The sequence below is a fragment of the Halichoeres trimaculatus genome, unplaced genomic scaffold (genome assembly GCF_033239565.1).
Source record: "Halichoeres trimaculatus isolate MK-OKI-2021-1 unplaced genomic scaffold, fHalTri1.1 fHalTri1_scaffold_23, whole genome shotgun sequence".
Taxonomy (NCBI): Eukaryota; Metazoa; Chordata; class Actinopteri; order Labriformes; family Labridae; genus Halichoeres; species Halichoeres trimaculatus.
This window is the reverse complement of record NW_027437201.1, coordinates 19,533,491-19,677,669: the sequence shown is the minus strand read 5'-3', so window position 1 is coordinate 19,677,669 and position 144,179 is coordinate 19,533,491. Positions and strand designations below refer to the sequence as shown.

The window sequence follows — 144,179 nt, the reverse complement described above, 5'->3', positions numbered from 1 at the left end:
GGGGGAGGAAATCAGAGGAGAGGGCCCAGCATCATGTGACCTTAAATCTGTGACCTCTGTATCCTGGTTTGTCACTCTAACCCCTCAAAGACAAAAAAAAAAAAAAAAAAAAGAGTAAAGAATTTAACTTCAAGTTTTTACAGTGCAGACTTTTATTTTGAAATCTGAAAACGTGAACATTGAAGTAAAAATGAATAAAACAGTTTTTAACCTTAAACTTTAGCACTCTTTGCTAGAAACCAGCTCCACATGTATCCTTGAGACGTCTTTTATGGAGAAATGAGACTTAATAAAACAAACTAAGCCAACACACGTTCACAGTTGTACTAAAACAATCATATGTTATATCATTAAACTCCGTCTTTGTGCTTTTGCCAATGTTAGGCCAAGATTTCATGGTCGGTATACTGGTGAAAGACCGCTGACAAAGACATAAAGATCACAGTGAAGCCAGAAAGCTTTAAATAACTGCACTAATAATAGACCTGAATGTGCCAACACCTGCCCAGCAGATGTGTCATAGAAAAAAGTGATAAGATGTAATAACTTCTGGATAAAACAGCAGAACCTCGCTAGAAAAAAAAAATCTTAACAAGTGTTTTTGTCTTTTTAGACTAAATATGAGCTTCGCCTAATACTAGAATAATGTCTTAATACATGTAACTTTTCCTTTGTTCCATTGGCAGATTTTTTATTTGTTACAAGCAATTCAGACCTTATTTTTGTCTTAAAGACGCTACAAGGGTGATCTGTTTTGATTGCACTCCCTCGCCACCTTGTGGCCTGGAGTCTCCGCACACTGTCATAAATTACTTTTAGTGAGGGGTGTGTTTTCTTTGGAATTAAATGGATCAGATCGACAAATTTTCTTTGTTCAAGACAAATTTTTACTGGATACAATGAGACAAGGTAAGGTATTTATCAGTACAGTTAAGTAGCTCTACGGTTTGAAACGTGACATCAAGCAGATGTCGTAGCAGCTGGCTATATGTAGTGCTATCGGCAGCCTGGTGCTGTGACGAATCTGTAAGCTAACGTGACAAAAAGTAAACACTGTCAGTTTGTAAATAGTTTAGCAGTTGTCTATATTTAGCACAGCTGGCAGCCTGGTGCTCCAGGATATGTCTGTAATGTGTAACGTTAGTGAATCCTGGTTACGTCCTGCCAGTCATCTACCAATCAGAGCTAACGTAACCTCACTCTTCATTTTATTGATAGACTCTCAAGTTTGAACAGACCACTGCAGAATAACTGCTGAATAACAGATTAGCCCCTGTGTTAGCATTTAGCTCGTGCTCTATCTCACTCCTGTTTATCTTTCTTCTGCTCTTCTGTCCTTTTTCTGTCTGACAGTTAGGCTCCAGTGTCCACCATCACTACAAAATTAATCACAGAAATTAAAAAGAAATCGAAACTTCATCAGCTGGCGTGGTGTTGTTATAGAGACCTAGGTGTGCTGTAAATCAGTTTGGTCCTGTTTGACCCGAACTAAAAGACGTGTAACCAGCAATATTGCTGCTGATAATCTCATTTTAAAGGATGGACTATAATCGGGCATGTATCTAGAAGGGCGACTTTTTAAAGATCACTTTCAAACTCCTCACAGCCCCTTTAAATAACTTAAACAAAACATTTTCTGGACTGACCAGTTGAAGTTGGCGTATCAAGTGTAAAAAGACGATTTTTACTCAAAAACACTTGATAAGATTTCCTTTTTTTGCAGTGTATCTGTCCCAAAATGCTGCTGTAATGATCAAATCCTGTAGTTCTCATCCTCCTTTAAAGCTTCGTTCCTTCAGAGGAGTTCATCAAGTAGAGATGCTGGATTGTTACGCTGATTTCAATCACACTCACAGCGGTTTCCAGCTGATCCAGCTGCAGACGGAGAGACAGAGATCCACAACAACCCTCATTTCGTCAGATGCTTCCCTTGATCCTTTGCTTTGTTTGAAATGTTTCTGTTCACGGGTCACTCGTCACAGGGTCACTCTTAAATGTTGCTGTTGGCATGGAGCAGCATGTCAACGGGAGTTTGGCAGAAGAGGAGGACTCAGCCTATGAATCTCCAAACCCGGCTCCGCGGAGCACCTGACCTGCAGGAGTCTGAGGTTTTACTGCAGCTTTTTTTGTTCCTGGTTCTGACACGCAGCCATCGCTCGGGCTCCCTGCGGGGAGCAGAGAGGTCACAGCGAAGCCTTTTTTCTGGCTCAGGTTGAGCTACACGCAGCTCTGGCCTCCAGGAGAACTCCTTTTCTCTCTGGCACATGTTGCAGCGCTCCATCATCTCCCTCCTTCTATCACTCTCCGTGCTCTCTTTCCCCTGCTCTCTCCTGTCAGATCTGTCTTCACAGAGGCCTGTAAAATAACCTGGCAAGAACAGCTCAAAGCGCTGGACAGGACACATGTCCCCGGTGTCCCACAAACTTTTACAAACTTTTTTCTTTCATTAAAATGAAGAGTTCACTGAAAAGAGGTCGGCGTCTTCCTGCCAAGAGGTCAGATATTACTGAATCCTCTGCAAGGTGATTCAATATAAATTTATCCAAATCCAAACTTTTCTGAACAAAAGCTATTAAATTTAATTAAGTGAACATGTTGAAGCTATTGTGACGCGACGGGTGTGCATTTTTATGTCCTGTTCTTGGACGGGATCGCTGCTTCACCGTGGATTCTGGTATTAAAGAAGTGTGTGTGTGTGTGTGTGTGTGTGTGTGTGTGTGTGTGCGTGTGTGTGTGTGTGTGTGTGTAAATGGTTTCTGCATGTTTTCCTGCAGAACAGACGGAGAGGGGCTCAGAGGGACGGACGGAGACTCCAGGTTTTAGAAAACAGTTTCAGCAGGTGGATTCAGTCGTGGGCAAGAGACGGAAACCCATTTTTATTCATTGGCTTTTAACCTCGGCAAGATGCAGTTTCTTTGCCTGATCTTATTCCCTTTTATTTTCTTTTATATGCTTTTAATTGTTTTTTGTATGTTTTCTTTTATGTGCCTGTTTTTTTTTCTTTTAAGTTTTTATCCTTTTTTATTTGTATTTACCTGTATAGCACTTTGTTTACAGCTGTGGTTGTTCTTAAAAGTGCTTTATAAATAAATCTGGTATGGTAAGATCTTGCAGTGCACATTTTATTTAGTTATTTATTTATTTTTTTAATATTCCTATAAAGCATGAAACTTTCAGCAATTTGTGTTCTGCATGTTATTTTTACAATTTGTACATTTTAAATTTTTGACAGCTCTCCTCATTCAGACCAAACAAGACAGGATACTGTAGAAAATTTTACTGGATTTAAACCAAACTCTAATACTTTATCCTTACACTGCAAAAAGCTGGAATCTTATCAAGTGTTTTTTTCTAATTTAAATAAAAAAAATCTTATTATACCTGATATGAGCCACATTCAACGGTTCAGTTCAGTTCAGTTTTTTTTTTTTTTTTTTTTAAAAAAAAGGTCATTTAAAAAACAAAAAAAGAGGCCTGAATTGCTTGAAACAAGTAAAAAAAAAAGTAAGAAAAGTAAAAAATAAAAAAAAAAAGTGATGAAAAAAAAATGATAAAAAAAAATGAAAAAATCCTTGAGACTAGAATAACATCTTAAACAAGTAACCTTTTTTCTGTACCATTGGCAGTTTTTTTTAAAGGGTAAATGTGGTTCATATAAAGTCTAAAAAGACATTTTCTACTTAAAATGAGACAAAAACACTTCATAAGATATCAGGTTTTTTTTTTTTCCAGTGTACTGCTTTGCATTTTTACTGCAATATGATAATTGTTACAGAAGGAGGTGTTTTGTGACCTACAGCTCTCCTAACGAGCTCTCACTCAGCTCACCTGTCCTCGTTGCACCCAGCTGCTGCTCATCAGCCTGGGGAGTCTATAAAAGGAGGCTCCTTCCCCCAGTTAGTGTGTGACACCAGAGAGCCAACACCTTCAGTTGGTTTCTCTTGGTTTGTGGGATGAGTGTTTTGGGAGTGTGTGTTGAGGGAAAAGCAACTCCGCTTTTGTTTGAGGCCTTTTTCCTTTAGTATGTTGGCTCTTCTAAAAGATTTAATGGTTGGTTGTGGAGAGTGAAACCTCCACTCCACCTTTTAGAGCCCAAAGGCCTTATTTTGTTTTGTATTAAGGTGCAGATTTTCTTTTGTTTTGTTAGTTTCCTTGTCCTGTCCTTCACGTCACAAGACTTTTTCAAACATACCAATAATAATCACCCTGAATTTTCTCTCTATTTTGGTGTTTAAAAGATGATAATTCTTTTCAATATGCTGCAGATATTTATGGCAACAGATCAGCCTTCTTCTCATTTCTTGCTGTCTGCTGTTTGGGTTTCTTTCTCTGATAACATCATGTTTTATTGTCATAAACTGTGTTGTAAGAGTGTAAAAGTTGCTGCATTGAGCTGAAAAATCCCCATAAACTCATGCCAACCCTCAGATTTGGATGATAATTGTTTGCAGGTTCCTCGCTGTGAGCAACAAGTTTCATTTTGTTATAAAACAGAATGAGAATCAGCAGGCAGGAGGACTGCAGTTCCTCCACCAGCAGGCAGAGGGCGGTGTTGTGTTGTTCCTGGCATGATGAGACACTCGTCTGTGTAAATATATCAGCAGGCTTCAGCGCTGGTCCTTGAGCTGTCATCAGCTCTAAACAGACCTGAAGCTGCTTCAGATTTACACGTTAGAGGGATGTTAGCCTGTTTGTCCAAAGAGGAGAGGATGGAGAGTAAGAAACCAAAGTTACAAGATAATAACTTTATTTATGTAACACTTTAGAAACAAAGGTTAGATGAATTGCCATCATTTTTTCTCTTTAGAATATTAAAAGTTATTCAAAAATTCTCAGCAAGTCTGATAAGAGACCCTTCATTGTCCCTGATTTAGCAAACAAAAAGTAAAAATCAAACATGGAGTTCCTTGTCTGGACTTGTTTGGCAGTTGTCTCTCACCTCATGGCTTCCAAATATCTCAGAGACCCCTGAAGGAGCCCGATGTTGGATAAGATACTCGGGAGAGCCACCCAGACTTCATCATTACATTATCCAACACTCAGCACCAAACGTCTGGTTCAGCTCAAATCAAAGTGAAAGTGATGGAGACCATTTCCCCCGTCAGGCAGAGAGGATGCTGGGTAGTTTGTGGTTGAAGCTCGGTCATGGGAAGGAGAACGCGGACTGTAAAGATGTCAGTTCACGGAGGTGACAGGAGAGCTTCATGGGAGACTTCAGATCAGGAGGCTGGTTTTAGAAACCATAATGTTACCTTTTATGTTCGATAACTGACGACACATCAGCAGCTTAATGATCAGAAATAATGTGCAGCAGATCACATGTCCACACAGAGAGAAGAAAACTCTAAGGTGTTCACATCAGACATGAGTAAAATAGTCTGGAGCACTTTATTTATGCATGTTAAAATAAAATTGTGTTTCTTCCTTAATTTGAAAAAATAGAAGCCAAACTTCTCATGCATAAGTCTGCAGGGCTGGTTATCCGAGTTGGAGCAGTGCTAACTTGCTAGAAAGGGTTGCTTAGAATAAAGTGGAAGGAAAAGGTTTTGCAACTTGCAAGCAAGGTCCTTTTAATCCCTGTTTCTTCACGTGTGTGAGAAAACAGATGGTGGCTACACACTGACATTATTTTTATCCCTTTTCCAAACAAACTCCTGTTGGTCTATTTTTCATAATACATCAATAAATGTCATCCTTAGCTGGCTTATCGTGGTGCAAAATATTTACGGAAGATAAGATCTTTTCAAGTGTAGATGTTGACACGATATCACAGAAACACACAACCATTTTGGCAATGGAAGTGGCGTTAAGCACCATTCATTCAAACGAGTTATTGATCTTAAAAGATGCTATGAGGAGGATCTGTTTTGATTGGACTGCCTCGCCACCTTCTGGCCTGGAGTCTCGTGCACACTGTCGTGAAGACGTGACTTTTTCTTTTCTTCATTGAAGATGACTTTTAACCAGATTCAATGCAACAAGATAAGGTATTTATCTGTATAGTTACGTCGCGCTGTTGTTTGTACCATACAACAATAGCCGGCTATATGTAGCACTACTAGCAGCCTGGTGCTACAACCATAGTATAAAGAGTGGACAGCGTGGCTCTGCCATTTACCATTGTACGGTTTTGAAGCCAAAATTCCCCTGTCACAGGTGCAGCCATTGATAGCAGTTGTGCAGCCAGAGTCTGAGCAGTTGAGACTGTGAGGGATTCTGGGAGAATCTGAGTGGAGCCAGGTGACAAAAACCTTTTTTTTTTCTTTGGAGAGTCTAATCTCTCCTTGACTTTTACGCCCCCGACATATTATACGATCCCGGAAAAAATACAGAAGAATGTCAGCTGTCAATCATCCTTAAACGTGACGTAAGGCAGCTAAATGATATCTTTAAATCACCACAACAATTAGATGTGAGAAACATTTCTACGAGGTGTATTAATTTTTCAAAGTTTGACCACAACCCTTCTGGAATGACTGGGGAGATGGATTTTTTTTACCTATACTGCAGCCAGCCACCAGGGGGAGCAGTTTTTGTGGAGACCTCACTTCGAGGCTGAGCAAGATGACGTCCATTTTTTTTTTTCAGTCTATGGCTACAACGTATCTGTAGGATAACGTGACATGCAAACTTTGTCCATTGGTACAGTAGTTTAGTAGCTATCCGTATTTAGTGCGGCTGGCCATCCAATGCAGTGAGACGGGTCCGTAATGTGTAAAGTTAGTGAATCCTGGTTATGTCCTGCCAGTCATCTAATGTAACGTCACTCTTCATTTTATTGATAGACTCAAGTTTGAACAGACCACTACAGAAACAGTTTAGCTTGTGTTTTAGCCTGTAGCTCATGCTCTTTCACCCTCTTGTTGAGCTTTCTTTTGCTCTTCTTTTCTTTCTCTGTTTGACTGTTACGCTCTGGTGTCCACCATTACTACAAAATTGATTTAAGAAATTGTTTTCAGCAGGGAAAAACTCACATATTTTCTTACTTCTTATCTTTGTCAGCTAGCATGGTGTTGTCATAGAGACTTAGACATGCCGTAAATCAATCTAATTAGAAACTCTCCACAAGAACTTTAAAGATTAAATTAAAACTGTAAGCAGTGTAAAAATGTCTGGTCCTTGTGTGGCAAATTTACAGAAACGTTACTGTGCCATGAAGTCAGCTCCTGCCAGCTTTTTTAGGTGGATCAAAGGATTTAAGGTTTGTGTTTTAATGTGGGTCATTGTTCTCTTCACACACTCGTACACACGTTAAACCAAGGCCACAGCAGAAACATTCAGACATTGCACGATATCTCAGGTTTAGCGCATACCTCCATCTTCTCCCCTCCTGTCAAATTAACAGCGTGTTCTTCGGAGAGGGAGCAGCGGCGTCGGCCCACGTTGGAGATCTTGATTGAAGGGCTTCCGAGAATTCTCTGGCTTTGTTGTGCAGCTTCCCCGGAGCAGCAGCCGGAGGTAATGGCTTTAGCAGGGGCAGGTACACAAAGCTCCAGTGGCCACAAACCGGAGCTGGACAAACTTTACTGTTGACATCTGGAATTTCTTTCCTCCCTTTGCTTTTTTTATTCTCTTCCTCGTCTTCTTCCTTTCTTCTCGCTGGGTTTGATTGAGAGCTGACTCGCTGGGAACTGAGTCCATCACTGTAAAAGCGTCAGCCGGCTAAATTTAGACATTCGTTTTCTGGTGCCTGCTCTCACACTGCAGATTTTACCACACATGATACCGTGCCCTGAGCCGCTGCTCGGTTTGACCGCACTCTGAACTCCTGTACGCCTTCTCTGCTGTACGTACACATTCAGTAATTATCATAATGGGGGCTGTCACCGCCAATTCATCTCACATCACAGATAATTTACATCTTATCATCCCCTCGTCTGCTGTGGTTTCTGACGGAGCCCGCTCTGCATTAACCCAACATTACTCTGACTGAAACTCCAGAAACAGCGCTCACGTCATTATACAGCGGATAATGTCACCAGCAATCCATAACATGTTTTGGCTTGTGTTTGACAAAAATTACCCTCTTTTTTCCACGGCAAGTCAGAAACACATCTGATATCCCAGAAAACAGGGGTAGTTTTCAGCTCAAATCTTGCATAGTGAAACTTGGTGCTGGACTTTTAAAGTTTTTATTTTTCTGTTTGCTGCCTTTTTGAAATGATTTTCTGCAACTTTTACGACATTTATTTGGGTCTTTTTTATCTTTATGTTTGTACTGGAAATGATTTGTAGTTGTGTCAATAAATAAATAATAATAATAATAAAAAAAACAGGTAAAAAAAAAATTGTGTATTTTCATTTTCCAAAACACACCAGGTGTCTTGCAACTTAACGAGGAAATGAACATACCTGTCGATTTTTTTAAGTTTTCATGTCTTCATCCTTTAGAATCACTCGTTTAGCTCCTTTGAATTAAACTTAGCTGTCCATACAGCCGGCTCCATCCATGCTCTCTTGAAGGAGAAACTACTCCATCTACAAATTCCAGGTCACAATGATTAGACAAGTTGAATAATAAAATCAAAATCAGCCCGTGGCCCATAGTTTTTATTTTTTTTTATTATTATTTATTAATTTTTTATTCATTTTTCATTATTATCTATTTTTGTTATTTTATTTCAAAAAGGATGAAACGTAAAGCTAACTGTTTTCAGTGTTTTGTTTTTTGGTTCATAAATGAATATCAATTGAACGCATTTCCCCCGCATTTCCAAAAACTTGTTCAAAAAGCTGTTTTTATTTGTCTGACTTAAGGAAATGAAACAAGTGCTATTGCCTCAGTTGAAACCCTTTTTCATCAGCGTATTTGACTTTTCTTGGAGTGATTGTGATTGTGCCAAATTTTTTTCTCAAAGATATTTTTATAAAATTTTCACAAGTTTATAAACCAAGTGTAAAACATTGACAGTAAATTTATGAAATGTACAATCAGCTCAGGTCGTGAAAAGACAAAACAAAAAACAAAAACAAAAAAACAGTCGTGATTGTGCCTTATTGTCCTTTGAAAAACATCAAGTCTCAGACAAATGGGAACATAGGGCTGACTCCATCTTGGGGAGCTTGTGGGTCAAATCAAGCAGACGACTTTCAGGACTTGCTCTCCTGTTGACCCTTACAGAGGCCACAGGCTGGTCCAGAAAGTGTTGCTGGAGTTTCAACTGTTTTTGTAAGACTTCTCTTTTCTCTGTGTGCACCTTGAAAGCAGGTGATATTGGGCCTGAACCTTCTGCTTCTACTTTTTTTTTTTTTTGGTCTCAAAATCCTCCAAGCAAAAACTGTGAGCAACACAGCAGTGATAACAAAACATGCACCTCAACTTATGAATGTGCAACTCAAAACCTGCACTCAGAGATGTTTATATGACACATATATTCTGTATTGGATGTTTTAATGCGCGTACACATCCTCACAGACATTTCTGTAGACGTACACAAACGCCAGACTCTGTAGATGGAAAACAGGAAGCTGCTGCACTGACAGGACTTCCCTCATTTCACTCTTTTAGTATCTTTCAGCTCTGCTTTAGGAGGATCACACGCGACATTTCTACCTCCACCACTGCTGCTGAAATATATCCCTGCTGAAAAGATGAGTGCTAAGAGGTCTGCTCCTCCTTACACTCCTTTCTCTGTCTGTCTTTGGGTATTTTATTCCTGTACGTCAGTTTTTTTGCTCTCACATATGTGAAGCACAGGCTGCTTTCTTGCCGTCCTCTTTGCGTGTGAGCAGCCCGACACCAGCTCCCCTCACTGAGCGTTGGGGAGCTGGTGCCCCTGCGTCTCAAGAGTGGAAACCCCAAAAGAGTGTGTCCAGTGATTGAGGAAATGTTTGGCCCGGAGAGTTTTCGCTCCCCTCTGAGGTGTTTGTTGGCCAAGGCTACTCCTGACAACCCTCGTGGGAGCGCGCTCAGTAGGCCTCTTCAAAGACTCCTCGCTCCCAGAGCAGGAAGTCCAGCCCTGCGCTGCTTGGAAACAAGATGAGGCAGACAGGAAGGAAGGTAATCCATGAACACACAATAGTTGCTACTGTCCACACACACACACCTACACACACTTACACACACAGGCATATCTGAGCGATCCCTCCTGACACCCACAAAAACACAGTCCTCCTTGGACCCCACAGGCATTTAGCGTGATTTATGTCGTGTTTTTGCTGCTAAACAGCCGAGGTGATCATAAGCAGCTCAGTGTGCAGGATTCTGGTTTCCTGTGGCGCAGCTTTTGGCGTGTGTGCGTGCAAATACTTGAAAGGTCAGAGCAGAAAGCAGCTTCACCACAGTAGCAGCGTGCAGCGCTCACGCCAGCTCCTCTGTAAAAGAAGCTGAATTTTGAATGAAATTTGGTACGCTCCATCAAAGATGATGGATGGGAGGCTACGGCTGGAGGCAGATTGATCGAGTTGTCTCGAGTGGAAGATGAGAAGCGCACCGGTTGCGCAATATTGGACACAATTGAATGTATCTGATTGTTCTGATGGTGCGTCCTGCTGTTGAGCTGTACGAAAAGATGGATGACCATCATTTTATGGACCTCAGCATGAAACAAACAAGCTGTGTTCGAAGTTAGACAGAGGGTCTGTTGAAGCCACAAATCCAATCGTATGAGATCAAACCGATCAAACCGAGAGCATCTCTTCTGGACTCGTTGGGCTGTTCCACCTTCAAACCACTAGAGAGCAGCCTCCAATTGATTTTCCATGGCTGCAGTGTTTACCCACGATGCACCTCCAGAGCCGGGTGAGATTGCGGCTGGAGCTGAAGTCTGAAGTCGCTGCCAATGAAATCAGTAGCCTGGCTGGGATTATACAGTATGTGGTAATCCTGTGGCAGCAGGGAAATTAGTTTCTGCGGTCTGGTGTCGGTGAGGTAAACTTCAGCTGTTTTCATTGTTATGACATGAGCCAACATGGAAGCAGGAAACCCATAATGAAAGACAAGACAACATGTTTGGGGTCAGTTCACTGAGGATGGAGAAACTTCTCTCTTTCAGGGGAGAACAAGGAGAACAATTTGTTCTTCAAACCACCTCCTTCTGTCAGCGTTGACTCTCGGTTCAAGTGCCGCACAGGATTGAGTTTCATTCAAACTGTTGCTTTTAGAGAATTTCAATAACTTCTACGGCTTAGATTAAAAAGTGCTTGGAGATAAATTTATGTTTATTAGCTGGGTTGAGTAGATAATTCCCTTTTTGCAGTTTAAAGTTTCACTCAATGGCAATATCAAGGAGGTTATGTTTTTGGGAGTTTGTCTGTCTGAGAACGACATAACTCAAAAACTAACAAACGAATCTTGATGAAATTTCCAGGAAATCTTCAAAATCGGATAAGGACGAAGTGATTAAATTTTGGGATTTGGGAAGGATTCTTTATCATTGTGAGATAGGGCCGTTTTCACCATATGTGTATATAACTCTATAATAAATGGTTGGATTGCTTTGCAAAACAATACAAGACAAGGTCACCATAATTTCTGACAGATGTAAAAGTACAATCTAGATCCTGGCAATATTGTGGATACTAAGATCTGGAATATGAAATATGAACTGGGTCATCATAATTCTCAACACTGTCAGGAAACAGATTATCGTACAAACCTGCAACTAACACCAAATTGTAGCAGACAGTCTGCTGAAAGGGAGTATAACATTAAAGTAGGACTAAAGGGTTAGTGACAATCACAATATGCTTTGCCGAGGTCTGCTCTCTGATTGCTTTTCTAGTTTTTATTATTATAATTATTATCTTCTAGTGATAAACAAAAGCAATTTTTTTGTTTGTTTCTGTTAAAATTGTTTTTTCATTATTTTTTTTTTAATTTTTTATTCTATTTTATTTATTCATTTAATTATTTATTTTGTTTTATTTTATTTTATTTTATTTTTTTAGGGGGGGGGGTAATATCAAAACCAGGATTCTTTGTAAAAAAATATATATATATATTTTTTTTAGTTTAGATTCTTCATTTCAGTCTATTTTTATAAACTGGATTGAGAAAATATTACTACTCTCTAGCAGAGGGCGAAATGTTTCTCTTTGACTCATACGATGTGCATTTTATGGGAAAATATAGCTGTAATTTATAATAAATATAGTCTGTAAATAAATTCTGTAAACGTTATCTTCATCATTTAACTTTTTCTCATGGCCTGGTGTTAAAAAAAAGGAAAGCAAAAATTGTAAATATCGAAGAATCCCGATTTAAATTGTCACCCCAAAAACTGTAATCAAACAAAATTGCGAGGACAGCATTTTATCCCAGCTTTTATAAGAACAGACTGCTTCTAAAAAGTCTCTGACGACCTCCACCAGTTTACAAAAATGCATTTTGAAACTTTATGTCGGACTATTTTATTCTGAAAACAGTTCCTCAATCTAACTTTTGACCTGTCTTGAATCAGGCAAAGAAGTGCAGCTCAGGCTGCTTTTAAACTCCTGCAAACTGCTCACATGTTTCCACCATCATGAACTTAACCAGACCCCAAATTGAGCAAAGAATGGGTATATTTTTTCCCATTTTTGTCAATTTAATGGACGCTTTTTCAACATATAAGCTCTAGTGCAGTGTGAGCAAAAAAATGAATAAGCTAGCTGCCCAAAACTGTCTTTAAAACGTGAATATAAACATGTTTAATTCAGCTTTGGAAATGAACACTTCAACATGAGGCCCAATGGGTATTCCTCAGCTTTTGCAGCCAGCCTCTTGTGGACATTTGAGGAACTGCAGGTTTTTCCTCTCAAATATTCACTTCACTTTGAACCGGGAACTTATTCAAGTAACCAAAAGGATGTTCAACTCAAACCCAGCCTCATTCAGACCACCATGCTCTCTGTAGGGTTCAGTCTGAAGGATGATCCTGATCCTGGATGGGGATTCTGTGCTATAAACTCAATTTAACCTCTTGTTAGAAATGTAGAAATCTGCCTCTGTGGGGAAATGGTAAACAACCTCAGAATGCAGGATGATGAGGAGGCCAAAGCCGTGGAGAGCTATAACATCTCCTCACAATAGCAGCGAAGTGTTGCCAACACCTGATTCCAATCATATATCATCATATGTGATTATTAGCACCTGTGGGTGCCCCCCTCACCTCCTGCCTCCCTCCTCTCCCACACACACACACACACACACACACTGTAGATAATTGTTGTTATCCTCAGATAAATATGAACAATCATCATATATTTTATCCTTTTTTGGATAAAGTTGGAAGAAAAAAGCTTTGTATGATGGATCAGTGTGTCAGTCAGACATCCAGACTTTATAGAAATTTCTGAGCCAAGTGTTTGCAACAGAACCATTAGTAAAACGCTGAGAGCTGCACGGCTGCAGCCAGGAAGGATATTTTCCTTAAAGGAGGCTCATTAGCTGTTTCTGTCTTTTTTTTATTTCCATTATTTGTGAATCGATTAACACGTCTTTAATTTGTTGGATGGTCCAGGACGCTGACTGTGACATGAGGTAATGGATTTTAAGAATTCCTGGGGTCGTTAACTGAGTAATTGTCCGACCCCGGGGTTAGTTAGTCTCTCTGAAGTTCACATGCAGCGTTTAAGAGTGCTGAGCCTTCACGTTTTTAGTACTCTCTGGGGTTGCCAACTAATGAAAACACACCGGTGATCTGTCACTGTTGTTGTTTCAGGTGTGTGCTTGGTGGAGACCAAAACAGAGCAAAAAAACGAGGGTGTGTATTGGGCTTAATTTACAAACACAGCTTAAAGGGATAGTTCAGTTTTTTTGAAGTGGGGTTGTATGAGCTCTATGTGACCACTAAGGACATTAGATACAGTAGAAAGTTGTCTCCTCTCCCTCAGTAAGACACAAACTTTAATCGAGGGTGACGAGGAAATAGACGCTAACAGGGACAGACGGTACCAAATTCAAAGGCTATTTTCTCTGCCATCTGCAGCAGCTCTTCTTCTGTGTACTCCGGTTAATACAGGTATCCTTTTGGTTCCAAAGTGAATGGAACTTCGTCGTCGCTGTCATGGTCACTCATTTTGAATTTCCTACGCTGCCTCACAATCCTTAGAGTACAAAAGAATTACGATACTTGATCAAACTTAGACGAGGGGGGACGGAGTGCACTAGCGCTGCGCAGAAGGATACACGAGTTAGTAAGGTCTGGATAAATGTTTATATTTCCGAAGACTTAATGCACTTAAAAAGTATTTTACGTAGCGTACTCTTAAACTGTGGTATTACTTTTTGATTTTAGTTCTTGTAGGCAGAGAAAATAGCCTTTGAATTTGGTACCGTCTGTCCCTGTTAGCGTCCATTTCCTCGTCACCATCGATTACAGTTTGTGTCTTACTGAGGGAGAGGAGACAACTTTCTACTGTATCTAATGTCCTTAGTGGTCACATAGAGCCCCCCCCCCCCCCCCCCCCCCCCCCCCCCCCCCTTAACCCCACTTCAAAAAAACTGAACTATCCCTTTAAGACGGTGGCTAATTTGCTCAATTTGTTAACAGGCAAACGTCCGCCAACACATTTAGTGGATACTTGCTGCCTCGGTAGCTGTAAAAACCAGTAAATTAAGGGTTAATTGTGAGAGAAAAGCTAACACCTTCCCCTTGGAGAGGACCTAAACACCATTCCACTTTTATTTTGACAAGTTTTCACAGTCGAGAGGGCTGGCAGCACACTTCTCTCCTGGCTTAACATCCTAAAAATCCAGTCTATTCGTCAAACCAGCAGCTCTCACTGAGCCAGCTCTGCTAATGACTTTAGGTAAGAGCAAAGACTTCAAACCACAACATCAATTCACCAAAATCTCTCAGTGCCTTTAAAGCAGACTAGTGTGAAGTAAGGGTTTGCAGAAAATGAGGATTATAGTTGCTTTAAGCCACCAGAGGCATTAAACATTTTATACTGTGTGATTAAAAGTTGTAGGTGATAGTTTTGCATCACATGCTGCGGTGAAACCTACTCTGCAGGGTAAGGTTTTCATGCAGTGAGCTCATAAAATGTGATGCAACGAGTGGAAAGCAGCCAGCAGGAGTGACAGAAAGCAGTAGCCGTGTTTATTGGCTCCTGTCTGTTTGTGTGTGGGTCAGCTGGGTCAGCTGGGGGGCTGATATCATCCCCGAGGACGCAAGAGTCGAATAATTGTGAAGTAAATTGACTTTACACAAAGCGACTCAGACCTTAAAATGAGCTCACCTAATCTGAGGGATAAACATTCACCTCTCATGTTGCTTTTACTCCTCTCCCGTCCCACCCCCTGCCCCCCTCTGTGGGACAGTAGCAGAGATAAGAAGCTCCCACAGTCCAGTAGGACCCAGGTGAACCCGGGGTCACACAGGGTCATGCTGTCAGACTCGAGACTGATGGAGGGCTCGAATCCTGCCAGTGTCACGAAGATGGATCAGATGAAAACACACCAACGCTCGGTCACACACATTCATGCACACATACGTCAAAATCCTGCACAAACTCACCAAAACATCATCCACCTCTCACACAACACCTCTTAATGTGTTCTCTTTATTTCAATCCCTCACTCAAACACTATTTCAATCCGTTATACACACAATTTCCCTCTCTCTCTCACACACACACATGCACGTGGTGTGAGACTGACAGAAACAGGTTGCCGGCAGGGTGAGGGGAGATGTGACTCACGTCAAGCTCATTTATCAGCGATCCATGGTGTGTATGACCGAGCTGAGGCTCCTCAAACACTCCTTCACAAAAACAGGAAGAGTGGACACACTCACACACTCTTACCAACACACACACTCTGCTGAAAAGGTCTGATTCAACTCTGAGAAATGCACCAGCACAGCTGTTTCTTTAAGGATAACAGTTGTGGTGTTATCTGTAGCGTGTTGGCAACAAATCTCTTTAAAGAGAGCAAAGTAAGCAACTCTTTAAAGTTGAAATCTATAATTTCAGGATGTAGTTTGAAATCTCACTTTCCAACTTTCCTCCACCCCTGCAACATTTCATGCATTTATCGTTTTCTTTTCATTCAATCTCTGATCATTGACACCAAATTAACCCAATTTATGTAGATTTGGGGAGTTTTCTGGCTTGTGCATGTTGTATTTTATCTATTTGATATATTTTATGATCATTTTTTTGCTGTTATTTGACGTCTGGATTAATGCAGGAAAAAAGAGGAACTCCTGACCCATTTATGGTTGAAGGTTGGATCAGTTAGGCATGATCCTGTTTGCCTTTCCACAGCCAAGTGTACCCTTTTTGGTAGGCAGCATGTAAGCTGGATGCTGATAGCCAATAGCAGCCCGACACAGTGTACCCTGCTAAAAAATCCAATGAAGAAGAAAAATGTGACACTGTAAACCAAGAACAACGATGGAAGACATCCAGCAATTTGTCTTCTTTGTGATCTCCATGTGGCTTTTTGTTACAAAGAACGATCAAGCGTCATTTCAGAGACGGCTGTTTGCTCAATGAGGAGAAATACAGCAACTGCTGTCACACAGGAAGTGATGATTCTTTCAATCAATCAACAGACTGCAGTATTTCTTGCTTCACCTTCTGTGGTCGGATTGGTATGGGTTGGTAATTTGGGGACCTGTCCCTGGATTCATCAATGGGAATGCCATAAAATGCATACCATACCAAGACAGACGGAACTGAACTGCTTGGTGCCTAAAAGTCCATCTGTCAATACAGCCTCAAAAACTCTTTATGTTGGTAACATCTTTCCCATTTTCTTCTACACATTTTTAGGGCATTTCAATTCAATTCGAAGGGTTTTCAGGTTCATCCATCAGAGAAGAGGCCTAGAATCTAGTAGTCTGTGGTCTGGGAACACCTTTATGCCTTAAATACACCAGATCCATCTGCAGTCCAACTCCGTTCTGTTGTGTGTGGACTGCGTTAGTCAACACAGACCGGCTGCACATCTATAAAAACAAATGGGCATCATCTTGCTAAGGTTCCCACAAAAACTGCTCCCCCTGGTGACTGCCTCTCAGTATAGGTCAAAAAGTCCATCTCCCCACTCATTCCAGATGGGCTGTGGTCAAACTTTAAAAAATTAATACACCTCGTAGAGATGTTTCTCACGTCTGATTGTTGTGGTGATTTATAGATATCATTTGGCTGTCTTGAATTCAAGTCCTTTTTTTTCTGAAAAGTCTCGTTTTCATTAGTTATAAGAGGTTAAAAACATGGTTTTACGCCATGTTTAATGATAATTGACAGCTGCCGTTCTTGTGTATTTTTTTCGTAGATTGTAAAATATGTTGGGAGGGAGAGTCTAGAAGTGATTAGACTCTAAATAATATAATAAATAATATTAATTTTATTCATTATTATTTTTGTCACCCTGCTCCGCTCAGAATCTCTAAGAATCCCTCACAGTCTACTACCCAGACCCCACTCCGTTGATAAGTCTCTCTTCATCCATGTTGGGTTGGAAAACCTCAAACCTGTTGACTTCTGGTCTGGCTCTGCTCATTTTGTCGGTTTGTAATCGTAGTCAAGCTAAATACGAACTGATTTTGACACAGTTTGTTTATTTCTAAAGTCACCGGGTGTTTTTAGGTAGTTTCCGATTCCAACTTCCTGTCCTGCTCGATTTTCCTTACGCTGAATTTATGCGTCACAGCTCTGCATCCGGCAATAATAGGATGACGTACTGCAATGGAACGGATCTGACATGAATTGAAACCTGTTTGATCCTTTTTCTGTGACAGAACGGAGACGGACTGCAGATGCATCTGGTGTATTTCAGCCGTAAGCTCTCCAGGAGAAGCTGGAAACATGGATGGGATAAGGATGTTCAGGGCAACTTGGGGCACGGTCAGATTGGGTCAAACCAAACCTTTAATCACACACCAAGCGTTAAAGCAAAGGAGAAAACTGTCTGTGTCTATTTACTGCTCTTTGGAAAAACCACCTCACTCCTGAAAGAATCTGCGGTCATTTCTGCTAATCACTGCTTCCTTTGAGGTGGTTTTCCTGCTTCAAGCTGTCGTGATAAGTGACACAATGTTCTCCGCTCACTAACATGTTATCCTTCCAGCTTCAGCAATCCAACATCCAACACCAAACCCTGCACATCGTCACTCCACCATCAGACCCTCAGATTCCTTCTTTCTGTGTCACTTTCTGGAGAAACCAAACCTTTCTTTTTCTAACTTTGTCATAAAACTCCTCAGGGATTCACTTTCACAGTCGCAAGAATTTCCATAAACAGCCTTTATCTCTTTCGATTTATTGCGACACGTGCACATACACAGGCAGTGACGTGTATTTACACAGCGCACACACACTTTAATTTATACTGACACACAGATGGCCCCAGCTCTGACCACAAATGCAGGGTAACCTCTGCTCCCTGCGGTGCGGCCGGGGCTCAGACTGCCAGTAAAAGCCAGGGATGCTTCATGGCTCAACAATTCGCTGGGTAAATGGAAAGGGGGTTTGGTGCGTGACCTCAAACACTCTCTCCTCTCCTCTATCTGACTTTCTCTTCTCTAATCATTTCATAACTCAATCAGATTTTCTCTCTGCCTCTTTTTACCCCTGTTTCACATTCAGGAAAGATAAATGAGTGAATTCAGGTTATATTTCTGCTTCTTGGGAGCAATGCTGGATCATTTTGCGCTGTTTTATCCTGGCTAAGCAGACGTCACCTCTTTCTAAAGTCCCTTCTCCTGACTCAGATTCCTCTTTCTTCTTCTTCTTCTCTCATATCTCTAAATCTCTTTCTCCCCTCTCTCAGTGGAGGTGTGATCCCCCTCCCCGCTCAGTCTGAGAGGTCAGGAGCAAAGTGAGGACACACAGAGAAGGAAGACCTCAGCTCCAAAGTATGAGCAGAATGAGGAGAGCTGTTTTTCTGTAAAATGTGGTTCAGTGGGTTTATTGGGTAACAGATACGCTGAAATTCACTCCAATTTTTCTGCTTGAGCCAAAAGTTTTTAATGGTATCAGAGACGTTACTTCATATGAAAGTGGATTCTTTAACCCCAGATATAAAAACTTGAGGACGCTGTGCAAGAAGTTTATAAAAACACAGTTTGAGGCTTTGTAAGTTATTACAACTCTACATTTCAGACCTGGTATTAAATCTGATACAGGATGGTTGGTACGGGAACATGTTTACCATCGTGTGATGTCAGCTTTTCTTAAACCAAACTCAGAAAAATGGTGTCTGGAGTTTGGAAAGTTACTTAATGTCTGTTTCTTACCTGATGGAGGATTTCAGTTTCGGCCAGGCAAGTTTATTTATAAAGCACATTTCAGCAAAGCAAGTCAAAGTGCTTTACAGAGAAAACATATTAAAAGAAAACAATTGTCTGTGAAGTTATTTTACTACTATTTCACTTATTCACTTAATTTTTTTTCTTTTATTCTCCTTTTTATCCTCTTGTTTTTTTTTCATGTATTTATTTTATTAATTTATTTTTTCTCATATTTTATTTGCATTCTGTCCATTCTGTCTTTTCTTTTCCCTTTTTTATTTATTTATTTATTTATTTATTTATTTATTTATTTATTTTTGGGGGGGGCATGATGTGGGTTAAAAAGGAAAACTGTACAAGTCATCTCATCACTGATATTGTATCATTATAGACAGTTTCTGTTGTCTTGTATTTCGTTTTATTGGAAATAAAAAGTCCCCCACCCCTCCAAAAAAAATAAAAAAAAAAATAATAATTAAAATAAAATAAAATAAAATAAATAAAGAATAAATAAATAGAATGAAAAAAGAAAATTAAAATTCAATTAAAAAAAAGCAGATGAAAAAAAAAAAAAAGGAAGTGATGAATCTTTCGACCAGTCAAAGGACTGCAGTGTTTCTAGCTCCACCTTCTGGAGTTGGATCAGTACACCTTGGCACCCTGGAAAGTGGCCAAAAAGTGGGGCAGTACGGGTCAATATTTTAGCCTGTTTCCCCCAAGTGTTTTAGTTCAGTTTGTCTTGGTACATCAGAAATTTTGTGGCGTTTCCTTTGAATTAAACTTTGTTTTTATGTCTCTCATTGGTTTCTCTGTGTTATTTTAATTATTTTTTTATTTGTTTTCTTGATGTTCTTTGACTTTTATTGATTGATTGATTGAACAATGAGTCTTGCTTCAATCTGATTGGCTAATACTAGCCCTAGAGGAGGCCAGGTGACGAGCATTTGGGTTGTCTTTGTACGTACTGTTAAAAAAGTTTTACTGGCATTAAATTTGAGCTGAAATTTTTTTTTTGTTTGTGCAGTAGTTTTAAAATATTTGCAAACCATCAAAATCTGTTTTTGCACATATCCCCCAAACTTCCAAAGGAAGTGGAACTGGTGCGACTATAATATCTTGGGTAAGAAAAGGAATAATTTCCTCCCTGAGTTTAAAAAGTTCAACATGTATGACTTGATTCACAGAAAATTGGGTCTGATGCAAGAACTCAAAAAAACAAAAAAAGTCCAACAATCCTTCAGTTCGTGTGTTTAACAAGTATTTCTGAAATATGGCTCTGAAATCTTATATTGTGTTTCACAAAAGTGAGAAACCTCAAGAGGTGTGAGAGCCTGCGCGGCCAATATCAAATCCAGTCCTCCTATCACCTCTGAGTTAGAGAGAGTCCAGCCAGGTGGATTTGGGTGTGTAGCGTTACACACTCACACACTCCGAGTCATAAAACCCTGAAGAGAAAAAAGCAGATTGGAGATTGGAGAGGACAGGCGGGGATCAGGGGTGCAGAGGGAAATGGTTCGGGTTAACTTTCCTCCAAAGGGTGTCAAAGGAACTAAATTGGGTGTCAGAAAGCGCTAAGGAGCTGAAAGAGTCGGGGTCCACAGCTCTCATGTGGGTGGGTGCTGCTTTATATTTTACAGACAATGTCCCTTTAAAAGCCCGCGTCTGGAAAGCCCATTAGATGTGCATATAAAATTTCCCCTGTGATTAATAGTTGATGAGGCAGGGTTGGTCTGAGGGTACTACCAACATGTGGCCGGCCCGGCTCCTCCCATGCATTCTCACATTACACTCCATAAACTTGCCACTCTTTCCCACCTATACGTTTAAAAAGGAGGAGGGCTCGCCTGTCAAGAATGCCTTAGAAGAGTTGTGAAAACAGCCAGCCCGAGGAGGGGAGTCATGCAGTTGCGGATGGAGCTCTCCCGCCGAGCCACAAGCCAGTCAGATCAGCAGAGGGTGTGTGAGAGGACAGCACGGCAGAGGGAAAGTGTGTGAGAGTGTGAGAGGACCAGAGGCTCTGAAGGACGTCACACACACTCCCAGAGAGAGGGGGAAACACGCTGTCACAGGAAGGCGTCTATCCTCACGCGTTCTGGACTGTGGAAGAGTCAACAGCCTGAAGTAAGACCATGATGAGCTTTTAGGCAGCTGAGGGGATTTTTCTCAGATTTACGTCCTGACTTTCTCTCTGAGACGGTTTTTATCGCCTCCAGAAGACAAAACAGACTCTCAAGAAGACCGATTCAGATTCTGTGAGGGCTTTGCATCATGGATCAACCAGCCAGCAGCTGCATGCGGAGCGCCCACCCCAGCAGTCCCATCTGGGGCTGCATGAGAAACCCTCACTCAGGGGTCCCAGGAACCAACCTGCAGTCCCCGTACCAGCAGGCCCCTTTCTCCCTGCACCAGAAGCCCGAGTTCCTCGCCTACACAGACTTCACCAGCTCCTGCCTGGTGCCACCTGCGCCCCACGCCGCCTACCCACGAGATGACAGACTGTACCAAGAGAGCCAGGGCTACCAGAGAGCCGACTGGCAGTTCAACCCCTGCGAGACCAGGGTGAGGGCGCCTGAGGCCTGTCCGCCGGTGGTCTCACCTGTAGCCTTAGGTGGAAGTGGAGGTGGAGGCCCTGATCTGGACTCTGTAGGGGGGGACAGGCTGCCAGGGGCCGCGCCCGGGTGTCTGGAGGGAGAGTACTCACCGCAGAGCGTGGCATCAGCCGACTCGGATAAGAAGAGCTCCAGTAAGAGGAAGAGAGATGTCACAGGTGAGTGTGAGCGGCGGGATGGATGGAGGCAGCTGGGAAACCAAAGACGGGAGACTTAGGAAAAGAAAACTTAGATGATAAAACTCACATCTGGGATTTTAAAACGATAGAAGACATCACTCTTTGTCTTCTTTATCCTGGTGTTAAAGGTTAGAGATGAACAAAGAAAAGATGAGAAAGAAAACAGGAAGCAGCTCAGATGTGAATTCACTTTAAAACATATCAAAGTCTCTTCTTTGCCCTCTCCAACAGCTGGCATGGAGACTAATCTTCTGTATTTCCTCTCCAAATCTGTCTGAAGGTAGCTCTGTAATCAGATCAGTATGTGAAAGGTGAGTAGGTGAGGAGACTTTGTGTTGGAGACGCGCTCTTTGAGTAGCAGTTGCATCCTCTGATTGTTTGAGCGCTTTCAAAAATGATTAACGGGACGTGAAGGTTTCATTGGCTGGCTGCATCCGATGGAAATAGAGCCTATTGTTTGATAACAGAGTGAGCACGCTCAGGATGACATCAGGAAAAACACACAGGTGTGTGAGATAAAATATGACCCATGGATAAAATTCACAAAGTTTTACACCTACAACTTAAAATAAGACAAAAAATGTTAGTATTAAAATATTTTATTCAACGATTTAGCTTCTTTTCTAAACTCCAGACGCCACCTCAAGAAAAACCTCCCAATTTAATCGATTTTTGCCGCTTAAGAATGAGGGTTTGTTTCCTGAAATGCCACCTTTGTATACTTTTGGATTAAAGTGCCATTTATCAGCCCTCTCAAGTGTTGCACATGCCCAGAGGAGGCAAAAAGAAACTGATATCTGTGACGAACTCATTTCTAGAAGTAAGACACGAAACGTAAAGAAAAAACAGTTCATGTTGGAGTATTTCTTCAGAGAGTAAATCCAGAAATTACAGCTTTGATTTCCTCATATTAAAGAAAACTTTTGCATTTACTTTATGGAAATTTGTGAATAAAATAATGTGAAATCCCTTAAAGCTTCGGACAGATGGAGTTTGAGTCATCACAGCGACTCTTTAAACATTGATAATCTCTGCGGTAGTCTGACTAATCTTTATTATTTTATTAAACAAGAGAGTCTGAATTATTAGGACTAAAAACTCCATCATCAACGTCTGCAGCAGCCAAATTTAAGGGGTTCGTGTGGGCGTTCAGACCCCCTCCCCCCCTCTTTCTCTTACCTTATTGTAACCTCCCTCGCTGCTCTGAAAACATGCCAGACCACGTCTGGTAAAATCACTCTGCCTCTGAGCCCACTTTTTACATTCTTATCCATTGACATTTTCCTGTCGTTAAGCCGTAACACAATCTCCCACTGAGTGCATGCAACATGTCTGACCACTGCATCAGCTCATGTTTTTTTTTTTTTTCTAGAAAAGCGCCTTTCACTCTGCACACGTACATACGAACTCGCTGCTGGGGGAGCATATATTAGGAAAATGTCCTGCAGGCTTTCACATCACAGACAGCGCTGCTGCACGCTCTGTGTGGGTTTACACAGAAATGGAAATGTGGAGCATGTTTCCAAAACCCTAATCCTTTTATCTGACACTGGATTTCATCCAACATTCAACCAAAAAAATCCAGTTCTTCTCATGAATAATCTACGATAAAAACGTGAGGGAGATGATGATATCGTCAGCGTATAAATAAACTCTAATAAATGATTTTAAAGCCTGAGGTTCTCCTTGGATAACTTCTTTTTTTAATTGGTGCCATATGGAAAAAAAATATTATTTAATTCTTGAAAAATTATTTTTAGATCCAAACTTTTACAGCACTTATGCAAAAAAATTGGAAAATCAAACAATTTTTTTTTTGTACGCATGTTTATATTTTATGCACATTACAATATAAAAAGGGGGCATCAGACTGGGGTTGTTTTGTGACTCTATAAATAAGCTAAATAAAATGTTTGCATCACTACAAATAAAAAAAAATAATCTAGAAAATGTAGTAAAGTGTTTTTAAACAGTGTTTTAACAGGTGAAAAATATTTATAAGTGGGATTTAGTGTGCTGAAGTTGTTAAAATCTTATGGAAAAAGCCTTAAGAAAATACAAATTAACACCCGACCACCTTCATATCTGCCGCTTTATAAACTTTAAAACTCTTTATCAACCTGGTCTGTATTTAAAATTCTTGATAAGTCGTTTTTAATCTAGTGCGACTAATAAAACACCCCCTCTTTAAGTCCTGGCTCCTGCTTTCACACACATTATGCGCTCGCTCACACGTATAATTTTCACCTGCGCTCTCTGCTCTCAAACGATCACTAAACGACCTCAGCTTTAATTCAGTCCTGATGAAAACAAACTCCTTTTGCACCGTCCCCCTTCAAAAACGCACCAAATGCTGAGAGTCTGTGGGACCCTGCTGGGCGCAGAAGCAGGTTTACGGTCTCTGGCTGTGCTGGATATTTATTGGGGGGGCCTGTTTAGTGGGAACCAGTCCGCGCCCGGTCTGCCAGGTGTTCAGGTCTGACTCAAACTGCTCCACAGCAGACCCTGACGAGGCCACGGCACGCTCGGGGCAGCGCGTCATTAATGACACTTCAACAACAATGAGAAGCTTTTTTGGCTCGGCACATGGGTACAGCAACACACACTCACACACACACGCTTACACACATGCCTCGGTCTGCCCAGGCACATCAGGACCAGGTACTGCTCTCCGTTTCTCCGTCTGGTTCATTGCTCTGGCAAGCGCTGAGCAAAACTTCTCACTTTGACAAATTAGAACCATTTTCTGTAGATTACATCAGCTGCTGGTGTCGCTACCAACGCGCAATTATTAGCCACAGTCTTTCCTTTAATACACCAGAGAGAAGCACTGAAAGTTAAATCAACCTTCTTTCATTTATGATTAAAAACGAGGTCAAATTTATGGCGTTTTTAGGAAATACGAAGCAGGAACTCTGATCTAACCTGCTCTTAAAGCCACATTTCCTGGTCGACCTTTGACGACTGACCGCCACATTCATAAAGATATCTCCGGTCGTCTCCTGATGTATTTGCTGTCAGGTAGAGATGAGTTAATGTGAATCTCCCCCTCGGATCCTCCGGAGGGAAATCTTCTGACACACACCCACACACACACAGCGCTCCAACCTGGACACATCCGCACCTTTGTTCTTTTGTTAGAGGCTTTAACGATGTTCCGCTGCATTCCTCGGCTAACTCAGTCCCTCTGTGGCCGGGCTGGTGGCCCCTGCCCTGCCAAGAAGCGCTCTCACACATACCAGGGAGGAAGGTTTACGTGCATTCAACTTCATACCTCCAAATCAGAAAAATAGGTGCACGATATTTGATTTGCACATGCAGATTTTTGATCACGCTGCAGGTGAACAGAGCTCGTAATTCCAGGTCAGGGTGGTCTCTTTTTAAAGGGCTGCTTGTGGTGTTTACTATATGAGGGGCCCCCACTTAAGAGCCTTTGGAGTTGTGGTTTGTTGGTCAGAAAGGTCCTTGAGGTCTGTTTAATAGTCCACATAAGGCTGAAAGGAGCTAATTTGAGACAGATTAGCTGTGAATAAAAAGAAATAAGAGAGTCTGAAACTCCTTAAAAAGGATCAACTAGAATCAAATCTTGCTTTAAATATTAATATTCTCCTATTTAGGTAAATATGACAACAAAGTAAATGCTTCATTTTGTCCTCTCGTTTCCTCCTTCAGAGATCCAGGAGTCCAGTTTTAAAGTGGACTCCAGCTGCAAGGCGAGGAAAGAGCGCACAGCGTTCACCAAGGAGCAGCTGAGAGAGCTGGAAGCCGAGTTCACCCACCATAACTACCTGACCAGACTCCGCCGCTACGAGATCGCCGTCAACCTGGACCTCACAGAGAGACAGGTACGCCACGGGCGGCTCACAGAGAATAGATTCCTGAAGTTAAAACCACAGCTTATAGAGAAAAAATGCTACAAGAACGTGATTTCTGTCATACTTAAACTTCTTAACTCTCTGCTAAAGATCCCAAAAGTATCTTAAATCTTAAGGATGAAGTTTTATTCTGCAACTAAACATCAAATCTCCCTAAACTTAGACTTTCAGTGGCAAAAACTTGACCAAAACAAATGATTCCTCCCTCATTAAAAAGGGATTTTCCACACATCCCTTCTATGTTACACATTATTGCATTGAAAGTATAATAAATAGCTTTTCCACGGTGCTCGTCATCCTGCGGTAGCTGCAGAGCGACACACGGCTCTAATAGCCGGGCGTCAGCTCCAGACTTGATGAAATCGGGCGAACATGTGTCGATGCCACTGCTGGAGTAAAGCTCAGTCTGCCTGTCAGGACCACAGTGTCCCCGCTCCTCCTAATGAGGCCACGGTGCCACAGTGACCACACAGACTGCACCATGATCTGTTTCCCAGACCTCCACACACACACACACATACACACAGGTTCCATCACAGCTCCCACTGCAACCCCTCGGCTTTTTCCGACTCATCCTACATGCTCTGGCGTCCTGCCGTCTTTTCGGTCAGCGGTGATGAAGGCAGAGACGTGGAGAGGAGGAGGCTGCAGCGTGTGGGAGCAGATTCTTCTCCGTCCCAGAGTGACGGGCGGGAATTCTTAGTGGGACGAGGAGCGGTCATCCAGAACTTCAGATTCACAGAGAATCCAGCCTCTTACCTCTGCAGTCTTTAAATTTCAGGATTAGAAACTCTCAACGATGCAGAGTCAACATCTTAAGAATTACAGTAACAGATATCAGCATCAGGTGTAGTTTTTACTGATTCCAAAGAGTGTATCTGCAAAAAAAGGCCCAAAATTCAGCATCCCTACCCTTTAAAATGAGGAGCACAGTAAAGAGATTAAAAAAAATCTAAAAATGGTTTAAAAAAAAGAAAAAGTTACATCACTTCATCCTCTTCTCAAATGACTTCAGGGATCTATTGATCGGTCTTTGTGATGGTGTTATTGTTGGCAGGCAGCGTGAGTGGAAAAACGAACAACCAGGATTTGGATTTCTCCATTAGAGGAAAGTTTTTCAGGCCAAAAAAAGACAAACATTCAGCGGGACGAACAAAGACCCCCTGCAGAAAATGGAAAAAGTGGAAAAAGTGTCCCAGCCTGCTGTTTCCTCACATCTTTTATACAACGACCAATCAGATTGGAGCTCTGTTTCAGCGCCACCTCAGCTCAAGAGGAAATAGATTATTTTCATTTAAACAGAAATGAAACAATATCAAGATTTGTTCAGTGTGATTTACAGTTTGGCGAAGAGGCTTTTGGTTTCCTGATGGATGGGAACACAGGAAGTCTTTCAGAAACAAACTACAGAATGTAAACACACTGGATAGAGGAAGACAGCTGATTTATATCTGTGGTCTATAGGCTGGAGGGAGAAACAGACAACATAAGCATCTTTTACATCTGCACTCTTTGGGATCTGTCTGAAAGCTCTTGGTCTTAAGGCCTTTGCTCAATGAGTCCAGGTTTTTTTTTGTTTGTTTGTTTGTTTTTGTTTTTGTTTTAGAATTTTCACTTTGAAACTTTCATCAATCATTAGATCTTTTTTTTTTTTTTTTTTGGAACAAGTTTGATTTTTTGCATTTATTTATGCCTCTGCCTTGCTCATTTTCTAGGTAGTTTGACTCTTCACAGACACCATAGGCTACTTGCAACATCACATTTTCACATTTTCTGACACATTTTATCTACACATTATTTAGATGACGAATGAAGATGTGCATACCTCAAACATACTGACAGCTGCTCAGGATCAATTGCTTGATTAATACTTGACACTTCTGTCAAGTAATGAAGTAAAAGTACTTTGTTACCTCACTTTAGTCAAAATTTGGGGTATCTTTACTTGAGTTATTATTTTTTAGCTGACTTTTTACTTCGTCTGCTTACATTTTTAGACAAATATCTGTACTTTGTACTCCGCACATTTTCAAAATAGCCGGCTACTCCTGTTTCACACACCAAATAAAGCAAAGATCTATTCTAAAATCTGAAATCGCATCATTCTGAAATAGTGTTGTGTATGGATGGGATGTATAAACGTAATATTCCAACACCTGCACATGACACAAATCACGTCACACTTCAGCAAGGACAGAACAGACGTATGTAGCATTGTATGAAGATGGCCCTGGCAGAAACTTAAGAATTATATGAACTATATTCCCCAGCTTTTGACCTTAAAGGTATTTTCTCCATTTTCAGATACTTTTACATTCTAAGTCAGGGGTGTTCAAAGTGTAAAACAGTGAGCCTCCCTTCAAAGAACATGAAGTCTTTAGATGAATTTAGGTTTGTTCATTTATTATAATGACCACATGAACTTTAAACATCAAAATAAAATTAGATGACAACTCTCGAGTCAAGAGAGAAAGCATGGTCACTATGGCAACAAAGAATAAAAGATCAATCAAAACATCTGTCAATTACAGATCAATGATACACAGAGCTGTTTTTAGCATCTACAAAACTCTTGTTTAAAGAGACCGTTTAGAGCAGCTTTTCAAATGCAAATACATTACAAATTCACAGTAAATGAGGTACACTCTGTGGCCTTGGAGAATCTGGTCAAAAAAAATCAAACTTTAAATATCCCTTGTTATCACTGTGTGAGGTTGATGATTCCATTTTTTTGGTAGATCAAAAAAATAGATACAATAAAACAAAATAGAATTAAAAGAAAAAGTTAAAAAAGATTTTCAAACAGGTTTTAAGATAAAAGACACAGTGCAGAGTGGCAAAATTGTGTGATTAAGAAAAAAAAGTTATTAAAAAGGATTGTAAAAATGCTTTAATAAAAGGCCAGCTGTAAAAAGGTGAGTCTACAACCTGGATTTAAAGGAGCAAAAGAAAGTAATTCATAGAAAAATAAACGCACCGGATTCAGTGTGCAAAGCGTCTGTGCATGAAAGGGTTTTTTTTTTTTCGGATCTAAAAAAACACTTTTGGAAAAAAAAATACAGACTCAGTGTGCAAAGATCTTTACAGTCTTCAGAGGCAGGAAATGACATCTAAAGCATCTGTCCATGGAAGCCACAATGTCATGTTAACAGCATGAGAGCAGATGAGGCAGCAAAGACAAGTCCAGAAATTCAACATTTGTACCAACGCTTCATCCAGAAACAGATGTTTGAGATCATCACTGCTCTGATCTTCAGAATCAACTTTCTGCTGAACTTTTGCAGGAAAAAGTTCTAACAAATTCAGCCTGAAACTCTGCTGTTACCTCATGCAGCTTACTGTAAAAGTTTTTAAGGACTCATGTGTTTTGTGCATTAGTAAACTCAGATCTATAGACACAGAAATGCAGCTTGTATTTGAGTCAAACAGGATTCACTCTGACATGAAGCCTTACATCAGTTATTTAATTGACTGGGTGTAAATTAAGCCGTCGACCCCTCGCTTGTTTTCCTGACACATTCTCAGGAAGTGTGTGTTTGCAGCTATTCTTGGCTGCTCCCTCAAACCATGATATCATCCTCATTTCAGAGCAGGGCGCTAACACAGACGAGCTCTCCCCTCACATCCTGTGCAGCCTGACATCCTCGTAGCTGACTCTTTCGACCTCCTGTCTATACGATACCCCTCCGCCTGCATCAACTGAGATTTTTCATGCAGAGCTGAAACTCTTCACTGATAATTCACGCTCCATGCAAGGCCAGGCAAGCTGAGCCAGTTTGTGTTCCTCCACAGGAGGTTTGTGGAGGATTATTTGTCCGTTTTTCTGCTGACCATGTTGTAAAAATGCCCTGAAAGTTGCCAAATCGAGCGGAAAACCACAGTTATCATGTTACAAGTTGAACACTGGGAAAGAACGTTCTGGGCTGTATCAGGGTCTGTGTTATCAAGCTGAGACTCCCTTTGTTTTAAACTCTTAGGCTGGGAATTTCATGTGTTGCAATAAATCAAACCAAGGGCGGATTTCACTGAGACAAACTGAGTCTGAAGAAGCTCTGCTATCTTTATACGCTGATGACACTGTGATAAACCTTTCAAGTCAAGACAACACTTTCTCTGACTTCTTCTCATCTGATGTTTCTTTCTCTTTATTTCTCCATCACAGGTGAAGGTTTGGTTTCAGAACAGGAGGATGAAGTGGAAGAGAGTGAAGGGAGGACAGTCGTCTTCCCCCAACGATCAGGAAAACGACGACATAGACTCGGCTGCCTCGCCCAGCTCTGAATGAACGAAGCCAATGACGAGACGGAGATGTGAACATAACAGTGACACTAAAGGATTTTCATCAACTGGAAAACAATCAAAAACTTCATCCTTTATTTTTGTTAAAGCTGCAGGACTCAAACCATGTCATGAACTCTCTGAAACCCCGGGGAGAAATCACTGAGCATCTCCTTTGTTGTTGTAAATAGTCGATTAATGTCCGTGATGAACTGCGTTTTGATACTCTGTTGTTGAAGGATCTGGTGGAGAGGTCTCCTCTTCATGTGTCGACTGTGTTTAAATATTAGAGACGATACTTGTGGTCATTGTAGATCAGTGACAGAGTCCAGACCGCAGCTTTAAGGCCACTGATGACATATCAACCTGTGATGTGATTGTGTTTGAGTTCACCCCCTTTGCTTCTGATCACGATCATGACGTCTTGGCCTTTGACGCTTGACTACAACCACCTGGGAAAACTCAGACTGCACAAGTTCTGCCAAGCCATAAGTGCCTTCAGCTCTGATGTTTTTTCTTTCACTTTGTCAGTTTCTTCTTCCTAGAATGTTGTTTTTTTTTCCTGTCGAGCAATTTTCTATTCTTTTTATACATTTTGGATGTTATAGATAAAATACAGATGTTGCCTGTTTCTGCAAAAAGAATAAATCATCTGCAAAATGGGGAAAATATCTCGAAAATTTCTTCCACCCACAACACTGGAGTCCGGATTGGACGGCAGGTCCATGTGTTTTCTTGGATGATGGTTTTATCGCGTGTAGATCTCTGGATCGGACGTGATGATTGGCTCAGACTTGACAACAAAATGATAACTGAGGAGACGTTTGAGTTTATTCGCTTGTGATGGAAACTGGCATCAAAAGGAATCAGTCCTGTGTGCGTGTGTGTTAATACTTGGACGTCATTTCAGCATAAATATTTATGACTTTCCAGAGACATCTCACTCAGATTTAGTTTTTATTTATTTGATGGATTCAAACAGATCTGATGTGACACTTTTTCTAGACTACGCCCAGGTCTTTACAGAAGGGATCAACAAAGGTGCATCATCTGCGAAAAGTATATACCATGACGTTGCCAACCTCAGCTGATAAACACAAAAACAAAACAACATAATGGAGCCTATATTCAACCACTGATTTCAATCTTAGATGTAAAGTGTTACCTGACAAAATCATTATTTTAAAACTAGACTCCACTCTCAAGAGTTAATCTAATACTAACAAAGCTGATTCCCCTTTTCACTTGCTAAATTCAAAACTGTACTAATCTGTTTTGATTGGACTGCAATGACACCTTTGTCCCAGAGTCTCACACACACTGTCGTGAAGATATGACTCTCAACAAGGCTTGTGTTCGTTTTAGAAATGAACGAAGATCAGATCTTCTTTTTTATTCTACTTTTCTTTGTTCAAGAAAACTTTTTACCAGATACAACACCACAAAGTAAGATATTTATTAACAGTTAAGTAGAGCTACGGTTTGAAACGTTACAAGCAAACTTTGTCAGTTTGTACCGTAGTTTAGTAGCTGGCTGTATTTAGCTCTACCTACAGCCGGGTGCTCTGAGACATGTCTGTAACGTGTAACGTTAGTGAATCCTTGTTATATCCTACCAAAGCTCATCTACCAACTCCAACCTCACCAATCAGAGCTAAAGTAACCTCACTCTTCATTCTATTGATAGACTCTCAAGTTTGAACAGACCACTGCAGAATAACTGCTGCATGTGGGTTAGAATGAACATTAGCACAAACAGTTTAGCTCGTGTTTTAGCATTTAGCTCGTGCTCTATCACTCTGCTGTTTATCTTTCTTCTGCTTTTCTGTCCTTTTTCTGTCTGACAGTTAGGCTCCAGTGTCCACCATCTAGGGATAGGTACCTTTCACATTCAAAAGGATACGGTACAGATGCCCGATACCTGGCAATCAGTATCCGTACTCAACGGTACCAATTTTCTGAATTTTTTTGTGTTTATGTGGTAAAAAAAATACCAATTTATTTATTTATTTATTTTTAATTTCACACATTTATTCTTCTATACATAACCTTGCAATGCTGTGTTCATGTCCAGCATGGAAAATTGCCTACTCTTCCTTTCCTTTACAGTCACAAGGATGCATTTGGGAACCTAAACATGGTACCCTTTTATGCTACTCGAATCGGTACCCTGTACTTTTGACAGAACTGGGTCAGTACCTATAAAAGTACCTAATTGGGTACCCATCCCTACAACCATCAATATAAAATTGATTTCAAAAATTGTTTTCAGCAGAGAAAAACCCAGATCTGTCTTCTCACTACTAAACTTTGTCAGCCAACATGGTGTTGTCATAGAAACTTGGACGTAACCCACTGTGCAATGTGACGTTGAAATGACGTATATTTAATGGAATTTTGACGTCCAAATAAAGGTCTCGTGTAGGTGCAGAATAAAAGTTTTTATTATGTTTTTTTGGGACGTCGTATGGGGGTCATATTAACGGCTAAAAAAGTTCTTCTAATGACGTCTGAATGTTTGGATCCATTTTGAACGTCTCATTGACGTCTAGATGTGGTCTGAAAATGACGTCCAAATACTGAACATCATTACAACGTCCAAAAATGGTCAGATTTAAATGTCAAAATTTGTACCCATTTTGCATGTGCTCTGACGTCTAGATATGGTCTTCAACGGACCGACCCAATACTGATGTGATCTGCATGTCTCCTCAACGTCCAACGTTTGGAGGGAAACCAATCTGGTCCTGTTTGACATGGCGGGGAAGCTTTAAAAATGACCTATGTTGCTGCTGATAATCTGATTATAAACTGTGGATTAAGATCAGGCATATATCTAGAGGAGAAACTTTTTCAAGATCACTTAGAAATCCTTCACCCTCCCTTTACATATGCTCCTAAATGAAGATTTTGCAAAATTGAGAGTCGCCACAAACCCGAATATCATGTCTCAAGCAAGTTTACCTATATCTGTGTGGTTGCTCCTCCTGTAATTGTGTCAGGTCCACCACAGGACTAAAACCTTCCCATATGGAGGTGTGCAGTGACAAGATCTTAACAGGAGGGATTAAGCAGCCTCAATATGTAATCTGTGTTCTGCGAGGGTCAGAACTCCCACATAATCCCTTCCAATGATGGCATAATTATCTTCATTAATATCTCACATGGCGGTCAGATATCCCAGAGTTCAGATCAGAATCTACGCCCACCTAGATCCTGTCTTTAACTCCATAATCCTTAAGGATGTTTTTATAACGGCAAGTGGTCGCCTGCAGACCCAACGTAGATCAGCGTGATTGGTCTGGAGTGACCTGACAGGCTCTGACAGACCTATAAGTAGACCTGAGTGTGTGGGGGTTTGAATGGGAACATTCATTTTTTGGACACTGCTCACAAAGGGCCATTAACCTGACAAGGTGGAGTCAGACTCCAAAAGCTGAAATATTTGGCCCCTGTACTCTATTTTCAACGGAAGCATCTGGATGGGGCCAATTTGATCTCAACCTGAGTGGAACTTAGAGAAACCCACGCACGGGGCCTCCAGGACCAGAGGAACAAAAAAAAAAAAAGAGAGAGAGAGAGAGGTGGAGAAAAAAGACTTGCTGGCTTGGCTGACCACTTGCGCACGATGGAAAAGGGAAATAATAGGTGGGTATGGGTGAAAAGACGGCTTCTCAAGTACAGGATGTTGTTGTAGCAGGTAGCCAGTCATCCAATTTCCTGCTTCCCAAAGAAAACAAGAGCCCGAGCAGAGGAGTCCCCACACTCACAATGGTGGGCCTATGCTCTGAGTCCGGCCGGCCAAACAAAGCCTTCAGAGGTTACTGCCCTTTCTGCTGGTCTGCAGGGACCGGAGCGGGTGGGAGGGCGGGATGGTTGTCCCACACACACACAGAGTCGAGGTCAAGTGTTACTGTACGTCTGACCTCTGTGGGCCCCTGCTGCAGCTGCTGGGGGTGGAATAACTCCAAGTCGGTCCTGTGCCCATTTCCCCCCTCGCTCAGCCTCTATTAGGCTCTATTATTGTATTAGTGGTAATAGTAGTCAAAATAAACCATGTCCAATTGTAATGATAGTATTAATATCAGCAGTGTAAACTAATGAAGCTGGAATGTTGTTCTTTCACCATAGAGGTTCCTCTTAAAGGCGCAGGGGTGGCCAAATTAATGGATTAGCTATGATTGGTGGTGTTGTCATTGTGGGATGTTAAACCATGCCAAAACACCCAGGATGGAACAAAAACTCAGATTTCCATTTCACTCTTTACTCAGCGTTTGCTTTCAAACATCATGTCTGTTTTTGTTACTTTAAGATAAACAGATTTTCAGAAGGAGAACAAGCTGGAGCAAACATTTCTGCCGCAACCACAAGACGTACGAAAAAGAAAATAAAAAAACAAAACGGTTATAATTCGAACAACATCTCCAGAGCTGTGATTATAAAAGCAGATTCAGCTGCAGGAAACATTCTTGAAATAACTCCCCTCCTTTGAATCCGGGCTGTCTCTGTGGGCAAACAGAAATAAGAAAACATTCGTCAGAGTTTGAAGCAGTGGGTGACTTCACCTCCACGGGAACATTTCTAAAACAGGAGCCACTAAAAACAGCCAAACGCTCCGCTTTAAGTAAGGAGTTCGAGTTGCCGATTCAAGGCTGAAAAGGTTGAATTTGTGGACAAATGTGGTCACATGTGCAGCTGCGCGGCACCGTTTCCATTTTAAATCATCTCTGGTCGTGAATCATTTATTTTTACAGATATAAAAAATGAAACTGTGGTGAGCCGACAGTTAACCTCAGTGAGCGCAGAAATATCTCAGCTGACACAGAAATCTTTGTACAGGTGGTGGTTTCACTCAAAGGAGCTGTAGGCAGCGAGCAGTATGAGGATGTGATGATGTTTGGCTTCATGTCCGTCTGCATCTCGAATGTTCTCACCTGCTGCTGATTGGCCTCATGAGCTCAATCCAGTCCTGGATGCACCTGCAGAGTCCCACACACACAGTGACTCACTATGCATACTCTTTGGCATTTTCCCTTGAGTTTAAAATCCCTGAAATTCATCAAATAGGATTATTTAAAATCCAGACTCCAGATGCATTGATGCAAATCCACCATCAGATTTCTCTAAAACGTCTTAGCTCTACATCTGACTTTGTGGTTTCAGCATTTTAAGTATGTCATTAGGTAAAAACTGTGCTTGTTTCTCTTTTATGTTTTAAGATTATATATATTTTTTTTAAGAAACTTGATGAACACATTTTTCTTACCCCCTTGTCAGACTCTTTATGTGCACTTTAGCCATCATTTTGTCTTTCAATATCTTACAGTAAGACATTTTCCGTACTTTTAAGACTCATATAAAGTCTAATAAGACAGTTTTCAATAAATTGAAACATAAACACAAACAGCAACCTCCGGTCTAAGAATATGAGACGATGCAGAAGTGCTTAAATCTGCTGTTTCCCGAGTGTCCACTTGAGGCTGGCTCTGGAAGTACTGGAAGTCACATACACACCAAGCCAAAAAAAAAAAAGCTGTTGCGGGGGTAAAATTTTTCTAACTCAGCAGTTCAGAGGATATTAAGATCATGATTTCGGCCAATCAGAGACACAAACTCAGGTCATGTGACCGAGGGGCGCTATATAGCTGTACTCAAAGCCCTTGCTACCTCCAATCTGACTATGGGTGACTATGTCCAGTAATTATACAGTCTATGCATAAAAATTTGCTAAGGTTTTAGTTTTATATTTAATAACACCATGAGCATGTAAATTAAAAAAAACATTACTGAAAAAATGCTTGTCTTAAATCATGAGCTACTTTCCTCAAAATTTAAATTCTTTGAAAAGTACAAGATCAAAACAGTTTGACAAGATCCCCAAGTGTTTTTCTTTTTGGCTTATGATCTGATTTTTTTTTAGTTTTTTGGCATTTTGGTGCCCCCAGTGGACAAAGTACTCTCTTATTTCTTTGCTGTTTTTTTTTTCCTGCACTTATTTAATATAGTTGAGAAATTTCCCCCTTTGTCTTCAACAGTTGAAGTTATCACTTATTGGATGTGTCACCAGTTATTTTTGTCTGTTTAATTTAACAGCCAAAAACTCCTCACAGGAGCTTTAATGGACACCAGGAAAAAGACTTCTGAGATTCCTGAGATTTTATCATTTCCATCTGAGTTACATGTTATTAATGTTTACCTGCTCTCACAGCGCACCAGTGAAGACCGTGATGAAAATGTTTGTCAATGAACCTTTTTTACAGACGAAAAAAAAAAAAAAAAGAAGTGAGATATGATGAAAAAGACTGTAACAAAATATAACTGACACTTAAGCCAACAAATAAAACTGAGATGAAAATGTCAGGGAGGAATCAGCCCCAGAGTGGCACTGGGTTTAAACGTATCACAGAGGCTGCTAACACCATCTCGGGGACGCCTGCGCTGGTTGCTCTTTGTTTTCTTCGTAGGGAGCTGCCCGTTACCGTGACAACAGGTCTGTGCATGCGCAGCAGTGTTTATCAGTGGATCACGAGAACAAAAACAAACCTTTATTATTCAGTCTATGGTACAAATACAAGAAAATGGACATGACTTTCCACAATAGTTTGGTTGTTTACTTTATATTTGACTAAAATTTGCTCAAGTTTGGTCGAGTGAAACTAGAATAAGACTAAAACTTTAATGGTATTTAGTAGACTAAAACTAGACTAAAAGGTTTCATGAGACTAAAATCTGACTAAAACCAAAGGCTGTGTTATTCAAAAGACCAAGACTAGAATTTGCTGTTAAAACTAGCACTACAGTGCACCACACAGTTATTTGGAAACCCAGCAGCCTGCTCCGGCCCCGGCTCCAGCAGCTCTCTTGGCGGGAAAGTTCTTGATGGATCGCCGGAGGTGTGAAGGTCAGCTCTACGAGAGGGGAGCGTAGAAATTAAAGCATGTCCTTCTCCTGCCGGGCCCCGCCTCTGAGCTCCATCTGCACGCTGTTATTGAGCCCTGAGACGGCAGCTCATTGGTCACATCAAAGACTCTCTCTGCAGAGTCTGACAGGCTGATACGGAGGGACACCGCTGTGAAGACCTGAGATAGGAGAGTTAAGATAACATCATAATGGGATAATAATGTAGAGGTGTTTGTCTGTGAGTGTTTAAGTGTCTGTTTCACTTTAAGGAAGCTTAAAAAACTCATAACCATAGTATTTAAACCCGCAAAAGCCTGACAGGGTCCCTGATGGGCTAACCCTTTCGTCTTGGCTTAAACAAAACCTTTTGAATCATCTTCCTCAGACATATCCAACATAACCTTCAGCATATTTGTTTTGGATTCTTCCTCTCGCTAATTCTGCTCTTGAAATCTTGCAGTGAGTGCCTGTCAGGCCCACATCTCCTTCACCTTGCCTATGGCTGATACCCTGGGCTTTGTCAACTGTAATGGACCCCAGAGAAACTCAATGTAACAAGACTGTTCTCCTGTCTTCCTGGCTCTGCTTCTGTGATCCTTCGTCTACCTGCAAATCATCCCGGAGCAGCGGCTGGACTCACATCCTCTCTTTCCTCACTTCCTTATTGTTATTCTTGAGCCACCTGTAAATCTATTCCTCTTTGAGCTTCACTTTTTTGTGTCTGTTTTCAGCCTCGCACACATGTGAGACAGAAACACAGAGAAGAGGAGGAGGAGGAGGAGGAGGAGGAAATATGTGATGTCTTCCGCACATCCTCCCAAGACGGCTGTTGTGTTGAAGGAGGCATACAAAGAGCGTGTGTTTGCATGTGTGTCATGTTGAAGTGAGCATGTTTGCATGTCTGTGAACCTGAGGGTATGTGAACAGGCTCGGTCAGAGGTGCACAGAGCTGGACACTCATGCAGACCGCCTCTGCACAAACCCCCCTCCCCTCAAACCTCTCGTCTCCGGTGATTAGCGACTCCTGCAGGAGTTGTAAATCTTCCGTTTCCATTGCACAATCAGTCAAGATGGGCCAAAGTTGAGGAGCTGCACAACATTAAATTATCTGAGACTTCCTACAAAGGCTCCTTTGGATGTTGCATTTCAAGAGCCCGAGGCCCTGGGACTCAGCTCCCTCTGGTTGGTACTTTGGACCTGCTGTGTCCTTCCTCATGTGGAGGCAGGAAAAGCAGCAGTTCAACTCTGCGAATCATCACACAGAGGAGCACTCAATCACGCTGTTTGCTGAGCACGGTGAACATAGAAGGCCTTGTTCACCAGAAAGCAAACATCAGGTTCACAAAGCGTGGAGGTGAAGAGTGAGGCTTCACTGTCCGCAACAAACACATCGATTATGAGAAGTTTGGTTGAAAATAGTCGATCGAACGTTTCAGGAACTTTTTTTGAACCCAGAAAAACACATCAATCAAACACATCAACAGCTTCTCATTCCCTCTCTCAGGAACAGAAGACTCTGTGCTTTCAGGTAAGCCAATCCCACGTCTACAACCTCTCACCCCCTGGACCAACCAGAGAGTCTCTCCATCACACACGCTGTGACCAGATCTCCATTCATCCTCGTACCTCTCTGGTCCCCTGTCCAAACACCTCCAGTCAAGAAGCTTCAGGGAAAATCTCCTGGAGTTGATGGCATCGAGGTGCGGAGGACTCATCCGTCAGCGCCAGGACTACCAGAGCCGGCTGGGATCAGACTGCTGTCATAAAGGTGTCATGGCTGCCAGACAGTTGAACCTGGACCAACAAAGACACCCACGTCTCTGGACTAAGAGGATCCAAACTGGGTTTTTCTTCTGGGGTCTTGTTTCACAGAAGCATCTGAAGATTAGGGCCTGTGGAAAATACAGATACAGGAATCTTCCAGGATGCTCCGATCTTTGAGCTGCAGAGGATCAGAGGAAATCTAATTTCCAAACTTTTGGATCCAGAAGTTTTGACAAAACTGCAGTCATGAGTGGTTTCAGTAAGCACAGGTATTATGAACTCTGACAGCTTCCGTGACACAGGAAAGAAATCTAAAAGACTCTGAGCTTCAGCTATATATATTTTTTTTATGACTTGCCTAGTTTTTTAATTTTTCTTTACCTGAAGAATCTTGTCTTTTTTCTTTTAACTCACTGTTTTTATCATATGCTCAATAAAATCTAATCTTCGAAGTTTCAGTCCCTAATAAATATGTTGAACTATATGCATGAAATAAAATGAGCAATAAGAGAATGAGGGGCTCTTATGAGGATGTATTTCATTTTCTGCATATTTCATACAGTATGTCAGAGTCCGACCTGATTCCTCTCGAGTTTTTAAAGTCAGAATGAAAGAGTAGAAGTTTAACGCTCACCGGCTGATCAATAAACGGCACAGTTACTCACCATCAGCGTCACGTTTACTGGCTCCAGTAAATTCCAAGGATTTGGGTTTCCATACAAAGTTTTAGACACAAGATGGCACTTCAGGTTTTTAAGTACAGGTGCTGTCGTAAAATAAGATGATCCACAGTGAGGAGCCTGAATGAGGTAATGTGTAGCAGGACACAAGTTGTGTCAGTTTTTGAAGTGTAAAGGCACTCTGAAAAATAAATTCAATCCCATGTCATGTCAATTAATTTTTTTCAGAGCAGGTTTGACTTTTTGCACTTTTTTTTTTTTGCATTAGCCCAGCTTGTTTCCTGGGGAGTTTTGACTATTCAGAGACGCTGAAGGCAACCTGCAACATCACATTTTCACATTTTCTGACATATTTTCTCTACACATTTCGGGCAATGCTAAGATGATGACTGAAAGTTTGTGTCTGTGTGTGTACATGCATACCTCAAACATACTGACAGCCGCTGCTCAGGATAAATTGCTTGATCACTGCTTAAAGATTCCATTTTTTCTCATAATGCCATTTTTCACACTTGATACATAATTAACTAATGCTGCCGGGCGATTAAAAAATTAATCAAATTAATTACAGGATTTGTAATTAATTAATCAGATTAATCACATTTTAATCTCATATTTTCTTAAGGTCCCCAAATAAAGAATTGGAATTCTAGGTTATTACAAAACTGTAGAGAATGATCAATCAAATGAATACATGAACAAAAAGAAGATCCACATTTTTTTTTAACTGGCCAATATTAAAATGTCTGTGTCCGTCTATAGATGTCATTTCAAGTGCAACCATTCACCTCATCTACTGAAGTAAATTGTGTTTTTCAGCCGGGGGAGGCGGGGTCTGGCCGAGCTTGTCAATCAAAATCCTGCTCGTAAACTACCGTGGGTGAGAGCGGTGTGCTCTTTGGATGAGAGCTCAGCATGGATATGAGGAGAAGATGTGAGATGACCGAGGCATAGTGAGACGCTGCAAGTCAGAAAAGTTCAGGCAGCTCACGCTCCAACTGAGGATGTGTTGCGGTAGTTCAGAGAGAAAGAGTGGGGGGATTGTGAGAAAAAACGACGGAGCGACCTAGATAAACACGATCAAAAAAAGTATGTCGGTCTATTTTTTGGATCAAAAACAGGAAGAGAGACATAAAAGAAGAGAGTCCACTCTTCCAAAGTAGTTTTTGTGTTTACATAGTCAGATAAAACAATATTATTTGGGTCTTGAAAGATCGTTCAAGATGCGCTGAGTTAGTTCAATGCATTAATTTGTGGTGTACCAATGAAATTAACGCGTTAAAGTGACAGCCCCAAAATAAACATATTGGTTTCTGTGTGTGATGTTTTTCCTGGATTAAAATGTATCCAAAAAAATGAACTCAGTGTGCAAAGACCTTTGGGGGTTGAGGTAGAACAGGGTGAACTTTGTAGTTTTCTTGTAAAGGAGACAAGAGCAACAAAAGTCCCAGGTTCAAACACGACGGCCAATCACAAGCTGCTTTTCCACATCTCCAGGAATATGGTAGATTTAATGGTTAATAAAGTGCACTTCATAACTGTTAAAAAACCTTTACTTCCACTCTGATTTGTTATCCTGACTCAGGCTAAACTTTTTTGATAATAGATATGTTTATAATTTGGAGTCAGATTTAAAGGCTTCAGAGGAAGGACTGCACTTAGGTCATACAGAACATCTGTTAGCGTTGGTTACGTTTGTGACCACATGTTAATGCTAAATTCATTTTCACATCGTGTAAAAGTTCCCAGCCATCTGCTGCTCGGGCAGTAGGAAAGAAAAAAAACCAACCAAATACTTCTAAACAGTATTTCATCCAGGTCTGCAGATGATTTCAGTGAACGCAGATGTAGCCACACAATGAGCACAGCTCCCCTTGAAAATCCACAGGCCCTGCAGCTCTGTCCTCTCTGTGTTTTAATGATCTGTGGAGGGACTGTGGGCCAAGAGTGTGACTGTGTTCACCTGTGCCAGCACACTTAGCCTGGCCTGGAGCCAGACCAGCTCTGAGGAGAACCAGAAACTGGGTCCGCCATCCAGAACCAGGATTCTCTGACGCTCTCCATCCATCCAGTCCACCACTAACCATCCATCTACTCTGCTACCCATCTCCACCCACTCCCACTCCCACCAGCACTCCAGTCTGGGCTGTCTGCGCCTGTGGAGTGTGTGCATGTGTGTGCATGTGTGTTTGTGAAGCTTTTCTGCGTGTGTACCTGCATGTGAGTGTGTGTGCATGCATGCGTCCCTGCAGGTATGTGTGTGTGTGGAGTATACGGTGTCCAGGAGCCTGGGGTTTGTTATTCTCTCTACAGCCACACTGTCTTTCATCAGGGCCGTCCTGCAGCCCACAGACTCTCAGTATACAGTTTCACAGTCTGGGCCCCTGTCTGCTGCAGCACGTGGGTGGATGATTTCTAACACATGGGAACCTTGGGAGCCCACGCAATGCTGGAACAATAGAAGACCTGTCAGTATCAGGGCACTGGAAGAGGACGAGACGGCAGGCGGTGGTGATGTCAGAATCATTCACACCCACCCACGCTACGTCCGCCCCTCTTGGCTCTCAGACCGGGGCACGCATGCACGCAAACAGAAGCGTTCTGGAGTGTGAAAAAGAGATTGCATGATATTGCATGATGGCTTGAATCACCTCTAATCTACCCTTAATATGTATGTTTTAAAGCAGATTTGGTTGCTTTTGATCCTTTAATATTTGACAAAAAAAAAATTAGCGTATCAAACGGCTATGGCTCTCAATGTATTGGCCAAAGAGAAGTGCTCTACGCACCAATGGGCTGCCTCAACTTTCCATGTATTGTTGGCTGTAAGAGCAGCAACATTAACCACAGGTAAATAAAAGGCTAAAAATTGCCAAACTTGGCTCATTTTGTAAAGACAAGGCATCTAACAATAACAAAACAAGTGTATAGTGACAATATTTTATAATATTCCTCTTTTAATCTGTGTAAAAAATAAAAAATAAAAATAAAAATTATATTTTCAAAGAAAAGTTTGAGGTGGGCTTGGGACTGTGGGGCCCCCCATGATGCCGCCCCTGTCCACCACCTTAAAAACAACTCAACAGTTATTAGATTGATGAGCTCAAAAATTTGAATTTCAACATGGGATCTAATGGGGATTCTTTGGCTTTTGGAGCCACCCCCCGGTGGACACTTGAGGAACTGCAGATTTTTGCATGTTGTACCCATTGGCCTCATTTTTCCCCACTTGATGTTTTTTAGGCAGTAGTTCTGTTATTTCTCAGGTCAGACCCTGGTAGATTTGTTTTCCAATAGTTTATCAGGATCACCCAAAGACCTGTTCTCTGAGGCGCACTGCAAACGTCAGTAATAATCTCTCTGTTTGCTGCTACACAAAGTGCACTGGTCGGAGTTGAGTCAGCATGTTGGTCTGTGTACTGCTCTCCTTATTTTCTCTTTCAACCATGTAGATGTGTAATTGTCTGTATTTCATGCCTCATTTATCTCTATCTCAGTGATGTCACTGTTTTCCCAGATCTCTGCCTGTAACCGAGGCTTTTATAACTGTGGGTGATACAAATGATTTCCAGAACTTTTACTTTAAGACGCCAGAATTTCCCTTTTAATCAAATTTTCTGGGTCCTGCCTGAAGGATTTGTGTTTATGTCTGTATACAGGCCCGAGTGTACAGACCCTTATGTGTGTGCACCCTGAATCCCTCCTAAATCCCTGAGGATTAGCCCCCTCAGAGCAGCCGCTCTCCAGCTGCAGACCTCTTGCACGCCTGGTGGATAGCAATCTGACTTCCTGTGACACCTCCGCCTCCCTGAAAGTGAGAACCAGATCTCCAGCTCCATGTGGGCAGTGTTTGGTCTTCATGTCAGCTCGTTGGCAGTCTTTGGGATTATGTCGGTTTTATCTTATTTGTCAGGTCTTTCTGGGCCCGGTTGTAGGCACATGTGTGGCGTTTCTGCAGAACATGAGAGGGTTTTGTCGGACAAACAGCAAGACGATAGCCAGGGATGTGTACGCCTGCTGACACATCTGGCAGCTTCTTGATCCACCTCATGCGTAGTTTAACAAATTGGCTTTATTTTCTGTATCATCCATGAGCAGGAGCAGAATCCATCCTGGTTTTCTGCCAGCATTTGAAACGAGCAGCAGAAAAACGTGGAGTGAAGGTGGATGGTTTGGGTAAGACGTGGAGTTCCTAACTGTTTGGAGTCAGGGAGAGAAAAACAGGGCAGTTCCCAGGGCTGCTCGTCTGGAGTCCAGTGAGGCCACAGCACACGCCAAGTACCGAGAGTGAGGAAAGCAATCCATCAGTGGAGGTCCACATGAGGAAGGGAGTGAGGGAGGGGGGGCAACGCAACACTGGGCCAAACCATAACAATATGTGTGTGTGGTCATTGTTAACTGGCCAGGGTCATTGTGTGTTACTGGTAGTCTCCACACCCTCTGGTTTCAGTGGGAGTCAGTACCCTCAGATACTCCCAAGAGGGAGGGGGGCTGTGGGAATGTGCAGCAGGGAGACCTTTCCCTTTTACACGCAAACATACCAGGCAACAGGAGCGCCTTTCAAAGCGAAAGGAAAACAATGTGAACAAAAATTATTCAACTCTATTCCCACGGAGGCTCTTACTGACCGTTACTGTTGGGATTAAATTAAGGCCTAATGTAACACACCTTTACCTTTTTCATTGTGTTCTAACTTAAGTATCAACCTTTCTGATAAGCAGTGAATGTTTAGGGAACCAGGACCAAAAGAATGAAACAATCTGCTTCACTGTATTGATTTAGAGGTGGTTTGATGATTAAAAATAACTTATTGGCACAAATACTAAAAACTGTTTTGCCACAAAGTCAACAGGCTGATGGAGAAACTGCTGTAATAATCCCAGTTAGTACTAAATTTCATCTGTTTGTGCTCTTTTTTGCCTTTTCTCAAGGTTTATACTGCTTTTATGTTTATTCTGGAGTTCCCCAGGGAAGTATCCTGGGTCCCCTTCAGTTTGGATCCCGACTAGTTCATACCTGATTCATCACTGCTTTTAATTTGGTATTTGATCATCCCAATCCTTATTAACAACCCTGACTTAATTTTTGTTTCTTGTTCGATGTATTTCACATGTATATTGGGTCATTTTAAGTCCAAAATCCAAAATAGCTCTCGTGAAAATGATCTTTTTAAAGGCTTGACCTACAACGATGGACGATACATGTTTTTGGACCTTATTTTTGTCACACTTTGGTGATTTTAGGGGTTTTTTGGGGGGAGTTTTTGCCATTTTTGGGGCATTTTTTTCCGTTTTGTTATAGAGTCTCAAACAAATAACACCTGAAGTCAATAAAGTAGATGTTTATGTGTAAACAAAACTTGATGAATTCCCATTTCCCGTTAAAAAGGACTATGCGGCTATGACTTTTCAGGTCTATATCACAATTTTTTGGCTATATTAAATTCTTTTGCAGTTTCAGACCAATGGAAATGAATAGATTCCTTTATTTCACTCCCATTTAAATGAATGGAGATTTACCATCGCCATGGAAACCACTGGAACAAAGACATATGTGTGATGTCACAAGGAAAACGCAGGCCATTTTCAAAATTTCCTGCTGCATACAGTGTATGAAAGTAGTATGTACCGCTTTTGTACCGACAATCACTGACACATCGTGTGATTCTTGTTTGGTAAACTGACAGGTTGTTGTTCCTACTCAAAGGTGATTTGAGCCTAACTTAAACATCTACAGGGTTACCTCCATGTTTGTTTAACTGTTTACCCTGAGACGGGTTCCCCCCTCCCTTTGCTGACAGCAACACGAGCCATTACTGCCGACCATCTGTGGACACGGCTCAGTGTTGACCTACTACTCTCCAAACACCAGGGAGCTCCAGTCCAGGGGGAATCAGTCAAACCAGGAACAACACAAACAGGGTCACGAAGAAAGTAATGAGCCTGGTGAGTCTGAACTAGGATCTTAGGCATTTTACTCCTGTAAATTCTGCAGGAATACTTGTGTGTTTGCACCAACGATGCGTCCGGTTGAGGGTTTGCACTTCAGCTTCTGGGTCATTCTTTTGACTATACAATCCCAGCTTGAGGAAATCTTCTGAGGAAGTGAGCACAGTAGGATAAGAAATGTATCTCAGGAAGTCTTCAGAAAACTTTGTCCACTTTCTTGAATTAATCTCCCAAGGTCTCAACACTTCCTACTGTCAGACTGCCTGATTTTTATGGCTATTTAACGCCACATCAAACAGAAAGGCAAACAAACTGAATACACGCCACAATCTCCAGTACCAGCTGGTGTGAAACCAGCCGCCTGTATCCTATTCCCTAATCCCAGCCCACGGAGGACAGGAACTCTCACAGAGAGCGTCCAAAACCCTCGTCTTTCCACAAAACACCTGGTGGAACCAACGGCCAAAAATGCCACCTCCCTGCTGTACTTTATCATCACCGGCTTTCATAGCCTCACAGTTAGTCTTCATCACTCCGTCCTCCTCCATCATCCAGTTTCCACTCACCGCCGGTCTGTACACACAAACATTTGTAGACAGGAAAGCTAGTCTTACACCGATTACATTCAAGTTTGCCTCCGTCTGAGGGGGAAGTCTCAGCATCCACAAGTGTCAGCTAGCTTGGCCATAAACCAATTCCTGCCAGGCTATCACCTTTCAGCCCCCCGGTCCCTGAGTTATTACAGCGCGGCTGTTAGCTAGCCCAGCGCGGTCTGGTCCAGCCCGGCGCTGAGCTCCAAACAGTGTGCTGAGGGTTTCCGCCGCAGGTGTCTGAAACTTTCTCCTCCTCCTGCTGTCAGTCCCTCTCCTCTTTGACGAGGGCTTCAAGTCCCCGTCCTCTCCCGTCTCCCTCCCTCCCTCCCACGCTCCTTCTCTCACTCTCTCCTTCTTCCTCTCTGGGTTAGTGGGCTCACACCGGCTGTCCAGATTGTTCTCATTTAGCCCGGCGAGTCCAGGCCTCGCTATCTGCTGTCACACACACACACCCTCTTTCTTCATCAATCCTTCTTGTGGTTTTACAAGTCAGAGCAGCTGGTTGCTGCTGAAACCTCCAGGGATTTTTGATAGTTTAGAAGATAAAGCCTGAAGAAGGTGACAGAGGGAGAGTTCAAGGCTAAACACCAAAGACATGTTCGAGACGATGGTTTTCAGTTTGGTTGGAGGTTTGAGGGAAAGTGAGGCTTGTTCCCACCTTTTCTGACCTTTGACCTTCTGCTCTTTTAACACCTTTTTGCCAACATCAAGGCTGTGAAACATTGATTTATGAAAGTTCATCCTTAATTCATAACTTGCAGCTCGTACATGTAAACAGCTGCACAACAGTATCTCATTGAATCAGTGACATTTTTGTCCTCAGGTGATAAACAGTTTAAACGCCTGTTAAAAAAATTAACTGTAAAATGCATTTTTCTCCACATTGATCTGGTTGCATACTTGATTTCAACGACCTTTAACACTGGAAAAAAAGCATTTGTTGCCTGTCCCCGCTTCCTTTAATTAGACTTAACCATGAAATATAATAATCTAAATTCTTCAGAAGTGATTTATTTTTACATATTTGTGTTACCCCTTAATCAAACTGTGCAAGAATTTTATTTTCTTGGAAAAAAGAGAGAAAAAAAGAATAGTTAAAATTAACACTGTAGTCGTGTTCCTGGGTTTTCACTTCTGTTCCCTTAACACAGTGGTTTTCAAATGGAGGTACGTGTACCCTTGAGGGTACGGGAGGTCACTACGCAAGATTCAAAAATGTATTTTTTTTTAAATAGCAGCCAAGAAAATTCCTTTATCACCTTTTTTCAATCAATATTTGAATCCAATATGAGTTTAAGGTCATAAACTGAATGTTTAGACACTAACATTATGTCACTGTGTTTCACGTCTTTTTCTTTCCAACCAAAACTGTTTTGTGCTTGTTAGGGAGTATTTGGCAGAAAAAAAAAACATTTCACCAAAAATAAAAAGTTTAAAATAAGTTTGACAACCACTGCCATAACACATTAACCCCTCTGAAAAACTTGGACTATTCCACAAGTCACATGATTTACAGGAAGTGGCATCATTCAGATCCTCTGATGACCAAAAGTAAGTTTACTCATTTAATTTTCTGTATATTCAATTATATTCACACTATGACTGAAGGGGTTCAACTCTCAGCTCAGTCCTGTCACTGAAATTATTATTTTGATGTTATTTGTTTGTTTTTAAAATACAAGTGCTTAGTGTCAACATTAGGAATGGGTAAATTTCACATTTGAAATGATATGGTACTGATGCTCAGTACCTGGCAATCGGTATCGGTACTCAACAGTATCAATTTTCTGTACTTTTTTATATTTATGTGGCAAAACATATCAATATGTCGTATCATAAATGTTTTTTTTTTTTTCAATTTAATATATTTATTATTCAATATATAACCTTGTAATGCTGTGTTCATATTCAGCATGGAAAATCCCCTACTCTTCCACTGCCTCCCAGTCACAGGGATACATTTAGGTACCTAAACATGGTACTTTTTGATTTTACGTGAATCGATACTTTTGACTGAATTCAGTTGGTACCTATAAAAGTACCTTATTCTGTACCCATCCTTAGTGTACATGCTATTAGCATAGATACCATGTAGCTATATTTCATGTATTTGATAGTTCAATGCTAAAGACTGAGAACCAGTAACAGGAGTGAGTAGAGTCCTCCTGTCCTCCAGTCAAACTGATTTAAGTGCCAATATGAGTTGATGTAATGCTGGTTTTTAATTTGAGCTTTAAATGCTCAGGATCAGCTCCACAGTATCGGGAATGTAACACTAACAGGGAACCAAGCTCCCACAAAGTGCTGCAAAAAAGCAACGGGAAGTAAGCTGACAAACTTTAAAACATGCTTTTTAGAAGTCACATGAGTTTTGGAAACAGGATTGAGCTTAAGGTAACTTGTAACATATGAAATAAAGTTGGGCCAATATGGGTCAATACACATTTTGAATAGTTCAAGATGTGTTTTATCAGATTTAGAGCAATTAAAAGGGAAATTTAACTTTATTTTTACAGCCACAAAAAGCAAATGGCAAGGATTAGGTAGAATCTAAAATAAGCTGTTACTGATGTAGAGTTGTGCACTGCAGGTCCAGGAGGCCTGATACCGTGAAGTCTATACTAAGCCTTCCTATCCAGAAACTTCTCTTTTCAAGATCATCTGATGTCAGCATTCATGGAGAATTTCTCACAGAGGCTTTTTTTCAACATTTGACAGCTTTGCAGGATGTATTTCAGCATATCACAGCTATAAAAAGCATTAAAATGTCACATTATTATTTTTATGTGTGTGCAGTTTTGACACCAGTCTCTTTTCGAACTTTCTAAACACCAGCTGTGGCACCGCCAACGGCCATAAAGTCACCTAAGCTCTGTGTAATTTCCCTCCGACACAATCCACCCAAAGTGAGAAAGTGAGAAGCCGTCCAACACGGTAGCACCACCCCTCCCTCAGCTGTCCCGCTGAGTGGGCGGCCATGTTGTTTGCGCTGTGAAACTACCGCTGGTGAACCGGGGCAGCAGTGGTAATAAAGCCCAAAACTCACAGCCTGGACTTGGATATTTACCTTAGACTGATCTGCCCATGGTTTATATCATCCCGGCTCTGTGAGTGGATGGGAGCTGACATGTATGGGGGAGGAAGGGTGGGGGCTGCACCCAGACACCTTGTCGTGACCCTTTGTGAAAACCAGTAGACACCTTTGAGGAAACCTGATCAGCAAGGAAAACAAGAACGAGTCAGATCTTTATTTAAGGTAGTTGCTGGGATCTGATATTTAGAGGAGAGGAGACAAGAGGGAGGGGGAGGAGGGGGGAGGGTGGAGTACCCCCCCTTCTCCTCCTCTCCTCCTCCTCCTCCGTCCTTCTCTCTTCTGAGTTGTTTTCTGTATGCCTGCCAGGAAAGTTTAATGGCTGTGGAATTTGGACAGGAAAAAAGCGGCCCTGGAAGTTTCAGAGGAAGTGGGGATTTGTGCCTCACGAAGGCAGCACCTCTGTTTGTGCACACACATACACACATACACACACATGGACAGACAGACATATAGGGAGACAGACAGAGGAAAAGCGTCAGAGAGCTTTTCCAACGAGCTGCTCAGGCCTCAGGGGGCGGCGGGGCTCAGACAGGCTGTGATCCTCGAACCTCGCATGGATGTGACCACGCATACGAGCTCAGAGACAGACCTCCACACACACCTCCACAAACAGAGGTGCTGAAAACACACACATGCGCTCCGATTTAAAAATATTCAGGTGCACACATGCCGCAAACGCATCACGATGACGGCACACGGCCGCACACACCATCACACACCATTTGCATCTCCTGCTGCACTGAAACAGGATCTTCAGGTCAGAGCACACTCACGTCGAACCTCCGAGCAGCTGGTTCTCTGTGGCCCTGCAGACAGGAGGAGACGCACGCTGCATGCAGACATGTTCAGATTCACAACCTACAACAGAATAGTTCAATCCTTGCTCAGCGTTTGGATTGTCTCCTGCATCTTTACACCTCAATCAGACTCATAAGCCCTGTTTCTACCAAGTGGTCCAGTTTGGATCAGTACAGTTTGGTAAGGGTTGGATGGGTAATGCCCGATCTCGTTTCTAAAGCCAAACATGCCGTTCTTGGTAGGTGGCCTGTGAGCTAGATGCTGATAGCGGCATCAGCTACATAACAGTGTGCTGGTCTAGCAACACAACACAGTGTACCCCGCTAATAAATCCAACAAAGAAGAAAAACACGACACAGTAAACAAAGAGAAACAATGACATCCATCCAATCAACAGTTCCATATTCTAGAGTCGCACCTGTATATCTGGCACCCTATCAGAAAGGTACCAAAAAGTGGGACGGTACAGGTTGGACCATCAGGTTTTAGTCGTAAGAAATGTCACAAAATGTTATAACTGAACTGAGCTGCTTGGTGGAATCAGGGCTAAACTTGTTTTGGCGTTGCTGGCAGGATCCACAGATCATACAAAAGGCTTTGACCCCAGTGAAAACAGGATAAATGCATAAAGGAAGCTGGTTAGAAAATAAAATCTAAACAGAGGAAGAGCAAAGTCAGAAAGATAAAGCTCATGTATTGCATTTTTTGATTGTTTTGGCATTTGACATTGAGAGTCTAATCACTTCTTGACTCTACCTCGTGACATTTTTTTACAATCCCTGAAAAAAATACACAAGAACGTCAGCTGTCAATCATTGTTAAACGTGACGTGAAACCTCATTTTTAACCTCTTAAAACTAATGAAAACAAAACTCTTCAGAAAAAAGAGGACTTGAATATAAGGCAGCCAAATGATATCTTCAAATCACCAAAACAATCGGACGTGAGAAACATTTCTACGAGGTGTATTTATTTTTTTAAGTTTGACCACAACCCATCTGGGATGATTGGGGAGTCCGATTTTTTGACCTATACTGCAGCCAACCACCAGGGGGAACAGTTTTCATCGCAACCTCACTTTGAGCTGAGCAAGATGACGTCCATGTTTTTTACAGTCTATGGTTGTGACCTGCTGGACCAGCCAAGCAGGTGAACCGCAAAAGAGTGGATCCAGTGGAAGTTGACGGATTGACTTGAACGGAAACCTTTGTGTCGAAGTGGAGACGGACTGGAGATGGATCTGGTGTATTTCAGCTGTTGTTTGGATTTATCACCTTCTGTATTTGGAATTTCTACTCAGGACCTCAAGAAACTTTGCTCTCTGCATTAATAGTCCTATATTTAGGAGTGTTCTTGATACTTCAGTCTCGTTTCATGCTATAAAATCAATCCAAGGGTAGCATTGTGCAAGTTCTACCTGTTAGCTTCCATATAGCGTGTTATTGACTGACGTTAGCTCAGCCACTATCCAGCTTTGCATCTTGAAAAATGGCCCAAACTGTTGACTTATATGAGGCTGTTTTATCAAATATACAGTTTATAGCTGCAGATGATAAAAATATATAATCAGAGATGATTTTATCTGTTTTAAGTTAGTATCTGCCAGGTTAGCTCCTCTTTCCCACAGCTTCCCTGTCTCATGTCACCACCTAATGACTGTTCATCTGCCCGGCTCCCCATCCTTCAGCCCACACCTCTGAGAGCTCAGCCCAGAGACAGATGGGTAGACATGGGGACAGACAGGCCAGGCGCCCCCCTTAGACACCCAGCCAGTAAACCAACCAACCAGTCATTTGGTACTGGAAAAGAAGGCCCTGATCCTGGAGACCACTGTATCCATTACACAGGGGTTCCTGAAGCCCGCACCGTGGAGATCATCTACCAGGGGATTCCTTAACACTCACACTGACGCACAAACACACTCACACATGTGCATTAGAGGCCATTAAGTGATGAGGAAAAACCAGCTAAGCCTGACTTTATTCACATTAATGAACATAAAGGTGAGTTAAACCAAGCTTAAAGCTGCCATAAAGCTGTTTGCGCCCCCACCCATCTGCAGCCGTGCGGTGTCCTGCAGGGTGTTACATCCAACACTTCCAAAGACAAACACACCCTAGAAGAGGAAATGCCTCAACAAATGGTCCCAAAAGTGAAGAGACCGCCGCATAGCGTGCTTCCTCTCACCTCACCTGTGAAGACGAGGACGACGGCGGGCGTTAGAGGCTGTTAAATCCAGTTCAGAGCCTGTTGGAGGAGAATGCTCCCCTGCTGGCTCTGGAGCATAACATCTGACACCGCAACCCGACATGAGAAACAAACTTTTGGCACCAACGTCTGCCCTAAACAAACTGAGAGCTCTGCTGCACACAACAGGAGGCAGAAGCCTGATCAGAAACAGAAGCCATACACTCAAGTCCACAGATATCCGTCATCATTATGGATTATTTTTGACGTGTGGTATTCCTCGGAAAGTATTTTGTGTTCTTGTGTTCTCGGAGCAACTGCAGCAAAATAAAGCTGTTCTAAATTCCATATGCTGCTCGCAGTTATGTTGTTGTCTTGCCCACAAGTAATGCCTTTGTCGTCTCGGTATCTGTTTAGATTAGCCGTCCTGTCAGAGCGCAGGGATCAACGGATCAATCTGTAAACCTGCTGCCAGGAGAAAATCTGAGCAACAATCTGGAGTTACTCTGAGGGGAAATCTTTAGAAATAAGCAGAAAATATTCCTCTATCTGGAATCTTAGCTCATGTGAATCCCAGTAGTGGATTCAATGCTGAATATCTAATTAACCCAAATTTCTAATCAGCCAATCACATGGCAGCAACTTAATGCATTAAGGCATGTAGACATGGTCAAGACGATCTGCTGCAGTTCAAACCAAGCATCAGAATGGGGAAGAAAGGTGATTCAAGTGACTGAACGTAGCATGGTTGTTGGTCTGAGTATTTCAGAAACTGCTGATCTACTGGGATTTTAACCCACAACCATCTCTAGTGTTTACAGAGAATGGTCCCAAAAAGAGAAAATATCCAGTGAGCAGCAGTTCTGTGGGACAAAATGCCTTGTTGATGCCAGAGGTCAGAGGAGAATGGACAGACTGGTTGGAGCTGATAGAAAGGCAACAGTAACTCAAATAACCACTGGTTACAACCGAGGTCTGCAGAAGAGCATCTCTGAACACACAACACGTCCAACCTTGAGGCAGATGGGCTACAGCAGCAGAAGACCACACCGGGTGACCCTCCTGTCAGCTAAGAACAGGAAACTGAGGCTACAATTCACACAGCAACACCAAAACTGGACAATAGAAGATTGGAAAAACGTTGCCTGGTCTGATGAGTCTGGATTTCTGCTCCACATTCAGATGGTAGGGTCAGAATTTGGCCTCAACAACATGAAAGCATGGATCCATCCTGCCTTGTAACAACGGTTCAGGCTGCTGCTGGTGTAATGGTGTGCAGTGAGAAGAGAGATCTGTGTTTTTCTCTGCTGAAAATGATGACTGATGAAGTTTCGATTTCTTTATGATTTCTGTGATTGATTTTGTAGTGATGGTGGACAATGGAGCCTAACTGTCAGACAGAAAAAGGACAGAAGAGCAGGAGAAAGACAAACAGGAGAGTGATAGAGCCTGCGCTAAAGGCTAAAGGAGCTAAACTGTTTGTGCTAATGTCCATTCCAACCCACAGTCAGCAGTTATTCTGCAGTGGTCTGTTCAAACTTGAGAGTCTATCAATAAAATGAAGAGAAAGGACATAACCAGGATTCAAGAATAATGAGTAGAGCTACATCTGGCTACTAAACTATGGTACTAACTGACAAAGTTTGCTTGATGTGACGTTTGAAAGTGTAGCTCTACCTGTTGATGAATACCTTACCTCGTGGAGTTGTACAGATCCTCCTCACAGCCACATTAAAGAAATCATGCTGTAAATTTGCATGAAATGATCTCTAAAAATAAAATCTGCTTGCTCTGTTTACGCATTTCACTCACAAACAGTTTCCAAGAATCCTTCAGAGGAACTCTGCAGAGCCTTGTTCCTGAATGTACACATAACTTGGCTTCATAATTAAAAAGCACAACAATGCCACAGTGTGCAGAGCTCTGGCTCCGGGTTCATGCACTTGCATCGGGCGTCTGTTTGCATCCGGCCAGACGAGGAATGTAGATTTACAAGCCTGCACGGCCATGCAGATGTGGAACCAAAGAGCAAGTGTTATGGTGTATCCCCTGGTGTGCGAGTCCACCATCTCCTCTCCTCGTCCCCCCAAATCTCTCCTCTCCTCTCCCCCCACCAGCAGCCAGAGCTGCAGCATCCCTGCTGGGCCTGGCCTGTTTATCTCTTCCGAAGCAGCCATGATTAATGAGGCCCTGAACACATCCTCTCTTTCCCCTGGACCTGGGGAGCCCCACAGCTGAGTAAACAGGCCCTGCTGCTGTTCCACCCTGCTGCCACGATCCCCGGCCCTGAGGTGGGTCGACAGGGAACCCCCTTACTGCAGGTAGCAGAGTCACGAGATCTGTCAGAGCTCTGGTGCTGCTGCTGCGCTGGAAGTCCAGATATATCACGGCTGGTGTAAGAGATCCAAAGAGAAGTCATGTGGGTGAAGGAGTGAAGAAAAACACGCAGAAGCCTTCGCTTACCTTGAACATGTGTGGCACTCACGGTCAGGCGGTTCATGAGAGACACGCTGTGGCTGCAGATTTATGACTCTCTTACATTTTCTTTGAAACCTTCACATTAAAAAAGCAGTGCTGCTCCTGAACTCTGCACACAGCGTCATTAAAACAAAACCACACAGGAGGGACGATCACATAAATCACAAGACTAAAGCATGACGAAACAATACAAATGATCTTATACACTCATCATTATTTACATTTAGATGTTCCTGAGTGAAATATGGAAAAACAAACTTGCACATTTTTGAGTTATGCAGCACATGACAAGACATTTCCATTTACTTACACTCACTCGCCACTTTATTAAGTTGACCTTGCTAGTTCCAGGTTGGACCCCCTTTTGCCTTCAGATCTGGCTTAATCCTTGGTGGCATAGATTCAACAAGGTCCTGGAAACATTCCTCAAAGAGTTTGGTCCATATTGACATGATAGCATCACACAGTTGCTGCAGATTTGTCGGCTGAACATCCATGATGAGAATCTCCCGTTCCACCACATCCCAAAGGTGCTCTGTTGGATTGAGATCTGGGGACTGTGGAGGACATTTGAGTACAGGGAACTCATTGTCATGTTGAAGAAAGCAGTCTGAGATGATTCCAGCTTTATGACATGGAGCGTTATCCTGCTGGAAGTAGCCATCAGAAGATGGGTACACTGTGCTCATAAAGGGATGGACATGGTCAGCAACAATACTCAGGTAGGCTGTGGACTTTAAAGCATGCTCAGTTGGTACTAAGGGGCCCAAAGTGTATTGGAGGCATTGTAGGTGCGTCAGCTAGGTTGGGAGGTAAAAAGGGGGTGCACGGCCTGAAAAGTTTTGGACTTAGAAAGTCCTCACAGTCCCTTTAAGGTATCCCGGTGAAAGTGGAAGAGCTGATCTTTGTGCAGTAGCTGAAAGTCTGGCTTCAATGTCATTCTGCAGTCTCAACCTAGAGGCCGAGCTGACTGACATCCCATTCCTTCAAAGAGGTAACAAATCCACCTTCCCTGGCCCCGTTAGGCACAGTTTGTAATCATCATGCTGTTAATTTAGCGCCTTGCCAGGTGATTCCTTTTAAAATGAACTTTCTTCTAAACTCTTTTAATGAAGTTTGACAGAATTCTGAATGTTTAATTGCAAAGAAAAAGTTTTTCTCCACTTGTAAAAATTTGGATAAAAACCAATAAGTTGTACGAGGAAAATCGACATGTTTAGATTTACAGTAAATACCGTAATTAATGATCAGTGCAAAGGCCAATAAATCCATCCAGATATCAGATGTCATCGTCCACAGACTCTAAATATTATTGTACATGCACATGTTTACATTCTCTCCGTCTGCTCAGCAGGGATCGCTCTGATCTGTTGCAGACCGGTCACTTTTATTTATTAACGGAAAGTTCTGCACTCCAAAAACTCAAAACCACAAATATCTGACCCTTTTTTCCCTGATACAAATAAAATATTCCTGATGTTAACTCGACTCTGCTGGCCTCCCTCCCGGCAGATCTTTCCTTCCTCTCCGTATCCCTCTCATACTTCTCACTTTCTCATTAAAAGAAAAGAAAGCTGGGGAGATTTGTCTCCAACGGTAAGAAAAGGACAGAGAGAAATAGTGTTTCTGTCAATCTGTCATGTGGACGAGACAGCGGGGTCGCCGTGCTGTTATTCTACACCTACGCGCTCTGAGGAGGGGAAAAAGAGGACCTTGGTGAAACCTGCTCCAACTGGGGTCTGGTCCAAGAAATCCCACCATCACGACCTGCTTCTGTGCTCCTCGGCCTGCACGCTTCCTCCCAGATCTTTCTCTTACAATCTGTGTGTCAGGGCAGGCAAGATTTCACTCATCTCCTGTGCTATATTTCATCAGCGTGCAGGAAAGAGGGAGAAATGTCTGCGAGCGGAGCACCAATCAGTTTGAATGAGCTGACAAATGTAATAAGCTCGAGGTTTATTTCAGAGCTGCCTCTAAATGGGTTTTAAGATATTGTATTTCTCTGTTTATGTAAGTCTATTTCTTAATTACACTGTGTGTGCTTTTGCACGTGGATGTGTGTTTATGTGTGTCTGTCTGCGCCTGCGTGCACGTGTCCTTGCATTGTACACTAATTGGTTTTGATAGGCTCGGAAAAGTGACATCATTACCAGATCGTCTGGATTTCCCCCCCTGAGGTCAAAGAGGAGGGCAGGACTGAAACGCTGCTCCTGGATGCGGTGAAGGAAACAGATCTTCTGTCCTCTGCTACCATCATAACTCCATCACTGAGGGTAACTGAGTAAGACACTGCAGGGGGACCGGGGGAGGCCGTATTTATGCATGTCAGTTGTTTTAATCTTGAACTTGCACAGAGCAGCAGCGTGATGCAGGGGAAAAGTTATCTGAAATATCTGAGAGACAGGAGCAGAGAGGAGCAAAGTAGACGCTACGCAACCTCCACTCCTCTTTAATCATCTGATACAAGCTGAACGTAAAGACATCATCATGAGGGTATAGAGCTCTGAAAGGAGCTGAGTTACACAGAGCTGCAGGGTGAAACCATGTGTGTGTGCAGCCTGAGTCTGTCTGCTGATTTGTGCTCCACACTCACACATAAGTCCTCATTAAGAGCAGGACAGTGGCTCACATTAATCAGGAGTCTGACTCTTTACACAGACATCCTGTGTGTCACATAATTGGCTTTTAAAACATATTAAGTGCTGAACGTTTGAGGCCAAAATACATTTCCGATCTGCTGTAATGATTATAACCTTCCTGTCCTCATCAGTTAAACACAGAACAAACTAATCTGTTCCAAACTGTGTCAAAAGCTGAGATATTTTTACTGAGGAAGGACCAAAAATATAATCAGGAAAGATCTTTATCGTGCAAAATTTGGGACTTTAGTTCAGTTCTGATCAGAATCTCTGAAAGCTGCTTTCCCCCCCCCTCTCTTTCTTTTTGCCTCTGTGTTTCTGTTTTTTTCCCCTTGGTTTTCATTTTAATATTTAACACCTAGATTGTCTTATTTGCTTATCTTCTATTTAGTAAAAAAAAAAGCACCTTTAAGTATCATTTTGATTCTGGGCCCTGTACGTCATGGGCTGTAAGAATCCAGATTTTAACTCAGACCTTGTTCTGCCTCTTTCAACTCAGTTTGCACAGTAACAGAATATTGATGCACACGTATAAGACAATTTATGAATTGTAGTTAAAAGGAGCCTGGTGTATTAGTGATTATTTCTAATTAACATAAATAAACTTTTACTCCAGCTTTTTTCACAATGTTTTCTTCCCTAAAACCGTGACACAGTGAGGCTACATTCTGAGTTTGTTTGGTAATTTTTGACTTGTGATTTGAAGTCTACATCATTTATGATCAACTTTTTATCACCTGAGTTGTTTTGACGGTTGAGTGGTTGTCTTACATCAAACTGTACTCCACGTGTCCGCTCTGCTCTTGTAGCTTCTCTTTGATTTTTTTGTGATTTAAAAATAGTTTTGTCTTAAATATAAAACTTAAAAAAAAAAATTTAAATGATGAAACTTCATGTCCTCTTTCACTGAGCTGCACAGCTGGTGAGTTTAAAGAACCCTTAAAAAAACACATCAGAGGATCAGTGCTGCCACCTGGTGGTCACTCTGTTCATCACATGCTTAAATAAATTAAATATGGATGCATTCATTCACAGAAGTTTATTTTACATAGGATTATTATTAAGTGGTCTTAAATCTTTGAGTGGTGTCCACTCTATTTATTCATTTATTTATTTATTTATTGTTAAAACACATCTCTTTTTCTAACTTAACACACAGTAATACCTGATTCTATTTTAAATTTGTGTATTTATTTATTTATTTGATTCCTCTTTGTCCTGTCTTTTAATTGTGTAAAATTATTTTAATAATAATAATAATAATAATTATTATTATTATTATTATTATTATTATTATTATTATTATTATTATTATTATTATTATTTTGTATTTTACATGGAGTGTTTCTTTCTTTTCATGTTCGCCACATTTAAAAAAAAAAAAAAATTATTTTATTTATTTGTTTATTTATTTGTTCATTCATTCAATTTATTTCTGTACAGTAATTTGGTCAATGGTCAATGATGTCTGTTTTTAAATTGCTTGAAAAATAAAGTCGGATTGGATTAAGTTTTATTTACTAATTTATGTATTCATTTCTTCATGTTTTGGTGTTCTGAAAACACATTACATACATTAAAACCTCACGATGATTTTATACAAAATATTCTGCTCTCGTTTTTCACATTTCATAAAACGACTTTTGCCTGTCACTGCTTCATTCTTTGATCCAACTTGCTGCTTATTTACAAGCATTAACCTTACTGCTTGCTGTAATCTGACTCACGTGAACTGTTTCACAAAGGTAGCCTGAGTTTCTCTCCACTCCTATATGAACTTTATAAGTTTGTACTGAATCAAACAAAAGCCTCTTTATGTACAGATATCTGCTTTTCCAAGAGTTGTAATCAAAAAATGAAATCAGATTTTAACAGGATAATAGATATTGGATTGGGATTGTTCAGTAGTTCCAGAGGTGACCTCTTGGTGGCGTCAGTGACTTACAGTATGACCACAGACTCTCTGAGCCCCTTTTTATTCTCTTTTCTTTTTTCCCTCCTGGAAGCAAACAGCAAACAATCTCTGCTATAAACCTCCACAGAGGTGCTGATGAATATATCCTCCTCCTTCTGTTCTACGTTCATGAACAGCAGCTCTTAAAGTGACGGATGAGTCCAGCGGTTGCCACCACACGACCTCCAAAATATTTACTCAAATCAAACACAGCACCTGAGTTTTATCGCACCCTCACTGTGTTGCCCGGGGACGTCACCATAAACCTTGTCGTCCGCTCTGAGCTCATCACCTCGGCCATCTGCTCTCACTTACAGCAAACAGCAGCACGGGAAGTTTTACAGGTAGAAACACAGAGGGCGAGGAGTTAATGGAGTGTTGTCCCAAAGTTTCAAAAACTGAGACAAGTCATTGTTAGATTTTAATTTTTTATTCTAAAGCAGATTAAACAACATCCATCCAGTCGAGTTTGTGATTCATTCAATTTTTCCTGACTCAACTCAATCAATCTTTCTATCTTTATCACAAAAATCAATCCTCATGTGAAACCGGACTCTGAGCCGGATCAATGGGTATGACTGTCACAACAGGTCCTCCACAGATCTTAAATAACAGCTGCCTGAATGACCCATTTAGAAGCACTTGTGATTATGCAATGGTATGTGTAACTGAATAGCACAGGGAAAATGTTTTCACTGAACCGGACCCACCCGTATCAGATGCTCCCTGTGTCATAATACGGCCAGCTTCTGGGTTAAAGGGAGAGTTTTCAGAAGCTCACCTGGAGTTTGACAGCTCCCTGAACACAGGAGCAATTTACGCTGGGGAACACCTTAAAGGCCTTAAACTGTCTGACACACACTTAGCTCCACATTAAAGCTGCTGTTATGAATCTCTATCTGCCTGTGAGGAACTTCCTCAGCATCTCTTATGAGAAATGAAGACGAGGGACACATGATCCACCTGCTCTCAGCTCCAGAGAATGCTTTCGTATCATCAGTGAACAACAGGAATGTGTGGGAAACATGTGAGTAAAGGTGTGAGCACACAAAGCTGTAAACAATACAACAAACCGAGGAGAAAGTGTTATCAATTAATCCTCATTTACAGGCACATAAAATATCTTCTCAGGGATTTTTGGACTCCTTTCTGTTTGCAGCGATGTGTGAGATCTCTGTGCATTCTTCCCTCAGTGTTGCCGGTAAGGTGATTACTGAGTATCATTTCCTCTAGCTGTGGAAACCCATTTTCTGGGTCAGTGGACCCCACCAAAGGACTGATTGAGTCTTAAAGGGGCTCCGTCAAGCATACGTTTGCTCTCCTTGTACCCGAGACAATGAGCACAACCGCTACATGGCATTTCCGAGAAACATCAGAAGATAGAGCCCTTAGAGGCAACAAGACGGGTGTCAAACAGAGCCTTGGTGTGATTTACAGTTCTGATGTTTCCACCAGGGTTTGGACTCAAACTGTAAATAAATGAAGGATTTAGGCTCGGTGAGAGGTTCGTCTGACCCAGGCCCCATTTACACAACGTTTCTTTCAAAAACGCAGTGAAAAAAATCTGCGTTACACGGAAACACTGAGAGACTGAAAACGCTGTAGTAAGCATGCCAGGCCTGTAGTTGGCACTATAACTATCTTGTCTAGAAGCGGCTTTTGGTAGACCTTCACTGAGGTAGAGTTGGGCCGATCTTCTGGTGTTTTGGTGGACACTAAGAGCAAAAGTGGAGCAATGGATGCACATTTTGTTAAAAGACAGTCACAGATTCAGCAGATTGAGCAGCACAAGCACAACACGGTAGCCCATGAAAATCATAACAACGGTACTGTTGTATGTGCTGGCGGGAAGCAGAGCGTGACGTCAGCATTTCCTCTGAAAACGCTGGCAATGTTTCAGAAAAATCCCACTCTGGAGGCCGTTTTCTAAACTTTGCGTTTAGGTTGGCTAAAACGCCATTTCATGTTAACGTGAATCTGAAACACAACAATATTTTTGTGTTTCACCCTAAAGCTATTGTTGTGTAAATAGCCCCTCAGAGTCTAGAATGGAGCATCTATAATGGGGTTAAAAAGCTGAAAACACGCAGCACAAAATGTAAAATTAATGTCAAAGTGTGCAGTTATTCCAAGAAAACCTGCGTCCAGTGATCCCTGCTGGATGCGACAGAATCTGCACTCTTCAGGAGTTCCAGTTTGGTCGTTTTTGTTTCTCTTTGCCACAAATGAGTCCCCTGGGTTTCACTACAAGACAATCAAAGCCCTAAATATCTTTTTGGTTCCTGGTTTCATCCTCATTTGCACTCATCTGTTAATATCTTGAAATGTCTAATTATCTTTTGAATTAAAAAAAAAAAAAAAAAAAACTCAGACTGACTTGCCTGCCACCCAGAGGTGAGCACAGACTTTCTAAAGGGAAGGGGCATTACAAAGGTCACTAGGTTACACATATTTCTGGGAACATTTCTCCTTTGGAGTGTAAACCACCCCTCAGAGTCTGGGGAGAAGAATCTGTGATGAGGTTCAAAATCTGTAAACATGCAGAGCAAAAAATTAAGTCTATGTCAAAGTGAACAGTTATTCCAAGAAAACTTGCGTCCATTGATCCCTGTTGGATGCTACACAATGTGCACTCTTCAGGAGTTCCAGTTTGTTAGTTTGTGTTTCTTTTTGCCACAAATGAGTCTCCTGGGTTTCACTACTGAACAATCAAAGCCCTTAATATTGTCTTAAGTTCTCTTTCTAATATTCTTCATGTGTTTCTGTCTCATCCCCTCATCACCCAGCCTCAGATTTCCTCGTGCCCAGCATCCGTGATGGAGAAGAAGAGTGAGGGAGCGGTGCAGAGACAGAAGGAGGAGAAGGATGAAGGGAGGGATCTGTTGCCCCCTGTGTAACGAGATTCCCGGCTAATCAGTGACTTTCCTGCCTTATCTCTGCCATCAGGACACTCGGGAGGCCGAGTAACCCAGGACGAGCTGATGTCATGCTGAGATGGGTAAAGTGGGGGGGGAGTGTGTGTGTGTGTGTGTGTGAGTGTGTGTGAGTGTGTGTAGTCCTGTTTGTTTGTGGGCACAAGTGTTTTGTTTCCTGTTGTTTGTTGAGGGTTTTTTCACAGGTGTAATGTGCCTGTGCTCTAGTTAAGGTATGTTACTCACTGCATGTGTTTACTGAGGGATTGTGCAGCAAACTGTTTGTATGTAGAGTAATTCAGAGATTCGCTGCCTTACAGGAAGTTAGGAGCTGTTATAGAAGCTGGTGTAATGTCTTCCTGCTTAATATTAGTTGAGGCTGAAGATTTCCTCAACCAAAAGCTTAATTATGTGTTTAAACTCCCGGTATATAGCTGTGTTCACACATGCACTCAACGACTGAAATTTTCCATCTGAGCTGCATGTGTGAATGCAAAAGGCTGAGATTTTTTTTGCTAACTTCCTTGTAAATTTCTGCAAGAAGTCTGGAACACAAATGTTAGCTGGTAAAATCAGGAAATTTAATGACATAATGAAGCTGTGTTTGTCCTCCTTTCTACTTGGTTTCACACTAATTTGCACTCATCTGTTAATACCTCAAAAATGTCTAATTACCCTTTGATTTTAAGAAAAAAAACTCAGACTGACTTGCCTGCCACCCAGAGGCGTGCACAGACATTTTTAAAGGCAGGGCAAGAAGAAAAAGCACAAATAGCCTGTCCCTCTCAAAAGGCAGATTTTGCATATACTCGAGGTCACTTTTGCCCCTCAAGAGTGCACTTTAGCGCTTTTTAGCTCCCCAAGAGGACACTTTATCATGACAACCAGCTGAGGGGGCAGCTTAGTGTGTTTTATCAGCTCACAAGGCACCCAAGCAAGGGTTTGGGCTTATACGCAGGCAACTTGTTGTGCAGTTTTGCCTCCTAATAGAGCCCTTTAGCTCTCAAGATGTGCATTTTTGTGCTTTTTAGCTCCCTAGAGAACGCCTTATCATGTTGTAGTCACCCAATAAGACACTTGAGCACGCATTCTGACTCATAAACAGACACTTTAACCCACATTTTAGCTCCAACTAGGACACTTTAGTGCGCATTCTTCAACAACTGGGTCCCGAGAGGGGGGCGACTGCACCCCTTGCCCCCCTTTGTGCACACCACTGCTGACACTTTAAATTTCTTTGAACATCTCACATTCTGTCTCCCTTTCTCAGTTTTTATTATTCAACACAGAAAATTATCATAAATTAGACTTTTTTTAACCAGTACAAACTGATTTAAAAATAAGACACAAACAAAAACATCATCATCTCTCCAGAAAGGCCTGCATGACAGACAGCTGAGCTCACACCAAGACACCATGGTGACAGGCAGCCAGGAAGAGACGCAGATAGACAGGCTGGTCGATAGACGGGCAAGCAGGCAGACCAGCAACATCTCCCTGATTGCCACAAGAGGTGTCCCTTACACCAGCCCACTCTGCAGTCAATGGAAAAATGATCTCACTCCGTCAAGCAGCGCTGACTTCATCCCCTGATGTGAGGCGGAGAGAGGGGCTGACATCAGTGCTGCTTCACCTGAGCGGAGCAAATAAAGCCCGACATGAAAGGGAGTGGTCACTTAGCGCTGCCCACAGTACGGGCCCAAGTTTTCTCAAAGGAATATTGTTTTAATTATGTCATGCTGCATGGTGCTATACCCTCATAACATGAAGAGGGGGAGAGGAAAACAAGGTGCCATGTTACATGAAGCTGCTCACACCCTGTTTTTCACATCTGTAGCAGCAGAGCCACAAAGACTCCTTTAGAGATTCTCAGTTAGACAGCAATTGACTTTTTTTCTTGATTTTGTAAGTAGTAGCTGGATTAACAACAATTTTGCTGAATAATCACAAATCTTTCTGACTGTCTTTAGATATTAGGATAAGAACCATTTCAAAAAGAAACTAATTCTCCTCTTCTGTTGTTTAAACTGCATCAGTATGTTTGTGTTGATGGAAGTCATGAGGTCAACCAAATCGTCCGGACAGAAAGTGTTTTACACAAGTGTCTCATTCACCCCATCTATGGATTACTCCTGATAAGTAGGACACCTATTTCTAGAGACAAACTGTTTGACTCTTCCTTAAGTGTGTTGTATTAAAAATCCAGTACATACACAGTGTATGTTTATAGTTTGGAGTGGATAAGCAGAGTTTAGACAGCTCCCACATTCAGTCCAGGAAGTTGAACTGTGAACCCAGATCGGCTCAGGGTTAGTGTAGCCTCTTTCAGACATGCACAAGGTTTCTGAAACTTACTGATATGACTCTGGGGAGCTGATTTTTGTTTCTTCTTTTTCTTCTTTGGTGTATTGGGTTAGCCTTGTTTATTTGTTTATTTATTTATTTTCAGAATGTTTTAATGCTTATATGTGTACCCTGAAAAGTTATTGACCTGTTGGGTATCTTTATGACAGACCTAGAAGTGTCTCCATTGCGTTTTTTTCAGCCATTCATTTTTGGTCAAAGTTTAGAAAAAATCGTAAGATGTTACCTTTGTTTGTCCTTTGTTAGTGTTTTTTCTTCTTCTTTTTTTTTAAATTTTATTTCTTTTTTTTTTTTCAAAACATGAAGTTTTCCATACTTAGAAATTCCATAAGAGTAACCAAAAGAGTTATTTCCCCTGAGGAATAAAAAAAATACTTCTAATGTGTATCTACGACAGCCTCAAGAGGGTATATATTGTGTTTTTTTTTCTGTTTTTTTCTTTTTGCATTATTTTTGCATTATTTTTTGCATTTTTTTTTTTTTTGCATTTTTAAGCATTTTATAAACATTTTTCTAATTTAGGAAAATAAAAATGTTTTTTTTTTTTTTTTTTTTTAAACTGTTTAAGGCTGTATCTTGAGGGGTTATTTTCCCCTGGGTGTCTTAAAGTTAGCACTAGGAGTGTCTTCAGTGTGTTTTTAAGTATTTAATATTTGGTCAAAATTTAAAAAAAAATCACAAGAGGTTAGCCTTTGTTTTTTTTTTTTAATTTTAGAATTTTAATTTTAGATAGAAAATTTTCCATTCTGAAAAGCCCTTATTCCTGTACCCATAGTAGTTATTTTCCCCTAGGGTTTTTAATGGCAGTGTAAGAAGTGTCCCTGTTGTTTTTTTTTTCAGCTTTTTTAAATTATTATTTTAATTTTTATTATTCATTTTTATTATTATTATGTTCCATATATATATATACCCATCATGAAATCCAACAGGCAATTCCATAACTCATCTTATAATAACTGAGCTCACACCACATCCTCTCTGATCTGAGCCGACAGTCTCACCTTTTGATGTTACATGAACCTGTATGAAGGGCATTCGTGCACATTTATGTATGAGTCCAGTCCCAGATATTGCAGGATGACACAGGTCCCAGTGTCACGTACAGTTTCCACCTTTGCTCACTTCAAAGAGAGCTTGGACTTGAGACCTTTCCTGCATATTGGTCATTGGCTGGTCTGTACATCTGCTGAAGGTCGACTTTCATCTTTTGATTTGGCGTTTATATGTCTGTGCAGTAAAGTAAGGTCGTCTGTGAAGTGACGATACAGTAAGGTGTGTGGATGATAAGCTGGTATTTATTTAAAAGTTACTGTAATTTAAATTCATTAGAGACGCATAAATGACCTGTTGGTTCTGGTCATAAACACTACAAAGGGTCATATCTCCTACTACTGGGGGTAATGACCTGACCGTCCTCTGAGTCATCACTGAAACAAAATGAAGCAATAGAGAGAAACAAAATAAGGGGTGAGAGCCCTAGAAGTGAAAACTTACCTTGTTCCATGAAGGGACATATGCAGTCAAGCTGAGTGACCTCATTATCAGATCTCCTCGAACCGGATAAACCCACACTAAACACAACCACCCACTCGCTGTGGCCTCCAAACTGACTTGTGTGTTGTTTTGGTGGAAAGATCTGGAGGCATTGTTTACAACACAGAGTTTACAAGGATTGGGAGTCATTACGAGCAGGAATCCAACAAAATTAGACAGACTCCCTTGTGAAAACACAACAATACTTGATTTACAAACCATGAAAACCCCTGCAGAAAATGGGGGGTCGAGAACAGAGGAGCTAAAATAACTTTGCTGTTAATCTGGTTTTTGTATCATTTGCAACTGAGTGTCCCATTGTGTTGGATTTGACATAAAGAGACATCTTTATGGCCAGTATGCCAAACAGTCCGACCATCTAAATATCCAGCTTTGTTTAACAGAAGGAGCTCTGATGGAGGGGAGGCCGTGCGCTCTGGTCAGCCTCTCTGGGTTTCCCCCGTGTGTGAATGAACAAACCAGCTGCATCACTATAAATGACATAACACGAGGTTTTTCAACCCCACAAATTAGCATGGAAATGAAGTCAAAAATGGGATATAAATGGAAATGTGGGTGAAGAGGAGGCTGGTGTCAACAATAGGAGGGTTTACACAGATCCAGTGCTATGTGGACAGCGGAGGAGTGAGTGAGACGTCAACAAAGCTCCTCTGTGTCTCCTGCTTTCAGAAGAAAACAGCGTCTCCCACAACACTTGTTGCTTTCCATGAGGTCCCCTGGGGCTGCAGCAGAGAGACAGCTTTAATAGAGTCCATGTGTGAAAACACATGAATGTGAATACGTGTGCATTAGCATGCTTCATTTGAATACTTTGGTCAGTCATATGAGCAGAACAAACATCAAAACATGACGTCATTAAAATGAGTTTTATCAAAGAACAGAGACTTTTAGATTTTACATTTTCTTGATCTATGCACCCCATAATATAGAGGCTTTGCATGTTGCGCAAAAACAAAGGGGAGATAAAAATGAGAACATTTTTAGGGCCATTGGGTGATGGAGGCCAACAATGAAAATTAAAGGGCTGTTTACACGACAGCGGTTTTAGGATGAAATGCAAAGGTTGAAACAGCGTTTTAGTCCATCTTAAACAGAAACTTTTGAAAACAGCCTCATGAGTGGGATTTTCTGAAATGCTGCAGCTACCGTCAAGAGACAAGAGACAGCTTAACAGGAGAGTAATGGAGCACAAGCTAAAGGCCAAATTATGTGCTGGAGGCTCAAACCCAAGCTAAAGACAAAAACACAGTTACAGACTAACACACGACCTGAACGCTAAAAAGCAGGCTAAAGGCTAAAACACAAGCTAAAGGCTACAATAGAGCTAAAGGCTAAAGAAAAAAAAGTATAAGCTAAGACAAAGACTAAAGGCTTTTACACAAGCTAAAGGTTAAAACACAAGCTATTGGCTTAAACACAAGCTAAAGGCTTAAACATGGGTCGACATCATGTCATCATTCCCGGTAAGTATGGCGCTCGGCAGTATGCGATTTGGGACAGCACTACACCCTCAAAATTTGCGCACTAAGCCAGTGAGTATGTAGTATGCTTAGTACACTCAATTTGAAAATTTTGAGTACACAGTATGGAAGTATGCGATTTGGGACACACTAATGGGCTGAAGGCTAAAACACAAGCTGAAGGCTTAAACATGGGCTAAAGGCTCAGGAAAACAAAAGCTAAAGGATAAAACAAAAGCTTATGGCTCTACACAGGCTAAAGGCTAGAACTCGAGCTAAAGGCTAAAACATGGGCTAAAGGGTTAAACAAAATCTAAAGGATAAAACACGAGCCAAAGGCTAAACTATGAGCTAAAGGCTAAAACACAAGGCAGAAGCTTAAACATGAGCTAAAGCCACTGTATGTGACAAAGTCCATTCTCACCCACAGTCAGCAGTTATTCTGCAGTGGTCTGTTTAAACTTGAGAGTCTATCAATAAAATGAAGAGTGAGGTAACGTTAGCTCTGATTGGTAAATGACTGGCAGGACATTACAGACATGTCTTAGAGCACCAAGCTGTCAGCTATGCTAAATACAGACAGCTAGTATACTACTTACAAACTGACAGTGTAAACTTGTTCTCATGTTAGCCTACAGATACATCGGAACACAGGACTGCCGATAGCACTACATACAGCCGGCTGCTAAAACGATTGCTTGATGTAATGTTTCGAACCTTAGCACTATGTAACTGTACTGATAAATACATTATTTGGGCGTGTTGTATCTAGTAAAAAGTTGACTTGAACAAAGAAAATTTGTTGATCCGATCTCCGTTTAATTCCAAAACAAAGACAAGCCTCGCTGAAAGTGCATTACGACAGTGTGCGGAGACTCCGGGCCACAAGGTGGTGATGCAGTCCAATTAAAACAGATCCTCCTGATAGCATCTTGTGGAAAACATTAATGATAGAGAAAATAAGACATAATTTATGCTTAAATTAAAGGGGGAAAAAAAGGAAGTAAACGCTCAAAATGATTAAATAAACTGCAGTTTGGAATTTCATATTTGTCCTCTGTGGTGTGTAATTCTTAATAAAGTGAATAATTGCAAAGTTGCATGCATTAGTTCGAGGAAATCAGGGTGTGGTCGTAGACAGACAGTCGAGAATGTTTTAGTAATTTTAGGTAGCCAAGCTCAAGTTTTCGACACTTTTTACATTTCCAACAAATAACTGGATTAGTTGACCAAATGAGGAAATCAGTGGATGATGTCATCAAGAGTGCGTACATGTACAATCTATAACCACAACATGAGAAGCAGGGTCGTTGGTTGTTTTTTTCAGGAAGACATGAATTATTTGACAGCCTAAAAACAGAATAACATTTTATTTATTCAAGCTGCTTGCCATTTTATTTTGGAGTGTAGTGAACAGCAATTTAATTAGTTATTAAAACCAGATGAAATAGCTCAGATGAGGTGAAAGTTTAACTGTTTCGTCCACTTTCAAAGCCTCAAAATGTCCTTTTCAGTGCCCGTGGGTCCGTGTGGGGGAGCTTGTAGACTCAGCTTTGTGTTTTCTCTGGCAGCTCAGCTGTGCCGGTGCAGCTGCATGGCAGCTCCTTCTCTTCAGCTCTGCCAGTCAAAAACAGCCCAATAAATGCTATTGTGCTCACCTGATTGATCTTTCACAGGCCAGACAGGCTGCGTTTGGAGGGCGATGGCAGGGAATGGTCGGTGAACAAACAAGCGAGCCAGTGTCTGCCACAGAGGAGGTTGGGCCGCAGGTGGCTGGGAGGCACGCTTGGGTTGGCGCTCTCGCCCTCCTCAGATGCCAACAGTGACATTTCCTGACTATGGCTTTACACAAGCAGGCATCCCAGCAACGGTGCAGCGTCCTGGGGGAATGAAGAACAGGCCTTGGGTGGATTTTACAGCACACACAGACAGAAGAGAAGGAGGAGGAGGAGATATAGGAACACCCATGCATTAAACATGACGCACACTTTCTCTTTAACACACTAATAAAGATCTCTTTCTGTCTCACACACCTCCACTGAAGCTCATCTGTTGCTTTGAGCAGAGATCAGCTGAGGGGCGTGAAGCTGTCTGGACGCCGACTGAACATCGCTGCCAGGAATTCCAGCGGGTGGTGCTGGGTGGGAAATCACTGATACGTCTCAGTGGCAGGAGGTGAAAATCCTTTGCTGCAGGAGGAGAAGGTGTTTGAAATCAATATCACACTTAGATCCAATCATGTGAAAAGAAATGACGCAAAAATCGAAGTCAGTCAGTTTTCTATTTTGGGCCTTTTTTTATACTCAAGTTGCGTGTCTGTAAAAACATCTAACGCCCTAAACAATGGGATCACTCCAGGAAGGTTGCAAGTTCAAATAATCCAGCGTGACCTTTTAAGGAAGTCCTCTTTGGGTTTTTAAAAATCATGCAACAAACACATCAGGCTCTATTTGGTCTGGAGTTATTTTCAGGTGGGTATTGTTTGCTGAGGAAATATCCAGCTTTAAAAAAAGGAGCCTGGTTGGAATTTTGCGTAAGCAGGACACGAGGCAGCCCTGGGGGGTCCAGATTTGGCAGCATCTCGTGGTAAGGATGTGACATAAATCAGACAACTTGCGTAGAGTTGGTGTTATTTTTGGCCTTTGGAAAACGGTAGATTTGGAAAAAGTTTGTCTCCTGGCACCGCAACGTAAGCAAGCTCCAAGGGCATGAGAAACAACAGCGGGCTTTATTTTTACACAACGAGCTTTTACATCAGGAATAAACCCTCAGGTTCTGTATCAGGTAAAAGACGCAGGCCTTATTCTTTCGTCCAGGGAGTTTGGGCGTTTGTTTTAGTGGTGCTGTGATGAACAGCCAAGCACCTGGTGAGTGCGTCAGAGTTTGACGCCGATCTTGCATAACAGCCAAATTGCTGTGTGCCTAAATGTTACCAAACGGAGAAGTTCAACATGTTTTTTGTTTGACTCTCTTGAATTGTGATAAAGAGGTTTTGAAGGAGATTTTTAGGAGAATTGTTTTTATTTTTTTAGAATTTAGACATTGAAATAGGTCAGCAAAAACAGAAACAAGAAAAAGGAGTGTGCAAAGATTGAACAAACCTTGAGATTTGCTCGTATTTGAAGTGTTTATGCTCAGTTTTTGTTGGTGGAAAATTAGGTTTAAGGACCCCGAAGTTTCTGTACTGATAAATGCTGCAAAAAGTCCAGAATCTGCAGCAATGAGAAGTCTAAATCATGTTTCCTGTAAGTCCCTGTGTGATGTCCTTGCTTTTATCACAGATCTTCATTTGTTTATCGGTCACCATCGGCCTTATCAGGAGGAGAAGAGGAGTAGGAGGGTGAGGGGAGAGGAAGATGAAGCTCCACAGAGGAAAGACAGAGAGGTGTTGTCGACAAGGCGTCTAAACATCACCATCCCCCACAGACGCCTCGGCCTCCGGCTCCTTCTGCCCTCTCCTCCACCTTTTCTACTTGTGTCTCTTTAAAGGTATTTCACTCTTTTTTCTCTTTTCTGTCTCTGTCTGTTTCCACACATCTCTCTGTCTCTCAGCGGCTAACAGCTGAAGCTCTAACAACATTTGGTCCATCCATCAAGTGCAGCCAGCTTTGATCAATAAGCACTCTGAGTCCACTCCACAGCACCGCACTGAACTTAAAATGTCTCCCCTCTGTCTCTGTCAGTACTTATCTCTCTGCTGACAAAGCCATATTAGACTCAGGGATGTGGATTCACAATGCCCTCAGCTCCGTGTTGTGTGTGTGTGCATTAATGAAAGACTCTGAGGTGATGTATGGGAGCTGCCTTGTCTTTACTATTCATCTTCAGATATCTGGAGAAGCTGTAAATCCTGTGTAATCTGCTTTAACAGAACGGTAAAGGTAGGTGTTTCTCCAACACGGCTGTCCTCTTCTGGGTGTTTTTCTTTTTTCACTTTGGAGATGTGTGGATTAAAAACACATGTGGTCTCCAAACACGTGCCGCATTTCAAAGTCAGCTTTTTCCACATTGTGTTCATGAAATCCCATGTGACAGATCTCACTCTAGATTTTAAAGACTTTGCTCAAAGAAAAAAAAAAACAACAACTACAAGACTAGCTTTATTTATCCACTTCAAATGTGTCAGAATAAAATTACAGGCTTATAAAAACAGAAGTGATTTAGGAGTCAGTAAAAATGTCCCTTCAGGAGGGAAATTTTGAAAGTTGTTTCCAATAACTTGCATTTTGTGTCACATGGATTAGCACGTGCTCCTTTTTTTTAAGCATTGTCATCAGTTTTACAGTACTGTCTGGCAACAACACAACAACACTGAGTCATGCTTGAAAACCAGGGACAGAAAGAGGATGTTAAAAAAAAGCAACACAGATTTATGAACCATCAGCATAAGCTCCTCAGGAGCAGGTGTTAGCTTAACGGCTGTTGACTGCTTCTTTTTGGGCTCACGTACGGGGGTCAGGAGGGAAATATGTGCAGTAAATGTAAACAACAGATTTTAATTGGTGATATTATTTGTGTCCTAAACCTCTGGGATAAAGTTTGGTTGATTTTGTTAAGTTGAAAGGTTTGTAACTTCAGCTGAAAGAGGCGCCTCAATGTATGTATTCAGTCGTTACACTCATACTGCTAAGCTAAAGGGATGTCAAAGACTCTCTGCAGAGCTAACATAACCTCACTCTTCATTTTATTGATAGACTCTCAAGTTTGAACCGACCACTGCAGAATAACTGCTGACTGTGGGTTGGAATGGACATTAGCATAATCTGTGTTTTAGCCTTTAGCTTGTGTTTTAGCCATTAGCTCGTGTATTAGCCTTTAGCTTGTGTTTTATGCTGTGTTCCAGGCAACCTGTAACTCAAAATTTTTTTAGTTGAAATCCTAGAATTCTGACCTGAAAGTGTTTCAGGCAAATTCCGACTTTGGTTTGAGCGCAAAGAATTCTGGTATGTAAACAAACCAACATGGCAGACATTATAAGCACAATTTAAATCATTTCACTCACCAAAAGAGCCTGCAACTTGCTTATTTGAGTGAAACAGTGGAGGGGAAATGGCGCATAAGGTAACAGAAGCTTATACTTTATATTTAATGATATTTGTTGTTATATTTACACATATTTTGTATTGATTAATGCACTGAAAAGTACGTCGTTTCGACTTTACAACGCCAATAAATATATGTACATAAGAAAATAAAGAAGGTTTTGAAGTTACGCTGCTCTGTTCGTAAGCTCCTATGACTTCTGCTAGTTTTTGACCCGGAGTGCATGTGAATACACAGCTATGTAGCGCTATGCGGTCATTAGCACCGTCAACTTTGTCTCGAGTGGCGTCATAGTGTAGATTGTCTGTGTTTGTGCTCTATAATTTTCTTGGTATCTTCACCTTTTTCACATTATTTCCCATGAATATTAAGTAAAATACATGTATTTGGATAGTTATTTAGAGATTTAGACTTACGTGGAATTTTGGGTTAGAACGTGTTGTAGGAACAATAACATTGCATTATTATGTTATCATACTGTGTAGGCAGTGATGTGATGTCACAAGTTTTAGTTTGAAGTTCATTAATCCAGTACGAGTTCACAGTGGGAAGTTTAGCCTTTAGCCCATGTTTTAGCCTGTAGTTCGTGTTTTAGCATTTAGCTTGTTTTTCATCTTTAGCTTGTGGTTGAGCCTCTAGCTTGTGATTTAGCCTTTAGCTTGTGCTCTGTCACTCTCCCATATATATGTCTCCCATCTATCCTGTTTGGACCGGCAGAGATAAACACAGATTTTTCTTCTTTCTTCCTAACTTCATCAGCATAAAGACTTTGGTGTGTCGTGGCTAAATCACCTGTCTGACCCAATCAGGAAGCTAAAAAGTAGCATTTAGGAATAACCTATATTGTTGCTGATAATCTCATTTTAAGTTGTGGATTACTATCAGGTATTAAATTTAAAGATCACTCAGAAACTCTTAACAGCCTCTTTGAGTAATCCATCTTATCTTCTATCAGGACATAATAAAGGTCATAGATTCAGAATGAAAAATATGGTTTCTTCAACCCTGAATATGAAAGTGTGATTCAGGAAACCAAAATCACTTTTTCCATTCATTGAAAAATGAGACACTTTCATGCAAAAGGTTAAAATAGTCCAATCACTGGTTACAAAATCATAATGTTTAGTCATGCTTGCATTTCTGGAATAAAAAGAGGAACAGAGGAAGTGAAAGCATCAGCAGAAACTGTTTGGGGTCAAAGTTTAGTTTGTGATTCAAACTTCTTGACTCTAAATGCTCCCAAAACAAACAGGAACCTCTACCCTACAGTTTGAAAGAAACTTATTTTGTCTTTGCTGCTTTCTTCTGCCATCATGCCTCACTTCTAAACCCTCATCCTGTCCTGCTCTGAGGTTCACAGCCGGAGAAGGGCTGATGCAATATTCATGGCCTGTTGTGTTCATCTAAATATCATGAGACAGGAAATAACATATAGTGTATCACCTGGTATTGAGATTGAATATCAACAAAGAGGAGGGAGAGTATGTGCTGCCTCTAGGAGCTCTGTCTCCTCTTTAATAAACAGCCTCTGTGGCTTCGCTTTCAGACACAGCGAGCGTTTCCTCACTCTTGTGTACAAACTTCGAGGAGGACTTCAGCCCTACATCCTGTGGTTTCACTGCAGTGTGGACTTTAAACCGCAAAAATGTGAGAATGCATATTCCCTGCACTGATTTACGTCACTTTTGGAGCTGCTTTTATTGTCAAAGTCTCCTGCAGAGGTAGTGCCACTTTTTCCTGCTTGTCAAACCCGAGAGGCAGAGACACGAAATGAGGTAAACAAGTTCAAGAGTTTGTCTGAGCACAGAAAGAAAAACATGTCAGGACGTTCGTGCCAGGGCAGGTTTTTATGAATGGAAGTTTTTTTCCCCCTAACTTTCCCTCTCTCCCTTTTTGTGAATGAAAAACAACTGGAAAATCCAGTATAAAGCCCGCAGTCTGCGCGCAGCTGATTGGCTCGTGCGCTGCAAGCTCCGCCCACGGTTGCTAGGAGCCCGACTATGAGGCTTGTGATTGGCTCGTGGAGGGAACCGAGACTTCATTCATAAGTCTGTGTATTCAACCGGACAAAGGGGAGAAATTCGAGCCCTTGAAAGAGGAAATGCACCAATCACGAGCTTCGTCTGGCTCCGAGCGAGAAAAGCAAGTCTCGCTTTTTATCGCCAAAAACATGTCTGTTTGAGGAATGACAGCACAGCTGGCGCTTAAAGTCACCACATTTCGACATAAACGCGTTGAAAATCATTTTTTGAAGTGCGTGTGTCGCTTATTTCTCTGCTCAATAAAGCTCAGCGTTTCTGCTGTGGCTGCACTCAAACGCAACATCTGTTTCCCGTCACAGTTTGAGCGCTGGACTGTTTCCGAAAGAAAGTGGAGCCTGCATGGTGATCAGTGGGCAGACGTGGCAAAAAGCCCACAAAACAGACCAATAAATTACACTCATATTGAATCCGTTTTTAATTTATGAGCTGAGTGTGAGTTTTAAGTCGATTTTCTTGTTTAAACTCAAGAAATGAAGAGAAACTCCACTTTGCGTAAAAGCTGCAGAAATAAAGCGCCTAAGGTGTAAAACTCGCCATACCTGAGCAAGTTACACGACGAGCTGTCTGTCACATACACAAAAAAGAGATTTGTAAAGAGGGCAGCAGCCCGCTGGGTAATCACTCGCCATCACTTCCCCTCGGTATTTTTTGTGAATGGAGCTCATTATGCATGCAGCCTCCACGCAGCTCCATTCACAAGCAGCGCTCCCTCCTCTCCCTGCAGGCTGCGTGGATCGCACTCAACTCAGCCTAAATGACCACAAACGGTTAACGGATGGATTATAAGATGGATGGATATTTGGACCAGCAAGTGCCTTACACTTTAGCAAATGTACGTATGGATGTTGTTACTTTAATGCTTGTTCTTTTCCAGCTCTTTTAATGACTCCGCTACCGGGCTTTATCCGTGTCTCTCCGTCTCGCGTCTGCACGACTTTTGGCCGGAGCAGCTGTATGAGTGCGCGAGACAAAACTAACATTTCTCTCCCACTTTGACACAAAGTGATCCCAATGTAAGCGAATTAAGTTTTGCATTTAATTCTGTTTTGATGTGGTTTCCTGTGTGCGTTAAGCGAAGTGTCAAAGTGTGCCAAATGGTCACTTTGTTCGGACGCAGCAGCGCGTTTGTTTTTCCCAAAGATTGCTGTGGAAGATGTTGTAACCAGCGGAGGTTCATGTTCACATTAAGCTGTAACAGCCTCATATCGCTCTCTTTAAACAAATACAAGCTGAATCTACTCTGATTATTCTTTGTTGTTGCTTTCCCCCCCGAGTGTCCAAGTGTTTTCTGCCGCTCTGTGCGCTCCACATGCCACATTTAACATGCCATTAGCTCCTCTGACACTGGTGTTCTGGAAATGCCCTGATGGGAGTCTGTTTTCTCACTTCTCCTCTCTTCACATCTATGTGTTTTGCAGAAGTCGCATGGAAATGGGCCCCTAAATAGACTGTTGATGGCAGCGAAAAGGAAATACATGGACACAGAATTACCCCCTCAGGAATCTGAAGGTAAAGTATGACACATGTTTACATCATGGTCTATCAAACCCCAGGCCATGTCAGAAAGAGTTTCTGTATCTAAATATCAGAGGGCGGTCAAACATGTATCAGTGAGTCTTTCTTGGTGGTTTGTGGACTCATTAGACTCTCTTTTTATCTATGTTCAGACCTCTTCCAGGATTTAAGCCAACTCCAGGAGACATGGCTCACAGAAGGTGAGACTTGCCTGAAGGCTGCTTCTCTTCCTTAACTCTTCTTTACTCTTGTGATTTCACAACTTACAACAGTCATGAGGCTCCTCTGTGTCTGTCTGTCTGCAGAGTGTGGTGAAATGACTCCTAAAAATAAGACCAATACACTCATCTGTCCAAAAAACTGTTGAGGAATCATAATCAAAATAAAGATATTTGCATTTTTTGCAGTTTCTTGAAAGGATAGTCAGCACAACACCCTGCCAAAATAAATCAAATGTAGTTAATTATCTTCAAACCCAAGGAATGCAGACACATTTACCACAAACCATATTTGACTGAAGGCTTCAGATGCGTAAAACTCTGGGAGAGTATCACTAACATGTTGGATAATTTACTTTTTTGGTTACTTTTGGGGGATTAAAAGCAGACCTGAGACCCACAAGACCTAAAAATTATTATTATTTATCTCTAATTTTATGTCACTTTTAAAGGAGTAATGCATTCAAAGTCTCATGTGAAGTTGGGTTGGATAAGGGATCATATTACACATGTATTACACATGTATTACACATGTATTACATAAATTACTTTTGTAACACTTGTAAGACAATTAATTGAATAATTCAATGTACCGTCACTTTGTTGATGTGGTTAAAACTTATTTAGTGAAGGAAATTAAATTTCATGCACTACATTTGTCTTATTTTTTGGAATAAGTGCATTGATAGGAAATAAAAGTGGCATAATAATAAGATAAAAAATAGTTTATCTCCTTATAGTTAAAAAAACTCCCTAAAAGTTGAACCAAACAGGAATAATTGAGAGTAAATTTTCAAATTCGATTGTTTTTGGACAGATAAGTGAAAAAAAAAACCCATTCTGATTTCTATCAATCGTAAAACAGCATTTTCCTACTGTTGCTTTCTGTTTATGTTAAGTTGATAAAAGTCTGATTTTATCTGATGTTTTTGAAATCTGTGGTTTTAAGAGGAAGACATAAAGTCCAGTTTGTCTGAATCTGACTCTAATCTCTGTGATGCAGCTTGTACATTCATAAAACATCACTCAATATGAAAAAAAAATCCCCCATGAGGAGCACAGACCGGACATTATTAGCTCTGAACATGTCCTATTTTGGCCATGTTGGCATGTAGTGTGCGTGCCAGCCTGCAGCCAATGCAAACAAACAGCCTGTTTGGCTCGTGTCACTCAAAGGCACATAGCGATGAAATGAGGCCCGGTCGGAGGCAATTGTCAGCTAGTAGACTTTAATAAGTGCGATGATGATGTGAGCTCTAATAGAGTAATTATACAGTACGCCAGGCGGGCTGTGAGTCACCGTGTCTGTTTGTGGACTTTAACCTGCAGCAGCTCAGGAGCAGGACGGAGAAACCTGTGAGTGAAACCAGGAGAGCTGCAGCAGGAGGTGTGAATCTGGATGTGTGCGCTTGCTTTGATGTGCTTTGATGTGGAGCTTTAAAGGGAAATGCCACTCATTTTTGACATTTAATGTGAGCCGCATCGGTCTGATAAAGCCTGTGTTGAGCGTCCACCTCACAAAAAGATGTTTGTTTGTTGTTTGCAGCTCATGGTGCTGTGTTTGGCTCACTCTATCAGCTGTTTGGAGAAGAGGATGAATGTGAATATAGAGGCAATTTTGTCAATAAGAAGCATTTCTCCTCATCTACTTCAAAAGCTAGCTAATGGTTACTGTATAAATTGTGAGTCTTGAATGTCTGTTGCAGAAAATTAGAAAATCGGCAAATGATATGTCATGATAACTTGTTCCCTTTGATTGAAAATGCAAGAAATATTTTGTTGGAGATTTAGAGATTTAAGATGATTTGGGGCTTGTTTTATTTTCTTTTTTTTTTGCAAAATTGAAGTTTCTTTCTTGAAAATGTCAATTGTTGAAGCAGAAATGTTGTGGTGCGTTCAGGGGCCTCATATGTGGAGTTGAAGCTTGTATAGATCTAAAGGCACATGACTCAGAGTGGCCTTTAAGAATAATCAAATAATCATTGTCAGTAAAGTGGCAAGGCCCAATATAACATTAATTCAAGGAGCCCAGAATCCATGACAGCGCCCCCCGGCTGTGTTTTCCTGCAAACTCTTTTCATATAAAGTGATCTTTCCGACTGTGGGCTCTTGTTATTGATCAAATGTGATTTCTAAGAACTACTCTGTCACTTTGAAACAGTCCAGAGTCCTTCATGAGTCATAAAAATACAGCCCAGGTCAGCAGACTGTAAGGAAGTGAAGAGGTCACCATCAGAGGAGATTTAAATACAGTGGAGACAATGCTGCTGCGTCCACGTCAGCTTTCTCACCTTTTCTCATGCAGCGTCGAAAGCCGGCAAGTTCACTTCACACCGGCGTCTCACTCAGACAGAGACAATGCAGAGACAATGGGTGTCGCTTAGGAGTTGGAGCCCATTTGTATTCAGGGGTTTCAGTCTCAGTCAAAAACTCTCTCCGAAACACTTTTTGTCACCTGAACTTTGGCTTTGTAGGATCTCATTCCTGCTCAGACTCAGATATCAGGGTCCTAAGTTTATACAATGAAACCAAAAGTTTTGGTTTTTAAAGTCTTAATGGTTTAGAGTATTTCACTTTAAAATTGACACTAAAATATATGTCTTCAACTCAGACTTTAGCTGCTTGTTTGCTTGTTTAACTGAGCTAGATTTGCTTTTTAATGTGTTGTTGTGCATATTTCTAGATTATTGCGTCTTGTTTGTGACAGTATTTTTGGATATCTACATCTAGTGAAAGGGACATCACATGAAAAGTCGGGCTTTATTAATTCTAGGTGCTTTAATGTGGCCATAAAGGATAAATAATAAGAATGGGTACCTATGCCCAGTACCTTGCAATTGGTACCGGTACTCAATGGTACCAATTTTCGGTACTTTTTTGTGTTTATGTGGTAAAAAAATATCAATTAGTTTAATAATAAAATGTAACTTTTATTTCAATTTAACATATCTATTCTTCAAAATATGACCTTACAATGATGTGTTCATGTCGAGCGTGGAAAATCTCTTACTCTTCCACTCCCACACAGTCACAAGGAAGCATTTAGTTACGGAAACATGGTACCTTTTGATTTTTTGTGAATTAGTACCTGGTACTTTTGACAGAATTCAGTTGGTATCTATATAAGTATCTAATTTGGTAACCACTCCTAAAAAATAATGATTAAAAAATGAATAATCTCTGTGTTAAGGTGTCAGATTTCATGAAAACCACTTTGTTGTAGTCCTCATGAGTAGAGGTCGTAGCGTAGGATGCTAGTTTTGGAAAGAAATCTTCCTGTCAGTGTATAAAATACATGTGTGTCACTTTATGGATACAAAAAACACAAATTATCCATCTCATTCATGTGCAGTGTATTCAGATGGCAGAGTAAATCTCTGGCCCAGCTGTCTGTGCACAAAAATGAAGCCAAAACCAAAACCAAGACACAGGATTAGCACTGAAAAGAATTAGAGGAAATGGGTTGATTTTGTGTTTTGTGGTGAACCAATTCTTTAAAAAGTGGTTTTATTTCATGTGTATGGTTAAAAAGTTGTGAGGCAGATTATTGTTAGGTTTCAGAAAGCGTAGAGGGGGGAAAAGGGGGGAGAAAGATGGAAGTATACCTTCACTATCAAAGTGTTATTTAAGCCTAAGTACTGGCTTGTTTTCAGCTTCCCCAGCTAAGACCTCTCCTTTCCTGCTGCATTAATTAAAGACCTTATCATGACTGATTGTAGTTGTGAGGGATTCACCAAGATTGTAAAAACCGGTTAGCTGGAGGGAGTTTCTTTTTTTTTCTTTCTTCGCTGAAGGAGAGCGGAAGCGAGAGAAAGAGACACAGAAAGGGTGAAGCGTTGAATGGCAAGAGTTCAGGAGCTTGTCACATCTTGTCTCACTTTGGCCTTTAGGTTTATATGACTGCGGCAGCTTAGCTCCTCCCAGGATCTCCCACTGAGAGAAAAAAAAAAGTCATTCAAGGTGCCTGGAAGCATCGGGGAGAACATGCGTCTGCGCTCGTATAAATACACTCTCCTTCTTGTGCTGACTTGCATCTCAAAGCCCCTGACGATGTGTTCCTGGAAACAAATCGCACACACACACTAACACGCACAGGAAAGTGCACAGACGCTCTGGGTTTGAGTTCACGTCTGATGCTGGTCCGTGTGTCTCTGCTCCTCTTTATGAGGGCCAGCGTGTTCCCTTTTGGACATGTTGAAACTAGCAGAAATGATTGATTGTTGGGTCTGCAGAGCTGAATATCGGCCCTGCTCTGTCTCATACAGAGCAGGGCCGATATACAGCCCCCGTCCCCGAGGGCGAAGGACTGAAAAGTTAAAAGGGGGTAATATTATTATGGTATAGTAAGCAACAGGATGCAGCGTTACATAAGAAATCAATGTAATTTATCTGAACATGCTCCAAAAACGCTGTCATCCGGTTTCCTCTGTACAGGAAGGAGCAGTGCGACGACAAGAAAGTAGATTTGAATTTCTTATTTCCTCTTTTTGTCCTCTGCCCCCCTCCCCTCTCAGTCTGTCTCTGGAGTTTGGTTTCTGTTTTATGTTGCACTGATTGCAAAATAAACCTGTGGATAAAAAGAGACACAAAAAGACAGCTGAGGTTGAAATGTGGGACACATTTAGGCTCACGGATGGAGTTACAGCCTCATCCTTTAGCTGCAAAGCTACGCTAGGTCCTACAAACCAATAGAGGAGACTATCCTTTGTTATATAACTGCTGTTTACCTGACACATGAGGTGGAAAGAACAGGGAATTGGTCCATTTTCAGCAAAAAGGTGGCGAAGAACTCGCAGCTTGACACCACTTTGTTTTGCAGCCCATTACGCCCCTGATTGAGTTCATGTTATTTAATGATACACATCAACTTTTCCCTCCCGGTTAGCTCGCACCCTGACGTAAGTGTGAGGCTCAGGCGATGGAAACTCTTAAAAAGCTCAGAGAAAACTTGCGCAGCTGGATTCGTTCCAGACTCCAAAGGGCTCTGCTCTGAGTTTGTGTCGCTTAAATCGAAGAGAGGTGATCCCAACGCCATCCACTGTTGCTGAATGTGACCTCCTCACCCCGCGTAGGATGTTGGCAGTCGAATGATTCGGGCTTTTCCGAACTGTTTGTTTGATTCAGTGTCAAAAGCTCCGAAAGCACAATTGTGAATGGGTTCAGATTCCGTAAAAAAGCGAGCTGCACAATGGTGTCTGTGGAGCCGGGCTGCACCTGGGCCGGGCTTCGCTGACTCGGCTGTTTCTGATGCATCCTAGCTGAAGTTCATTTTGAGAGAGTGTTGCTGAAACCCACACCACGGGATCAGGTGAAGATATCACATTCAAGCACGTATCATTGATCGAGCCGTTTATTTTTACAAACCTCTCCTCCCTGGCTCTGCCTCTGAGAAGCTGATGTACTTTGATTAAATCTAAAGAAACGAACTGCAGATTGTTTCCACTTGACAGGAAGATTTAACAAGTGTTTTAACCCCAGCTTGCCCTTCTTTCACTCCCCCACATCTCTGCCTCAGGTCTCCTCCTTTTATATCCGCTTGTATTCAGCAATTCCTCATTTACGCAGCAGATGAAGTCCAGACTTCTCTTAGCGTCCCCGACACTTTAGGGCAGAGAGGATTTAAGTATGAGTGGCTGCTTTCTCACAGCACTTGACAGATTTCCACAGTTGTTTAGCCAGAACGGGCTGTTTCAGTCAGGGTGGATTTCTCTGATGGAAGTGAGAGGAAACTGACTGATGGCTGCTCGTACCAGCTCAGCTGTTCTGAGCCTCGAACAGGAGCGAGTTTGTTTTGGAAATGAAAATTGGTATTGTGTCAAAAGGTCGCTGAAAAAATGAGGATGAGATGAGAAGTGTGGTTTGAAGATCCTAACATGTCATAACTTGTCCTGTCCTACTGTAATGTGTCATTCCGTGGTTGATCATATCGTCATTGCCATATTACCGTCTTCCTACTTACACTTTAACCCTTTAACTTGCTGCTCAACCACTTTGTAGATGACTTTTTGATAGAGAGCTTGTGTAGTTACCTGGGTGCACGGCCATATTGGAGGCACACAAATGTAAACAGTGAATAGATGGAAATAGAAGTGCACAGTAAATTAAGATTTGTGATGTCTAATCCACCAACAAATGTGAAAAAACACACAGAGCACACTCATACATATTGTGAGGAACTCAGCCAATGAGAAAAAAAGATGTTTTTGAAAAATTACGCCTAATAAGCCAGAGACATCCACATGAGGCGTTAGCATCTTTATCATTTTCTATCAAAAGGTTTAAAAACATTAATGTTACTACTATATTTTTATGGGAAAGTGGGTCCAGCACTTTAAAAAAGCCCCTTGAAAGACTCTGAGTTTTACTTATGTCCTATTTATTGGTGTGATTTGGCTCTCAATCAAAGTTATACTCCATCGTAAGTTCACTTTTACTAAAGTATGATTTTAAGATTCTATGGATCAGGGACGGAGCCAGGATTTCAATTGTGGGTAGGCCTTAAATTACAAAAATGTGGTACTTTTATAGGTACCGACTAGGTACTGATTCACATAAAATCAAAAGGCACCATGTTTAGGTACCTAAATGCATCCTTGTGACTGTGAGGGAGAGGAAGAGTAGGTGATTTCCCATTTTGGACATGAACACAGCATTGGAAGGTTATATATTGAAGAATAAAAATACATTTTATCATTAAAGAAATTGATATTTTTACCACATAAACACACAAAAGCACTGAAAATTGGTACCGTTGAGTACCAATAGCCATTGCCAGGTACTGGGAATTGGCACTGCATCGTATTAAATGGGAAAGGTACCCATCCCTAGCTGTTACTGTGTAAATTTTAAAGCAGATTTGGTTGCTTTGATCCTTTAATATCTGATAACATTTTAGTGCATCAAACAGCAATGGCTCTCAATGGTACTGGCTAAAGAGTAGACCTCGAATGCACCAATGGGTTGCACCGCCTCAACTTACTATGTATTATAGGCTGTAATAGCAGCAACATTAACCACAGTTAAATAAAAGATAAAAATCTACAGTCTTTCCCCAAATAGTTCCCTAGTCCTACCAGTATAACACAAGACCGAATGATACATAACTTTTTTACCAACAGGCTAAAAGATTGCCAAACTACGCTTATTTTATAAGGACAGGGCATCTAACAATAATCAAACAAGCATAAAGTGACAACATTCTATAAGATTCCTCTTTAAACCGATCTTTTAAAAAATCAAATAAAGAAAAAATCTCTTAAAAGAAAAGTTTGAGGTGGGCCTGGGACTGTGAGGCCCACCAATGACACCGCCCCTGCTTTGTACAGAGAACACGACCAACCTGACAGAAAATGGTGTGAACACATCCGAATGATGAGCAGATTATGGTTTCGAAAATATAGATGGAGCTTAAGTCGCCACAATCTCCTCTGTTTTTCGGACAATTGTTTGCACTCCTCACCCCGATTTGCGGTAATTTTTGGTAGTCAAATGTATTTTGGATGGTTTTTATCTCTTCGACAGCAAAAAAACACAGCAATAATTTATCATTTGGTTTAACAGTAATCCTGTATACCTGGGATCTCAGTTCAGTTCTATTGTGAGAGTGCCTCCAACATGGCCGATCTCGAGATGTTGACTTCTCATGAAAACACTCTGACTGGGTCATTTCTACACTTTGAAATGATTTCTCTGAATTTTTGTGGTTTCTGATCTCAGTGCTCCAACAACCCAACAAATACCCCAAAATATATATATTTCTTTTTCTTTTTTTTTTTTTGGATGGAACATTATAGTGGTCATAATCAAATAGACATCATGTCTCTTGCATTTTAGAAAGTGACAATTTAAGGGTTAAAAGGAGAGGTAGTCAGTGGGTTAAAACAAAATTTAAGAGTTTTACAGATATTTGAAGCCCTAATGAAAGAAAAATGATTCTTTCAAAATAAAAGCTCACTGCACACAGAGAAGGAATCATAAGTAGAATAGAGAGGTAAATTTTCTTAATAGTGGTGAAAAAGAAATCTGTTAAAAAAGTTAAAGACTCGTCTGAAAACTGTTAAACACTCCTCCAAACCAGGCCGACATGTTTACATCTCTGAGGATTTTTTTGTTCTCATGCTGCAAAGTTTCAGGAAGTGAAGGTCATGCAAGGAATCCCAGCCTCGCTCAGATTCAGAGAAAAAAAAACAGAAAGATGGAGGAAATAAAGAAAGAGAAAGGTCACATTTGATTTGAATGTAATGATAATAATAAAGTTGTTTTTTTCTTCTCATTCCAGCTCAGGTTCCTGACAGTGACGAGCAATTTGTTCCTGATTTTCATTCTGAGAACTGTGAGTACACCACTTTCTGTGTCCTTGTGCGTTTCAACATCATCAGAAAAACAGCTTCCTGGCTCTTTGCTTCACAGATTATTTTGTGGTCATGTTTTGAATCAGGTGTGAGTGAACAGTCTTACATGTCTTTAAGTCTGCATGTCATGAGAATGAGGAAGAAAGCAGCGGTCAGGTTTGAGCCGTGAGGCCGCCAGAGGCTTAGCTGTGGATACTGTGACCCGCTGATGTTACAGTAATCTCTCTGGCAGACAAAGCTGTGCAGAAACAGAGGCTCTAATGAGCCGGTCATCAGGAGGTGGATTTGGATGCCTGTATTGTGTGCTGCGGTCGTCTATTTGCATGCCTTTGAAAAGCTGAATGGGTACGGCCCAGGAAACCAGTAAAAAAATATTCAGGGCACAGGTACAAAGATTGGCTTTTGTGTACATCGGAAGGTGTAAAATGGAAAAGCAAATTCCTGGGCTGCACAACTGAGCGCCTATTTGAATGCGTTTCCCTTTCTTGTTGTGTCTTAACAATAGCGATTCAGGATCTGGGCGGGGGTTCGTGTCGCTCTACAAACACTTTTTTTCTGCCTCATTGAACTTGCTGCGGGCTTCTCCATCTTTTAGCAATGACTCTGAAATGCTTCGAACCTAAAGGGGGCTTGAATCTCCTCCAAGAATAATCTCATCCGCCGCAAAGTAAAAGTGACAGCTTTCAGTCGCAGTCAAAGGCGCTTCCTGCGAGCGAAGCCCCGTGTGTCCTTTATGTGTAAACATCATGTGATTTAACCCGCGCCGAGTCACAACTGCTCGGCCTCTCCGTGACACATGCCCTGTGCGAGATCGTCGCTGTCGGACGGCCAACAATGCAGAGGAGGAAGTGCAGATGAACCTCGGGGCACGCAGAGGTCGTGTCTACTTAACCCCGTGACCTGCCAGCCAATCAGCTGTCAGGCCTTTTGCTAACGCTTGAGCGGGGTATGATTTGCAGGGTCATGGGGGCTCCGGTTTGATGGGCAGCTCACTTATACGCGGCAGAGACACTCCTGCGTTGACAGACAGTGTCCCTGCTGCTCTCAGTCAATAGCCGCGGAGTCCAGTAAGAGCGTCTTTATTCAGCTTTGATTTATGGGAAATTCAAGCTGACAAGCGCCTTTAAATATATTCATCTCTGCGTCTATTAAAGGCAAACAAAGGCGGCAGTTTTCCCATGCTCGACTCAAAGCTTCCTGCGTGTTTAATGTACGTTTCAAAACAAGTGACTCACCTGTTTTGAAACTCAAACATGTAAAAAAAAAGCATAAAGCGAAGCTCAAATCCCAGGTGACCGGAGTATAATTGCGGCTTCTACTGGAAACGGCGCCGTGGTAAAATTAAACCTGGCTGTTTACTGAGTCAAGTTGTTACCTGTAAGGGTGTGGCAGTGACAGAAAGAGCAGAGACAGACAGAGTGTAAAGGCAAAGGCGAAAATACGAGAGGACATGCAGGAATGTTAGATTAGGGGAAGTGAAGGAGGGGGCAAAGGAGGGATTGTGCAATACCTGCACATCTGGTAAATCTATCTCATCTGGTCCCTCAGTTTACGGCTAACAAGCGTGCTCTGTCTGCAGGCTGCCAATGCAGGAAGGTTATGCAAACATGGAGCTTTAATGTACTTACTGACCTGCATGGTAAAGAGTGGTGTTAAGATTGCGACATCATTTTTCTCGACCTGGTGTGATTGGAAGAAGAAGGGTGTGCTGTTAATCACATCAAGACGGGATGAGGTTAATGCTCAGTGTTGACAGCACATCAAGATCTTATCCTCGCCTGACGCTGAGCTGTCGGACAGATCCCTTTGTCTGTTTTCAGCCTGCAGGGGAAAAAACTCACTGAGGTGTCACTCAAATTTATAGAGCAGGTTTAATTAAAATAACTCCAACGTGTCATTACTTTGCTTTTTGTGTCGGAAACAGTCGAATGTCTGCGCCGGAGCGTTCAGCCAGGGCCCTGCCTGCGCCGAGAGCTCGCTCCTCTTTGTCCAAGTATGTTGTTTACACTTGGAGCAGCTCGAGAGATGTGACCCATTCATAAATTTTCTTCCCTGCGTGCGTAAGAGGAAGTGTGCCTCCCCCTCCCCCCTGCTCCTTCTCCCTCTTTCAGCCCTCTGCTGCTCTCCTTCACTCTTCATTCATAAAAAAGGCCTACAGTACTACAGAGCCCCCTCCCCTCGCTGTGCTCCCTCTGACACCCCCTCCTCTCAGAGTGGATACTCCAAACCCCTCCCTCCCTTCCTGTGTCTGCACAAACTAAGTCGAATTTAAAAATCTGGTCTCCCCCTTCTTCCCTCCCCTTTCCCTTTTTCTCTCTACCTCTCTCCTGTCTCCACACACACACACATACACACACACACACTTTGAGTGTTCCAAGATGTGAACTAATCCAGCGATTTCAGAGCTGTGTGGGACGATTGTTTAGTTTTGTGCCTTGCAGTAATTATATAGGAAGTTGTGGCTATAGAACGCCGTTACTGTGCTTTCCAGAGAGTCCAGAAACAGAGAGAGGAGAAAATGAAGGAGGTGAAACTGCGCAGGAATTTTTCTAAACTTTCCTCGCTTCTATTCAAGTGATTTTTTTTGCAAGTGAACTCAACCAGTGTCTTTATTCCTGGGACATGTGGGGAGTAAAGGGTCGAGGTCGAGTTGAATCAGCCAACACCGTGATAAAGAATGTACCGTCTGTATTTTAGGCTCAACTCAGGCCAACAAGCGCCTCAGTTTGTTTGTGAGTTGTTAGTGAAACACTTTTTTAAACTTTGGTTGCATGAGGCTGCATAATGTAAAGATGCAAGAGTCTGTTTTATACTTCTGAGTCTGAGCTAACAGACGCCAAACCCTGTGATGGTCCGTTTAGTCGCTGACATGTCTGGTATGGCTGCAGTATTCCAGAAACCGTATATTCCATCTCCTCTTTTCTTCTTTGGAATATCACGGTTTGATCCACTGCATTTCATCATCTATCAGCTCCAACACAAACATTATACGCTCAGGTTTGAGGATGTAGCAGGACCAGGAACTGATGATACTACAAGCAGAGAAATCACACTGCCAACTAGTGTTTCAAGTCCCATTTCCACCAAGCAGTCCAGTACGGATCAGTACAGTTTGGTACGAGTTGGATTGGTAAAATTGGATCCTGTTTGCCAACCAGTCCCTTCTTGGTAGGCAGCATGTCAGCCAAATGTTGATAGCCATGTCAGTGTGACAGCTTAGCAGTGCAACACAGTGTATCCCGCTAATAAAACCAACAAAGAAGAAAAATGCAACATAGTAAACAAAGAGCAACAATGAAAGAAATCCAGAAATCCGTCATCTGCATGATTGGCAGGTGGTCAAGTTAGGTGTTGTTCTGTATTATCACTGTTGCATGGGAAGTGACAAGTCTTTCAACCATCAACCAATCAATGGACTGTAGTGTTCCTTGCTCCACCTTCTGGGGCCAGGTCAGTAAAGCCCTGTTTCCACCAAGCAGTCTGATCCGATCAGTGTGGTTTGGTACGGCTTGTCTCGGTTAAGCTTGGTCTTGTTTGCGTTCCAGTCAACTTTGCCCCCTCATGGTAGGCAGGGTATAAGCTGGATGCTGATGACCACATGTAGTGTGACGCTGTAGCTGCGCGACACAGTTTACCCCACTAATAAATCCAACGAAGAAGAAAAACGTGACACAGTAAACAAAGAGCAACAATGTAAGACATCCAGCAAAGTAAGTGACGATTCTACTGACCAATCAATGGTCTGCAGGGTTGTAGCTCCACCTTCCGAGAGCAGATCGGTTCAGTCTGGCACTCATACGAAAGGGTCCCAAAAAGTGGGACAGCTTGTCTCAGTTATTTGGGAATCTGTCCCGGGAAAAGTCAGTGGGAATGCTACGAAATGCGCGCCGTACCGAGACGAACTGGAACGAACCGAAACGGACTACTTGGTGGAAACGCAGCTTATTTCTGGTACCCCAACAGAGGGGTACCAAAAAGTGAGACGGTATGGTTCGGTCATTTGGGGACCTGTCCCAGTTTTAGTCAAAGGAAACACTTGAAAATGCGTGCCGTACCAAGACGAATCAAACTAAACCGCTTGGTGGAAATGGGGCTCTAGAGGACTAGACCTTTTTACCAGCTGCCAGTACCCTTTCCCATCCTCCCCATGTCTCTTGGCGAGACACAGTTGCGCCTAAAATGTATCATCTGTGGTGCACTTGGTGATGGTTGCATCCTTACAAAGGTGTTGCATGGCTTTTACATGATTGTTTTTGCTCATGAGTAACATCAAGTTTAAGACGTTAAATCTCTAGTCTTCGAGAAACAAGAAAATTAAAGAAAGAAGACAAAGACTCCAAAGTTGGTCTGTCTTCAACAGCGACGCTGACTGATAAGAGTCATTTCATACTTTCTGTTTCTGAATTAGCAATGCAACACTTTGAAGCCTTCTATTACAAGAATCCAGTTGTAAGAAAAGTTGCAGAAAGAATCCAACAAGAAAGGAAATGTTCCTGTGTTCTTGATCCTACGGTAACTTTTGAGGAGGCAGACTTTAGTTGAAGGTTTGGTTTTCTGTGAAGAAGACATCAGTGTTGGGTCAAAGGTTGGAGGAGGAAAGGAGCCAAGAAAGCAGGAGAGTAACAAAGGAAAGGAAAGGTTCCAGTAACCCAGTTGAACCAAATCCTCCCAGCAGTGTGTCCCTCTGGCTCTCTGCGTTCTGCTTTGTCATGAATTCACAGCCGTCCTCTTGTTTGGGTTGTTTTTCTGGATCAGAACTGGCCCAATCAGGACCCTATTTGGCACATGGGACCACGGGCGACTCGAGCCCCTCCCTACTTTCCCCTGAAAAGAGAAACATGCAGCTCTGTGCTCTCCTCTTTCCAAAATACAGCTGCTATGCAACAAAGTGCGCAAAAACAGCCAGGTGCCTGCCAGATATGCATGGATACCGCCGCTCCCTCGTCGCAGAGTTCGCTCTCGGAGGAGGCAGAACTTCTTCAGCGACTGTTTTGTTCTGCTTATGAGTGAAACTTGATTTCTGTCTCTTGTGAACACATGATTTCTTCTGACAGCCTCTCATGCACTCACTCAAGTGTGCACACAAACACACTTGGCACCGTTAACACACACACACACACGCACACACAGATGAGCTTCAGCCGTGCAGTTTTATGAATGGGCTGGTTGTGAGAGACGGGCTGAGGCAGCACATTGAGTTAAGGGGAGGGAACCTTCATTCATGACTTTTGGGCGACGTTTGCAGCACCTTTGAGAGGTGAACGCTCGCTTTGCTGTCTGCAGTTTTCAAACTACACTTTTTCCCTGCAGCTAAACATTCTAGTTTGAAGATTTGTGCTACTTTTTCTGCACTTTTCAAGACACAAACACATCTTTGAGTTCACACACAGTACAGTGTTTTCTGCAGATTTGGTTTTTAAGTTTGAATCCTTAAAAAGATGTTAAAATAAAACTAAACTTGTTATTTTTAAATCTTGTGAAAATGTGTTTTAACGTCCGAGTATGTAGAGTAACGAGGCTTCAGCGGGGAAGTAAAATCTGTACCTCTGCGTGTTGATTCAGAACAGCCCTGTCAAAGCCAGGGGGCCGCGGGGATTTGAGCCAGGCTGTGCAGCCCGAGTGTCAGCAGCATAGCTTTGTGAATGGACGGCAGTGTGTGTTTTATTACAGGAGAGGAAGAGAGAGGATGTGTGTGTTGTGGTCGTATGCGTGCTTGTGCATTTCTGAGGCCGTGTTGGTGAGTTTACTCTGACGGGACAGCTCGGCTCTCAGCAGCTGGAATGTTTTTCTCTGCTCGAGACCAAAGACGGGAACAGAGACGGGCGAGGCCGTAAAATAACAGAAGCCAAACTGCAAACGATCATTAATGAGGAGATACTGGGACAGTGTGAGCCGCAGGAAAGTCCCAGTTTGAGAAGCTTGACTTGTTTTTTAATTACAACTTAGGAAGCTTTCCTTTACTCAACAAGTTCATGAAAGGGACTGTCGTAACTTTGGCAAAACAAAGTGAAAGGGAGCAACAAGGTCAAACTGTGTTAACTTCAGGTTAAGGAAAATCTGCTTTGTCCAATTTTAGTGCTCATAAGAAATCTTTTTTGGGGGGTATGACAGATTTTAGACAATATGGGGTAAGAAAAAGTTTGGTTTTCCTCGTGAAAAAGTCAAAGGGTTTAGATTAGCTGGATAAACTACTTTGTATGGGGTTTGAGTTCCTAAAAGTTCCCACTTTGAGTCCTGAGGTGACAACTTTCCAGATCGTTCAAGCAGATATTTAGATCTTGATGATCGGACGTGCCTAAAGGTAAGAAAACTCTCGGAAAATTGTAAAAACTGCAGTTTGTGGGTGATAAATGTGGCTAAAGCTAGCAGAGCTAGCACCTCATCTTCACACATCCTCAGTAGATCAATATACCAACAAACTTCTCCATGTAGGATGTTATCTGTACTTGTTTACATCCAGGTAGTCAAGTTTGAAGCGTTGAGACAGCAGCAAATTCATAAACTCAAAGTCTGCCTAGGACACTTTTTTTGGGAGTCCCCACAAGGACCCTGACTTTGGGAAGGATATGTCAGGTTCACACTCAACAACTTCCTGTTTTCTAATGATACTATCTGTGCTTGTTTACATCCAAGTAGTCAATGTCTGAAGCGTTAAGACAGTAGCTAATGTCACACTCCAAAGACTGCTTGGGACACTTTTTTTGGGACTCCCAAAAATCTGACTTCCTACAAGGACCCTGACTTTGGGCAGGATATGTCAGGTTCACAGTCAACTACTTCCTGTTTTTAGAATGATGATTTCTGTGCTTGTTTACATCCAGGTAGTTTAGATTTGAAGCATAAGGTAGAAGCTAATGTCACAATCTCTAAGTCTGCCTAGGACACTTTTTTTGGGACTCCCCATAAACTGACTTCCTACAAGGACCCTGACTTTGGGTAGGATCTGTCAGGTTCACACTCAAACACTTCCTGTTTTTCAATGTTGTTTTCTGTGCTTGATACATCCAGGTAGTCAAGATTTGAAGCATAAGGTAGTAGCTAACGTCACAATCTCAAAATCTGCCTGGGACATTTTTTGGGGACTCCCCATAAACTGACTTCCTACAAGGACCCTGACTTTGGGCAAGATATGTAAGGTTCACACTCTACTACTTCCTGTTATTCAATGTTGTTACCTGTGCTTGTTTACATCCAGGTAGTCAAGGTCCGAAGCGTTAAGACAGCAGCTAATGTCACAATCTCAAAGTCTGCCTAGGACACTTTTTTTGGGACTCCGCAAAAAACTGACTTCCCACAAGGACCCTGGCTTTGGGCAGGATCTGTCAGGTTCACACTCCACTACTTCCTGTTTTTCCACGGCTACAAACCACTAGTACATTTGAGAACAGACCACATTAATCTGCTCTGCTCCCGTCTGGAAAAAAAAACCCCAAAAAAACAGAATAACAGTTCTCTGAAGAGACTTTTCACTCCTTTCAAATCAGCTCCAAACGCTCGCCTTTAGATGTGGTCAGATGACACATCGTTTGAACCGAACTGTTTCAACCCGAGCCCTCTGATCGTTTTGTGTTTAATGAACTTTCTTGCAACAATATCTCCAGTTTGCCAGGAATGACTTTGGCGAGATGAGTGTTGTCATAACTGTGGACAAGCGTGTTTGAAAGCACGGCATCAGTTCTCGCTCTGTTTTCTACTTTCATATCCCGGCATGTGGACGCCAACACGTGAGTGGAGGAGGTGTCTGCAGAGCGTGGACTCGCAGTAACCTGCTGACACAGAGCAGGAGGTGTGCAGAGCGAGCTGAGAGTCAGCGTACAACCGTATCGATCCTCGTTGATCTGCGGGAGGAGACGGAGGAGATGGAGAGGGCTGATAGATGAGTTGATAGAGATAAAGCAGAGATAAATCAGCACAGGGTGACGGAGAGGGGGAAGAGATCCTGATCATGAAACTGAAAGAGGGTGAAAAGGGAGGAGGGGGGTCACTAGATGAGAAGGACAGCTGATAATTTTGATCAAGGTGTCCAGACCTTTCTGCGTCCATCTCTGATTAAGCAGCTAAAACATACAAACACATGCACAGGGCAGCATCAAAACCCCCCACACTATCCTTTCCTCACGCCTTCGCTCCCCCGCTGAGCACTGCGAGCTCATTATATCATTTCAGTAACAGTGTGCAGAGAGATCGATCGCTGCATTAAACATTAAGAGGGGACAGCTATATTGGGGGGCCGAGAGATGGAGAGTGAGGAGTCAATATTGTGCCAGATTAATTACATCCAGGCCGCGCCTGTGACGGCCTGTCCCTCTCGCTGCACATGTCCCGGGACAGGGATGTATTGTTATCGGCTTCACTAAACAGCAATGGAGGAGTGAGATTTATGGCTGGTCAATGACCGTTTATAAAGAGCATACGCGGCACAATTGAAAGTGGAGTGGACAGCAGGGAAAAGCGGAGCTGTCAGAGCATTCAGGGATTAAAAACGGTCATCTCTGACAACTACGAAAACCAAGAAAGGATCAACATTATTTTAACATTTTGAGCATTTTTTTGCTCCTTTGAAAGTCAGGGTTCAGTTGACCATCATTTATGCACTCTTTTCCACTTTTTCCCCCTGTAATGACTTTTATTTGCCCTCTTTTTCTCAACTATGCATTTGAATGTAGCCTCTTGCTGTTGGGTGAAATTAAATACATGTTCCTGGTTGATTTTCTAAAAATGTACCACTACTGCTGCTCAAACTGAGAGCAAAGCTACAGCTGCTTTTAAAAAAAGAAGTTAAATAACCAAAGTACATCACAGTCCGACATGCATAGACCTGGAGACGGGTTAGGGTGCACATTACAGCCTCATTTTCACCAAGTGGTCCAGTATGGATCAGTACAGTTTGGTACGGGTTGGTAAAGCCAGGCCCTGTTTGTGTTTCCACGGTTAACCGTGCCTTTCTTGGTAGGTGGTGTGTAAGTCGAATGCAGATATTCGCGTCAACTAAGTAATAGCGTTGCGCCATAGCAGCAAGACACAGTGTACCCCGCTAATGTATCCTAAGAAGAAGAAAAGCATGACACAGTACACAAAGAGCAACAAAGGAAGACATCCAGCAGTTTGTCTTCTTAGCTGTCACACAGCTGGTGAAAATTATTTCAACCAATCAATGGACTGCAGTGTTTCTAGCCCCACCTTCTTGGGTTGGATCGGTATGTCTTGCACCTCAACAGTAGGGTACCAAAAGGTGGGATTGTAGTTTGGGAACCTGTCCCAGTTTTGGTCAAAGGAAACCCCTCAAAATGTGCGCCACATGTAGGGATGGGTACAGAATTAGGTACTTTTATAGGTACCTACCAAATTCTGTCAAAAGTAACGGGTACCGATTCAAGTAAAATCAAAAGGTACCATGTTGAGGTACCTATATACATCCTTGTGACATGAACACAGCATTGCGAGGTTTTATATTAAAGAATAAATGCTACATTGAATTTTTTTGTATTTTATTATTAGATAAATTGATATTTTTACCACATTAACACAAAAAAGTACTGAAAATTGGTACCATTGAGTACCGATACCAATTGCCAGGTACTGGGCATTGGTACCATATCGTTTCAAATGTGAAAGGTACCTATCCCTAGCCATATGGAGACAACCTGAACTGGACCTCTTGATTGAAATTAGGCAGGAGCTGGAGACCTGTTTGGGTGCACTTTCAGACTTCTGTCCTTCAATGAGAACCCCTACAAGGACACTGAAGCATCAGAGCTGAACCAGGGTGCATGGATAAGGCCTTAAAGACCACAATGAGCCCAAGAACTTGACTTGGCATCCCAGTTTTCAAGATGGCGATCCAAAAACCAATCAACAGCCTGTGTCAGACAATTCATAGAGGCCAAGACTTACAGCGTCGAAGTCTTGGTGCCAGATACCACAGCACACCTTCAGAAACTTAATGGAGTCCATAAACTCTTGGACACCCAAAGTTCAAGGTTGGATATTGGTTGGAAAGATGGTCACAATGTGTAGCATTGGAGCCATCAAGGGGGAACATCTGAATCTGTGCACAAGTCCCTGCAGTGGATGTTGCAGACTGCTTTGAGTAATCGTCTTAAGCCGGAGCTGTTTTAGCTCTGGCAGGTTGTTAAATGTCATGGCTGATAGGTGCACAGCCCTCGAACAAGAACAGGTCAGCGTTCCCCCTCCTCTAACAAGAAGTGAAGATTGAGAGCCAAAGATCACGCTGAGACAAAGCAGAGAGCTGACGAGGACGTCCCCATCCCTTCAAACAAACGGCGCTCTGTTCCCACTCCACTAAAGGGAAGTGAAACCTTCATGTGTGCAAAAAAATTCACCCTGCTGCTGCCTTTCCCATGATGGGTGTCATTCACATCTACATCCTGTTAGCCAACACAACATGATGCATCAGAGACACGTTAACGGCCAAAAGAGGAGAGACACATTTAAGAGAGGAGGCACTGTGTTTTCCAGTCTGTCTCGCTGATACCGGCGCGCTTTCCATCAATCTCGTTAGGCTTGTTTGGCAGGTATCTGACAACCATTCTTTAAATATTCAAGGAGCCTGAACCATTATCAGATGGGAGAGGACAACCTGTAAATCAGATAGAGCAGACACTAATGGATCCAACACTCCCCGCTCCCTGAGCAGACACACACTCACAAACACACACCCACACACACACACAGATACTGAAGCTGCTCCCAGGCCAGATGAGGATGAGCCTCTTTCTCTCCCTCTATCTTCCTGATTGTGCAGTGACCTGAGAAGTGCACACACATGTCCAGCACATGTTTCCAATGCATCAGTGGAATGACTGGATGCACTGTGCAGTCGAAGCGGTCTGGATCATATTGTATCCCCTTTCTCTCTCTTCCTCTTGTTCTGAGTTTTTCCGCTCAGCTGTAATGTTTTATTGTCAAAAACAAACTTTTACGAAGGCCTTCCGTTAACATCCTCTTTTTGTTGGCGTTGTCGGTCATATTCGGGCTAATTGGAGGTAAGAAAGTTTGTAGTAAGGAGTCATAATTAGCCTAAAGGCCCATTTATGCTCAACATTACAGATCCTGAAATGGGCGGAGCCTTCTGTCCATGCTCTGCGTTAATTTAGTTTTTCTGTACGTTTCCACAAAGCTTACGGATATGGGCAAAACAGAGCAGTACCACTGGAGACCATGGGGGCAGAGTTGCTTTTACTACCATTGACTTAAAAAAAAAAGGACATTGTCTTGCTTGGCTCAAAGTGAGATCGCCACAAAAGCTGCTCCCCCTGGTGGCTGGCTGCAGTATAAGTCAAAAAGTCCATCTCCCCAGTCATTCCAGATGGGCTGTGATCAAACTTTAAAAAGTTAATTCAGCTCCTCGAAATGTTTCTTACATCCCATTGTTGTGGTGTTTGAAGACATTATTTGGCTGCCTTGTGTCCACGTCCTCTTTTTTTCTGAAAAGCTTTATTTTCATTAGTTATAAGAGGTTAAAAACTACCCTTTACGTCTTGTTTAATGGTGATGACAGCTGCCGTTCATTTGTACTTTTTTCAGGGCTTGTTAAATATGTATATATATGAAGAGCTTAGACTCTAAAAAGAGAAAAATTATTATTATTTTTGTCACCCACCTCCACTCAAATTCTCCCAGAATCCCTACTGTGTAGACTCTGCGTCACAGCTTCCAGTGGCGACGCCTGTGACGGGGGTATTTTGGCTTCAAAACTGTACAATGGTAAATGGCAAAGCCACCCTGTCCACTCTATATACAGTCAATGGTTACTCCTTAATACGAAGCTTTAGTGCGACATGAAGAAGAACTGACAATGGCGGGACTTTCACGATGTATTGAACTGCCTCCGTTTTTGTCTTTCATGCAAGCAGTACATTAGCAGTACCTCCTCTAGAGTGGCCATGTTTGTTTTTGAGTTTGTTGTTGTCATAAATTTTTGTCTCTGGGCTGACCCCCTGGTGGATGTATTGGTAAATTGCAAAGCCAAAGTAAAAGACGCATGGTAACATTGTTTGAAAAGGACGTATACATTTTTGTATGTACAGAGAGGAGAAACGGGCCTTAAAACTACTCAATCTCAAAGTAATGTTAAATAATTTAGATGAAGAGAAAATTAATGCAGATGTTGTTTCTTTACCGTGTATTCACATTTCGAACACGATCCGTCAAATAAGCAGTGGGGAATACTGAAGTCAGTAAGGCATGCGAAATACAATCTTAAGACAATTAAGGACCCAATTTTCCACTCCATTGACATACCTTCAAATAAAAAAACAAAGTGAATGATGTTAAGAGTTATTTTCTTGAAGCTTGATTTATATTTTTAAATTTCCGCTTGAAAAATAAAGTTAGTTTGAAGTCCCCTTTTTTTGGTCATCACTATTATTTCCACATCTCTGATTCATGTTCTGCCAGTTAGTCTGTTTTCTATTATTTCCTTTTCTAATTTTCCGAAGCCTTTTTTCATCGTTATGCAGAAAAACACTCCTGACCTCACTTTGCAGGTCAGAAAACTGGCCACCATGCTGCCATCTTTCTAATTTCACCCTCTAATAGTCGTCGTCTGTCACGAAACCCAAGCGACAGACTCAGAAATAGCTTCAAACTCAGTCTGCGAAAGCTCAGCATGCCAGTGTGTCTGAAACTTTAAAATAACCATGAAAATATAGGTTGTATCTGACTTATAATGCATGCGCTGACAGTCTGATGCTTCAAATTACAATGTAGCTGTTCCCCATTACGCCTCCTTCTCGCCACAATGGAGACATGAATTCAGCTGAGTGACTAATGTCATCTGCTCATGTGAATCAATAGTTTCCTTTTTAACTCTTTAAACTCATGGCGTCATTGTTTTCACTGATTTATCCCAGCATATGGAGAGTGAGCTGGTGCTACCTGTGGCTGTTGCTTCAAGGCGCCTATAGAGAAACAGGAACAAGACGAGAACCAGGTCCACAGAGAGACGTTCTGATATGTTTGATTTAAATGTATGATCTGAATGTCCTACATTTGGACCCATTAAGTGTGTGTGTTTACGTTACACTCGCATGTTCCTCTTTTTAGTGGGATCCAGTCACCCTGCCTGACGCTCAGGCTGATGTCTGATGAGTTATCGCGAGCGCGGCTGTCATGTGCTGCAGACTTCCAGAGGCTTAAGACTTGGCCAAGTAACACATAAACATCCAATGTAAAACTCTCCAGATCCACGGCTGGATTTCCCTCCATCACGGCCTTTAATGGTAGGAAATACTCAGTCAGAGGGAGCAGGGAGTTCATAGTGAGGGCTTTCCAACTTCTATAAACAAACTGCTGAAGGTGATAACGCATAGAGTCAAATTAAAGTGGTATTGTCCCACATTTAGGGCTAAGTATTAAACTGACAATACTCTGGTCCTCAAGGAGAGTTTACACCTCCTTACTGATGACCAAGTAGACAACGTGTTCCACATTAATGAAGTGTTAAGGCTTTCCACAAATGCACGTCTACCATGTTACAAAACTAGAGTAGCAGAAGTTTTTTTTCACCATTTCCTCCTCTCTGCTGAGTTTGGCCACAATTTCAAGTGAGAAATTGTTCATCATACAGTTACCATGGTGATCTTGATGGGATGGACATAGACTGTATAATTAATGGACAAAGTCTTGCACTGCAAAAACTGAAATCTTATCAAGTGTTTTTGTCTTATTTTCAGTAGAAAATTCCTTTTTAGACTCAATATGAGCCAAATTCACATGACCAATCCAGAAAAATGTCTTGTTTAGAGTTATTTAAGGACAAAAATGAGGTCTGAATTGCTCGTAACCAGTAAAAAAAATCTGCCAATGGAACAAGAGAAAAGTTACTTGTATTAAGACATTATTCTAGGCTCAAGGAAATTTTCAGGCATTTTTTTCTTATTCCATTGGCAGATTTTTTTACTGGTTACAAGCGATTCAAAGCTCATTTTTGTACTCTGATAACTTGAAACAAGCCATTTTTCTGGATTGATAAGTTGAAAGTGGCTTATATCGAGTATAATAAGACAATTTTTACTTAAAAAAAAAAAGACAAAAACACTTGATAAGATTTCGTTTTTTTGCAGTGTGCCGACGTCACCTGTCTGTTTCTGAAATGGATTTTTGAAGCATATTGGCAATCGCGGCCATATTGGAAATGGCAGGGGCTTCAAGTACAGCTGTAGGGCACCCATTAGTTACTTGAGCTGAGCTGCACCTCTGATTGGGCGAGCTCACTATCTTAGTATCCTCTGAACTGCCGAGTTAGAAAAAAATTCACCCCCCATTTAGTGTGTGCCGATGGTGAAATTAGCAATTCTGACAGGAGACGTTTTTTGTACCAGGTTGTAAATATATTAATTTCTGCTTTAAAAACAGCTTTGTTTGGTAATGTGTTTATGTGACCTTTAGCGACAAAGACTTTTTGAGTCAGCCTCAAGTGGATACTCGAGAAACAGCAAGTTTTGGCACTTCTGCATTGTCTCATATTCTTAGACTGGAGGTTGCTGCTTGGTTATCAATCATATAAATTCCTGTAGATTTTGTATTTTAGACACCAGGTGCTTCTTTTTGGTTAGCACATCACCGTGCAGAAGTTAGATATTTTCAGATGTGTGTGACATGGAAATTTCCCACTTGAAAAGGACCATGGGAAGTGGCCAGGCTGCTAAAGTGAAGTCATTCGTTTGCACGAAGTATAAGCATAAACCAAGCGTACGGCATTACTTTAACTCCAAACTTACCTATTAGAAAAATATTTGATTTTGAGCCTGTTAGCCCGATAAAATCTTAAAAATTCAAAGTTATTTTGATGAATCCTGAACCTTGAATTCACTGCAGCCCTGTAGCCTCTCTGCTTCAAGTGATTTTATGAGCAAACCAATACATTCAGCCCAAGGTGACGCTGTCTGTCAGAGCTGGTTGTGTTTTTAGGATTCCCAGAGGGATCCACTGATGTTTCCTGACATGTTCACACCACCCCTGTATGGCTCAGCTGAGGGGCCCATTGTGTGGAGTGGTGTGTGAGTGTGTGTGTGTGTGTTTGCAGGAGGGGGGTTACCATCCTCTTCTCCTATGGTTTGTTTGTGGTGGGTGTCTGTTGAATAGAAACACCCCCCCATGTAATGATCCCTCTACTTCCTAAAGCACTCAACCATGACCATCACCTTTCACCCTGCACCCTCCCCCTCTAAGAGCCAACATTAACATATGTAAAAGTCCATCTCCACCCTGTCTTTAGCTGGGGGGTCACCTCTTTACGCGGGGTGTGAAAGGCCGACGGGGAAGAATACGACAAAATAAGGGAGGAGGAGATACAACAAGGTTGGCGAGAGGAGGAACCCTTTGACCTTATCGGCGTAGGAGGTGCTGGGAATCTGTCACGGTTCATCTCGTGCTGGTGGAGAAAGTACACGCTCCTAAACTGTCCTGTTCACACTCAAACCGCCTGCTTTCAAACACCCACACTGCACTGTATCCATCTCTTCACTTCCAAACACCTTTCAGGGTCTTCACGCTCCGTGCTCGAGCATCGCCCTCGGTGTAGAGAAGAAGCAATGAAATACGAGGATCTCTTTGAAAGAGTGATGTAACGTTTAACAAAGCAGTTACAGGAGGTCGCGTTGCCCTGAATAAAAGCAGGAAGAGAAGGGAACCCGAAGAACATTACTCTCACCAGATCCGTTTACAAGACTGCCACAGAGTTATAAACTAACGCCGCAGATTTGACTTCACTTGGACAGCAGGATTTACTGAACCGCAGAGTCTGAAACAGAAGACTTTCTTTCAGGGACTATTCTTAGAGCCTGAGAGTTGAGGTGAAAGTGTCCACCAGCTGATGAGTCCCTATGACCTTTGTGACCCTGTTATTTCTTTAACAGCACCATAAACAGATCCATAGGTATCAGATGTTATCACAATATGTCCCAAATCCATTTTCTTTATATTTTTTCTCAACATTTCTTGAATGCATTGTGTGAAATCTGCTTCAAAAATTAGCAGTTTTTTATTAATCACTTGCACAGTCCTTCAACTTGTACCCATTTTCATTCGTAGTAAAAGAAAATCTGCGTTTGGAAAACAACTTAAAAGTTTGCCAAATGAGCTTGGAAGGTTTTAGCCGATAGCGTAATGTAGGGGTGTCAAAGTCATTTTCACTGAGGGTCACATCAACAAAATGGTTTCCCTCAAAGGGCCAGATGTAACTGTACGACAGCACAAAATGTAGCCAAAATAAAAGCAACCACTGCAAAAATGCATCCTCTGAAAAAGACTTTGCAGCACAGGAGGTTTACTTCGCTACATAACGCTAGCTTTCACTGCCTACTGTGTTGTTTTTGGTCGTGGCTTTCTTGAACACATCTTGCTGCGATTGCAATTTGCGTTTTAAATATCACGTTATTTGCTGTTGTTTTTGAAGGCTTACTTTGCCGTACTTAAGTCCAGGGATAAGTAACTTTCACATTTGAAACCATGTGGTACCGATGCCCGGTACCTGGCAACAGATACCTGTACTCAACGGTACCAATTTTCAGTACTTTTTTATGTTTTTGTGGTTAAAAAATATCCATTTGTTTAATAATAAAGTATGTTTTTTTTTTTCAATTTAACATGTAACTTTACAACATGTAAACTTGCAATGCTGTGTTCATGTACAGCATGGAAAATCACCTACTCTTCCACTCCCTCATAGCCACCAGGATGCAGTTAGGTACCTAAACTTGGTACCTTTTGATTTTACCTGAAACGATACCCGGTACTTTTGACAGAAGTTGGTCGGTGCCTTTAATAGTACCTAATTTGGTACCCATCCCTACTTAGCTCCATGTTTGGTGTCAAAATGCAGACGTAGTTTGTACTCTTTGACAACTGCTATGATATCATAACACTAGACATACCGGTTTTCCGCCTTGAAGCACAAACATATATTGGCCTTCCCATCTTTCTTGAAACGGCCTTAAATCAGCATCAACTTCTCTCTTCCTGGACATTTTTGGTATCATTGTTTTATTTCTGATTTCCACTGACCTGAAAACACTGCCATCTAGTGGCAGGATTCCATCACTTTGCAAGTGACATAATCAGTCGGTATAATAGGACACATGGTTTATGGTCAATGAATCCTTTGACTTATCTGTTATGAGACAGTCAGACCTTTTAAGCTCTCGCAGACCACAGACAATAGCATTGCAGGCCATATTTGGCCCGCAGGCCTTAAGTTTGACACATGTGGCCTAATGGAAACTCTTGAAAATGGCCTCCAGAGTGGGAATTTTCGGAAACACTGACTTTACGGGAATTACACTTTCAATGTGGCATTGAAATCACCATGCACAGACTGGACAATGACAATAGTAAAAATGGCGGACTACCATGTCTGCTTCTGCTGCTGAATCTACTGACTGCCCCTCAACAAACTGTGCAGTTATCGCCAACTACAGGCCTGGCATGCATACTACAGTTTCAGTTTCTCAGAATTTCCATGTAAACGTTGATTTATTGTTTCACAGTTTTCGTGTGAAACATTGTGTAAACAGCCCCTACATCATGCACCCATGTACGGACGCAATAACCAATGCTCTATCTTCCAGTTTCCTCCACTTTCTACTGTCTAAAACATCTGTGAATTCAGAGCTGTGCTGAAGGTTTAGTCGTTAAGAAAGATATAAAGATGTCAGGAAGAGATATTTTGTCAGTAGAGGCATCATGTTGTCCACAGGGGGCGCCACCTCAAACTCAGCGTTCCTTACAGGAGCTTTCAGGGTGTACAGTAAGAGTCTGAAGTTCAAACTGAGAGGAAAAGTCTGAAATAAAATCTGCCCTTCGTTGTTTGTATTTTCTGCAACAAAGTAAAAGAACAGAGCAGACGCTCCTGCTTCCTGTTAGCCCTGGCTCAGTGAAGTATTTATGAAACAAAGTTTAGATCTCAAACGTGGTCTAGAATAAAAAGAACTCACAGAGTCTGAAAACTGAGAGTAGAGCCTCAAAGTCGTGTCCGTATTTATTTGTCCGAATCAAATTCAGGCTCTGCAGATCAAAGTATGTTGAGTTTTGCACTTTTCTCCACGGCTCGTCGATCAATACGTGAATAAATTGAGTATCCTGGTTTGACAAACTGTTTATCAGAGCAACAACAGTCTCCTCTTAATGGGAAACACATGCAGCGTATCAGACTGAGTTTACAGTCAAATACACAAACACAAAACACCGTCTGACGCTCCTTTACTGAATTAATTAAAGCTCCACAGAGGTCACGAATGGATGACAACTTCAACGCACACACACACACACACACACACACACGGAGAGTCTAACTATCTGCAGCTGACGCAGAGCCAGGCCGGACTTTTTCAAACAGCTCATCCTCATAAAACAGGAGCCACATGAAGGATAAAACTCCAGCCAATCGCATTAGTGTCTCCACTCAGCTGCACTCTGAGTGAACACCCTCTCAGGACGGTTTGCCGTTCACCACCACAGCAGAAAAAAGAGGAGAAACACCGTAGTATTATTAGAGCAGCAGTCATGTGCCACCCTCTGTGTACTCACTCGCAGACGAGCTGTCGGAGACTCAGAGGAGGCTGGAATCCCATCGCGCCTGTCTGGGAAATCTGGGTAAATGCTCTCTAATCCTGTTGATCTCCTCTAAAGCCAACACTTCCTCACCTGCCTGCCTGCCTGCCATGGGAGAGTGAGCGCGGGCCAAAAATAGGCCTGAAGAGGGTTCGGTGATGAGACACAGGGTTTGATTGTTGTTCTAATTCCAGGAGGTGCTCAGGTTTAGGGGGAAAACATCCGAGGAGCAACTTTAAACACAGACACCAAACAAGTCTATCACAAAAAAAGATCACTGAAAGGTGTTCAATCCTACAGATATCAAGATTTACTCTTTTTTAAAACTTTCTTATGCACTGCAAAAAACTGAAATCTTATCAAGTGTTTTTGTCTCATTTTTAGGAGAAAATGTCTTTCAAGACTTAATACTAGCCATTTTTTACCCAACCAGTCCAGAAAAAATGTCTTGTTTCAAGTTATTAAATGAGGTCTGAATTGCTTGTAACAAGTTCTAAAAAAAAATGTGCCAATGGAAAAAGAGAAAAGTTACTAGTTCGGGACATTTTTCTAGTTTCAAGCAACTTTTCTTGCAAATTTCTCCGCGGCTTGAAATAAGACATTTTTCTTGACTTCTCAGGGGAAATGGCTCATATCCAGCATAATAAGATGATTTTTTGGTCTTGTGAAAAAGCTGAGGCTGAAACTGGGTTTTTGATTCAGAAACAGGTTGTGTCTTTCCTTTAATGTAAAAAGAGACTAATTGCTACAACCTTTTAACCCTTTATTGCCAAACATGATATTTGATACATGGATTTCTAAGGCCCCTGTCTCTTTAAAATGATAGTTTCCTTAAAACCTGTTAAACTGTCTGATGTACTCTACCCCTTTGAGGATCGTCATACCACTGCAGGCAGATAAAGTAGTATTTTGGCCATTTGCAAAACGGCTGCTGAAATCATGGAAATCGCACACACTTTTTAACATTTAAATTGTTATTCATTAAAAAAAATATATATATATATATATATATATATATATATATATATATATATATATATATATATATATATATATATATATATATATATATATATATATATATATATATATATACATATATTCTGCATTGAAAAAAGGCAAATTTACTTGCTTATTTTTTTAAGTTGCCAAATTTATCAAATGATATAAAAATATATCGTAAAAAATAATGAAGTTAAATTTTTGTCCAGTTTTTTTTTAAAGGGTTAATAAACATCTCAGTACCAAGACAACAGAATTTTCTAGCTTTTTTTGATGGGTCAGGCTTTACAGGGTTGACCTGTTTTAGATTATGGAGACCTATTGTACAAGCATGCTCCAGCTCAGTGTCTCCATATGGTGGATACTGCCCACCATGCCTCCTTGAAGTTTATAACTAACTGTAAACTTCTGACTCATCATTGTGAGTTGTACCTTCGGGTTGGACGGCCCACTGTGGCTGCCCGGAGGCTCACACATTGGTACACACTGCAAAAAAATGAAATCTTAGCAAGTGTTTTTGTCTCATTTAAAGTAAAAATTGTCTTCTTATAATGAATATGAGCTACATTCAACTTATCGGTCCAGAAAAATGTCTTGTTTAAAGTTACTTCAACATAAAAATAAGGTCTGAGTTGCTTCATAATACAAGAAACTTTTCTCTTTTTCCATTGGCAGATTTTTTTACTTGTGGCTCATATTAAGTCTAAAAGACATTTTCTACTGAAAATAAGACAAAAACACTTGATAAGATTTCAGTTTTTTTGCAGTGCACACTTACCTATAAGGCAGTTCTTGGTCTGCTGCCCCATTTTTTGTGTGTTTTTATCATGCAGAAAAGTACCAGACAGCACTCTCTGCGCTCTCAGGACGTCATTACGCTCTCTGTCCCAAACGCTTGGGCTGAAATTGGGAAAAAAAGTCTTTGGGTACTCTGCATCCTTATCTTGAAACCAGCTGCAGAATGACTTAAAGCTCAAGGAGCTGGTGTCTTTGAATGTTTTTAAATCTAAAATGAAAGACATGGAGGCTGGTTCTATTAAGCCGCGTTTCCACCAAGCAGTCCGGTTTGGTTTAGTACGGTTTGGTACAGTTAAGCATGATCCCATTTTCGTTTCCACAGCAAACTGTGCCCTCTCGTGGTAGCGTATTGGCTGTGGGAATCCAAACAAGACCAAGCTTAACCGAGCGAACCTGTACCAAACCGTACTGATCTGAACCGGGCTTTTGTGTTTTCCTCCTGCCTGTCTTGGCCACGTGTCCCTTCAAAAAGTGTTTTTTAATCTCAACAGGACCAACCTGGTTAAATAAAGGTTAAATAAATAAAAATAGTTTACTCAAAGTGAGACAAAAACACTCGATAAGACTTCAGTTTTTTACTGTGTGATTCCACAGTTTCCCTGCTTCCTTTGTGGACAGCGTGCGGTTGAAGTCACTGTACTCTTTCCTCACTTTGCCTTCCCTCCATTGTTCCTCCTTCATTTTTTCACTTTCTATCTCTTGCCTCAGCCGAAACGACCGTCTCTGGCTTCATTCAGGCAGCCAGACGTTTTTTTTTCTTTCTCCTCCTTTTTGTGAATGGACGACAGTGTGTAATTACCTGGGCTGAGCTTTTCAGTGTGGCCCGCTCCGTCAGCTCCACACCCACTGCACACACGTATGCACTTTTCAGCATATGCACACACAGATTTGCCAAGATTGCTAATACACACACACACACATGCACACACATAAATACAGGCCTCCCCAGCTGGAAGTGCACAGCTGCTGCTGTTTACCCTGTCGGGACCAGAAAAACATCCTGTACAGTTCTCCGGGTGAAAACCTCCCCTCACATAATAAACACAAGCCCTCGGCACAGTTTGAAGCTCCACTTTGGGTGGTTTCTGTGGCCGTCGAGGCAAAGGTTCCCTCCAGCAGGGCGGCTTGATCGACAGTTTGGGTTTGAGCTGAAGAAAGAGCAGGGGAATTAAACTGCCGCTCTTTGATTATCATAAAACGTCTCTTTCCTGATACCTCTCTGAGGAAACAAAAGTAAAACCTCTGGCCAACATCTGGACACAGATAGGAAAGAATGCCAAACACAGAAAGAGTGTGTATGCTGTTCCAACAGAGGTGTGACGCTGGCTTTCAGCAGCGTGCAGACGTCTCTCCCGTCCGTGGAGTTGTTTACCTTCCAGCCTGGCTTTGACAGAGGAAGTTTTGGCTGCTGTTGTGTCTGGAGGAGAGAAGAAAAGTGGGCGAGGACACTTTGGGCTGCAGGAATGCAGTCGTGTGTGAGCGTGTGTGTGTTTTTTTGCTGTTCCTGTTCTCTTCAGTGTGTGTTTATACGTGTCTGTCTGCTGCCCTGCGCTCGGCAGCTGAAAGTCACTTAAGCATTTTGTCTGGCACGTAAAAGAGATTCCTGTGCGGACAGAAGAATCTGCATTAAGCCTTAAGCCTGATGACAGGAGTATCGGGGCAGGGCCCGGCGACACAAAGAGCACGCAGAAACCGCCGTCTGTGTGCCAACGCTCACCTCTCTCCTCCATCTCTCTACAGCCGTGGCATTTCACAGCCCTCCAGTCACCATCAAGAAGGAGCCGCAGAGCCCCGGATCTGACCCCAGCCAGTCCTGTAGCCACAAGACCAGCTTCAGCTACCCCGGTGGAGAGCAGTGCCTTTATGCCAGGTACACCAGGTCCCCCCAAGAGTCTCATCATAGAGATCCTGTTGAGAAACCATGTGACTGAGCTGATGACCATCAGTTCATGCTCCCTAAAACAAACCAACCACGACAAAATGACACAATGAAGGCTGCACTGTATAAACTGAAATCTTATCAAGTGTTTTTGTCTTATTTTCAGTAGAAATTGTCTTTTAAGTCTTAATATGAGCCACATTCACTTGACCAGTCAAGAAAAATTTCTTTTTTTCAATTTATTTAAAGAGAAAATGAGAGTTGAAAGAGAAAAGTTACTTGTATTAACCATCCATTGGCATTTTTTTTTTACTGGCCAGTTGAATGTGGCTCATGTAAAGTATAAAAAGCCAATTTTAACTTAAATAGAAGAAAAAAACACTTGATAAGATTTCAGTTTTTGCAGTGTGGTGCTTTCATTTGGGCAAAAAAAAACGTTAAACTATGACATAAAGAAAGCTGATGGGTATTAAAAGTTCATTTAATCCTGCCTTACGTACCAAACACAGCTCATTATCCAAACTGTGGAGGCAGCAGGAATCTTAGACTGATCCTGAACATCACAAAGTCAAAGAATCCAGTGTAATAATCTCACATGACAGTCAGTTTTTCTTGTGCACGGCAAAAAAATGAAATCTTATCAAGTGTTTTTGTCTTATTTCACTAGAAAATGTCCTTTTAGACTTAATCCGAGCCACATTCACCAGACCAGTCAAGAAAAATGTCTCATTTCAAGTTGTTTGAAGAGAAAAATGAGGTCTGAATTGCTTATGACAAATAAAAAAAAAATCTGGAAAGAAAGGAGGAAAAAGGCTCAAAAATTTGCTTAAAACTAGAATAATGTCTTGATAGAAGTAACTTTTCTCTTTTTCTATAGGCAGTTTTTTTTACTAGTTACAAACAATTCACACCTCATTTTTGAAACAAGGCATTTCTCTGGACTGATCAGGTGAATGTGGCTCATACTAAGTCGAAAAAGACATTTTCTACTGAAAATAAGACAAAAACACTTGATAAGATTTCATTTTTTTGCAGTGATGGAGACGGCAAAGAGAGTCTGTTGATCCAAAGTGTCTTTACATTTTTTATTTTATTATATTTAATCCCATTAATAATGCCATTAAGATGCAAAGTCTCTTTTACAAGGGAGTCCTGGTTAAGACAGCAGCATTAGAAAGTCTCATACTGATGACAAAACAGAGACAATAGACAGAAATAAATCAAAAGCTTAAAATCTTATCAAGTGTTTTTGTCTAATTTTAAGAAGAAAATGTCTTTTTAGAATTAATATGAGCAACATTTAAAAGACCAGCCCAGAAAAAAATCTTAATTCAAGTTATTTATAGACAAAATGAGGTCTGAATTGCTTATGACAAGTAAAAAAAATCTGCCAATGGATCAAGGACAAACTTGCATGTATTGAGACATTATTCTAGTTTCAAGCAAATTATCAAGCAATTTTTTTCTTTTTCCACTGGTAGATTTTTTCAACTTGTTACCTCGTTACTTGTTGACTTCATTTTTGTCTTTATATAACTTATAACTTTGTACAAACAAGAAATTTTCTGGACTGGTCAGATGAATGTGGCTCATATTAAGTCTAAAAAAACATTTTCTTCTGAAAATAAGACAAAAACACTTGGTAAGATTTCAGTTTTTGCACTATTCCTCTCTGCATTCTGCTCCCTCTTAGTTTCTGGCTCCTAGATAAGAGCAAAGACGAGCCTCATCACTTCCTCTTTTAGATTCTGTCTCTTCCAGGCTTCCTCTGAAGCTGTTTTTATCTTTTATTTGGGCCATTGTGCAAATTTCATTAAAGCCCTGATACAAAGCTGATTTATTATGGTTTTATTAACTGACATCCTTCGTTAAAGTAGAAGAGAGGAAGCAAAAGTCAGTCTAACATCAGCCTGGCTGAAACACTGACCTCATGTATCGACCACTCAACCTCTGACCATTAGCATGTTTGTTGAATTGACTGAGAATAACCAACCAGCCTCCCCCCCTGGTTGACCCTGTTCTTACATCAGCCCTCATGCATGTATGCATGTGTGTGTTAACATGCTCCATGTGTTCAATCTTTCAGTGCCTATGAGCAGAAAAGGGCTGCAGGAGGGGCCAAGAGCTCCTGCCCAGGGACCCCCATGTCTCCCATGCAGCAGCATTACTCCCCCAAACCCGCCACGGCCGGACGGCCCGACGCTGGCTACATGAACCCTGCTGCCACCTCCCAGCCGCTGCCTAGCAACAGTTACCCCATCAACGCCAGGTGACTGACCGCCACCATGTACAGAAATCATGAGTTTCAACTGCAAATATATGTGTTTGGTGTCATTTTTCCAACCCTTTATCCTGACATGTTGAAAAATCTGATTTTCCAGTTGTTGAAAAATGTCGATTAGACATTTTAACTATGAAATAAAAAAAACATTAAGTCACCTAAACTACCTTAATTTCTGAATGTAGTACAACATCTATAAAAAGAAAACTCTGAAAACATTGATCTTAAATGAAATATTAAATAAATGAATGCACTTTATGAGGTCATGCCCTGAGTTGTTTGTCTGATGTCTCAGTTCCAGGTATCAGGGCCCCTCAGGTGACCCCATGTGTCCCCACTTCCCACCACCAGGGCAGGCCTTCCAGCGGATGCCATCTGCCCCAGCTGGACATGGAGGCAGTGGAGCTGCTGGTGGTGGTGGAGGTGGAGGTGGAGGAGGACCAGGAGGTGGAAGTGGAGGAGGTGGGGTCGGGGGTTATCACCGGCAGCACTCTGACCCCTGCATGCCCTACCTGCAGCAGAGCTTCAAGCAGGAGTACATGGACCCGCTGTACGAGCGGGCGGCTCACATGGGCGGACCGGGGCACGGAAGCGGATCAGGGCACGGGCACGGACCTCACCCCCACACTCACCCTCATCCCCATCCTCACCCCCACCAACATCCACATCCACACTCACACCCGCTCCCACACAGGTTCCCACCGGCCCACATGATGGTGAAGCAGGAGCCGACAGACTACAACTACGAACCTGGTGAGTGGAAGTTACTCTGACCGATGTGGGCACTGAGGTCAAACACGTCCTCCTTCATTTATGTGTCATTTCCCCTAATTCACCATAACAAGGCCCAGAGAATATTTTTAAAGATCAGTTTTACACTTAACCTGTAAAAACTAGAAACACAGCAGGAAGTAGTCAAAGGTTTTCAGACTGAGGCGTCAAAGTGTTTAAAATGACCCTGAAAAGAAAATGAAGGCTGCTTATTGTTTTTTTCTTCCTATTTTTAGGTGAAATTGGAATTTCATACTTATTTAATTTATCACTTAATTTAATTTATACTATATTTTATTTCCAAATTCTAACTTTCCCTGACTTAAAATTGAAGAGCAAAGTTCTATAAAACAAAATTTAACTTTTACATTTTTTTTTTTTTTTTTTTACATAAGTATGAATTTGGTTTAATAATTCAGGCTTTTTCGCTCAATTTAGACAATTTGTTTTATTTATTTATTTATTTATTTATTTATTTTTTCAGTTTTAAAAGAAAAAAAAATCTTCAACAATTCTTCGATTTCAGCGCTCAATGTCAATTTCTCTACAGACCTTCATTTCTGAATTAAAACAAATGTCAAAAGTTTGATATTACCCCAAAAAGATTTTGCTTGAATCCATTAATCTTACAGGAAAATGTGAAATCAAGATTTTTGTTTTAGATTTACAAGAATTTAAATGTCTTTTCAGAATTAAAAAGGCCAAATTTACCTGACAAGTCCAGAAAAATGTCTTGTTTCAAGTTATTTAAAGAAAAAAAAGGGGGTCTGAATTGATTGGAAAAAATATGAAAAAAATATCTGCAAATCCAACAAGACAAAAGTGTCTTGTATTAAGACATTATTCTAGTTTCAAGCAAATTTTCTAGTAAATTTTTCTTCTTCCATTGGCAGATTTTTTTACTTGTTCCAAGCAATTCAGACCTCATTTTTGTTTTTAAATTACTTTAAACTAGGCTTTTTACTGAATTGATAAGTTTAATGTAGCTCATATCAAGTAAAATGAGACAAATTTCTCTTAAATAAGACAAAAAAACTTGAAAAGATTTTGTTTGTTGCAGTGTATTTCAAAGAATTTTGACATTTCTTCCGGTTTACTTAAAAAAGAGGTCAGACCTCATTGTTTTTGTTGCTTCAATCCTCTGAAACATTTTAGGATGTGCAGCTTTTCTGCATTTCTCTGAAGGTCAAGGATTTAGAATCTGGTACATCACAAAGAAAATGGATACTTTAAATTGCTAAAATGCATAAAACTGCCATGTGAATGAGGTATTTACTGAGTGTTGTCTTTGGCTTCAGACTTCACTTTAAAGACAAACCCTCGTCTGTGTTCGGAGCAGACTCAGGAACAAAATGTCCAAAAGGCAAACAAACTTCTTCACTGTATCTACACTCCTACTCCCTCCCTCTCTGCCTCCAAAACTCCTCCTTTCAACTCCCTGACACTTAGCAAAGCAACGAGAAAAAGCATTTTTTTCTGCTGCAGCCACACTCCCCCTCCTCCCTCCTCCTGCTCTCTGTGAGGGGAGAGAAAGAGAGGTGGAGGAATTTCATTGAGAAAATGGAGGGCACTGGAAAGACTAGAGTCCCTGGTGGAGTGCTCCAGGGTTTCAGGTTGCACCAGCGGCTTCCTTTTTCTGCAGGCAGATGAACTCATAATGGAAAAATGAGCGTGGCCACAGTAACCCGAACCGCTCACTGGCTGGGCTCTGGGAGGGGAGGGAGGCTGGTGATGGGGGGGTTTGGGGCTGGGTGACCAGCGAAGGCACTCTAAAAAACAAGCCCAGAAAGCAGCTCCTCTGCCTGGCTCTCTGAATTTAAAACAAGGAGAGAGAAATGTAACACTTCACGTACATCGTGTCCTCATTCACCTGCTTTAAAACAGCTGCAGGAAGCTTTTGTTGTGTCTCTACCTGTCCGATCAACAGATGATTACAAAGCATGCAAACCTGAATACTTTAACTTCATGACATCAAAACCAAAGAAAAACAACCAAACTCTTCTCTATCTGTGTTTTTTTTCTCTTTTTTTGATTTCATGCCACAACCTGAGAGATAAAGAAACAGAAAGTACAGAAGGATGTTTTTCTGAGGATAAGAGTCAGGAGGAGGGGAGAGCAGAGTTTGGTGGGGTTTCCTCTGGAGCGTCTCTGATATGAGTTTGATGGCCTCCAGAGGCCAACGAGACGCAGGAGAGCAAAGTTTATCTCTGTTCTGGAGACGTGTAAACAATAAGCAGCACGTTTCAAGAATCCAAGAAGATAAAAAGGAAATAAAAAAATAAAAAAAAAACATTTAGTAAATAGGTGAAATAGTAGTGAGACAGTAACATTTTGTCTCATTTTAAGCATAAATTGTCTTATCACACTTGATATGAGCCACATTCAACTGATCAGTCCACAAAATGTCTTATTTCAAATTTATTTAAGACAAAAATGAGGTCTGAATTGCTTTTAAGAAGTAAAAACAAAAAAAATGTCATAATATCAGTAACTTTTCTCTTGTTCCACTGCCAGATCATTTTCACTCATCACAAGCAATTTAGACCTTATTTTTGTCTTGAAATAACTTGAAATAAGACAATTTTCTAGACTGGTCAGGTAAATGTGGCTCATATTAAGTCTAAAAAGACAGTGTAGAGATTGCACAGATGCTAACGAGAGCCTAAATTCTGGACTTTTTTCTTGCATATTTCAAAGTTCAACTCTCAAAATCAAAGTTTCGGAGCTGTAACACCCACTGTCCTATCTTCTCAGAATAAAAGAAAAGAAAAAGCTGCAAAATAACCAAACAAAAAAAGAAATCATGGCACCTACAGCCTTCCTTTTATTAGCCATTAGATTCCAGGTAGCTCCCTCCAGGTAGAGGCGTCTGTGTAAACACTCAGCACCATTTAAATAAAGCTACATATGTCTAATTGATTCTATTTAAGTGCTGTTAGGATAAAGCTTCTTTCACAGAGATGATTGGATAATTTGTGTTGAACACACTCATGAATGCACTTTGCAAATGAAGCGTTAATAAGGTTATAAAGCCAACTCTACTTATTAATGTTGACGTCTATTTATGGTTATACAACAGTGCAGGGTCGTTGGCGTGTAATGGTAGAAAGGTAATGGAGCGTGCAAAGAGGTGTATTGAAGCAAATAGCGTGTAAAGAAAACAACACCTGTGTGTTTCTAATGTTCACAAAGTAAACAATGAGCTCTAAATGTCACAGGTCTGCAGTCTCATTCAAACAGCCTGAGAATAAGGCTCCTGCTCGCACATACAAAGAGGCATTCCTGTCTTAATCACTGCCATTGTGTCGCATGAAAGACACAAAATGGTCATGCCAGCCGGTACACAATTAACCCCGGCTGCTCTCACACCTAATCTACCCATCGCTCCCCGGTGGGAGCACTGCCATTGCGGGCGGACGTATTATTTACAGTATGATCGAGTGCTGCCGCCCCAGAATGGAGGTTTGATTTTTCCCCAATGGCATCTTATCGCAGTCACAGAGCTGCAGCTGCATTCCCCGCGAGTGACTCACGAATCTGAAGCCAGAGGCAAAGAGCTGCACCTTCTTCACTTTTTATGCTCCGGCTCGTCTCGTTCATTCACTGCAGACGAAATAAAAACAGACAAACGTGTTGACAATAGTCTGTGACACGCCTGTTTTTTACGCTGAAGAAAAAATAGACAAAAAAACACTCACACACACACACACAAAGGTGAGCGCAGCGGTCACAGGATGTGGAGCTACGCCCCTCAGATTGAAGGAGTCATTAAAACATAAATGAGCTCCAGAGGTGTCTGAACATGCAGAGATTTGAGCCTGAGGGAGCAACGAGGAGCCTCACTGAATCTATTTCTGTGAATGCATCTATTGGAGACAGTCAGTAATGAGCCCAGATAAAGTGCAGACACTGTATACTGTACCACTTTTCTGGTCTGGTGAAGGTGCTGTCTCATGGCCTAAAAATACCGCCACAGACGAGACAAGTGATATGATAAATGTACAGTTTGTCCTTGCAATGCTGGAGACGATGGCACAATGCATCCATATAATACTCTATACCTCATTGTGCCACTCCTATCGGCTCAGTAAGCAGTTTTTTGGGGGTTTTATTCACTCAAAGTACAGAATCAGCATCTGAGTAAAATTGCAAGATAGTTTATGCAGAATTTGGAGGTAAAATGAAGTTAAATACCGTTTTCTTTCAACATTTAATTACCTGGAGGACAGATTTAATGACCACATTTTGACCTCACTCTGTGTTTCTGTCCCAGATGTGCCTGGATGTCCCTCCATGTACCACCACAGCGAGGGCTACCCAAACCAGCAGCACAGCAATGAAGGTAACACAGTTTCCTGCGATCCCTCCTTCTTCTAACCCTCGGTCCAACTATTTCTCAACCCTGGTGATAGAAATATCTCAATTACAGCCCCCTGTCCTCCAGTGTTTTATCTACAAAGCAAATTCTGCTGGTTACAGCTCTGTGGTTATTGGCTAACCGGTGTAGATAGTCTGGGTTTCTATTGGCTAACCGGCGGCATGACTGTGTTTCTATTGGCAGACGCCGTCGCCTCACGCCTGCCTCAAGAATCTCTGAATAAACACAAAGATAAAAACAGAGAAAGGGGAATATTTCACTGGCAGAATGGGGAACAATCTTCCCACACACTGTTTTCTATTTTATTCCTGCAGAAAGAGGGATTAAATAACCCTCAAAGAAGTCATACCTCAAAAAATCTTATCCTGTGTTTTTTTCTCGTATTAAGTAAAAGTTTTCTCATTGTATTTGATTTGGGCCACATTTAAAAATGAGGTCTGAGTTTGTAACCAGTAAAAAAAATCTGCCAATGAAAAAAGGGAAAACCTGCTTGAAAATTTGCTTGACAGTAGAATAATGTCTACATACAAATAATTTTGCTCTGATTCCATTGGCAGATTTTTTCACTTGTTTCAAGCAATTTAGACCTCAATTTTGTCCTTAAATAACTTTAAACAAGACATTTTTCTGGATTGGTCATGTGAATATGGCTCAAGGAAAGTCTAAAAGGACAATTTCAAATGAAAACAAGACAAAATCACTTAATCAGATTTCATTTTTTTGCAGTGTATCAGTCCAGAAAATGTCTTGTTTCAAGCTATTTAAGGACAAAAATGAGGTCTGAACTGCATGAAACAAGTGAAAGAAATCTGCCAATGAAACAAGAAAAGTTTACTAGAAAATTAGCTTGAAGTAATATAATGTCTTAATGGAAGCAACTTTTCTCAGACCTCATTTTTGTCCTTAAATAACTTGAAACGAGATTTTTCTGGACTGCTCGGTTAAATGTGGCTCATTTTGAGTATAATAAGACAATTTCAACTGAAATTAAGAAAAAAAACTCGATAAGATTTCATTTTTTTGCAGTGTACCAGTCCAAAAAAATGTGTGATTTGAAGTTACTTCAAGACAGAAAAATGAGCTCTGAAATTCTTGTAACAAGAAAAAAAAATCTGCCATTGGAACAAGAAAAAAATTGATGGAACATTTTCTTGGAACTAAAATAATGTCCTAATACAAGTACCTTTTTTAATGTTTCATTGGCAGTTTTTTTTTTTTTACTCGTTACAAGCAACTCAGACCTCATTTTTGTCTTTTAATAATTTGAGGCAAGACATTGTTCTGGACTGAGCGGTTGAATGTGGCTCATATCAAGTATAATAAGACAGTTTTCTCTTAAAATAAGACAAAACACTTGATAAGATTTTCGTTTTGCAATGCAGTTTTTTTTTTCCTTGTAAAAAACAGTTCAGACCTCACTTTTGTCTTCAAATAACTTGAAATTGAACATTTTTTCCAGACTGTTCAGTTAATTCTGGCTCATTTTTGCTTGTAACAAGTAAAATTAAATTGCCGATGGAACAAGAAAAAATTGCTGGAAAATTTTCTTGAAACTAAAACAATCTCTTAATACAGGTAAATTTTCTCTTGTTCCACTGGCAGATTTTTTTTTTTTTTTTGCTGGTCACAAGTAATTTAGACCTCTTTTTTTTCTTTAAACAATTTAAAAAAGGGCATTGTTCTGGACTGGTCAGGTGAATGTGGCTCATGTTAAGTGTAATTACAATTTAAAAAAATAATAATAAGACAAAAACACTAAATAAGGTTTCAGTTTTACAGTGCAGATTTTTTTTTCTTGTTACGAACAATTTCGACCTCATTTTTGTCTTTAAATAACTTGGAATCAGACATTTCCTGGCCCACTCAGGTAAATTTTGCTCATATAAAGTCTAGAAAGACATTTTTTTTACTGAAAATAAGACAAAAACACTTGATGTTCAGTTCAGTTTTTTGCAGTATAAAGGTGATAAATAAAAATGATAAGAAGTCATTTCTTCAGTCTTCCTTTTGTAGAAACTAAAATGTGCATTCAGCAGTTTGCAGATCCAGGCCCTCTGAATCTTAACATATCTCTCTTTTGTTTCCCAGGCTATCTGTTTGAAAATGACTCCCGCGTGGTTCCAGAGAAATTCGAAGGTGAGACCGCTCTGCCCACAAACCCTCTCTCTTCACACTCAATTTCATTCCCTCCTCTCATTCTCTCTGAGAGGAGCCTGACGGTGAGGTGTTAGCTGGCTGACAGCGAGCAGAGCGCAGAAACACTAGCCCTGCTGTCACCTACTGCGATCTTTATAGCTGACCTATCTTCTCACGCTGACGTCAGGCCTGCTTGTGTAACAGGTACATGGCTCTTTACGCGCTCTCGGACTTAGTTAGTGGGTTTTGTTTCCACGCACACACGATGAAGAGCTCCTCTGTCAGGCCGAGTAGTTCCCATGGTGTCAGTGGCGTTGGTGATTGACGTTAAAGGAGATTGAGTGGAGAGCCTGAGGGTGTCAGCACTGGTTGGACCAGTGAAGTGTGCGAGCTCTCTGAGAGACATCAGCGGTAACCGAGCTGAGCTTCTCGTGTTCCCACACTTGTGTACGACGTATCCAGTGACTGGTAAACAAACAGAAACCAACACAAATCAGGTTCCTTTTACCTACGAGCAGCTTTAACCAACATTTCCTTAACAACCTTCTAACCTCAGCTTGTTTTTAGTATCTCAGCTCTTTTTAAGCTCAGAAATATCCAGAAATTGTTTCTATTTCTGTCTCTAAACACACTGCAGTGATTATGTTGTAGAATTCGATAAGCTGTTCTTCATAACGTCAGTGTGCAACAATGAAACTTCAAGATAAGATGACCTGCTGATGCACTTGCTCCATGAGATTTTTGATACTTTCCAGCTGGTTAAATTTCCTGTAGTTGCATGTGTAAAGAAAAAACGATTGAAGAGGGTAACTTCAGGTTTCTGACGTGTGATTTTTCCTGTATCGGTTTCAGGGGAGGTGAAGCAGGAGGGCGGTGGCGTTTTTCGTGAGGGCACACCGTACCAGCGCCGAGGCTCTCTGCAGCTCTGGCAGTTTCTGGTGGCCCTGCTGGACGACCCGGGTAACGCCCACTTCATCGCCTGGACAGGCCGCGGCATGGAGTTCAAACTCATCGAACCCGAGGAGGTAAATCCAAATTTTGTGTTTCTTTTCAAGATCAAAAAGAGTGTTTGGTTTGTTTTGATTGAATTTAGCTTTTACTGATTTTTCCCTACAGTTTAAACTGATCTTTTTGGGGTCGTTGAGTGTAACCTATCCAGAAAAGTTTTTAGGACTTGGGAGACTTTTTTCATGACTAAAATAACTTGCTAACTTATTTCAAAGAAAAAGACTTTTGAAACAAACTTCTAGGGCTGGGACGATATGCTATTCTCAGGATTTGATTCTATTGCGATTTTTGGGGCGCCGATTTGATTTAAATTGCGATTCTTCGATATTTATGATTTTTGCGATTTTTATTTTGCTTTTTTAACACCAGACCATGTGATAAGTTAAATGATGATAATAAATGTCTGCAGACTATATCGTGAGCCATATCTTCCCATAAAATGCACATCATGTGAGTCAGAGGGAAACATTTCGCCCTCTGTTGGAGAAAAGTGGTAACTTTTTTTCCGTTCCAGTTTATAAACATAGACTGAAATGAAGAATCTGAATTTGAAAAAAATTCAATTTTTGACAGAGAATCCCTATTTTGATTTTGTCGATTTTTTTCCCCATCCCTACAAATTGAGGTCTGTTGATCCATGTTGGGAGGAGGGCCACAAAACATGGCGAACAATCTCACAGACTTAATATTTTTAGACTTAAGCCCTTTTTCCAAGTCCAATTTGGATCATAACGGTTTGGACTAGTAAAGCTTGACTGGCTGTTTGCATTTCAACGGCCAACCATGCCTTTCTTGGTAGGCAGCGTGCAAGCCAGATGCCGGTGGCTGCACCAGCGACTTGATAGCGTGATGGCATAGTAGCACAACACAGTGTACCGCGTTATTAAATCCAATGAAGAAGAAAAACTGTCTCTACAGCAGTTTCCCACCATTTTTCAAACAAAGAGAAAGTTTTCTTCACAAAGTCGACTGAAAATTAAAACATGGAAGGGTAAAGTGTTGTTTTTTATTTCAGCTGTTGCACAGGAAGTGACAATTCTTTCAACCAATCAATGGACTGCAGTTTTTTTAGCTACACCTTCTGGACACGAACCAATATGTCTGGAGCCAGAACAAAAGGGAACCAAAAAGTGGGAATTTGGGGACCTCTCCTGGTTTTGGTTAAAGGAAATGCCCCAAAATGCCTGCCATACCAAGAAAAATCAAACCACCTAAAGTTTCAGTGAGAAGCTTGTTAGATTGTGTTGACTTTGGCGCCCCCTGTGGAGAAAGATATACAAATTATCTTTTTGCTGATTTTTCCCCTTGCCTTCTTTTTTGAATAGCATCTCCAGCTAATTAAGGATTCATGTGATGTTTTAGAGGCTGTCTGTGTTTAAAGGCTGATGTTAGCCTCTTCCTATCAAAGCTACAATCTCTGATTTATACTGAATCTTAGTGCTCTTTAAATTAATATCTGAGAAGTTACTCTGGGATGTTAGCCGAGTTTAAAGGTGTGACTGAGATTACAGCGATCAGATTGTCCTCACAGGTCCGCTCCCTTATCCATCCTCCATTAGTCCTCCATTCATTATTCAGCACATGAAACTCTGCATTGATAACTGAAGGACGCGCTTTCACACAAGCATCCAACACCCCTACACTCACTCGCTTTTCTTCAGTCCAGACATTTTTGTGATGTTTAAGTCTGAAATGTGATTGGCCGCGTCAGACGGCGTCCATTTAGGCGCGGGTCTATACCGTGTTTTCCATTATCTTTTTACTGTACATTAAAAATGGATGGGCTAAGAGTTTTTACAAGAGCAATTAGAGCTGAGAGCACACTCAGAGATCAAACAGGGCTGCTGGCTTGATGGCCACAGTGGGATACGACCTGTCTCCTCCTGAGTCATGACTCTCAGCCCTCCCCCACTCCTCAGCGTCTCCCCCGTCTCAGATATTTGTCAACAGAAACATCGACAACTGCTACCAGCTGATTGGATCAACTTGTATTTCTGATCAGAGTTAAAGTCCAGGATCAGCTGAGAGCTCGCTTTGTGAGTTTCATGACCCGCCTCTGACAACCAGCCATGACTCCCCGCTTACTGCGAACGCTGTGGGACTCTGGTTGCATTCAAGTGGTAATGGGTTACATAAAAAGGAAGTGAATCCACATGTGGGGACTCGCCCTGGTCTGGGCATGTTTACTCTGTTCTGGTACAGAGCAGAGAGCTTTCAGCTCTCCATGGAGGACCCCTAGTGGTCACACTCATCCGTTACACACAACTGTGTCTAATTAGGGTTTCAGGAATCTGGACTTGAGGGTAAAAATGCTGACTCAAGCAGTCGTCTGCTGTTGACGTGTCATCTGTGTCCTTAAGCTTCTCTAAATTGAATAATAAAAAACAAAGAACCTTGAAATTAAATTCTCCAAAGCCGCCAGAAACGTAACTAAAGACATTTCCCTCTCTGTCTCATCAGGTCGCCAGGCTGTGGGGGATGCAGAAGAACCGTCCGGCCATGAACTACGACAAACTCAGCCGCTCTCTGCGCTACTACTACGAGAAGGGAATCATGCAGAAGGTACGGGAACACAAGTTTACTGAATGTTTCTTTAATTAGAGACGCTTCATATCCAGCTTTGTTGTGATTTATGCAACAGACGCTTGCATCATTAACGCCTCCTTGGTCAATGTCAATCTGCTGAATTTGCATCCATATGGATCAGATTAGACGTATATTAATCCTGCAAAAGCTGCATGAATCACAGTGTTGTGGCTGTAAAGGGTAATGTATAGTGAACAGGTGGTTTACTGTGAATCAATACAGGATGAGACAGAGTCCTGATGTCATACCTACATCATCCTGTTCCCAGCTGAAAACATCACAATATTTGTCAGAATTTTTTTTTTTAAATTCCTTTCGTCAAGTTGAAACATGATCCTGCTTAACTTTTATCATCCACATTAAACTAGTTTTTATCAAAGCTGAGGCTTTCTCACATGTGTTTTTATAAATTGAGATTAAAAACCTCTTTTTCTTGGCAAGGTCTCCCTTGAAAAAGAGGTTTTTAATCTCAATGGGACCAACCTGGTTAAATAAAGGTTAAATTAAAAATAAATAAGTAAGGGAGAAAATTTTATTGTGCCTGCCTGTATCGCGCCACACTTGGTACCAATGCCACGTACCCCGTACTTTTTTGTGTTTTTGTGGTAAAAAATATAAATTTGTTCAATAATAGAATATAAAACAAAATTCAATTTATCAAATTTATTTTTCAATATATAACAATGCAATGCTGTGTTCATGGTCTTCTACTCCTACTGAATCCATACCTGGTACTTTTGACAGAAATCAGTCGGTACCTATAAAAAAGCCTTATTCAGTGGCCATCCCTAAATAAAAACTCAGTTTTTAAGTCTGTAGTCTCAGTTCAGACCCAATTTTCTTAACACTTTAAATGAAGAAAAAATAAGTCAGAAATATAGGAAGAACTGCCAAATAACTCTAATCTACAGGTCAATTGAAGATGGCAGCAGTTAATTTGTAAATTGCACCTAAATGAGTAAAATCAAGCTGATGATAAGGCTTCTTCTCTGCAGGGCTCGTGATGTTCACCATCAGTCTCTCAGATCTCCAGTATTGGCTCTGTTGTTTGTTCTTTTTTTGATTGAAGTTGTAATAAAACCAAAGCAGGCGGATAATCAATTTAATCTGCTGCCTCTACCATGCCTTTTTCCCTTAACTGATAAAATGTGTGACTGCCTCCTTTGACACTAAGTTCACTCACAGCTGGTGTAAAGTCTGAAATCTTATCGAGTGTTTTTGTCTTATTTTTAGTAGAAAATGTCTTTTTAGTCTTAGTATGAGCCACATTCACCTGACCAGTCCAGAAAAATGTCTTATTTCAAGTTATTGAAAGAAAAAAAATAAGGTCTGAATTGCTTGTGACAAGTAAATAAAATCTGACAATGGAACAAAAAAAAATGCTAAAAATTTGCTTAAAACTAGAACAAACGAGAAACTCTTCTCTTGTTTCATCAACAAATTTTTTTTATTAGTTCCAAGAAATTCAAACCTCATTTTTAAATACCTTGAAATAAGACTTTTTTCTGGACTGGTCAGGAGAGTGTGGCTGGCGTTAAGTCTTAAAGGATATTTTTTACTGAAATAAGACAAAAACACTCAGTAGGATTTAATTTTTTCCAGTGTAAAAGCATCAGAAGTCAAAGGTGTAATGTTTCTGTATTCCTGTCTGACTCGGTCTGTTCCTCCTCGCCGCAGGTGGCCGGGGAGCGCTATGTTTACAAGTTTGTGTGCGAGCCCGAGGCCCTCATCTCTCTGGCCTTCCCCGACAATCAGCGACCCAGCCTGAAGGCCGAGTTCGAGCGCTACGTCAACGAGGAGGACACGGTGCCGCTGTCCCACCTGGACGAAGGCGTCCCCTACACCACAGAACAAGCCCCTCAAAACATGGGCCCCCAGCCCTACTCCAAAGGCTACATGTACTAAAGCCAGCCCCTCCTCTCCTCCCCTCATCCCTCCCCACCTTCAGATATCTCCCTGATGTACCCACCCATCATCATACACACCCTGAGACCCCCCCATGCACCTCTTGCACATGCCCACCCCATCCACTTGTATATAAGGCTACGGTGTTTTGTTTTAAATTAATCTCATTAGGGATTCTTTTTGTTTTGTTTTTAAGAGCTGCATTCCTCTCACATCTGAGGCCTGTTCGATCAGAAACATGATTGTGGTTGAAGAGATTGCTTAATAAATACCCATAACAATACGCAAAGTCACGTGTTTGTGCTTCTTTTGTTTGCTTCTCTGAAGAGTCACATGTGGATGTTTTTTTAACTCATCTGTTTCAAGAAGTGAGGGGATTCTGGTGAGATCTCTTTGATTTTGTGGATGGACAAAACAAGCAGAAGCATTTCTGTTTTTAAAAATCTGTTTACCTCAACATTTCTAATCCCAACAAACAGCTTAAATATATATCCATGCATCTGAAGCAACATAAAGTGTCTTTTCAGCCATCATCTGGCTCAGTCTGTGGGTGTGTTAGTAAGTTTGTCCACCTGGTGTTAGTTTAAGGCACGGCACTTCTTCATCGCCGTCTGAAGGCACGGGAGATCCTCCAGGCGTTGGGCTCCTCGTATCGGTTGTAGAGAGGTTCCAGTTTCTGCATCCTCTTCTGCCGGCTGAGACGGGTGGGGTCTCCCACTCTGTAGAACGCCGGGGCGAACTCCACCAGCCAGCGAGGGTCGATGGTGGTCACCTCACGCATGTACTCTTTGGTGGTCAGGACCAACTCGTGGTAGACGAGCCTGCAGGGGGCAGAGAGAGGAGAGGGATACAGATTAATTACAGCCGAAAGAAGAGAGATCTTCACTAACAATAATCACTGACAGAGCAGGAAGTCATACAGATTTAATCCAGAGAAAATGATCATATAGTTATTTAAATTAAAGGTGTCATAACAGTTTTAAAAGGCATAAACTTCCCTCTGCTCAAACACAAATTACAACTTATCAAATAATCCTTTTCTACAAGTAAAATCTTGTCTAAAGTCACTCCTCATGACGCCATCCTGTGTTTATAAGCCCGACTCACCATTCAGGCTGCCTGTTGAAAAGCGTGCTGGAGGGGTGCAGGTACACCACCTGCTGGTCGACCACAGTACGGTATCCATCATGGGGGTGCTTCCTGGCAGCGTTCCTGAAGAAGCCGCTACAGATCGCCTTCTGGACCCGCATCATCGCTTTCCCACAAGAAACCACGTCCAGCTTGTGTCTGAGGAAGATTTATGATGCTGAATATTAAAAAACTTCACTTTAAATTTGATTTTTCTCACAGAACACACATTAAATTATGTAAAATAATGCAGGTTCTTCACACTGGATGAGATTTTACTTTCACAAAGACTGGAAACTAGGGGTGGGAGAAAAATTGAAAATCAATATATCTGAATTTTTTGTTTGATAATATCAAAATCAGGATGCTTCGTCAAAACAGTTTTTTTTTTAATTCAGATTCTTTTTTTCAGTCTTTGTTTATAAACTGGACTGGAAAAAAGTTACCGCTTTCCTCCAGCAGAGGGCGAAACTTTCCTCTGAAGGCCTTTGCACACCAATGGCGACAAAAATAAATTTCACGCAATTGCAAAAAATTTGGAGGTGTCATATTCAATCTCTACAGCTATTCTCCTCCAAACGATGTCTTTGTAATTGTTGTCTTTATAGTTGTTATTAGGGGTGCACCGATCACATTTTTCTGGCCGATCACCCATCACCGATCTTTAAAAAGCCTGACCTGCCGATACCAATTTCTATTTTTTTATTTTTTACTGACAGAATATACGTTCAATGTTCCAATCTTATTTTATTGAAAATCATCATACAATGAAAAATTGTGGAACAATAAAATCTTTATTTTTTAAGTTAAACAACCAATAAAGTGTCCTGAGTTTTAGGTCGCAAAGCAAAAACTGTGACTTGTCAGCAATGAGCGTTTTTGACTGGTTGGATGTGTACTTATCCCAAGCAAAACTTTGGAAAAATCGACCTCTGTCCGAAAAAAAAAATCTGCAATTTCGCTCAGTGAAAGAACGTTGCTGGTGTGAAAGCTTGCATTAAAAAACAGTTGGCTCACATCTTGTGTGCAAAGGCCTTGACTCATTTTATAGGAAAACATGTCTCCTGATATAGTCTGTACACATCATCATCATTTAACTTTTTCACATGGTCTGGTGTTAAAAGACCAAACAGAAAATTGCAAAAATCAAAATCAAAGAATCGCAGTTTAAATCGAATCAGCACCCCAAAAACCGTGATAGAATTAATCGCAAGAACAGCAAATCACCCCAGCCCGACTGGAAACCATCCGTACCTGTCCATGATGCTCAGCATCTGTTTGCGGATGTCCTGAGCTCTCTTCAAGGAGCGAGCCTGGATGAAGTTCTCGAAGCACCAAGGGTTGGAGAACTTGTTGTTCTTCCAGGAGTTGTAGACAGCCAGCAGGGTGAGGTGGTCTCCCTCGAGCTGGAAGAACTTTGTCTTCTTCTGATCAGCGAGGGCCTGCTTGTCCTGGAGAGAGAAGAGTTTCGTTTTTAAATAACTTTAATCTTCAAGGTGAGTCTCTGAACATCAGATGGGATGTGTGCACACCTTGGGCCTGTAGAAGATGTTCTGCACAGACAGCATGGAGACGATGGTGAGCATCTCTTCACTGCAGCCCAGATGGACGGACATGATCAACATCTTACACAGCATGGGCTCTAGAGGAAACTCAGCCATCTACAAGACAAACACACACAAATATGAAACAACACGCCTGAAAAACAGAGTGAACAGGTAAAAATATCACTGTGAGAAATGTAGTTCCCTCACCCGTCTCCCCAGCCGTGTGAGTAACCCTTCATCATCCAGAGCTCCCAGAGTGTAGAGCTGCTCCATGGCTGTGATCAGAGTCTCCATGGGAGGAGCGTCCATGAAGTCAAACGCCAGTAGGTCATTGATGCCCATGGCCTGGAGAGCAGAGCAAAAGAAATTGCATAGAAACATAAAACGTGAAGGCCTCAAAGTCCTCCTATTGTTTGGAATCATTTATGAGATGTCAGAAAAGTCAGATCATCACCTTCAAAGAGAGCACAGTGCTGGCCAGGTTTGTTCTCTGGATCTCGGGTACGTTAGACACGAGCATCTCATCTCTGTAAGCTCTCTCTGTGTAGAGTCTGTAACACTTCCCTGGACCTGTTCTCCCGGCTCGTCCAGACCTCTGCTTAGCCTGAGCCTAAACACAAATGACAGATTGTTTAAAGTATTATGAAGTAGAGAAGAGTCTTTGTGTAAGACTATGAGCTCAAAGAAGGAAAATGTTAAAAAGATGTGAAGAGGTCACCTGTGAGATGGGAGTCACCACCAGCTGGTCGATCCCAGACTTTGAGTTATAAACAACCTGTTTAACAAATCCAGGGTCCACCACGTAGTAGATCCCATCGATGGTTAAAGATGTCTCTGCGATGTTTGTGGCGATGATGACCTGAGGACAACAGGAACCAACATGGTTGAAGTTTTTTCAGGGCTTAAAAGTCTCCAAACTGTCTCCAGCTTATACAGAAATAAGAATCTGCAGAGCATCACCTCACCTTCCTGCTGCCTGGAGGTGCAGGGTCAAAGATCCTGGTCTGCATCTCACTGGGCAGAGCTGAGTAAACAGGCAGAATGATGAGCTCAGGAACATCTGGACCCAGAGACTTCATCCTCTCATACAGGATCTCACAGGCCGTGTCGATCTCCTCCTGCCCCGTCAGAAACACCAGGATGTCACCTGGGCAGAGGACGGGGAAACGGTCAATGTTTGGATCCTGGTTAACTTGTTAAGCTCACACCTGGAATCAAACTTGGTACCTGGAGGCTCTGTGAGGTGAATCTGCATGGCGGTGATGAGGCTGGCGTCCAGGTAATCCGTCTCAGGCTCTTTGGTGTAGAGAACCTCCACTGGAAAAGTTCTTCCTGGGATGGTGAAGATGGGAGCTTCAAAGAAATACTGGGAGAACTTCACGGCGTCGAGCGTGGCTGAGGAAACGATCAGCTTCATGTCTTTACGTTTCTGTATCGTCTGAAAAAGAGAGATGGGTACTAAACAGCATGGAGCACTGTTTGATGAGGATATTCGACTAATTAACGATGGTAAAATACCTTTTTGAGGAGGCCAAACAGGACGTCAGTGTGGATTGTCCTCTCATGAGCCTCATCCAGCATGATGAGAGCGTACTGACTCATGTCAGGGTCGATCAGACACTCTCTTTGCAGCATACCGTGGGTCATGTACTTGATTACAGTCTCTGTGCAGGTGCAGTCCTCGAAACGGATTGTGTAGCCCACCTGGAATGAAGGTAGAGATGAATTTATAGAATATTTCACAAAGTGTTTCAGTTAAACAGGACAGAGGATATCTTACCTCTTGACCCAGACGACAGCCGTACTCCTCAGAGACTCTCTTGGCCACTGACATGGCAGCCACACGACGTGGCTGAGTGCAGCCGATCTTCCCCCGAGCGGTGTAACCCGCCTCTGCCAGGTACTGAGTGATCTGTGTGGTCTTACCAGAGCCAGTTTCTCCAACGACTATCAGGATCTGGTTATCATGGACGGCCTGTGGAGAGAAATGATACATATGGCAATTAAAAAATTAATCTAATTAATTACAGGATTTGTAATTAATTAATCTAATTAATCACATATTAATCTCTTATTTGCTTAAGATCTCCAAATAAAGATGTTTACTGCATCTATAGAAGAAATTTAGTTTTTTTCAGCAGGAGGAGAGGAGGTCTGGCAAAGCTTGTCAATCAAAATCATGCTCGTAAACTACTGTGGGTGAGAGCGGTGTGCACTTTGGATGAGAGCTCAGCATGGATATGAGGAGAAGATGTGAGATGACAGAGACATAGCGAGACGCTGCAAGTCAGAAAAGTTCAGGCAGATTATGATTGTGATGTAACACTTTAGTCCTACTTTAATGTTATACTCCCTTTCAGCAGACTGTCTGCTACAATTTGGTGTTAGCTGCAGGTTTGCACAATAATCTGTTACCTGTTGTGTTGAAAATTATGATTACCCAGTACATATTTCATATTTCAGATCTTAGTATCCAGAATATTGCCAGGATCTGGGTCGTACTTTAACATCTGTCAGAAATTATGGTGACCTTGTCTTGTGTTGTTTTGCAAAGCAATCCGACCATTTATCGTGGAGTTATATACACATATGGTGAAAACGTCCCTTTCTCAAAGAAAGAATCCTTTAAAAAAGTCAAGGATCCAGACAGTGATCCGGATCACCTTCAAAATTTAATCACCTCTTCCTTATTCCAATTTTAACATTTCCTGAAAATTTCATCAAGATCTGCTCATTACTTCTTGAGTTATGTTGTTCACAGACAAACAAAAAAAGCTCTCCAAAAACATAACCACACCTGAACAAGCTGCTCCTTCAGCTTGAAAATGGGCAGGCTCTCCCTCTGCTGCAGGATGGAGAGCTCAGTCTTCTTCCCGTACGACACCTGGTTCCCTCCAAAGGCGTATCTTTTCCACTCTGGGAGATCCAGAGGCATCGCGCCAATGCCTCTCATGTTAGCGGCGATCTGCCTTCCTTCATCTGCAAAGGAGAGGAAGAAGGAGTTGTGATGTTAGAGCCGCAGAGACCTCCAACAATCCACTATTTAATTTAAGAGAGATGAACTGCACTGATAAAGAATTTCCTCCTGTTTAACTGAGTCAGAGGTAGGAACTGGGTCAAGAGGAACTTGTTCCGCCTCCGTTATCCCTCCAGGCTATGGAAGACTGAGTCACAGTGCATTATGATATTATGTGTGCAAGCTCAGAGGGAAGCTAGATAAGCATCTCCAGTCATGCCCCAGAAACTGAGTAATAGTGTAATGGGCCTGGCACAAGACGGATGCTACGATTTTATTTCCTAAACTTCAAATCTGGGACACAAACGTGTTTTTCTTCTGAACTATTTCCGATGTGGACGTATTTGGAGCAAAAGAAAGCTCCACTGGTTCTTCAGTGTTAGAGTCACATCTTCTACATTAACACAGTTTTACTGGATCCTTAAAATTTGCTTACAATCAGGCATGGGGTCCACCCAGTGTTTGTGGAGACCGGTGGGGATGGAGTCCATCTCTGCTGCACGCGCCGCCTGCTTCACCTCCCGTCTCTCTTTAGCTAAAGCGCTCTGCATCATGGCAGCCTGAGAGAGGGAGCCATCTGGATTCTAATGGACAACAAGGAAACAAGTATTGGTGAGATGATGATACAGAAATACATCAGGGAAACAAGGAATCCGGGTGCAGGGATCAGCCTGTAACAATGTTTGACCATCAGGTTCCTGAATCCTGGATGTCTACCTTCACTATTTTCACCGGGCTCATGTTCATGGTGTATTTAGTCTGTCCTCTCAGGAACGGTGGCTCCTCTTCAACAAGATCAATGTCCAGGTCTTCATCTGAGGAGGGAAAGGAAACAAGATACAAGTGCTGTAAACAGAAACATTCATTTTGTTAAAGTGGGAAAAGGACAAAAGCATTAAGAGTCTTACCTTCTTCATCTTCAATCTTAGGAAGGATTCCCGTCTCCTCATCAAATTCAGGGAACTCTTCTTTAGGGAGCACGTTGGCTGCGATCATCTGAGAGAGGGAAAAACAGTTGCTGACTTTTACATGGGGTTAAAAAAGCAGGAAGTGAAGATTTGATCTATTGGATGAGCACCTGTTTGATTTCCCATTTCTCGAGGTCAGTGATCTTGGTGAGCCGTTTGCGCTCTGATGTGCTTTCCTCTGTCTCCAGTACGCAGGCTTCAACAGGCCGGTCAGGGTTCCTCATGGCCTCCTCTCCAGCTCCAGCTCCAACTTCTGGGTGTCTTTTCCTGTTTGGATTCAGGTCCTCACCCGTCTCTTGGTCCACATCCTGAAAGCAGAGTCAGACAAACACAATAACCCTTTTGATCTTTTGCAGCATAAAAACTGATCCTCAGTCCACCATTTAAACCTGATTCACCTTCATGCTGAGGCTGGCTTTGGTTCCAGTGAATGAAAGCACTTTGACTTTCACTTTTTGACCTTTGGTGACCACATCAGCCACATTAGCTATGCGTCCTTCTTTGCGCAGCTCAGAGATGTGAACCAGGCCTTCCCAGCGTTTTCTGCAGACAGTAGCAGATAACAATACTAAGCAAAACTGAAAAACTGAATGTACATTAAAAAGAACCAACAGCACGTCAGGTTGAGCCTCTTACCTGAGACCTTCTAACTGCACAAAACAGCCAAACTGCATGATGCTGCTGATTTTGCCGTTGTAAATGTCGCCGACGACTGGCTCCTCAGGTGGTGGTCTATCTACAAGTCTGTCATTCCACCGGTCTGAGTCCCTGGCATCCTTGTTGTTGTTGTTGCTGTTGCTGTCGTTGTCTCTGCGAGGGCTCGGTGGATGATCACTCCAGCGAGATGGTCGTTTCCTTTTACGCTTTGGGTTTGCCTCGCCATCACGATCTCTGGATCTGGAGCGAGAACGGCCGCGTTTTTGACCGCTTTCTCTCTCTGCGTCTCGACCCCTGTCATCTTGTGAAGGCTTGGCTGACCTGAGGAGAGGTGACAGAAACATAATTTCATTTATCCAAATAATAAAAAGACACTTCAGCATGACGAGATAATGAAAATTACATTTTTTGTTACCGGTTATCAGAGCTTGGTCCATTAAAGTTTGGCATTAGCATCTCCAGCTCTTTCATAGCAGCTGCTGCAACCTGTTGATCATCTTTATCTGGATGTCTTGGTGGAATCTAATAGAAGGATTATATATTTAGATATAAAGTGCCATTGAAAAGAGCTATGTTTCAGCTCCCTGTTGTTGTTTTCTAAGACTTACCATCCACACAGGGTCGTCTGGTTTACACAGAGCTGGATATTTCTCCTTCAGCTTGTCTTTCTCACTCTGTGGTTTGATATCTTGAGCTGTATTTAATAAAAACAGGAGATTATTACAGAGGAAAAACTTAACCCTGAATTAGTGCATTACATACTGATGGAGCACCTTGTACCTTTACTTGTAGATGCTGTAGGCCGCATAGTGTGTATAAGTCTGAGTAAATTCCCAGTGAGTGTGTCCTGAAGATGAAAACAGCGGTTAAGAAGAAAATATGATGTAACGTCGAAAAAGATTACATGAAAGGTGTTTTACTTACAGTGAAATCTGCTCCATTTTCACACAGAACCGCTTTAAATTCTTCAAACGTTGGATGTTTTTCCGCCAGACTGATGATAAACTCAGCTGTGAAACAGACCCATGTGTTTAATTATTTCGTTTTCTAGTTGATTTTAAAGGAAGTAGATGATGAAAAGTGTTGAAATGGATCGTTAACTCACCTAAATCCTTTTCGCTTATCCCTAAATGATTCTCCAGTTCCGTGCAGACCTTAGAAACCAGAGATAAATATTCCAAACGCTCAATATCTTCCAAGGCCGCCATGTCTCTTGTTTACGTTCCATCCGGAAAGCGTTCTTCCTCTGTTTACGTCAGGACGTGCAACGCGCTGCTGCCCCCTGCCGGTCATCTGGTTGAACGTTTTTCGGAACTTCACTGTACTGCAGCGTCATTTCAACCAGCATGGAAAAACAGCAAACCCTCCTTAACTTGTTTTAAAAATTAAATTAAAAATCATTTAGTATCCTTAAAGATACTATCGGAAGACAACCAGTCAGTATATGATCTATATGAAACCATGTCAGAGTCTCTAAATCCATAAATAATAATCCTGTGTATTGTTGATGTGCTTAAATCTTCTTAGTGTAACCATTAACCCCCATTATTATTTATTATTTTAATTGACATTTATTTTATTCTGTTTTCATTTTATTCTGTAAGCTTGCTGTGTTTCAGATGTAAGCTAAGTTTATGTGAATGGAAATGTGAGTTTGTTTTTTTTCCAACAATGTTAATTGAATTGTGGAATAAAGGATGAAAAAAAAATTCAACCAGCATGGCTTTTATTCAATTTTACTGATTTTATGCTGAAAAATAACCTATTTATTTATTTTAAATCCTTCTCTTAATTTTCAGTTTTATATATGTGTTTATTCATTTATTTTGACTGTTTGAATATCTGTTGAAGACCCATGTTGAGGGTATGGGGCATAGGGCAAAAAAAAATCTTAAAATAATAACTATAATAATAATAAAAACAAAACATTTTACAATTATCTGATCTTTTAATCATTAAATTGTGTTTTTATTCATAAATTACAACTTTAGGCTAAATAATTTTAAAAAAATATTTATGAATGAATATTGAATGAATATTATGGCTCTTGTAAAGTTTTCTTTGTTTTTGAGAAATTACCTCCAGATTCCTTCCTGACAAATATATATTCCCATCTATTCTCAGAAGAAAAACAAACAAACACCAACATACTTAAGAAAAATGTGAGTTTAATGAGGACACATTTTCATTGGTTCACTGGCAATACAGTCAAACAATAGTCTCAGATGCACAGACAAGTGAGCTCAAACTCTCCAAGTTATAGTACAAAATCTACCAAACATGTATATGCTGTTTACATCCAAGTATTGACTCGTAAAAAGGTCCCATCACCGTTCTTTCAAGTCAGACTCTTTGATAAAACACTTTACAGAATATCAAAATAAATAGTCCACTGATTTTCAGGATCCTCTCACAGAAATGTGGCAGTTTTCTTTTTGTTCCGGTTTTAGTGCTATGAAAAGCGAATGGCACCCAATTCTCTAAAATAAAGACGCTAAAATCCCCTAACAAACACAGGGACATTTAGGACCTTCAGGGTAAGATGTACAATGTGTACAAAATTTAAAAAAAGAGCAAAAACGACTGAATGTGATGATTCAAACATATACCAGCAGAAACGGATCATGTTTCCCAGGCTGCATCTGGCCATTTCATCATTGTAAGAACATTTGAGTTTATTTTTAATAACATCAGACTTATCGGCGCCTAAAGGCACGAGAGATTCTCCAGGCGTTGGGCTCCTCGTAGCGGTTGTAGAGAGGCTCCAGGCGCTGTTGTTTCTTCTGCTTGCTGAGGCGTGTGGGGTCAGACACTTTGAAGAAGGCGGGAGAAAACTCCACCAGCCAGCGCGGGTCGATGGTGGTCACCTCTCGCATGTACTCCTTCGTGGTCAGGACCAACTCGTGGTACACAACCCTGAAGAGGAGAGGAAGGATGTCATTCATTTGATTCATTTCTGAATAAATTAAGTATCAAAATGTGAAAAAGAGCTGAAGTCTTACCACTCAGGTTGTCGGTTGAACAGGGCACTGGAGGGGTGGATGTAGACCACTTGTTGGTCTATCAGAGTTCTGTAGCCCTCCTGGGGATCTTTCTTCGCTGCGTTCCTGAAGAAACCACTGCAGATAGCTTTCTGGACTCGTACTGTGGCTTTTCCACAAGAAACCACATCCAGCTTGTGTCTGAAGAAAGGAGAGAGCATTGGAGATTAATGAGAGACCAGAAACAAATCAAATTGACAAAGACTTTGTTGTCTTCTGAGAAAGCGTCCATACCTGTCCATGATGCCCAACATCTGTTTGCGGATGTCCTGAGCTCTGCGCAGGGACCGGGCTTGGATAAAGTTCTCATAACACCAGGGGTTGGAGAACTTGTTGTTCTTCCAGGAGTTGTAGACAGCCAGCAGGGTGAGGTGATCTCCCTCAGGCTGGTGGAACTTTGCTTTCTTCTGATCAGCGAGGGCCTGCTTGTCCTGAAACACAAAAGAGGAAAGGTTAATACACACCTTGTCTGGACATTTATTTTGAGGGGATTTAGATCATTTTTTAAGATACAAGTTTAATTTTCAAATATTCTTTGATTGGTGTGCACACCTTGGGCCTGTAGAAGACGTTCTGCACAGACAGCATGGAGACGATGGTGAGCATCTCTTCGCTGCAGCCCAGATGGACGGACATGATCAACATCTTACACAACATAGGCTCCAGAGGAAACTCAGCCATCTACAAGACAAAACACACACAAATATGAAACAGTAAGCCTGGAAAGTGAAGAGCACAGGTAAAAATATCACTGTGAGAAATGTAGTTCCCTCACCCGTCTCCCCAGCCGTGTGAGTAACCCTTCATCATCCAGAGCTCCCAGTGTGTAGAGCTGCTCCATGGCTGTGATCAGAGTCTCCATGGGAGGAGCGTCCATGAAGTCAAAGGACAGGAGGTCATTGATGCCCATGGCCTGGAGAAAGAAAACAAATGTGATTTAAAACATGAACTTTGATCAAAAACTTAAGAAGTTTATCTACAGCCCCCTGAGATAGAGATGGTTCATTTATTTATAGTGGGTTCACCTTCAGAGAGAGCACGGTGCTGGCCAGGTTAGTCCTCTGGATCTCAGGAACGTTGGTTGTGAGCATCTCGTCTCTGTAAGCTCTCTCTGTGTAGAGTCTGTAACACTTCCCTGGACCTGTTCTCCCGGCTCGCCCGGCTCTCTGCTTAGCCTGAGCCTAAATTTCAAAACAGATTTTTTACAATGAGAAATGCAAGAGGCCAAATCTCTCCACTTGCATTTATAGATAAGTCACAAAATCTACCTTTAATTTATTGATATCAAACTGTACCTGTGAGATTGGAGTCACCACCAGCTGGTCAATTCCAGTCTTTGAATTGTAAACTTTCTGTTTTACAAATCCGGGATCGACCACGTAGTAGATTCCATCGATGGTCAGAGATGTCTCAGCGATGTTTGTGGCGATGACCACCTGAGAAAGAAATATAAGCTCTTAATCTTGATACATGTAAAAGCCTAAAATTGGGGCTACAGGTGATTTGTATTGTTTCTCTTAGAAATGTCTGTACCTTTCTGCTGCCTGGAGGTGCCGGGTCAAAGATCCTGGTCTGCATCTCACTGGGCAGAGCTGAGTAAACGGGCAGAATGATGAGCTCAGGAACATCTGGACCCAGAGACTTCATCCTCTCATACAGGATCTCACAGGCCGTGTCAATCTCCTCCTGTCCCGTCAGAAACACCAGGATGTCACCTGGATAGAAACACGAGGAGTCAGATCTTAGCGACTGGGTGATGTTTGAGTCTACACCTGTGTTAGTAAAACCGTGACATCATACCTGGAGGCTCTGTGAGGTGAATCTGCATGACGGTGATGAGGCTGGCGTCCAGGTAATCCGTCTCAGGCTCTTTGGTGTAGAGAACCTCCACAGGATACGTTCTGCCGGGGATGGTGAAGATGGGAGCTTCGTAGAAATACTGAGAGAACTTCACGGCGTCGAGTGTGGCTGACGTGACGATTAACTTCATGTCTGTGCGTTTCTGTACCGTCTGAGGGAGGAAATACAAACACGCTCAACACCTGTTTCACTTATCAAGCGTAACTGATCCCTGAAAAAGAAAGCTTATTTTACCTTCTTGAGCAAACCAAAGAGGACGTCAGTGTGAATTGTTCTCTCGTGAGCTTCGTCCAACATGATGATGGCGTACTGTCCCAGCTCTGAGTCAATCAGACACTCTCTCAGCAGCATACCGTCTGTCATGTACTTGATCACCGTCTCAGGGCTGGTGCAGTCCTCAAAACGGATCGTGTAGCCCACCTAGAGAAAAACGTTTATATTAGACCTTCTTTTCATTAAATAAGCTAGTTACAACAGATCAGGATGCCTAAATTCCTTTCAGTAAAGGACGACAAACAAATCAGGGTGGAGGGTTGCGGGCCAAAAGTAAATATTCATGTTGCACTGCATGATTTTAAATATGCCTATAGCATTATTGTGCAAAATAAATACTCATAAAAGTAATTTTGAAGATGAAAACACTTTTCTTTACTGTATTTCACAGCATAAAATTACTGAACATACATGGTACAAATACAGGGCCAATGTCTTCAAAGACATTTAGTGCAATATAACCTGAACAATGGAACACAGCATGCTCCTATGAAACCAAAAAGCGCATTTTCCATCCTTTTAAAATAAGGAATAGTAATAAAACTGGACACCTGCTTTATTTTTTTCCTTTCGTAACTGTATTTGCGTTAATTTACAAAGATTATACTCTTAACAAAGCAAATATCTGCCTACATATTAGGCCAGGGGTCTGCAACCTGAGGCTCTGGAGCCTCATGCTGCTCACTGACTCCTTTCCTGTGGCTCCCTGTAGATTTGAAAAAAATATTAATGAAATAAAGAATTCTTATTTATAATTTTATTATAAAAAAAATATTTTTCAGATTTTTTTTTTTTGACTTTTTGCAATTTTTTTTTAAATTATTTTTTCGTAAACTTTTTGCAAATTTAGGAATAAAAATTCCAATTTTTTAAAAAGATTTTTCAAATTTGTAGATTTCATTTTTTTTTATTATTTCTGCATTTTCCCCCATTTTTTTTTGTAATAATTCAAAATGGAGCAAGTTTGTGAAAAGACAGTTTTTTGTATATTTTTTTTTGCAAATTTATGAAATGTTTTAAAATTTAAAATATTTTGCATTTTCAGCCATTTTTTGTATTTTTTTTTTTTGAAAAAAAATCACAAACTTACTGAAATATTTACTATCTATTTATGAACTTTATGATAGTACATAGTTTTCTAAATTTTTAATATTTGCAAATTTATTGAAAATAAAAAACTGAGACATAACATGTACAATCTTATAAACACAAAATCTTTTCGTTCAGCTAATTATTCACTAGATTTTTAATGTGTTTCAAATTTATACACTTTTTGTCTTTATTGTGAAGATTAAGTAGATTTTGTGGCTCCTGAATAACTTTTATCCAGGTGAGCTAAGGAAAAATGGCTCCTATGAAAGTAAAGGTTGCAGACCCCTGTATTAGGCAAACGGCTGTGGGATCAATTTCTGTAAAAAAGTTTTCATGTTCCCAACTATTTTTAAACTTTCTCTAATCAGAAAGCCACTGACTCATACGCATCCATCCCAGTCTTCTCACTCTCTGGTCATGGACTTCCAGATCTGAGCTAACGGGACTAGCACTGCTCTACTCCAAATGTTACACAGTGTTAATTTTTGGTCAGGAGAGGTAGTGCAACATTAAATAAATAAATAAATAAATAAATAAAGGATCAGAAAAAAATGCTGAAGGGCCAGCTTTGGCCCAGAAGACCCACATTGTACAGCCCTGCAATAGATCATTAAGGGGTGGATATCTCACCTCTTGGCCTAAACAGCAACCGTACTCCTCAGAGACTCTCTTTGCCACGGACATGGCGGCCACACGACGAGGCTGAGTGCAGCCGATCTTCCCCCTCGTGGTGTAACCGGCCTCTGCCAGGTACTGGGTGATCTGTGTGGTCTTACCAGAGCCTGTCTCTCCGATAACGATCAGGATCTGGTTGTCGTGAACAGCCTGTGACAGATCAAACATAAAAGGAGAAAATAGCTGAGTCAATGTTCCTGCTTTAATCTCTGTTCTGACGTCAGACAAACACATTTGTAAGATTGTTACAAGAGAGAAGCAGCTGTACGGTTGATTTAACACCGATCCTGAGCCAGAGCTCTGTTATCATCATTTGATTATCACATTTTGCGAGCAGAACAGAAAAGCAAATTACCAAAAGTGGGGAAATGTGGTGATTTACATTTGGCAGATGTTCTTTTCAGCTCATCTCAAAGTGTGCACATCTGCTTGTTAAAGGGTAATCACATTTTCAGGAGAACCTAATCAGATTCAATTAGAAGCTCTCTTGTGAAGCATCCAGCTGAATCCCTGTAAGGAGCTCCTTTGAGTTTTGGTTTTTAAAGCGAAACGAACCTGAATGAGCTGCTCCTTCAGCTTGTAGATGGGCAGACTCTCCCTCTGCTCCAGGATGGAGAGCTGAGTCTTCTTTCCATACGAGGCCTTGTTGCCTCCAAAAGCGTGCTTCTTCCACTCTGGGATGTCGTTGGGCATCATGCCAATGCCTCTCATGTTGGCTGCAATCTGCCGACCATCAGCTGCAAAGGACAGAAGAAGAGTGCTTTAAAATACCTCCTTTAACAGCAGACATCTTGTCACACTCCTGGCTGTTTCAGTCATATCTGCACAATAACAGACGAATAATTCCCACTTTCTGAAACGGTCTGGATCACCTGAGGCCATGGGAGCATATGAGTGTACTGAACCATTCCAGGACTATTCTATCCGGCCAGACACAAGCTCCAGGAAGACAGATAACCATCTATAGTGGTGGTATGCCTGAAGGCACAGCCTGCTTTCATGGAGCAAACCTCATTTCAGACTCAGGGTTTTTTAAATAGGGGGGCACATTGCATTCCAAAATAGATTAAAACTACAGATGAGCACAAGGAGCAAAGAAAAAGTTAAATTCAAGCGTAAATGTTTCTATAGCTTCAAACTGACGAAGAGTCGCACAGCAGCGTCAACATCTGTGGCAGAAAATTAACTTAATGTGCACACTCAGTGGGTCTCTCACCGTCTGGCAGCGGGTCAACCCAGTGTTTATTGAGCCCCATGGGGATGGAGTCCATCTCTGCCTCTCGAGCAGCCTGCTTCAGCTCTCGTCTCTCCTTTGCGAGAGCGCTCTGCATCATGGCCGCCTGAGACAAGGAGCCATCTGGATTCTGTGGGTGGAGAGAAGCACGCGACATGTGGGAGGAAAAGTGTTTTAATTAATTTTGGAAACAAATTTAATTTCCAACTGAAGTGGTCTCATGTGTTTTGTTCGTACCTTGACGATCTTGACGGGGCTCATGTCCATGCTCTGTTTGGTGTGACCTCTCAGGAACGGAGGTTCTTCTTCAACCAGCTCGATTTCCAAATCCTCGTCTGGAAAACAGAGCGTGAGATTAATGAACAAGAAGACCACCTCACATTTTTTTATTAATTTACAAAAGTATGTGCTTTTCTGTGAAATTAAACAATGTTTTACCCTCTTCATCGTCAACTTTGGGAAGGATTCCTGTCTCGTCATCAAAATCTGGAAACTCTTCTTTGGACAAGACGTTGGCAGCAATCATCTACAGACACAGAAAGAAACAGCGTTGGTATAAGAACTTCGAATGCCTTCACTAAAACCAGATTGTGTTTGTTTTTTAAGAATATTTGATGCATCTTGTCCCCACCTGTTTGATCTCCCACTTCTCTGGGTCAGATATTTTGGTGAGCCTCTTGCGCTCCAGCGTGTCATCCTGCTCCAGCTCTGGTGCGTGGCCCAGGTTCAGGTTGCTCGGCCGGTCAGGGTTCCTCATAGAGATCTCCTCCCCTCCATCTGGGCCTACGTTCCTCCTCCTGTTGGGGTTCAGGTCTTCTCCTGTCTCTTGGTCCACATCCTACGAAAAAGACATTTTTATTAATTTACCCTCAAAGAAGAACTCTGAAATCTTTGTAAGGTTTTTTTTTAAACCTGGTAAACCTCACAAACATCTGTCTGTGGGCTCACCATCTTTCTTCTTACCTTCATACTAAGACTCGTCTTGGATCCAGTGAAGGACAGCACCTTGATTTTCACTCTCTGCCCTTTGCTGACAACATCAGCCACGTTTGCCACTCGACCTTCTCTTCGCAGCTCAGAAATGTGGACCAAACCCTCCCATCGTTTCCTACAAAAGCAGAGATTGGGATAAAAAAATGTTGTGTTACAAATAAGTAAGCTTAGCAATGACTTTTTACATCAGGTCAACCTGCTGTGATTTGTATTTTTACTGACCTTAACCCCTCCAGCTGGACAAAGCATCCAAACTGCATGATACTTGTGACTTTTCCGTTGTAGATGTCACCAACAGACGGCTCCTCTGGTGGAGGACGGTCCACGTGTTTGTCCTTCCACCGGTCAGAGTCTCTGTCTTGATCTTTTCTTGGGCTGGGTGAGCGCTCTGACCAGCGGGAAGATTTGTCCCTCCTTTTGCCACGATCCCTATCTCTGTCTCTGTCTCTTTCTCTGTGACGATCACGGTCCCTGGAGCGTGACCTGGATCTGGACCGAGAGCGATGCCGTCTCTTTCTGTCCCTATCCCGATCTCTGTCACGGTCTCTGTGCCGGTCCTTTTCTCTGCTTCTGCTGCGACTACGGCTGTGGCGTCGGCTCTTTTCTGACCTATAAGAGCAACAGAATACTTAAAGTGCTGTAATGCAGGATGTGGAATTTATAAGAATGACATGTTTCATGAGTAGACCCCACCTGCTCTTGCTGCTCTTTGAGTCTGTCCCACTGACACTTGGCATAAACATCTCCAGCTCCTTCATGGCATCTGCCGCAACTTTCACATCATCTTCATCGAGAAGCCTCTGAGATTAACCAAACAAAGAAAATTAGGGGCACAGTCCACTGTACTATTGTTAGCATTACAAGTTTAACAACTGGAAAAAAAAGTGTGTTGAGTCTCCTACTTTTGGCTCTGGATCATTTGGCCTGCACAGCGCAGGAAACAACTCCTTTAACTTCTCTTTTTCTGACTTGGGCTTGACCAGCGCCTCAGAGACTGAAATGAAATAGTTATTTATCACTTTTGATCAAGATCGAAAACAAAGCAAATTATATTTAACACATTAACAAGAGTAAAGAACAGAAACAGCACATGAGAAAGCATAACAGTAAGGCGATGGCTCTAAACCAAGTTCACTGGGTGGTGTTTGGGCTGTGACGGCCACTAAGACCCATTTGGTAGAAGCTTTGAGTGAGGTGGGACTATTTGCTTAAATCGATATGGCATTAATAAATAAATCTGGACTAAAAGTCAGAAGAGCAGTGAATCTCTTCCGGAATAAACTCACCTTTGCTGGTTGATGCCTTGGATGGAGGTCGCATAGTCTGGATGAGCCTAAGCAGATTACTGATGAGAGAGTCCTGTAACACAGAAACACCATTTATACATTGTAAGTATCAATCAAACTGCCTGTACCCCTAAATAATAAATTAACCAATCTCAATTTCCTGTATCGTACTTATTTAACACCAAAGCGACGCTTTATGATTACGTTATCGCCCTCTCCTATTGTATTGGATGTGACTTAAGTCAAATAGGGACTTTCTTGCACATCATGTGGGAGTGTCCATCTGCTCAAAACTTCTGGCAACAAATAGTAAACTTTCTCTCTATATTAATTTGCAATACCCAGCATGTTGTGAGAAAGATCTGAGGGATGGGGTTGGTTGGGTTAGGGGATTATAAAACTTGTAGGTGTTCTGTGTTACTTTTCCTTTATCTCTTGTTGTGTTAGTCATGACTTATGTCTACCAGTTGTACACAGTAATGAGGGGAATTTGTCATTTTTGTATTTTTTGTCTGAAGTGACAGACATATTGATCTGCACCTGCTTCCCGATTGATTCATAAAATAATAAATTGTCAGAAAAAGGAAAAAAAACTGCCTGTACTTATGCGTTAACGTGTTTTGGGTCTAAAACTTAAGAAAGAACTTTTAGAGACACAAAGGCCTAAATGTTTGTGTATGTATTATGTAACTTACTGTGAATTCTGCTCCATTTTGAAGCAACAGGGCCTTGAATCCATCAAATGAAGGTTGTTTCTCAGCAAGGTTGATAACAAACTCAGCTGTGAAGAATCAAAGTAATATAAAACAAGTTAAAAAGACGTAGTGTGATTGGTAAACTACCTTGCTAACTAGCTAAATCTAACGTTGTTTTAAACCAACAACGTCAACACCGCAAAAAAGATATCATTTATAATAAGTCTTTCAAAGAAATAAAAAATAAAGTATTTTCAGTAGAGCTAAGCCTAAAAGTTGGAAATCGTGAAGTTTTGTGCAACAACACGACACGATGGCTAACGGCTACAGTTAGCATAGGCTAGCATATTAGCTCCGGTTTTAGTTTAGAACAGCTTCGTTATTACTTACCCAGATCTTTGTCGCTTATTCCCAGATGGTTATCAAGCTCCGTACAAACTTTAGACACCAGAGATAAATACTCGAGCTGTGAAAGCTCGTCAACTCCACCGTCTGCCATCTCCATGAGCTTTGTTTTCCTCACGGAGCGGTACCGACGGCAGACATATTGGATGAGGGCAGCTTCCGTCTTTAATCTTGTGCGTGCTGCGTCATACGTCATCACGCCTCAACGGTCTGCCTGTCTACCCCACTGCGCTCCTACATTCCGCAGGATGGCGCTAAAAGTCCTGTCAAAGCACTGGTAATCACCCCAAGCCATGGCCTCACATGTTAGGATTCTACTGTGAAATATCAGGTTATTATTCTCGGTTTGGCAGCCAACAGCAGAAATCTGTTTCTTATAAAGCTGTACATAAAAACAGAGCATGTTTGTGGTATATCATTGTGAAACAAAGCTAGAGAATATACTGCTATTACTGCTCCAAATCCTGCATATGTCACAAGCAAATATGTAATGCAGATTAAAGCTGAATTTTGATATGATTTTGTTTGACATGTACTATTAGTGTGTTCCAAAACATTGTTTCCCAAACCATGTATAATGCGGAGTGCTCTGTGTGCCTACAGAGCTGCAGCCCCTGGGATGCATAGGAGAGGTACATTACGCCCAACATAGTCTTGTTGCCTAAATAATTTGTTACAGTGCTATGAAGAATTTATGAACTCATATGTGGCTAAGTTACTTAAGCTGTCCTAACATGTTTTCACTTATTTTTTTTAGCTTGGATGTGAGAGTACTAAACCTGACTCTTGTAAGGCTTTTTAATGGTTTGACCTAGTTTGGGAGAATTCTATTTAAAAAAAAATGCTGGGTTTACAGTGGTATTTTAAAAAAAGTATTGCATGTTCTTAAGAAGCAATCACTGTTTTCTTTCACCTCTATAGCCTGCAAAACTCCAACTTTGATCACAAATTTTGGATGACTTTTCCCCTAGATATCTGAACTTATTGTTTCTGCTTAAATGTTAACAAATCTCTGCAACTAGACACCAAAGATCTACAACAACATGCAGCGCAAACTTTTGGACTGTAAATCAGATTCTAGCAAGAAACAGAGTGTTGAGCAAAAACAGAAATTTTAAGGAAAAAAATGACTAGACATATGAACTCTGGCATCTATGTACGCAGAACAAAGCAATAAATCACCGAGTGCAATCTTAAACACTTAACTCAGGCTTCCCGTATGACTTTATCTCTGTTTTTATCTTGGCCTGTCCACAAGATGTCAGTGCATACAGTCATGATTCATAGTTTTGCACTCACTAACAAGTTTTTCAGCTATGGGAAGCAGCGCAGACCAGTAAATCAGGAGTGCGTTCTGTATCACTTTCTGTCAGGGTCATCAGAATGTATTATATAAGGTGTAGAGTGTTAATCTGGGAGTACAGGCTGGTATGTAGGACATGGTAGACAGCCCGCCTCCCCTCGCCCTGGGATAACCCTCCATATACCTTCCAGTACATCTCAACTCAGTGACCCAGCCTATGGACCCTCCCACACACACGCACACTCTGTCCTCTGTCTGTTTACTCTACATATTCCCCTCCATCGCTGTCTCACTGGCTCTTTCCTCTCAGGCCCCCTACCTCTAATCTCCTTATTAAATTTAATCCTCATTACTCGTCCGTAAACACACCACTTTCTAAAGGTTTCCTGATCAGGAATTAAAGAGTATTCTGTTGATAAGTTTTCTAAAGATTCTCATGTCAGACAAGCTCTGAACTTTCCTTCTTTGAGAAGGAGTTAACCTGTGAGATTATGTCTGCGTGTGTCTCGTTACAGTTTGTTCCAGTGGATGAGCCTCTGTAATCTTAGGTAATTATTTTCACTTCACTTGTCTTTTCTCACACTCCTACTCGGCCTCCTCTAAAGGCATACATTTTACATTTTAGGCAGTAATGGATTCTCTTGCTGAGGCATTAATCCAAGGATGGGCCTCTTTCCTCAGAAAGTCCCAGAAGATCTTTTCCAAGTCGATGCATTTTTAATAATCCAGGTACTTACTTCTTCTCTCCATGTTCAGTTAAAAATATGATCTGTAGTTTGTAAAGTTTTTCATTTTATTCTATAGGTCATAGAGAAGCATTAACAAGCCATCCAAAAGAACAAGCATTTTTACAGCTAGGCTCAACATGACTGTCTAAAAGCTCCTGATGACTTTTTATCTCCTAATGAAGCAGACTGAAATCAGTGCTGATTTCTTTTTACGAGCTGCAGAGGCAAACAAGGCCATCAGCAAAGAGGGTGATTGTTTCTGTATTGTTAGAATGAATGGCTGAAACCTCGTCTGCAGCGTCGCTGTCGGATGAGGATACAGGATAAACACAACTGAAACAAACTATGTTAAAGTTTTAAGAGTGAGATCCAAAGCTTTTGATTGTACAGTAACAGTGCACTTTGCTTTTGAGACTATAGGCTCCTGTTTCTAAAAACCTGATGGGAATAAGTAGGACAGATAACACACGGATGGTTTGTTGCTGCATAATAAATCTCAATACCCTTATATAAACGTGTGCATCTATCAGAAATCTCTTGTTGGCTGTCTTTTTCTTTTTTTCTTATCTTTGTATTTAAAGCCTTTCATGACTTTTTATGTCTCATTTGTTTGCCTTTGACAATAAACTGGTTGCTTTTGCTCCTGTGAGATCCTACTTGTAACCATGCTTGATTTTGCCTGTTAGTAGCCTGTAGCATGTTGACGCTATCCAGTGCTGGGACTGGTGTTCTCTGCAAGCTGTAGAAAAGGAGGTGAGGACAACATGCTGGTGCCATTATGTGAGCTAAGAAGTGACGACAGCGACCTGTGCTTCCATCCATCCATCGTTATGGAGAATGTAAGATATGTCTCCAATAAGATGGATGAGCTAGCTGTGCTAACCCAGGCAGAGTAGCATCTGGCTAATGGAGCTAACACTGGACGCCAGGATTTCAATTTTGGGTGGGTGATAGATATTGATAGAGTACTGTTACATTATATGTTTTAAAGCAGATTTGGTTGCCTAAACTTTCCATGTATTATAGGCTGTAAGAGTAGCAACATTAAACACAATTAAATAAAAAACAAAAATCTACAGTCTTCCCCAAAATCATTCTTTATCCCAGCGGTACAACATGAGGCTGAATGATTCATAACTGTTTTTCTAACAGGCTTAAAGATTGTCTAACTTGGCTCATTTTATAAAGACAGGGCATTTAACAATAACAAAACAAGCGTAACGTGACAAAATTTTATATTATTCTTTAAAACCTATTAAATAAATAAATAAAGAAAAAATAAAAAGAAAGAAAGAAAAATATATTGTTCTCAAAGAAAAGTTTGAGGTGGGCCTGGGACTACTGGGGCCACCCGTGATGC

General features: G+C 41.5%; 4 protein-coding genes across 4 annotated transcripts; 2 read left to right on the top strand and 2 right to left on the bottom strand.

The window, feature by feature from the left end:
- Window positions 1-21,044: 21,044 nt before the first annotated feature.
- On the top strand, window positions 21,045-30,661 carry meox1 (mesenchyme homeobox 1). Its single transcript, XM_074662892.1, has 3 exons — window positions 21,045-21,933; window positions 25,627-25,799; window positions 29,992-30,661. The coding sequence occupies exons 1-3, from the start codon at window positions 21,435-21,437 to the stop codon at window positions 30,112-30,114; spliced, it is 795 nt and encodes a 264-aa protein (XP_074518993.1). The 5' UTR covers window positions 21,045-21,434; the 3' UTR covers window positions 30,115-30,661.
- A 44,524-nt stretch (window positions 30,662-75,185) lies between these two features.
- etv4 (ETS variant transcription factor 4) lies at window positions 75,186-122,188 on the top strand. The gene is made up of 12 exons (XM_074662766.1): window positions 75,186-75,349; window positions 75,936-76,026; window positions 76,185-76,232; window positions 84,529-84,582; window positions 106,715-106,844; window positions 108,940-109,122; window positions 109,430-109,887; window positions 114,179-114,247; window positions 116,372-116,419; window positions 117,272-117,444; window positions 119,888-119,989; window positions 121,691-122,188. The coding sequence occupies exons 1-12, from the start codon at window positions 75,293-75,295 to the stop codon at window positions 121,916-121,918; spliced, it is 1,641 nt and encodes a 546-aa protein (XP_074518867.1). The 5' UTR covers window positions 75,186-75,292; the 3' UTR covers window positions 121,919-122,188.
- Window positions 122,189-122,194: 6 nt separating this feature from the next.
- Window positions 122,195-130,499, bottom strand: LOC141784847 (ATP-dependent RNA helicase DHX8-like). Its single transcript, XM_074662765.1, has 23 exons — window positions 130,340-130,499; window positions 130,159-130,244; window positions 130,015-130,081; window positions 129,843-129,928; window positions 129,650-129,756; window positions 129,214-129,555; window positions 128,976-129,120; window positions 128,688-128,885; window positions 128,518-128,605; window positions 128,327-128,424; window positions 128,046-128,193; window positions 127,391-127,572; window positions 126,374-126,568; window positions 126,112-126,297; window positions 125,821-126,031; window positions 125,559-125,740; window positions 125,312-125,452; window positions 125,048-125,203; window positions 124,801-124,938; window positions 124,579-124,707; window positions 124,301-124,497; window positions 123,026-123,205; window positions 122,195-122,739 (listed from the first exon to the last, which is right to left on the bottom strand). The coding sequence occupies exons 1-23, from the start codon at window positions 130,440-130,442 to the stop codon at window positions 122,520-122,522; spliced, it is 3,585 nt and encodes a 1,194-aa protein (XP_074518866.1). The 5' UTR covers window positions 130,443-130,499; the 3' UTR covers window positions 122,195-122,519.
- Window positions 130,500-131,401: 902 nt separating this feature from the next.
- On the bottom strand, window positions 131,402-140,999 carry LOC141784940 (ATP-dependent RNA helicase DHX8). The gene is made up of 23 exons (XM_074662918.1): window positions 140,774-140,999; window positions 140,384-140,469; window positions 139,689-139,761; window positions 139,305-139,396; window positions 139,096-139,202; window positions 138,625-139,011; window positions 138,373-138,517; window positions 138,041-138,247; window positions 137,848-137,935; window positions 137,647-137,744; window positions 137,392-137,539; window positions 136,731-136,912; window positions 136,131-136,325; window positions 134,370-134,555; window positions 134,076-134,286; window positions 133,809-133,990; window positions 133,571-133,711; window positions 133,301-133,456; window positions 133,051-133,188; window positions 132,828-132,956; window positions 132,510-132,706; window positions 132,237-132,416; window positions 131,402-132,150 (listed from the first exon to the last, which is right to left on the bottom strand). Exons 1-23 carry the CDS (start codon window positions 140,982-140,984, stop codon window positions 131,931-131,933), a joined length of 3,759 nt encoding a protein of 1,252 aa, XP_074519019.1. The 5' UTR covers window positions 140,985-140,999; the 3' UTR covers window positions 131,402-131,930.
- Window positions 141,000-144,179: the final 3,180 nt, after the last annotated feature.

Excerpts from the sequence above, each read along its gene's own strand:
- meox1 (XM_074662892.1), top strand. The coding sequence starts at position 21,435 with ATGGATCAACCAGCCAGCAGCTGCATGCGGAGCGCCCACCCCAGCAGT. Across the intron at positions 21,934-25,626 it reads GAGGAAGAGAGATGTCACAG|AGATCCAGGAGTCCAGTTTT; the intron begins GTGAGTGTGAGC and ends TTCCTCCTTCAG. Across the intron at positions 25,800-29,991 it reads TGGACCTCACAGAGAGACAG|GTGAAGGTTTGGTTTCAGAA; the intron begins GTACGCCACGGG and ends TCTCCATCACAG.
- etv4 (XM_074662766.1), top strand. The coding sequence starts at position 75,293 with ATGGATTATAAGATGGATGGATATTTGGACCAGCAAGTGCCTTACACT. Across the intron at positions 76,233-84,528 it reads GGAGACATGGCTCACAGAAG|CTCAGGTTCCTGACAGTGAC; the intron begins GTGAGACTTGCC and ends TTCTCATTCCAG. Across the intron at positions 116,420-117,271 it reads GGTTCCAGAGAAATTCGAAG|GGGAGGTGAAGCAGGAGGGC; the intron begins GTGAGACCGCTC and ends TATCGGTTTCAG.
- LOC141784847 (XM_074662765.1), bottom strand. The coding sequence starts at position 130,442 with ATGGCGGCCTTGGAAGATATTGAGCGTTTGGAATATTTATCTCTGGTT. Across the intron at positions 129,121-129,213 it reads GTGCAGTTAGAAGGTCTCAG|AAAACGCTGGGAAGGCCTGG; the intron begins GTAAGAGGCTCA and ends TACTGTCTGCAG. Across the intron at positions 125,453-125,558 it reads CACCTCCAGGCAGCAGGAAG|GTCATCATCGCCACAAACAT; the intron begins GTGAGGTGATGC and ends TGTTGTCCTCAG.
- LOC141784940 (XM_074662918.1), bottom strand. The coding sequence starts at position 140,984 with ATGACGTATGACGCAGCACGCACAAGATTAAAGACGGAAGCTGCCCTC. Across the intron at positions 139,203-139,304 it reads CAAATGATCCAGAGCCAAAA|AGGCTTCTCGATGAAGATGA; the intron begins GTAGGAGACTCA and ends GGTTAATCTCAG. Across the intron at positions 133,712-133,808 it reads CACCTCCAGGCAGCAGAAAG|GTGGTCATCGCCACAAACAT; the intron begins GTACAGACATTT and ends TTTCTTTCTCAG.